We start from the raw sequence: 105,364 nt of genomic DNA, 5'->3' as shown, positions 1-105,364 counted from the left end.
CTTAATTTGAATATAAAAAGCTTAGATAACAAATGTTTTTCAATTTTTTGCAACTAACATTGTGTTAAGTGAAATCTGCAAATTTTAATTAAAAAACTGTGTGTTGTAACTGCTGACTGAATTCGAGTAATATACAATTATTGCATAGAATCTTACTTGTGTTTAATTATTAATGAAAGTGATTAAATATCTTGGGATTAAACTCCAATTTCCCACTTCATGTTATTCACATAAATGTATTTTAATCATATTTTATTAATTACACGTGTTAATTACAAGGCCTGAAGTATTAAAACAAAATATATTGATAGTTATATTATGCTAAATCATCTTATTAGTTCTACAACAAGTCCTAGTAACAACTAACAAAAATGATAGTTATAGCCGGTAGGAAGATAGGCTAAGACGGCTATAACTATATAACCGATAGCCTAACTACAAAGTCCTACAATCTTCATGGAAAAAATTACAATACTAATAAATATTATAAAATGATTATTAAAATGTTTGAATATACAATTTTACTTTAAATTAAACAATATTTTATTGAATAGTATTGACTATTGAGACTACAATTAAGAGGCGCGATAGTGATCACTCTGAGTTTATAGTCACATAATTAAAATGTAGGTGCTGGTACAGTTTCCTTTTATGTTACCTATAATCTATATATTATCTCTCTAATAATAAATGATAACGGAGGCTATCAGGCCATTAGATTTTCTTACGATTTTTTTTATACTAATTATTTCTTATATTATATCACTAAATGAAATAATTGTTAAAGTTCTGACTATTCGGGACTTTGATAAAAAGGAAAAAATAAATTCATTAAATATTGCATTAAATATTATGCTGTGACTTTTTTCTACATTATCGATAAACAGTATTGCTGTACGTTGTTCGTGGCATAAAATATGCAACAAATGTAATGTTAGCAGTAATTGCCTGAAATAAAAAATAATTTAAAAAAAATAGAATACCTAATAAAGGACAAGGTCAAGATTTTTAAGGAAAAATAAAGTATAACACGAGTTCACAAGATATACAAGAGTTGATAGTCGTTTATGATACGCTCAGTTTTTTTTTTACCAATGTGATGGAATGTGAAGGATAGACTCAAATTTAAGGGTTCAAATGCAAAATAAGAATCCGATGGAAATTTCTAGTCTCTACTAGTCTCTCTCATTCCAAATAACACGAACAAAAAAAACTTGAAAGTTGCTTTGCTTTAAAAGCAAATAGGTTTAGAGTGTATAATTTAGTGAATGTATTAAAAATTGAATTCAATGATAAATCGTTGCAAACTAAAAACGAAAAAAAATGAGTGGTATGTAAGACTATATTATATTCTAAGAATAATTAATTTTATTATGTTTATAAATATTAATATTAGTAATTTTATTAGTAATTTATTTTTGATTAGTAATAACCAATAGCTAAAAAGTAAGGAAGGTTGAATTAAATTTTCTAAATTAAAATCACATAAATTATATTATAATATATTAATATATAGGTTATAATGTTATTTCATATAATATATTTCTATAATATAATATTATTGACTAAGCATACATTTTCATTTTTAAAAAGAAATCGAAAATGTTAATTATTTCAAATGTTTATATTTTATAAACTGCTCAATATCATGTATAGAAAATGTTAATACAGACTTTTAATAAAAATATCAAGTGTTTACGGTAGCTAGTTTTTGAATTAGTATGAAATAAGAAAACTTTATCAAAAACTGGTTTTAAGTAAAAATTTCAGTTTTTCTTAATTATTTAGAAAATTAGGTACCTACTTACTGAACATTTTTCCTTTTGACTACCCTAAGTACCAACTAGATTCATTTAACAACAACAATAAAGATACTGAAGTTGAAGAATGAAAAAATTTTACTACTCCACAAGGTGACAAATAGATATAAAAAATGAAAAACACGCATAAATGTAAAATCAAAACATTTCAAAAATATAAAACAGATATTATTAGAGGGTGAATTTTCTTATCTTTTATTGACTATTCACTATTAAAAAGATTAAAAATTGATGTAGGTACACATTGTGGGTACGCATTCGATTTAGTTTGACCAGTACGCTCTTTAAAGTGCACGAGTGATATTAATATTACATTTCTATTTTAAAAATATCCTACATAAAAAAGTGCAAGTACATCGATGATTCCCGAATTTTTATGGTCAATAAATTACTTTTTCATTGAAATGTTTAGAAAAGCTGTTTGTCTTGTACGTCTTGAAACGGTTTCAGTTTTTAAAGAATTTAATATCAAACATCATTATGAATCAAAACATGAAGACAAATATAAATATTTTGTAATAATTCTACTTTTTTTGAATATTTTGTTTTATTCAAAAATATTGTAACGAGCCACATGAAATACCTTCACGGGCCACATGTGACCCGAGGGCAGTGTGCTGGGCATCACTGGTATATGCAATGCAGATATTATGCATTTTTAATTGATGTGTAGAAAAATTTGGAACTTCTTACTTTTTCATTATCATTAAACTGTTTTAATTATTCAATTTACTTTATCATCTATTTTAATATACAAAGTCCGAAATAGATTGTATAAATCACAAATATGTGTGTTTAAAATTATTAATATGTGATTAATAATAATAATAAAAATAATAAATTATTTTTAACAGTCAACGATAGATCAGAAATCTACTACCGTAATTTCCTTGCTTTATAAACCATAGTAAAAATAATATTTCCAAAATACTTTTATTTTCGTTCTATTTGACAAATCTATATTATGTTGTTCATAATAAATTGTAACCATTTTTAGATTTGATTCGTTGATTTGACTGTGTTGATTTTACAATAAAGTGTGTGTGATTTTCTTTTTAAGTAGTAGAAATAATGCTTAGATTTTCAATTTACTTTCTGGTGGGAAAGCGAATCTAGTTTGTACATTAAAGAGGTCAAAATAGAAAAATTCCAAAAGTTTTCAAAAACTTTGGAAAAAAAATTTACTAACGATTTTCTTATTTTGTTATAATTCAAACACGAATAATCTTTGAAATCTTCACTAAATTATTTTTTTGTTGTTTTTCTTATACGTGATGATATATTCAAAATATTTTGACTAGTTTTAAAATATTTAAGGGATGTTTGAATATAGAAATTTTTTTTATTCTTTTTTTTATGATGTCAAAGAAATTGTTTTCGTTGGGTCAAAAAGTTTGTAAATTTAATATGAGGTTTCAAGGTTTCTCATAAGTTATTATAATAACAGTTAAAAAATATTAAAGAAACATAGGCATGATTTTATAAAAAGCATTCGGCGCTTACATTTTGTCAAAATTCGTCAAAAATCAATATAATTTGCACATTTTATTGTACTTAAGAATTCACAGTCATTTATTTTAATACCTAATGGTTGAAAATGTAATACAATATAATTCGTGATTTTTTTTTTATGAATATATAATTAAAATCTAAAATATTTTGATATTTAGATTAATTTTAGACTATTTATTCCACAAATCTATTTACTACCTACCTTAAATACTCGTGGTATGTCGGTATTGATTTATAATTTAAAAATAGCTTAAAATATATCATATGCTTTTAAAGTTTTGAATTTTACTAAACTCATCAAAATCTCGAAAAATTGTGATTTATTTTGTAGACTTCTAAATTTATAATATATACAGTTTTTATATCAGGGGATTAAAAACTTATAATAAACAGCTCATAAGAAATTTATAATGTTACCAAAGAATCTAAAAGAATATTTGAACATAGTTTTTTTTTATTGCTATATGCGTTCAAATTTGGACGAAATTAGATATTTAAACAAATAAATAATGATCTTATTCTGTTTTACTAAAAAGATTCTGAGCAGAGCGATGAATGTATTGATTTTACAATGATGTGTGTTTTTTTATTTTTATTTTTATTTTTGTGTCTATCATCACGTTTTGGGACAGTAAAAGTGCTTTTATTTTCTTCAACAGCATCTTTTCTGGTAGAAAAGTGAATCTAGAAACTAAAATTGTATTGGTTGGGTCAAAGAGCTTGACAATTTAATACAATGCTTTTTGTTTTGACTCAACGTGTTGACGGACATTTTCAATTTTCGTTTTTTTCTATATATATCAATACAATTGTACTCGTTGGGTAAAAAGGTATGAACATTTAGTACAAGACTCTTGATATACTGTTTCAATATTAGTCGAAAAATATTAAAAATACATGGGAACGATTTTGTTTATAAACGTTTAAAGTTCAAATGTTGACAACATTTTTCAAATTGAAAATGTACAAATTATTCTGTACTTCAATATTCATAAAATGTTCAACTTGTATAGCCAAGGACCAAAGATTTAAGTAAAGTTCCACACAAAAAAGTTATTCTGTAACCAAAAAATCTAAAAATCTAAAAGCATAGTTCTTATGTTTTTAATTTTTTTTATGTTTAAATGTGGACAAAATTACATATTAAATAACCAAAAACAATGATTTATGTTACTTTGTTGTTAATTAAAAGTATTATTCGTGGGTACTTGAAAGTTTATTATTATACTTTATACCCACAATGACTTTTAAAATTAATTTTTTTTCAAAAATGAGTTTAACCTCCTGTGTAGTACAAATGCTTCCTAGTAAAATACATTACTTTAATCACAATAATATCCTCAAAATATATACCTACTAAATTACTATTATAGACTGACAGTCCGTCTTCGATCAGAATCGTTCTTCATATACAATGATTTTATATGATTGAATTCTAATTTCACACCATCCATCACAGTGATCCACTCATAACCTTTAGTACAGCAGAGCGTCATCCACTTATCTGTTTTTTTATTTTTAAATTCATCTTTTTAACTTCTTTGAATGATCAAGTGAAACTGTATTTAAGATCTCAACCTAAATATATCAGATGGGAGTACGATTCATTAACTGCAATACTAATTAACTCGTTTCTTCAATAATGCAGCCTATATTTAGATATCAGAGTTATAATTATCTATTGTTTAATTAGTTTAATTAGTATATTCCTCATCGGTTGTTACTTATTCTGAATATTTTATTGGATTGGTAGGTAGATACTATTATTGTTAATAATAATAACAAATCACTGAGTCATATTCTAGGTGTACCTACACCTTGACCTAGGGTACATTTTACAGTAATAGGCAAAAATTGATAGTGATTTCTTATTAATTATTATGCAAATTGTAAACTAATTTTCATTTAAAATATTTTGTAAATAGTTTTATTATAACCTATTTAATATTTTTTCTTCCTATTAAATATATCAGAACAATCTCCCAAGAATTCAAAATTTTAGATGACAGTGGACCTTAAAACCTAAATTAAAGTGGCTCTTTAAATGATGAATTGGGTGTGCAAGTGTCAGTGCATATCATGCACTTCTCATGGCTCTACGCTCTTCCAATAAGTAATATTCGTTGGTTCCTTTAAAAGTTAAAAAAAAAAAATATTAATAAAATTTAAATATAGTATTAACACTGCCTAAATTTAACAACAAAACTAAACAACGTAATTTGGCTTTTCGAAACTTTATTATTTTTCTTTATAACTATACAAATTGTATTATTTTATTTTTTACAATAACAATTTGAATATATTTTTCCTCGATGCTTCCACGTTGATGATCTCGAAAATGTTTAACTTTCAGTGATGATTAATCCAATTGATAATCGCCTGGTGGTTTGCATTACTTCAAAGTTTGTCATTCTCAATTTTTACAGATTTATCGTCGATTTTTTGTGATTGTTTACTTTCTTTGTACATCCATCTATTTTGGAATTTAAACAAATCATCAATAACTTTGTAAGTATGTATCTTCTTTTTGTTTGGAAGGGGGGATAGGGTGGTATGTGGGATATAATTGTGTTAGAAACTTAGAAGTTACAGCAATAATTAAACATTCAAAAAGTAGAAGAATATAGAGCCGCCAAATATTATTTTAATTAAGCATCTATCCACCAATTTATTAAGTGTGTGAAGTTGATACCACCACTTTGTGCTACAAATTTCAAACCTATAAGCAAATATATTGCAAATTATTTGCAAACATTTGTAACCAATTTTTAGAATTTAGAAAGAATTACATTTTTTTATTCACATGAGATTTTTTTATCGAATTTAGATTTTTCTATTCAATTTAGATATTTTATTTAATTAGATTTTTGTATTAAACTTAAATTTTTTTACTAAAATTAGATTTATTTATCTATAAACCAATTTACTATTAATTTTCAAAACATTGGCATATTTTTTGAATCGATCGGACTAATTCACCGCTGGCATAAAAATTGTAAAATTAAACAAAAACACATATTATGTGCCACAAAATATTAGTAGAATTTTAAAATTCGTAGCTCAAACGGGGAGGCTGTGTGAAGTTATCCTCCCCTATCTTATTATTTTTATACTGGGCAGGAAAATGATTTGCAAATTCTGGAAACCGATTTGCAAAATTAGTGCATAATTTTCGAATGAATGGTGGGAGGCCAACTTCACGTACGTGATTGAGCAAATGTGCTATAATTCAAAAAATTGCTTATCGAATTTTATCACAATATTTTTTCATAAAAGAAGTCTGTAGCACAATGTGGTGGTGTCAACTTCTCCCACGTCAATTTATTAGCTTAAATACGAAAATTTAGCATAACAAAAATTGGAATTAGAAAATCTATGTTTTAATGAAAATTTAACCATGTGATTTAGTTATATAAGCCGCTTAGATTTATGTCGATTACTCACAAATATATTACAGTCGCCGGTATGGCTAAGATTGATCCTATTAAACTGTACGCTCCCGGTAACGTGTCTACTGTACTTTTGTAGATCACCGTATATAGCGGACCGAACACGATCGGAACAAGCGATTCGACGATGCCGTAAATGGCTGTAACTTGTCCTATAAATTATAATTTATTTCATTATAATTTGTAATAGTATGTACATTTTAAAATAGATAGAAAAAAATGAACAATATACAACGATTCTTACCTAATTCATCGGGTCCAACTATTTTTGCCATAATTGATCTCGCTGTTATGAAAATCGTACCTCCCATAATGTCTACTAACGGTCCTGAAATCAATATCACTTATATATATATTTTTTATGCCACTTTGACACAATAGGGCTATACAAGTAAATGTTATTTGGTAATTTAAATGTCGTTTGGATCTCATCGGAACATTATAGTAGTTACTAATCAGTATCGTATTATTTTTAAACAAAAACACAGTGATGCCATCATCACTTTGAAAAACAATTATATAAGTAACGAAAATTTAATTAAGTTGCACATTGTATGTATAGTATACATATTATTAGTATCCACTATACTTAGAAATCAGAATATTTTCTATTTATCATTGAATTTAAATTATTGTAATGACTAGTGATTAATATAATATAATTATAATATATATATTACTGCCCAGGTCCGATGAGAATGAAATGCATCAGGATGAAAATATAATACTCGTTCACTGTACATGTTAATAGGTAGTTAAATAATAACTAACATGTTTTGATAAATATTAAGTACACACCCAAATAGTATACCCATTGTTCTGTCGCCAAAGCGTAACATACTCCAGCAGCAATTTTTCCTGCACATGCCATCACTCCAATTAAACTATCGTCGATTTTAAGCACGTGGCTAAATAAGCCAATGCAAATTGCTGTACCTAAAATATAAGATACATTAAAAAAAAATTTAAAAAGGTAGCCGTAATGAACATTGTTGAAAGGAAATCACGTATAACTCTAAATAACGCTGTATTTACTACAGTTTTTATTTTAATTTTATTATTTCACAGAATAATACCTTGAATACCTCATATTTGTTTGTCCATTGACAATAATTACAATCACGAAAGTGGTGGGTGTCACTTTTAGCAGCGGTATCACTCGGAAATGATGGGAGATATGAAAACAAAATTTAGTATTCTAGGTATTCTTCTAAGTATTTTCTAACTACCGTTTTGATCCAAAAAGTCTGAGTTTTTAAATTACCTACTACACTAGTGACCATGGAGAAAGTAGAAAACACACTGAAATCAACTTCGTTCCATCTGAATCGGGCACGCGTATTCAAATACGATACCGAAAGATCACCTGTAAAATTATTGTGCAACTTTAGTCTCATTACAATTATTACAAATATGAAGTTTATTTTGAGTGTGTATATTAGTACATAATATTATACTAGTATTTAGTAATTAAAACTACTTCATTATTTACTAGTTATCTATTAACGTAGTATTTAAGTCTCTAGTAAGAGTATAAATGTGTACAAAATTTGTCTACTAACCGTTTAAAGGTCCCATGATTAAAAATGCAATTAACATTAACATGATTATTCTGAGTTTTCGATTATGTGGACCGTCCTTGAACGTCACTTTAAAAGCTTCTCGAATGTGTTTTGCGTTGAAAAAACCATTAAACAAACCATCATTTCTTGTCTGTGTTGTTGTATTCTCCTGTTCGTTGGGTGACACTTCTTTTATAAATACTAGACCATACAGAAGACCTATTACACATAGGGCTGAAGACAAACCGTACACACCATAGAACCCTAGCTTCTGAAATGTAATACCAGACAACGCTGTACCGATAGCCATGCCTACTGTGGATAGTAAGTTGACAATACCGATTCGTAGAGTTTTCATTTCTTCCTGAAAAAGTATAATATATTTATATTATACATATCAGAACCGATATTATTATTGGCGGACATTCTAATAAAAACAAAACAAAAAACTGATTGCATTATTATTTGTTATACAGGCTGCACCTGCACTCGTGCGTGAAAGTGAAGGCCGTCGTGTTATCAGTTTCTAATGTATTTAAGTGGTCATATTATGCACTTTTTAAAGTGTAAACGTGTTAGGAACACCGTGAAATTCAAGTATGAATTCTAAATAAATGGGTGTAAAGGGCTCATATCATTATTTATTTTTTTTGTGATGTTATGATAAATGAGGATCATGAGATAGCAAAGAGCATAATTGTGTATGAACTGCAGGACTCAGAGGAGACACTTTGAGGTATCCTGTTTCGACCATCAGTATAATTTAAATTTAAAATGTAGGTACAAGTTATTGTTACATAATAGGTAGAGTATCGAATTTTATGTTATGGTATATTTTATCCTTTTTGTATTTTTGGATTTTTGTTAGTAATCTTTACGAAATATAATGGATTTGAAAAAAAATTGGATGTTTATTGCATATTGAAGTGAGATTTAACTATAGGTGAACTGTTTTAAATTGTACAACTAATTAAGTTTGAGTAATTTCACCAATAAAACTATATGTTTAATATTAATTAATACAGTTACTTCAGTACTTCATAAATAAATCAATAATTATCAAATAAACAGTTTTATTGTATAAATTAAAAAAAAACCTATAGTTCGTAATCAGATTTTTAAGCAATTTCACTAAAAATACCATGTGTTTGGCATTAAATAAATTATTAATAAATTAATAGTTATTACATTTTTATTTATTTTTTATTTTTAATAAGAAATATACAATCTGTCTCCTTGGGCACAATAAGAATATGTGATAAGTGGGAGATTTTGTACATGAAAAAGCTTGATGGAAGAAGAAATCCAGCGAAAGCACTACCTATTTGTTTGTCTATTTTTTTTTATTTATTTTTTTTTAAAATTAATTATTGAGTTAATCTCTAAACCAATTTCTTTTTAGTCGTCGTGTGGGATTGCCCTGAATTGTACGTGAAGCTAAATTTGATGTAAGGGGATTGGGATGAGTTGGAAGTCTATTATGACATCGTTTGTAAAATGTTACTGCTTTAGCGGAAACTGTTTTTATATTTAAGTCTGTGTGCCGAGTATATTTGGAGACGTTAGTGATTATGCGTAAGGTTTTATTTTGAACGGTTTGAATTTTGTTAACTTAAGATATTTTTGCATAGCCCCTTAGTTGTAGGCCATAAGTCCACATGGGCTTGATTAAAGATTTATAGATGAGAAGTTTGTTGTTTAGTTTGGTATGTTTGTTAGATATTAGTGTTTTGATTGAGCGTGGTTGTTCATTTAGAGCAAGTTTTTTAGTTCTAACATACAGTCCCAAGACAAGACGACGGTACCTCACCGATTGAGATGGGGGCAGGATTGGAATATTACCTAGGGAGACTTCTGAGCAGGGAGGGAGACGAAGTGTGAAAGTATTATGAATTGGATTTTGATTTGTTGACTTGGACACCCCATTTTTTATACCAGACAGACATCAGGCCAAGGTGATTTTGAAGACTCGATCAAACAGTGTGTGGGTTTTCGTGTACTAATATAATTGTCTTAATAATAATCAAAAAATGATTTAATTGGGTAGACTTAAAAAAAAAATTTTTTTGTGTAATAATTGTTTTAGTTGATTATTTATATTTTCCTTTTTCACGATTTTATTGCATAAAATATTATATGGGATATCATTATACTTTTTAGTGCATCAAAATCCATACCTTGTACAGGGGAGACGTAGAACACTTACCCCGGTGACGTCGGCCACATAGCTGAACATCGCGTTAAACAGAACCATTCTGCCGCCGGCCAGTGACGTAGGCACCGCCTCGACGATGCCGACCACCTCCATGCGGAGCTCTCTGAACCAGTAGACGCAGGCCACCAGGCCAACGACGCGGGCCAGTTCGCTGGCCACGGGCATCAGCATGCACGGCACACGCTTCCGCCGCCGGTCGCTCCAGGACCCGACGAACACGGCCAGCGCGCACGGCACAATGCTCTGGACGACCAACTGCCACAAGAGCATGTCGGCCACCAGCCGCTGAGTGGCCACCTCATACTGGTGCAGTGGGTCACTGGCGTTCGTCTTGGATTTGGCCAGCAGCGCGGCGCACGTGTCGTCGTCAAACTGGAGGTTCACCGAGCACGCCTTCTGCAGGCTCAGGTTCTGGTTGGCCAGCATAATGACCGTCCGGGACACGATGTAACAGCACACCAGTGGTTCCACGTGGATTGCGCTTAGCGCTCGCTTTGTTCGCGACCAGACGGTCTCCTGTCCATCCGGCGTCGTGTCGCCGTCCCGGTCACGTGACTCATCCTTAGACATGTCGGCGTACCAGCTCGTTACTGTTTGTTTTCCTTTTTGGTGGTGCGCTGTCACGGCTCCCACGTTTGGCCACCCTGAAAACCTGTACAAAATACGCTGTGAAATGGTATTGATATGATGGACGACGGTATTGCGGTAATACAATCGATACTAGTGTGGAACGGTATATATAGAGCTATTTCCTTCCTAATAGCTACAATCATTCAATATTATTCGAATGGTTATCAATTATCATATATGTTTTTTTTTTTCATATGCTGGTAAAGTGTATTAGTGGAAAAGGAAAATGTATGGTTTTTCTGGAATCGGGAATTCCCCAACTAAACAATAAATAAGAGTATTTTTATGTTAATAATATTATAGGTAAGACACTTAGTCTTGCCTACTTTGATTTAACGAATATTGAAATTAATTGTTTTTCAAAAAAATTTTCAATGAGGGTTTTTTTACTAAAAAAAAAAATGTAATTCTATATCAATATTTAATAAGTATTTTAAAAAGGCATTTGTTTTTCTTTTCGTTACAACGTTTAAATAATACATGACATAATATTAAAAAACACCTTATCCATATAACATTATTAAAGTATAGTACTTATATAGGTCTACAAGTATATTGACATATTGTATTTTAAGGTAGCTAAATGGTACAAGTTAAAATACCTACAATAAAAAATTGGGCAAGTAGGGAATGGCTCTGTTGTAGAGTAGTCGTCAAATATACCTTGCCATTGATTGGGCTGCCGTATAATGATTTATGGATCATTGATCATGGATGTGTTAAATTTTAATTCAATGATATGTTTATCATAGTGTACAAAAAACGATTCTGAGCGGAAACGGTCAAAATTTTTGGTGACCATGGTACAAATCAATTATTTTAATAATAATATTAATATAAAAAAAAGCATGTTCTCATTTATTTTTTGTGTTCCCCAATATTTTGAAGAAAAAATTAAGTACCAATCAACTAGATCTAATTTTCTACAAGAAAGCACCTTCAAAGTTAATGATTTAGGAGAATTTTTTCTACTGTTAAAAGTATTTACATACTTAAAAACGGTGCATCCAAATTGCATGTCAAAAAAATAAATATAAATTGGAATGTCTAAATTGAATGCCGTCTCTTGGAGGGGTATGTCCGAATAATATAACTAAATAACTTACTTTCCACTGAAGAAACGGGCTTTCGTTACATTTCCATAAAATATATAAATATTGTAGAATGTTGGAAAAGTATTGTTATATTTTAAAACTTAAATTAGGAAAGTCCAAAAAAAAGTTTAAGTTGTGCACATACATAACTGCATGTTATCATAAATGAACATGTGATTCAAAGCTTGCAATTCGGACCGACACCTCTAAGACATGGAATGCAATTCAGACAGACTCTTCCAAGAGATGGCTGAAATTCAGACAGACCCTTCCAAGAGGCGGAATGCAATTGATACATTTTTTTTTTTGTGATTTGGATGCAGATCTCAAAACATTGTTGTAAAACCAATAGAATGATAGCTCCATGAGACCTAAAATAAATTGCATATTTTTACTTATTTACTATTGATTTGTAAGCCTAAAAATATAAGAATTCGATATTAATAAATATATGAAAGTCATTTAAATCTAAAAATTTTATACTTAGCGCATACTGGTAAGAGAAAATTAACTTGCAGTAATAGATAGGTACTGCACCTGATACAAAACCTTAAAAAAATAAATACTTCTGCTAATGCATAATAATTCTCAACTATTAATATGGGTACTTATTATTGCTTAATAACTTAGAACTGAAATTTAATTTTAAATACATTTTCCAACTGATAACTATTCATTACGAGATAAATAGTAACTAAACTGTACTAATATAATATTTGCACTATAGAAGTTAATCGCAGTGAACATTATATCTATTGCGTATTATTAAATTAATTTTTTTATAATATTATAATATAATAATAATATATAAATTTATTTTTTATTAAAACAATTGTATTCACAATATTCGTGGTGCATAATGAGTAAATGGTATAATAGGTACAATTTTAGTTAGTATAATAAGATATTTTGTTAATTGATATATAACTATAGTTACGTAGCTACATTTAATATTTATACAGTTCACTTTAATTAATTATATTGTTTTACCTGATTTAATGAACATAATATATATGTGAGTATTGGAAAAGTTGAGTTGTAATCATAATTATGGTTTTTACGTTATTTTATTTTCATCTCAGTTTTAATCAAAAAAAATCTAAAACAATTATCAATTTAAAAGAGTATTTAAGACTATAGAAAAAAATAAAGTAATACTACACGTACCACGTACACAAACATACTAACTATATTTGTGAAATAATAAAGAGTAATAGTCGGCATGTTTCAAACATCATTATTATACATTTTATTTTGTTATCATGGGTTCAAAGAGGTCATTTAAATTTGACGAACAGAATAGATATACAAAAAATTCTAGTTATTTATAATATTTACCTAATCACAAACATTTTCATATAAATAATTAAATTAAAATAATATTATTTTCTAATAACTAAACAAATAAAATATAATCTGGTAAATTCAAGTCTATACATTTAAATTTTTTATTAACAACCATTTATCTTGATTTAAATTACTTCAGTGGTATATTACAATGTAGAAGGTACACTGAAAACATTTGTAATGACGTACTCAGGCGTAGCAGGTATTATTGTATTAATTGTAACTCTCAGACCTGTGCAATACCATCAGTAGTAAAGTATTTGAAGCCTAACTGGAATATTAAACTTGTTATTAATAACAAAACAACAAACGAGTAAACCTATATGTTATCATAAATAATTAATATATTTTATAACGAAATAACGAATGTATAAGTATAGGTAATTGTGAGTTGTGAGTTATAAGCCATCTCTATAGGTATTACCTATAGTGGTCACTGATCACTATTTTTTCTGGAAATTTGGCACTAGTATGGGTAATAATAGGATATGATGTAAAAATATGCCAATACTTATACTGCCGTCAAAAGCTACTATAAGCTGAAGTGCAGAACTCCACCCGAATAATCCACCAATAATTTCATATTGTTGATTGTCATTATTTAGTTTATGTATTGTCATATTGACAATATGGTTCTTAACCTAACCTGTGATATTTTTGAAAAAAAATTAACTTCTATTGAAATTGAGTTACTTTTTCAACTCATAAGTAATGTAACTTGGCCAAATAAAAAAAAAGTAACTTAAAAATAATTGAGTTTCAATTTTGATAAGAAATTGGTAATGTAATTTAATTTCCAAAAAAAAAATTTTCTCAACGCTGTCAATACAGCATAATTAATATTTACCATTTGAAATACCATACGCAATGCTTATCAAACAACTATGCTTCCACTGATAGCGGGATTTCGCTATCTAGTACTAGTACTATATAGAAATCAGTTCTCATTTCTTAATAATATTATCTATTGAGATACCAAAATAATAGCGCCACCAGTCAGTCCAGCTTAAAATTATCTAACAAAATTATAATATTAAATATTTAAAAACTGACTTATGCCATTTCTTACCAAAACCGCCATGCGTTATGTATTCATTTATGATGTGTGTGTGTGTTTTTTGTTTGTCTGTCATCACCTTTTGGGGCAGTATACAGATTTTAATTTCTATAAATATGTTTAAGTACAGTGCTTAGGTTAAATACACTTCGTATTACCAATTATTATATTATTATTTGTTATTAATACTGCACAATATTATAATGTAGTTAATTTAGCACGTATGTCACTAAAATAATGGATGGTTTTTTTGTGCGTGTGTGATAAAGAATTTAACTGATTTAGATGATTAAAAATCAAATTTAAATATTATTAAAATTAAAAAAATATATTTGTTTTTTTACCTCCATACGTTTTATGTACTTTAAAACTTTAATCTCATTTGATATATTTATACAAATATATACTTACCCCAAATTGTTTTTGCATAACATTTATATCTAAATATTGACAATTTACAATTTTATCTTATATATTGTACCATACTCTCTCAAAGACATAAAAAACTCGTCCAAAAAACATTACTTTTATTATGAGTGTAAATACATAATTTGCCCAAACGCATGGCGCTCATCAAATAATGTACAAGGATAATTGTATAGCCAAAGTTGTGCGCCCCGCATTTTTTTGAAATTTTGAATTTTAATGAAAGTCCCTAGAAATTGAATACTTATTGGATTACATAGGATTTCCTTTCGTTACCTACTGAAATAAAGTAGTATAAATGTTTAAAATTTGAGTTTAAAATTTTTAAATCATGGTAAATCTTTGAGAATTACATTTGTCAAGGGCAACGCCGTGCAGAATCATCAATACTTTTTCTTTTTAAATTAAAATTTTATTTGTACGTAATACGTACTACGTATTTATACTAAGTAAGTATATCGTATATGTACACAAACATACGTAAGATATCAATAAATGTAAATATTCAATTAATATGTTTTACCTCATGAATTTGTAAACAATGTTGCATACTACTCTTAGTAGTTAATTCTGTAATCAAAAAATCTAAAAAATGTATGAAACATATGACTTATAATTTTTTTGTATTCAATTTTGGATGAAATTACATATTGTTCAATAACCAAGAATAATGATTTAAGTTATTTTGTTGTGATTTAAAAATATATTATTCGGGGTACCCATATGACATTTTTAGAGTTTATTATTATATTTTATACACACTATGACTTTTAAAATGTAATTTTATTGACAAAAATGAATATGACCTGCTGTAGTATTAATGCTTAATATTAAAATAAATTACTTAAATCACAATAGCATCATCAAATATACTAAATTACTATGTTATATTACAGACTGACAGACCGTCCTCGCTCAGATATTATTTATTTTCATTATATAATAAATATAAAAGCCAAAAAAACACTGAACATTATTAAAGTTCTTTCAAGCACGAAATGGGGATCAGACTCTTTAGATTAGTTAAATAGTTAATTAGTTTTAACCCTAATTAACATTTACAATTAACTAATCAGATCAATTTTGGACTACAGATTCCCTTTATATATGACATCGAGAAACTGGCAATGCTTGACGTTATCTATAATGCTGGCCTAAGAATGGCATCCGGTGCATTTAGAAGTAGTCCCATAAACAGCATACTCAATATTATTGGAGAACAACTACTTAGTAGTCGGAGAAATCAACTGATGTTACAATACGCAGTGAGAACAGAAACCAAACTGAACGAACCAACGTATACATAGTATTCAATAACAGATTCGAAAATACTATCAACAATAACAAAATTAATAAAACCTATGTAAAAAAAATAAAAGTAAAATAGTGAGAACTAAAATTAGAAATAAATAATATAAAGACTTGAGAAGTATTTGTTAAACCTCCATAGACAACGACAAAATACTCGTTTGAAATGTGAGATTTACAACAAAAAAGAAACCACAAATCATACATACAATAATGCATTCTATGAAATAATTACCAGATCATATACATATATATATACAGACAAAGGGGTAGGTGTTGCTGCAGCTATCCAAAAAACCGAGCTTTCTGAGAGGTTGTCGGATAATTGTAGCAAATATACAGCTGAGGCACTAGCTATATATAAAGCCCTATCTTATATAATACGTGCCAACTTGTATAATAATAAGTACATAATCTTAACAGACTCCATGAGCACTTTATCTAGTCTAGGTAATATTAATATCGATAATGTTATAATTAATAAAATAATCAACTTGACTAATAAAATTAACAATAATTTAATATTCTCATGGATTCCCGGGAATTACGGAATAACTGCTAATGAAAAAGCAGACATACTTGCCAAGGAAAAAGCCAATAACCCACATCAACTAACCCTATGGAATATTATAATCTGACAAAGGTATAAAAAAAATTATCCACAACCAAATCAAAAATAAATGGCAAGACGAATGGCTAAAAATGATCACTAAATTATATGAAATAAAAAGAACAATAGAAAAATGGAATAACCCAATGTCTCTCAAATGAAAAGACGAAGTTGTATTAAATCGTCTCAGAATAAGTCATAAACCAAACACACGGCCACCTAATGAATAAATAACCTAACCAAAAACATGCCTTACATGCGGATATACAACTTCTATCAAACATATGCCTTACCGAATGTAGAGACACAAAAGAGGCCCGACAAAAATACAACATACCGGCGCATAGGCCCCGACGAAGAATCCATCAAAAATATAATTTTATTTATGAAAGACATTGAACTGTACAATTTAATTTAAATTATTTAAGAACATACAATCGTTAAAAAAAAACAATGGTCACGCTATCGAGGCTTTTTCTTTAACAATAAAAAAAAAATAAAATAAAAAAAAAATATATAAAATATTTTCTCGTTCCAGATATTAATAAAAGGTAAGTACATATACGATAACAGATGCAATTAATACAAACTAATGTGGAAATTATATCAAATAGAAAATACCAAGTTTGGTACACTTTTTAACTAAAACAAATTATTATAATAATATAAACAATATACAATTTTACTATGGATAATCAAAAATAAAACAAAATTTTTAAATAATTTTATTCAAACTTTTAGAACATTATAAATAGTCTTCAATTATTTTCGAAAGCAGGGTTGTCATTTGATTTGATTTCTTCAACAGTACATGTTTTCTTGTCTTCCTGGTTATTTATATGATACATCCACCTGTAAATATTAATTTGATATTGTTATATAAAGCTTATTCTTTGTGTGTTTACAAAGATAGGAATATTAGGTTACGAGACATTTGAAAGATTAATAATTAACTATAATTAACTATTTAAAGTTTACCACACCAAAATTTACATGTTTTCATAAATCTTACATAGTCATGGTACCTACATCATTCAAAAAACGTAGCACGCTACTTGATATTTTTCCTCTGTAAGGAAATTCTACGAATCATAAATATGGTTTTGGGGGGAGGGTTACCATGGCAATAGCAATAAATTTTAAAACTGTTACAAAAATAGGTAAGAAAAAAAAGTTGTTGCCAAACCAAAAACATATTAATGTTAAAAAAAATCAAACCTCGGATGTATAATATTTTATGATATGACTATATTTGACTTAATTATTATAATTTAAAACCATAATAATTATATAATGGAAAATTATATAAAAAATATCCCAGGAATTTTACTATTTATAATCCAAAGAAGTTTTTTTTTCATATAAATGTAAATACAGTTTTCACAGATTCATTATTTTATTTACTAATTTATTCAGTGAATAAGTCGGGAGAAAAGTATGTACTGGAAATGGGAGTTACATGAATGAGAAAGCATGGGGGCATTATATTTTATACTTAGCTTGGATTCAAAATGTTTTCTAGAGTGATAAAGAAAATATATATGCTAAATAAATATTATGTAAGTTTAAAGTGAATAGCTATATAAATCATTTATGAGTAGGTAGACTATGGTGGTTTTTTAGTCTAGAAAGAACTTAATAAATTTACTCGTTGTAAAAAGTGTAGCATCATGATTCATCCTCTATTGATTTAATGCCAAGGCAATTTTGAAGGACGCATGAGTAGAATGGGGAAAGGGGACTATTGCTCCCCAGAATTCTGTTAAGCCCCCTCGGAATTCACAAGAAGTTCAAGCAGGGTTGTCGATCCTATGAGGAAAAAAAAGGCTGTAGTCCCTTCATATAAATTCATCACCTTTGGTGAAGAGATGATTTAGGGACAACCGGTGGAGTGTTTGTAATTTTGCTTCTTTACTCCCTAGTGTGTTGTAAAGTATTGGCATATACATTTAACATTTTAGTTTTTAGGCTTGTTAATTTTTTTCTTATCTCTGTGAAATTAGTATATTGCGCTATGTCGCTATGTTAGGCTTTTTAGCCAAATTGAGAAGGATGTATTAAGCTGCTATACGATAGGTCAAGTTATTCGTAAGCTGATTTGTGAGATGGGATAAGATCGCACTGATATATTGCTGTAGCTCTACGTTTTCCTATAATTGAGATATGGAATTTTATCAGAAACCATAGGAAAATGATAATACGAGTTGAAGGTTTTTCTGGACATAACAGCCACTAATTTAAATGGAATAATATTATTTTTTTTATGGATTTGCTATTTAGTAATTACTTTGTTTGTCATTTAAAGCCTAGGATTATATATTCCTGATCACAAAAGCAGTCTATGCATTTAACACTAATTATTTTTTAATGAGTCGTAAAGAATTTTCATTATTTACATATACAGAGTATTTCTACGGTGAATATTATCAATAGGATAAATATACTCAGTGAAGTGACCGAAAAATATAGACCGTATACTACTAGATAAGAAGTGTGTATAACAATAGTATTATGACAACATCTCGCAGTGATGTAGGCTATCTCTACGAAAAAATACAATAATCTATACATATATACAATATCTTACCCTGTTACCCCGCACTACCGATCTTACGAGTAATAAAGTAATCACAAAGCACCCTCTGTGTTGTCACGCTCACCATACCCCATTGCTTGACGAAGAAGTGTAAGATTTATGCCGAATAAACCCAAGTTTCAATTTTTCTTTTCATCTCCAAGAAGTATATGGTTATTCTTTTATTATTTTGTATTAATACCTAAACGTATTTGTTTTTGGACCAATTCACTGATTATGTTTACTATAATTAACAATTATCCTATTTATGTAATACTTCGTATAATTATTTTGTATCTATGTAATAAATTAATAGATGATTTTTGATTATTTGTAGTTACCAATATACAAATATGGCTGGTGTGAGCATTATTGAACTAATGACGTAAAATGTTCCTGGAAACGTGGTCAGAGTCGCTCTGTATATTGCACTGTATAGAGGTTTATATACAACAGGCACTATTGTTTCAATGACTGCCATTATCGCTGACACTTGACCTGGAAATTAATGAGTTATTGAGATTGCTTTCAATATATTTTAAATACAAAATTAAAATTATTTATTTACCAAGTTCAGCATGAGGTACGATCTTTGACAGAATCGATCTCATTACGATATATGTAGTACCGCTCATTACGTCAACCACGGCACCTGTAAACAAAATATAACATCGCTTGAAAAAAAAAACCAAAGTAAAATAGGTACTCGATATCATTACAAAATGCGTAATGGCCCAAACATGTATTAGCTATACTACAGAAGTTCTTAAACTTTTATTTTTGTGTACCACTCATATTATGTATTACAAATCAGTAATATACCACTTATTAGGTAATAAGTACTAAATGTAGGACTATTTAACATATTTTCAATTTTCGATACATTTGTAACAATAATATAATGTATGCAAATAGTAATTTAGTACGTTTAACAGTATTCAGTATTTATTAACACAGAACATAGCATTTGAGAACCACTGAGGTGTAATACACTCATCGTTATATAAGTGTATAAATAAAAACTATACAATAGTTACCGAAGCACAATAGTATTTGGTAGGTATCTAAAGCGCGGTTGCATACAGTGTACCTTTTTGGGAACACGATTACGCCTCCAGTCATCGTTTGAGCATCATCTGCTTACCTGTGTCAAAATAGCATATACCGTTTGTGCATCAAAATTATATTGAACCATAGAAAGGTATAACAAATAGGGAAAAGTGCATACGCGTTGTAAATCATAAAATAATATATCAAAATAATTTTTAATACCTAGTTCTGATTGAATTTGAAAATGCAACAATTGCATAACTCAAGTAGTACAATATAGGTATATTAAAAAAAATGAAAATACATTTTAATGAATAATAGACAATAGCCATAAAATGATAATAAATATAGATATTTAGTACCTACATAGGTATTAGTGCTAGGGCTCGGGACTTCTAGGAGTTCGCATGTTTTTAAAAATCATTAAAAACATAACTAAGTAATATAGAAATTTGTTTCATAGCAATACAAGTTTATGTTTAAAATTTATAGTTGCATATTTTGCATATTCGACCATACTTCATTTATAAGTGCATATTTGACCATTTTTCATTTTATTGGTGCATATTTGACAATGTTATTCATACAAGGAGTAAGTTTTTTAATTTTATAAAAAAAAGTTAATTTTAAATAGATTTCCTGGACCGGATATAAATATTAAAAAATGACTGTTGCGTTTTCCTTGCTTATCACTATAATTGTATTGTTACTTATCGGTATACCACACTCGTGATTCTCGATGGGCAATAAGCCGACAATGGTACCAGAAAAACTTTTTATAAACTATGACTAGTTGTAGATAGCGGCCAGGCGGTCCCGTGAATAGTAAAAGTTGACAGTTGGTGTTGTGCGTTCTTCGTATTTCTAAGTGTTTTTTTTCTTTCGAGTGAGCCCATAAAAAAATAATTAAAAAATGCCTAGACCTAAACCAAAACGTTATGATCGGCTTAACGATTTTGTAAAAGAATTAAATATTTTTTAAATGTATATTTTAATAGCATATTTATTGATTCTTTAGGGCATAAATGCATACATATTTTAAGGTTTTTAAGGGCATGAACTCTCTAGCCTTAGGTATTACAATAAAAACCTATGGATTGGTCGTGGTTACGAGTCACACTTACACTTCAATTTTTATACGACGTTATACCTACGTAAATGCGTTATAAACCATAATATCCCTACAATATATTCGTTTATACTTTTAAACAGAAATACCCACTCGATATATTTTGTAAATTGAATATTTCAAGCTCAGATTTTAATATGAAAGGTAATTTAACAACTTGTGACTTTCAACACTCTTAATCACTTCCAATTATGTTGTTAAACATATGTTGATGACAAAATGATATATAATAATTTAGTAATGACGAGAAAACAATGCAGAACCTAATAATGAAACGATGCACAACTATCTTACAAGAATGGTCGAAATTAACAACAGTATTGATATAAGATACCACAAACCCCAGAAAACTCTTAAAACTAATATCCCAGATTTTCATTTAATTCCAAACTTTCTTTTTATAAACAAATTATAAAGAAAGATAAACTATACGTATACTGTTACAAATACTATTATAATCATTCTAACCCACTTATAAAGTAATATCTATCTTTCTTCCACCGATTTCCCCGACAAACCAACTAATCGGCTTAAGCATAAATGGCCAAAGAGATTTTGAATAATTAAAACAATATTTCCCTGACAAAAAAATAAATCCTAAAAAATATAAAATAGTGTCAATAGACACGCCTCAAATTTATTCACTCTGACTTAACCAAATTATACGTTTTGTAATTAATGTTTTGTAATTAATTAATTTACATGTTGTAAATATCATCTTTCTTTGTACAAAAAGTATATTATACATCAATAATATTAATATATTTATTATTTTAAAAATAAAATTCATGCTCACCAATATAAAAATATAATTCTGAAGGTGCAAATGCAAATACCAACCCAGCCAATACTTTGCTGATGCAAGCGATTACTCCAATGAGTGCGTCGTCTAGTTTTAATAAGTGGCTTAAAACTCCTATTGAGAATCCAACACCTAAAAAAATTAATACACACTATATAAATTTATTATTTCCTTTAAATACGAATAACTGTCCTTACCTACAATGTTTGTCATAAATAAGAACGTCGAGAATAAACTGTAGTCCAATTCATTCCAATTGAAACGGACTCGAGTGTAAAAGTAAGCAATTCCAGATTCTCCTGAAATAATTGTTTTTTGAGTTGTTTGACGTTAGTTAATGGTGAAGCAAAACGGTTTCTTATTAATAAGTCTCCTCCTACTCAAATTCCCTCATTCAACTTATCCAAAATCCCTCTCTACCAAAAACTCTAGGAAACCCTCCAAGACAATTTAAGCGAAACTGGTGTAGTGATCTTTTTAACTAATTCATCTAACAAAAATAAATAAAATTAAATGTTTGAAATTTATTAAACAAAATAGTTTTGTTGTGTTACTAGAGATGAGTGGCTAATTTTTCAATACTGATCATGTTTTTATGACTGTTATCATATGCGTATTGTGTTTTGAGGTACAGATTGTGTATATTTTGAAAAAATATTTTTTCAAAGAAATTTCTTGCTTAACTATAATAATATTAACGCTAAACAGTCGGACATCGTAACTCTGAGCAGTGAGCAGCTAGCATAATAATATAAAACATATTTTTAATACACACCATGTGAAGGCCCTTGGATTACAACTATTGTGAACATCAGCATAATGATTTTTGTCCATCTTCTTCGTGGGCCTTTTTTGAACGTTGCGTGAAATGCTTCTTTGATATGTTTCAGATTGAAAAAATCGACCACGAGATACATGAAAGATTTGGACCTCTGCGTGGGATTTTTTAGTTCCAACGATCCAGGATGTTCTTTGATGTTGACTGAGCCATAGATAAATGCTATCACGTACAACGCTGTAGAAATATAGTACACTCCAAAGAATCCTAGTTTTTGATACAAAACACCGGAAAGTGCCGCACCGACTGGCCAAGCCACACCGAAGAATAAATTCATCAAACCTACCCTGAGAGTTCGGTTTTTCATCTGAAAATATAAATAATCTTTATTGTGTACATTTATTACACTTATAATTAGCACTCGGATTTATATGTATTGAATAAAGGTATCTATTTCTGAATACAATATACAAACAACATTTTTATTAAATATTCTGTGGAAATTCTAATTTGATAAACAAAATGTATTTTGTTATCTTTTAAAAAATGGGCCCATGATATAATATCGGCTATAATATCGTAAAGGTAGTATTAAGTATTTTTTCACAATTATTGATTATTATGAAGACAAATAATGTGATTGATAATCTACCAATGTATATAGGCAGTCTGTTATAATATAGTATACAATTTAAGGATTTGACTTTGAGATGAGTTTGAATATTGAAAACTTCAGTGGTTAAAAATACAGACATACATTTTGAAGAACTTTTTTATTACCTTAACACATTTTTAAAGTTGAAATAACTGTACAGGAAGCCCTAACAAACATTTTAACGTTAAAAATGTTTGTGTTAACTATTAGGTGAAAACAAATTCTAAAAATGTAACCAAATCAAATTATCGTGTATAACAAAATAATCTTGGATTCAACAATCGTAGATGCAAAGGAATAGGTTCTTTGTGCTCTGTGCAGGTCAATGCTTTGTGTAAGTAAAAAGTGAAATTATTAGTTTTATTAAAAAACAAACAAGAGGGTTTTACTCACGGAGCTTATGTCTCCCATGTAAGAAAATGCGGCCAGATACAGAACGGTAAGTCCACCAGCCATGGACGTGGGTATCGATTCCACTAGACCTGCCACCTCCATCCTCAGCTCGTCGAAATAGAACACGCAAAGTAACAAGCCGAAGTTCCTGACGATCTCACCTATAACTGGGACGAGCATACACGGTTTGCGTTTCCTGTTTCGATCGCTCCACGACCCGATGAATATGACCAGTATACACGGTATGCTGCTTTGGATCATCGTTTGCCATATGAGCATGTCCGCGACCAGCTGCTGCACTTGGACTTCTTGATGGGCGTAGAACGACATGTTTTTGTTTTCTAATCCGTGACAGACGTCATCGTCCATCCGTAGGTTTACCCTACACGCCTTTTGCAGGTTGAGGTTCTGTGTGGTCAAACTCGATAACACGGATGACACCTGAAAAAACGCCAGCAGCGGTTCCACGGTGATGTTTCGGCAGACATATTTCACTTTGGAACCGAACCCCATTCCTCGCCAACTGTTACCGTCTTCGTCTTCCGGAGTGAAACTTTTTACTTGTTCGTTCGTTTCCATTGTACCGTAGGATTTTTCCACAGCTCTAGAAAATCTACGAAAAAAATAATTTTGATTTGTATTCTATACACTGTTATTTTCTTAAGTACCTATATGAATTACGAATATTGGAGATTGGAATATTCATGCTTATTTTGTTTCCTAACCAATCAATCAATTTTATAAACTATTTATTTATTTTGTACAAATAATTTATTTATAAACACAATTTTTATATTACAAAATAGTGTCAAAATAGCATATACATGTGGATAATATAAATGTTTAATAAATATTGTTTTTTATTTTAAATTTTTCTTAATATAAAACTATTATAGCTCAACAAAATATTATGATAAGAGAAAAATGAGCGGTTTGCAAGAATTCAAATATATGAACAAACTATGAATATTAATGAAATAGTATACAGGTAATATAATATAAATTTGAGAGTTATTAAATTCTAGGATATAGGATATAGATATAGGCTGGACCGGACTGGGTCAAAAATTTCTACCGGGAAAATAAAAAAATCGGCCCACTTAGTTATAAATATAAAAAACGTATATTTTCATATAAAATGATTGTATATTATTTTGAGAATTGAACACTTCATATTATTATAAAAAATTAAAAAAAAATAAAAATTGGTTTGTACAAAGAAATGTTATCATTTTTATTTAAAATACATATGTTTAGACTCCAGAATACACATTAATACATATTAAGCAATTTATTAAGGTTTGAGCTCTAATTTTAAGCGAAATCGTGTCGATTAAGATTTCGACGCCATTGGAATAGGTGGGAGTTCGTGTGATGATAGTAAATTGTAGCACATTTTAAGCGGTGTAGACGTGCGTTACGATTAGGTGGGGATTACTGATTAACGAAGACAATAATATGATACAAGCATCTATTTTTGACAATTTATACATTTTGTCATATCTATTTTAAAAAATTACCTTAATATTTTGCCCTACACCGGCAACACCCATGTCACACTGGACAGTTTTCTAATACAATCGCATTAGAAAATGCGTCTAAAACGTCTGTCGACAGGATGAGCTTTAACCCATAAACCTGAAAAAAAACGTCTCTACGGGTACAAGCGTTCCACCGGAAAACTCCCTGTATCCCGCCTGCCCAGTCCGACCCTGAGTATTGGTTTTATTCATAGGCATGGGGAATTCAATGAGAGTTTATTTATAAGGATCGTGAGAAGAGAAAGTAGAGGGTTTAATAAGGTTTTGATTTCGACAAGGAAGCTGGATATTATATCGGAATTATTGTTCGACGGTTGAGTTGCGGTTATGTCAGCATAATGCTGCAATATGCATGGCACCGAACTATACGAGTTGTATTTAACCACCCACCCACCCACACTAACTTCCTATACATCTAAATTTAGAAATGAAGTGATCGCTTCATATGGTATATGAGTTCGGTAGTACTAGCCAATATAATTTATTTGTTAGTTAATTTTAATTAAAAATTATATTATTATACTAGCTCATCCCGTGCACTTTGTTGCCTGTTAAAAATTCCAGCTCTATATGAGACTCGATGATGATAAAGCGAGCAGTTTGTAATGCCTACCTGCCGTGGATTAAGGACCTCACTCGAAGAGTACTTTATATAAATATGTTTTATTTTTATTTTGATTGTGGACACGCCGGTGGAGCCTCTTTAAGTACAACTCAGCCACCTTGGTAGACAATGTACGAGAATTCAATTGTATGCATGCTTATACACCTGATCTGCCCGATGAACTAATACAGGCAACCAATAAAGTATAAACCAAAAAAATACCAATTTATACTAAATATATTTATATTTCTCCTATAACCAAAAGCAACCGTATACAAACAAATATTTTCTTCGTAGGTAAATCTTAAAATCCCTGTTTGAGCAACTCCCCGGGTCGGACATATCGGGTCCAATTGTGAATCTAAACCATCCAGTGCGTCACTCAAACGCATACAAGAAAATCATTAAAATCGGTCCAGCCGTATAGGAGGAGTTCAGTGACATACACACTTACAGTAGAACTATATATATAAAGATAGTATTTTAATATTATACGTTTGTTTTTTCAGTTAAGTATTTTGTTAGAGTTTTTTTTTAGCAGGTATAATTGACAGGAGGTACAGTTTTCTAGAGATATTCTTTCCGAAGATATTTTGACCAATAACCGAATCCTTAGGTTTGATCGAATTGTACGCCACACAGTAAGTCTTGCATACTTTTACATATAAAGCCATGTAGGTGTATTCATTACTACTATTGTGTATATAACTGCCGGTTGGTTATTATTTTGACTTTAGCATCTTACTCATTATCAACTTGTTAAAAAATACACACATTGTTGATGTGTGATTTATTTATATAATACTCTGCATAAGAATCATTATTTACCGAGAAGTAAAAATGTTATACGATTGCATCTTAAGTTTTATCTACAATAGGTTATAACGCCGTTACTGATAATTTGTTCACGTCATGTAAAACGCACATGATGATCGATATTCGATGATTATTATTTTAGTATACTTATATAATGTGTTACCAATGGAATGTTTGATTATTGCGATATTTTTTCTGAGATGTATTTCAAGTGGCATACATTCACAATACTATTTCATCTATTCTTATGAAAAATATAGTTGTCGTAACAAACGCATTTCCACGTTTATAAATCTATACACGTGCAATTTAGTGTGCATCAAATAAATTATTTATTATAAGACATTTCACTTTTATAGTAAGTATGGTTAATGTTAATTTAACAGGCCAAGAATCACATGAAAAACTATTTTAATCAAATTCAATCAGTTAGATATAAATCAAATTAATTGTTGCAAATATTTTTTACCTAGATTAATTTAAGAATCGATTTATGTGCACAAATTAAACAACCAAATTAATTTATCACACATAGATATGTTATTAGAGCACATGAACCGAATTATTAGGCATTACATAATTTTATACAATGCACTGCCAATAAGTTATCATAAACATTCGTCGTACTTGTTAAAATAAATCATATGATTTGATTAAATTCGAAACCTAGTACCTGCGAAACAGTAAGGTACATAAAATTATTTATACTTGTTTTTTTAGTTATCTAATTACCTATATGATTATATGCTTATTAAGATTAACTATTTCAAATTAGGCTTCAGTATTATCTTATTTTATGATAAAAACACAACAAATTAATATGGTTCGTAACTACCTACCTACAAACTAAATCAGTAAGTTCTTAACACAATATTGACATTTGATGAAAGTCATTGATTTTTAATTTGTCTAACTTTTTATCCGTCCTTACAAGAAAATTTACTTCCAAATTCCTTGTTTAGGATACATTTCAAACAAAAATAATTTATTTACATTTACCGGGTAAATTCAAAAAATAAATATTGATGAATAACTAGTTACCAGTAATATGCACTTGAGTATTTAAATTGTAACTTATTACCTGTGAAATAGCCCGGTTGTGATTTTTAGTCACTGAAGTATTTTTCCGATTACGGATCATGAAGACGTGTAACGAGTGTACTCACTGCTGCAACTACTTTAACATACTGTATTGTACGATCGAATAAAATCATATTTTATATTAATATAAATTACTTGGACCTATTTGTTCGGTTGTTTTCCCACCACACTCGCCGAATAAAATTTCGAACAGATAAAACCATTCCATGTATATGAGATGTCAAAAAACATTTTGTTTAGTCATACAGTCGTATGCAATCAATGTTGAATAGTATTGTTATCACCTCCAACGATAATTAGGAATAATTATAATCAAATGATAAAATAACCTTGTATTAACATTTATTTAAAAATAATTGGACAACACAGTAAAAACAGTAATTAAAATATATTATACTATTTATAATTTATGATATTTGTATATGGACTAGTATAGTACCTACCTACATATAACATATTTTATGATTTTAACATTTAGCCAATTTAACATAATAAAAATTATGTTATTCTTAGTTTTTTACCCAATAAACTACAATAACTTACAAATTGAGTATTATTATTCTTACATTACCAAAATAATGATAGTTATGTTAAGGTGATAACAAAAATTATGAGCATGATTATTTTAATAGTTTACAAATGGCAAGGTAAAAAGTTTAAAATGGTTATTACCTACTGTTTTATTATTAATTTCATGAAACAAGATGCAAAACAATATTTTTTTCGGAACAATATGGTTATTAGTAAAGATAATAATTATTATAAAATAAATTAAAGATTTTGAAATTAGTTCAACCAATACTTGGCCAATAGTGACTTTTTATATAATATTATAGACGTATTTAATATGGGTAACTAAAAACTTGGACAAAATACATTCCTAGGTCCTAGTCACTTAGGGACAATACATCATCGTAGGGTTCTAGTCTTTTAAATATTAAAGCAATTTTATTAAATCATTGAATTTGGAAAACTATTATTAAGATTACTTAAGTAGGTATTACCTAAGATTAGGTTAGACCTGGGCTTATCAAGGGAGTTTGGTATAGGCAATTTCAATGTACCTAATGTTGAGAAAAAAAACAACATAAATTAAATACTAAGATTAAAAGTAACTCATAAATGGTTTAAAATGAAAAAATCGTGAAGTCAAACAGGTTTAACCGTGTTAACATTGATACAAAACCAAACTGTTTCCACAAAACTAGGAGAAATCGGAATATCTTATTTTGTTTTTATTTTCTTGATGTCACTTATACACAAAAAGAGTTATTTTTATTTTGATAATTTTAAAATTTGAACAACATGGCTATTAAACTTTTTGATAATATAGATTTAGGTCATAGGATATAGATCAGGTGGTAACATTTTTTTAAGCTTGTATGAAAAATATTATGATGCTTACATTTAAAATTAAAATATTATACATGTATTTAGGTATTAGATGGTATATGTTATTAAAAATTCGTTTATAAATAAAACAAAATATTTTGTGGTTTAATTAATATTTTATTTAAATGATTGAAATTATTATTGTATAGTCATTTTATTGTACATAATATATAATAAAAAATATTTTTATCTCGACTCTCCACAATAGCTGTATAAATTAACAGTTTAATAATTATCATATAAAACACTAATCAATGAATAATTATAACTATCAATTTAACTTAAGATAAAATGTAAAATAATATAACAGTCGTACAATTAATTAAAAATTAAAAAAAATACATACAAATTAATTTAGTTCTTACTTTAATAAAATAACTCTAATTGCATGATTCACTGTTTGTACATTAGTCGGATATATATCCTGAGTTTTCATAATTATTTTTTTCTGACGTCTCGTATAGTTTAGGAATTTTGATTGTATCGTTTGTCAGTTCAGAATTGTTCTGTATTTTTTCAGATTTTTTATTTTCTATTTCACGCGCCTCTCGTTCTTTATTTCCTTTATATATCCACCTAAAACGAAAAAAATTATAAGTTATGAAGTATTAATTTACCATTTGTATTTTGATATGACATAACACAATGGTAAGTAATTCATTATATATGCATTTCATAATATGTGGGTACCTATTTTTCATTGTTTTAAACTATAATTTGTCAGTTAGAATTTAAAAATTAGAATATTGTTTGAATGAAGCCGTTTAAAAAAAATGGCTGTACAGTAGATGTGGAGTGTGTGACTTTAATGGTTGTGTTCAATTTGAATTCAATGATAAATCATTGCATATGAAAAAGATTCTGAGCAAAGACTCAAAGGTCGGTTGGCTTAATAATATGTTACCTACTAAGTATATTCTATGATATTATTGCTATTAAAGTAATTTATCTTACAATATTAGTAATACAGTAGGTTAAATACATTTTTGCCAAAAACATTGCTTTTTAAAATGTCATTGCGTGTATACAATTTAATAATATACTTTATAAGTTTCAAGTACCCAAGAATGATATTTGTAAATTACAACTAAATAAATAATATCATTATTCTTTGTCCAAAATTGGACTCATTTTCTATGAAAAAAATTTTATATATACATTTTTTTGGATTTATTGGTTCCATCAACTACTGTAACTAGGTACTTACAAGTTACCAAACCTAAGAATTAAATTTTCAAGTATTTTGATGGCTCCAATATTTTTTTTGGCTACCAATAAAAAAGCTTAAAAATAATTTTGGAATTTCTAATTCAACTATTTTATAATATTTAATCAATTATAAATTTCTTTAACATCCCAAAATATAAGTACATTTTATAGTTGTTGCTTTGTCGGCTTTAATACTTACAAAAATATAAAAACCGCTGGTATAGTTAATCCTCCACCGAGGAGGAAGTAAGCTCCTGGGAACGTTTTCATTGTTGCTTTGTAAAATGCACTGTACATTGGTACATATATCATTGGAACAAAAGCCTCAAAAACTCCTACTACAGCACTTACTTGACCTAAACTAATAAATTATTATCATAATTAGTTTAAAATTATATTAAACCTAATAGTTTAAAAATTACCAAGTTCGTCTGGAGTGACAAGTTTAGTGAATATAGATCTAGTTGCAATAGAACCAGCACCATGAATAATTTCCACAACTGGGCCTAAAGAAATTAAATTATTTTGCATATTCAAATTTCAAAAAATTTATGATTATAAATAATGTACTTACCCAAATAAAATATGTATGTATTGGGTGCAAACGCGAAAACAAAACTACCAATAACTTTACTGATACATGCCATTGTAGCGATCAATGCGTCATCCATTTTCAATTTGTGACTGAAAACCCATAACGAAATTGATGTCCCTGAAATAAATGTTGGATAATGTATTTTATATTAAATTTATATTTGAAATTTACTTTTAGCAATAGTTAGTTACTTACCAATAAAGCCAGTTACCATCGTAAATGTGGAAAACATACTGTAATCGACTTCGTCCCAGTTAAATCGTATTCTTGTCGACAAGTACATAACTGACATTTCACCTAAAATGTGTGATTATTATAGTATTTTTAGATATAATAAAATGTATGATATGTCTCATATAATGTAACATATTACATAAACGTTCAAATATAGTTTACTAACCTGTCATGGGACCCATAATTATCATAAGAACTACCATCATCATCAAAATCCGGAGCCTTCTGTTGTCATTACCTTTTTTGAAAGTCACACCAAATGCATTTTTGATGTGTATCAAATCAAAAAATTCTTTGACATTTGTCGAGAATGACGGATTTTTAACTAATTTATTGTTTTCACAAACGGCATGTGTTTCATTGCTTTTTATGTCTTTAAGATAAAAAAATCCATAAAGTATACCCAAGAAGTATAAAGTAGAACATATTGAATATATTCCGTAAAAACCTAGCTTTTGGTACAGAATACCAGACAAAGCTATACCGAAAGATATCCCTATGGTTAAAGATAGGTTTAGCACTCCTATCCTAAGAGTTCTCATTTTCACCTGAAACAATAATTTCAATATATTACGTGTAGGTATTTATTTGGAATCAGACGAGTATTGAAAAATATCAAAAACTGTGTACCAACCGTGGTTACGTCCGAAATGTACGTGAACACACCCATGAACATGATCATCCAACCACCCGTTAGTGACCCGGGCACGGATTCGACCAGCCCGGCGATTTCCATTGGTAGTTCGTAAAAATAGAATACACAAACCAACAGACCTAGGACCCGCACGAGTTCCCCAAAAATGGGCAACAACAGGACCGGTTTCCTCTTGCGGGTCCTGTCACTCCAGGATCCGATGAAAATTACGAATATACACGGTATGGTGTGCTGTATAACCGACTGCCACATTGTCATGTCGGTGACCAGCTCCTGGACTTTTGCCTCCTGGTCAAGTGTATAGTTGGACTTATTGCGTTGTTCCAACGCAGTGCAAATTGCGTCGCTCATGTTTAAATTGACCCTGCATGATTTCTGTAAGTTCAGATTTTGCGTGGTGAGGTTGCCGAGTACACTTGACACGATGAAAAATGCGAGCAAAGGCTCCACCGTAATGTTGTTAATCATGTATTTGAATTTCGAGCTGAAATTCAATTTTTGCCATTTTTCGTGCTCCGCGTCCACTTCTTCGGCCATGTTGGTATCGTCGTTTGTAGATTTCTTAGAGAGCTTCATTATTGTTTTGTTTTTATTTTACCTCATTTCAGAACGAACATTATTTAATACCTATAAAATAAAATTCACCATAGTATCAAACATAATAATTTTTATCATACTACAAAATTATCTTAAAAAAAGCGGGTAATGGATGTCGCTCTGCTGTACATTAGGTGTCTAGGAGGTCACTGTAATGGATGGTATTAAATTTGAATTCAATGATATCATATCATTGCATACCGAAAAAAATTCTGAGCGGAGACGGTATATCAGTCTAGGATATTTTATATTGTTATTACTTATTATTAATATAATAATATGGTAACCGGTAAGTTCAATTAATATTATTCTTAAATTATCAGTGATGCTGGAAAAATGCTTACACAAATATTCAGTGAAAATGTCATGTATCTAGGGTCATTTTTGTTAGAGTTACACTCAAAACCAAAATTTGTCTATTCTGTGTTTGACTTAGACTAGAAGTCGGTAATAAATCAATGTTGAAAGTTAATCATAAATTGTTTAAAATGTTGAATGATAATGATGTTTCAACTGAAATTTATGTAAAACTAGTAAGTCTTATTTCTTATCAAACCATCAAACATATTGCATAGAATCACAACTTAGAATTTGTATTTATCATCAGTTCTTGAGCAATTCAAATTTGAAACTATTTTAATAAACCCACAAGCCTCATACTAAGATCTAGGAATAAACTACAATGCTCAGGCATGTTTATACAATTTGTTGACTTATTGTTATTTTAAGATTTAAAACAATGCACCACTATTATCTCAGATTTTAACATAGAGTCTGTATCTTGCCCAAATTTCCATTTAAAAGTTAGACTTATAACAATTGAATATGTATATATCAAGTGTATAAAAGTGAATATCAGCTTTATAAGTTCAAGGATTTTATGTATTCTCGCAGTTCTAAAAATAAGCTATTACGTAAAAGCCGTAGCCATACCTATTGAACAATAAGTAATAATGCTGTCTATAATATATTTTAACTATCTGATAAAAATGTAGGAGGTAGTAGGCACTACTTAATACTAATAATGTTTAAAATGATAATAAAGTAGGTATCGTACTTACTAATAGTTAAACAGTAATTGCGCAATTGAAAAAAATAATAGTACAAATTATAATAATGATATCAGAATACAATTGTATAAGCTTTATTTTACAAGTAAAAATAATGATTATGTATAATATTATATAATTAAGCATGCAGTACACGTTTATTGTAACTTAAAATTTTGAGTGAAGCTGTAAATTTACTAGTCTAATAATATTTTTAAAACATGGTATGACTTATGCGTATATTTTAATTACATAGGTATTATACGTTTCTTGAAACAATTATATTAGTAAAAAAAATATAAATGATGGTCGGTGTGTGTGCATGTGTGTTTTTTTAAAGTGTTGTCACGTACCTAATATAACATTCTTTCATATGATTGTGTACTATACACTAAGATGAAGGTAAAAAATACATTTCCACTAAATGTGAAAAATCGAATGCACTACAAATAAGTTATCAATACTATAAATCCTCACCGTTTATAATACATAAAAAAAAACTAGAAAACTCTATTTGATAAACCATGATGTTTATGTTAATAATACTGTATTGATTAATTAACACATAATAATAATTGTAATTACATAACAGATTATACTATTGTACATTTTTACTTACTGAAAATTACCACATTAAATTGATGTATGAATTAAAGAAAATTAACTATTATGGAATAGGTATTAAAATCTAACAGGTAAACAATTGTTTGTTTATTAATAAAACTATTTTAACATTGTTATTATCTACGTCACACGTAAAAATGAATGTTGTTATTGTATTACATAATTCAAATAACTATGATCAATGCTTATAATATATTAATATTCATGAGCATCGTAAGATAAACTATACATTTCAATTATTTTAACAGTTAACACTCGTTTCATACAATTGCCAACAAAGGCGCAATATTCCCGCAAAACGTTTACGGGTTCAGAATATCAAATTATTCTGATCGCAGTAGGTTGCAAATGGGTCACTGTAATGGATGTTATTAGATTTGAATTCTATGATATAAAATCATTGTATAGGTACGAAGAACGATTCTGAGCGAAGATGAATTTAGTTAAGGTATTTGATGATGTTATTGGGATTAAAGTAATTTATTTTACTTTTAAGCATTAGTAGGTACTCGAGTAGGTTTACTGTCAATAAAATTGCATTCGAAAAGTTATTGTGTATATAAAATATAGTAATATACTCTAAAAATTTCTAGTAGGTACCCCGAATAATATATTTTTAAATCACAAAAAAAGAGCTTGCATAAAATGCAAGAGCTCGATAAAATATTTTGAACCAATTTTTGGTAGTTTTTCTAACTCTTTGATAAATTATTGAAAAAATTGAAAAATTACAACTTCATTAAAAGTCTTATAGGTTCACTTGATTTAGCTATTCCAAATCATATAGATACATAGCTCAATAAACCCCTCTCTTCATAATTAACTAAAACTACTTGTTTTTACAATCCCAAAAACCCCGTAAAATGAAAGTATAGTAAAACATCGATACTTTATTTTTTTCCCGATCCGAATCTACAACTATACGTGACTTACCATAATATGATTAAATAATGTAATAAATACTGTGAAAGGTTTGAGTGAGATTAAAAGTTATAATTTTTTTATTTTCTATTAGGTACTCACATAAGGAAATATAGACTTAGTAGTTATTTAAATCTCTTAACCTTATCATTACCTATATAATAAAATATATATCACACGTCACACAATATATTGCCTTATATAATAAGAAGTCATGAAGTAATTTCATATCGCAGATAAATTTACTTGTACTGTTAACATAGGTATGTTTTTTGGGCTAGGTACACTTATTTTTCTAACCGTTACACTTTGTTGACATAGCAGCGAAAATCAACAATAAAAAAAAATTTAATTCCTAATAAAATTCAGCATGCTATTAGATATTTTTTCGCTGCACTAAATACCAAAAAACATACCTATAATTCTTCTATTTTCCTGGAAAAAGAAAAATCTATAGTTGCATGCTACTTATAATATTTATGAACCATTTTTTTTTTAACATATCACTGGGGGTGCTGTTTTTTAATGTGGAATTTTATTTATAATCAGTATCTAGAGGTAATACCGTCGCTTAAAATATTGTTGAAACTAGGTGGGTACTTAAGAGATGTCTCCAGGATAACAACAATTGTCAAATTGCAGTTTTTGTAATTGAATAAAATATTTATGTCACAAGTTATAAATAACAAATGGGGTTCATTTATTTCGTTTGTATTGAACCGGAAATAGATAGTTTGAGGAGTAGTAAAGATATATAAATCATATTTGAATATAATTTTTAACGGTAAATCATAAGTATTGGCAGTTTAATATTATTACTATAAATAAGTAAAATTATAACAATAATATTTAATGTACTTTTTGCTGATATTAATAAAAAATAGATTTCAAACAAATAATGCCAAATAGTAACAAATGGTTGATTGTACTAATTTATTTGATCCAAACAAATAATTACACAAACAGAACATTATATAGTTTGATGGCTGATTATTAAATAAATAATTATACCATTATAAGAGAAAACACGCATTATCTATACAGTAGATATACTATATAGCAATGAACAGTCAACGATATGTTTTTATTTAATATTTATAAATTATGTGATTCGCAAGCCTCAACTGAATCGAATCCAGTGACAATTCTCAAGCTCAAAAATGCTTCAAAATATTTTGGTATTAAAATACGATTCATTAGGAAATATTACAATAGTACTTGGTGCAGAGACAGGTGATACAGAACGTAGTTTTTTAAACGGTATTAAGCACCTATTCACCAATAGGTTAAGAATATACAGTACGTATAAAGTATGATAATATATGATGACATAAAATTAAAATAAACATTTTTAAGACTGTTTATTTGATCTCATTTAAAGATGAATTAAATAAAGGTTGATTAGATATCAAAATTATTAATGATAAGCAAAAACAATTTTTTTTTAACGTTTCCAAAATAATTTGTAGGCAAAAAAAAGGTGTCTTAAAAATTGTATTTAGCATGTTTAATTCAAAAATAATTTCAAATTTATAAAATTATTAATTTTAATTTTTAAATGGTCCATGAAATGTCGTTTCAAAAAATGTTTCTAAATTAAAATTATTTTAAAAAAATCCATCCAAAAACGTTAATACTTTTAAAAGAATTAAAAATTTATAAAGTTCATGAAAAAAGAAAGAACTCGTGAACATATATTTTATAGTATTTAAAATTAATTTAAATATTTAATATTAAAATTTCATATACTATAAGTTGCCCCCCGTTGGTATAAAATACTAAGTATTCTCGTATTATGATTTCTACGAAAATTACACAAACATGTATGCATTTATGCATTTATATGTATGTAGACTTCTAAATATAAAACAGGCAATAGTGAAATTGAGTATTTAGAATGGTTATCTAGAATGGTTTAATATGGTTATATCATTATATGCTTCGAATCAAATTGTTATCAATTATTTTGAATTAACCTATAATGAAATGCGAATTTATTACACTTGCAGCTCTGAACGTACCTAACCGTTATTTTTTTTTTAACGCCTCCTTTTCTTTAGGAATTTTAATGTTACACACAACGTATTATATGATTTAACATACCTAGTAATTATTAATATAATCACGAATTACTTTTCTTGTTTTTACGTTTCTAAATAAGGCAACGTTTCAATTACAATTTTTTACACCTTAAAAATTGTATAGTGCCTAATTATTTCAAAGATGAAAAACATAATATAACATAATATTTCTCGATAAGATACCAAAATATTGCATTTTGATACAACAAACCTTAACCGAAATTCGTTGTATTTTTTGTGAAGTATAAATTCTTTGGAACGTGTATATCTATGTATTTATTGTTGTATTAAAAAGTGTATTTATTTTCTGTATGGTGGCACACACTTTAACTAAACTACAATATTTCCTTAAGATAATGCATACCTTGATTTCATCTATTAAATTTAATTTATGCAGAATTAAAAATAATATATAATCAATATTTACTTGCTAATAATATCAATATGCAAAATAATAAAAAACAATATTAATGGTAAAATGTATTTATTGTGTAAATTATGATTAGATTCAGCCACTGAAAAAATATTTTTACAAAATTCAAAATCAATTTACCTGTTTTTCTTTGAAAATATTATGTTGCATTTAAAATTTTAAACTACATTCACTGTAATAGGTTGTATTTATTTTATTTTTATATGAACATTTTTTTTTAACATGATTTTTAGTAGATTTTTATTAAATTATTTAATTTCAAATTAGAAATAGAATGATAGGAGTACACTCTAAAAATTAGTAAAGGAATATTTCAATTAAATTATCTAATACTAACTGCGACTGATATCAACACTATACTAAATTGCACAGTTTAAAAATTATTATAATATTATACTATATCAGCTTATGAGACCTAATTAGTCTACAATCCAACTAATAATTTTACAGATTACATTATATAAATATATATATGTGCCGGTTCTATGAAATCATTTTAATCTTTATTTACTATACCTAATCGAATAATTTCATGTTTTAAATATTTGAATTTGTTTATGGATTTGGTTATATAATATTATATTGTTTACGTCCAGTCATTAAGATTAACGATACTGCAGTGTTATGATATAACAATGTTTGTTTATATTACAATGTTTATGTCAAGTTAAGCATTTTTCAAAATGTTCAATACCTACGATTCTATCATAATGCACAAGTATTAATTAAGTATCTAGTTGTTTCAAAAATATTTGCCTCGTAAGTTTATATTACTTATATGCTATAGTTACCATACTCAAATCAAAATAATGACTGAATAATATTATTATTTTACATTTTTTTCGGCTTTAAAATAATATGATATGACTATCAACAAATATATGTTGTATTGGTGATACTTTCATAATATCAAACAATTTAGCGAACAACATATTTCATTTTGTTTTTAATTATTTTGTATTTATCAAAAAGTAATAGTATTGTACACTGTTAATGTAAATAAACATAAGAAATATAAAATTTAATTTTCTATAACAGCTTTAAAATCAATAAAAAATTAGTATTGACGTTTACATATATTTTTTTCATGGGTATATATTTTCGAAGTATATCTTAGATTTGAAGTGAACAAATAAAATACTCTCCGTTCTTCGCATAAAACATTCACTAAGCGCAATCGATAATATAAATAACAAATAATTTGAATATATTATGTTAGGTTGTATATATTTTAATAGTTAACAATTAACAGTAGCCCCAGATCTCAGTAGTTACAGTTATTAAATTAAGAAAGAACTAAAGTGATAGTACAAATGTTATTTATTAAATCCATCGAAATACCAATAGCCAACGCTCAGTACGCATTGATAAATAACGAAGCTATTTAAATTTAAAAAATGTACTTATAATGTGATTACAATATAAATAACATGAATAAATTATAATCATCAATGTAAGAAGACTTAATTTGTTTTTATTATATCTTGTTATGCTCAATGTACCTACCTATGTAGTAATGATGTAATTTATTAATAATAAATATTAAATTCAAATTCAGAAAATTATTGGACTAAGAATAACAATCGTTTTTTTTTGTTGTTGTAATATAACTATAGAAGCCATCCCAACATAATTTGTTTTATTATAAACAGTGAGTCATAGTTAATTTTTAAAGGTCACATACCTACGTAAAATAAGTTCAATTATTTTCTTTATATCATAAGAAACATACCGCTATATTGTTTTCTCGTTTATCATTTATTTTAAACAGATTTTGTTGCGTTGTAAAATAAATATTATCTATAATAATTAGGTATTAAATAAATTCTATCTAATTGCATACGTATACATATTATAGCAGGTGAGTAATTACATAGATTGGTTATGGATAGAAAAGAAGAGAAGATGTTGGGAATATTACGCCATAAAACGAAGATTTATACAGTAATAACAATTTATTATCCACTGATTATAAATTATGATGCTTATTGGTCAACTATAATGTAATATATGCACGTTTACGTTATAAACAGGATATGTTGACAAAAAATGTAGACGATACCTTAGAGAGTACGAAAATTCTTACTAAACGTTGGGAAAACATATTGTCCGAGTATAATGACGCGTACTTGCATAGTCAAATTTTGGCAAGTCATAAACCTACCACGAATTATTACTCATAAAAGTGGTTTGCAACTAAATAATAAATTAAGTAAAAAAAGACTAATCTGTGAATGTATTTTTGGCACTCAAAAAACATTGAAAACAACTTTACATATTATTATTTAGTATATTTTTTATTTTATACCTATTGGTATTGAAACAAAATGTTGAACATTTTAATATTAATTTCAGTTTTACATTTTTTAGTCCTGCCAAAGATCTTTAACTATGCAAATGGAATTTAAAGATAAAATAATAGAGAAATTACAAAACGAGTTGGACGAATGCATAGAATATCGTTGTAGAACTGGTCAAAGAAATTTGGAATTGGTCAGTACTACATTAGGTAATTAAATTTATATCAGCTATACAATAAAGTAAAACATAAGTGTCTGTCTATGTGTCTGGACTAATTTTCATCGAAACAGCTGAATCGATTTTAACGAAATTTTTACAGGTAAGTAGAGGACTTAAAAATATTGAACTAGGCTTTTTTCTACCTCATTTTAAAACTTAAAGTGGTCCACACGTGCGTTTTGATCTTAAAAGACGAAAATTATTTTTATAATAATAAAAATGTAGTACAGCTTGCTGCCTAGATATAGACATATAATTCTAGAAAATATCAGCTGAACAATACAATTATAATAATTGTTTTTAAATCAAAACATAAGACCATTTTTTTTTCACTGATGAATCGTAAAGATAAATATTATGGTTAGAAAGAATAGGGAGAATGGATGTTAAAGTGAATGGTTAATGTTAGTGTTTACCTGATTGAAAGCGGGATACTAAAATATGTGTTCAAATTCAAAACCATAGATATAATCTTCGGAGTGCCGTAAAAAATTGAAAGTTAAAAAAAAAAATGGTATAAGGTTCCTTATAAGCTGTCATCATACAACTACTTAAAATATCGAGTACGCTATTACAATTTTTTATAGTTATTTGAACTTTTTATTTTTTCATAAAATTAGATATTCAAACGTAAAATAAGAGTTTGTATCAAATGATTTTAGTTCTTTTGCTGTGTTTAAAAAAAAATACTAAACACAGACGCTTTAAACGTTCCACATTTACTTATATTCATTTTTTATGCATAGTGAAATTTCTCTGTATTGACTTATGTTATAGTATGCGATATTTCTGTCAAAAATTAGTGTAATCTTCTGAATGGAGAAAATACTAATAAATAATAATAATGTAACATAAACTATTGTTAGAAATAAATGTTGATCTTCTAAGAGCAGGAACTGTTTTTAGTAAATGTGCCCATTATTGAATGAAGAACAAAATTAATAATTAATGTTTTGTAAATAAGCCCAAACAAATAAGACGATTTCCTTAGGGTCTTATGAGTGCTTAATAGTTAATAGCCATTTATTGACTAATATCACACATTTAATTTGTTGTTGTGGTTTTACTTATCATGGTGATAAACTTTATGTAGTGCGGAGTCGCCCCATCAACATATAATTACATACCATATAAATAGATAGACGTTACACAATAATGATCTATTAATTGTTACATGAAAGATGCATTTAAAAATGAAATTGAAGATATACATCACCAGTATCAGGCTGAATTAGAATTAGCACTACCTGTTGACTTGGCAGAACTAGAGGTCAGGACAAACGAGAACGATACTTATTGGAAGATGCTAAAATATGATAGTAAAGTGGTGCAAATGGAGATAGATAAATGGAAATCTAACATTCAAAATAAACACATTGAAAATATGGACATTGAACGTGGAAGGGTAGGTACAAAAAAATGTATTTAACTTCAATTTGTACATTTTACACTGAAAATATGATACCTATAACAAACAAGTCAAAGTAAATATTTACACAATTTGTATTCAAATTAATTTTAAAAGCTTAAACATTTAATTTGTTACATTTTAGTGACAATGACTCTGTAATTATTAAAAATATACATTTGATAATTCTTCAAGTAGTATAAAAACATTATGAATCTGTACAATTGATCAACACGATACCGTTAGTTGGGGTGACTTTGATAATACAATTTTTAAAATTTTTAAAATTGATCGATATGATAAATGTTAGTTAGCTGTTGTACGTTTCGTTACTGATAGTTAAACAAATTAAACAAAACTGATCACCATACATTTCCAGTAACGGTAACCAATAATGAATATTATATTGTTGTACAAATAACTGGGTTGATTATTAACTATACAAGTAGATAACTACTTGTATTATGCGTAACATTATATTCATCAGCGATGTCACTATACCTATATATGGCGATATGGATGAGGTGTTATAAAATATTTTATATTGTATAGAGTACAGTATCATATTCGATGAAAATATAAAATAAATAAATAGCATAAAAATGAAATACATAATAAATAGACGCTTTTTACCGACATTTACAGCCGACACTTACTGCCAGGTTACATAAAAAATCACTGAAAATTCAAAGAATCAGTAGTGAGCCCCTTAAACATGATTTAGTGTCTATGATAATTGTTTCATTAAATGAGTAAATTTTTCATTCAAACTGACACTTGTTATATAAATATATAATAGAATCGTCAGATGTACAACTCGGATTAGACATCCGATGAGTTTGATGAAATCGTATTGAAAATTGGTGTTATTATAAGATTTAAGATTTTCATCGATTGTTATAGTATTTCATTGTTTAATTTTTTTGTTTTTCATTTTGTAAGTACTAATAAGTATTTACTAAGTATCGCGTCTATTATTTCTAAATTTTGTCTCAGTCATTACGCCCTTTGCTCGAAATTAATAACTAATCTTTTAATGTAGTTCGAAACAATTATGAATAAATTTTGTTGGAGGGACTACATAATGCATTACACGAATATGAAGGATGTATACACTTCTACTTTGGATGATTATAAGAAACAAACTCAATATACGGCAAAAGAATACTCTAAGTTTAAATCAGTGAACGAACAATTATTAAGTACAACAAAAAAATTAAAAATTCGAATTAAAGATTTATTAGTGAGTTTAGACTTCGGGTTTACAGTAACGTACATGTTTTTACTGTGATATTAATAATACAATTATTTATTAGAATAAAATAAGTGCCTTGGAAAAAGAAATGGTCAAACCTAAATTATTGAAGGAATTAAATATATTAATACAAAAAAGGGATGAAGTTCAAAAGGGTTTGAAAAATTTTAGAATTAAGGTCGCAAATAATTCTAAGCTTGGCCACAGACAAAAGTCACTACTTTGCCAATCGACCAAACAAATAAATAGCGTATAAAGTAATTCATATTTTATAATGTAAATATTATTAATTCATTTACATTAAAATACAGAATTTAAAAATTAAATTGAAGAGGGGGGAAGACATAATGAAATGTATTCACAAATGTCAAGAATTGGAAACATCCGAAGACAAAGCTCATATTATTCCAATGTTATATGCATATGAAGATATTGACGAGGTAGTTAAATTTATCTAATTAAACAGGAATTTATACAAAAAAGCTGTTTCGTGACGAGTGTGAATCAAATACAATGTACAAAAAACATATTTATAGCATTAGGCAATAGAATAGGCTTACAAAACAAGATCTATGGAATATATTATGTAAATCATGCACTATTAATAACTATACTACTGTAGTAGAGTTCATGATTTAAATCCAAACCATTGGTGGTATTATAGGTATAAATCGGCTTATGTATAAAAAAACTAATGGTGTTTACAGTGCTGCGTGAAAACTATTTCTTTTTCAAACACCGAACTGAGCAAAGAACGGGCTTAAAATAATGTATATTTTTCAGAAATCTCTACAATTGCAGTATAAAATATAAATTAATATAAGTTAATTTATATTTAATTATATTTCAAAAATCAAAAATGGTTACAACATTTCTAACTAAATTATTTGTTACGACTTACGAGTGTTAAGTTAGACAAGTAGATATTTACTGAACTAGGAAATAGGTATATGAGGCAAGTCTGATTTATCATTTTTTTTGTAATTAGATCGTCAGAAGTTTCTCCATTTTAATATTATAGTATATACACTTTTGACTAAAATAATTTTTAAGAACTTAATTTTCGTTTCAATAGCTTATCTTGTGTTCTCGCGCGTCTTGGCCCTATCTAATCGTGCAAAAAGTCAATTTTCTGATCCATCATTTAATAATTAATAATTGTACACGAAAACAAGGTATTTCACAGTATTGAATAGTAGTTATCAAAATAAAATTAATTGTTGTAAAATATTCTGACACACTTATAGCCGGAAATTTTATACGCAGAGGTATTTGTAAGTATACTAATTTATTAAGATTAAATGTAAAAAATGGACATTTATCAGTTGTGACTAAAACACAATTTGTATTTTAGGGTCAGTATACCAATTTATTGCGATGATTATATTTTAGGTCAGTACACCAATTTCGCAGCTTATATTTTGGGCGTATATTAAATATGTATATAATATATATATATATTAGAAATACTAGATAGGTTATAAATGTGCTAACTATTATTGACATTCACTATGTGAAATTGAAAAAATTTTCGAACAAATTTTATATTTATATATTATGGCATGGTAGGAGCTAAAATTGTCCATGCGTTAAACTAAAAATAGTTACAGATGAACCAAACTAATTAGAAATGTATCATTTTATGTAGCCTGATAATCAATCAATAATGCAAGAGATATTGTTCAATATTCAGAACCGTGTGTCAGCTGTAAAGATCGAATGTAAAATTATTGACGAAAAGAACGAAAAATTACAACGTGAAAATAACGATTTACTTGAAAAAATACGTAACTTTGTAAATCAATCAGGAAATGGAAACCATAATAGATAATTCCTTTAAGATTATAACGATATCTCTCTTTAAAACATGTTTTCATACATTTAATTTATTTATCAATATGTATTGACTATAAAATATGTACGAATGAGTGCAACAAAATATGAAAAATATGGCATTATCGAGTGAAAAAAAAATAATATATACTATCCCATTGATGACGGAACAGGTGAAAATGCATAGTTGTGGTTTAAGCCGAAGTCTATCAGCCACGTTGCCTGTTATTAACTTTAATTATATTGGTTAGATTACTAACCTAACCTAACGTAACCTAGAATCGGCGCTGAACGTGAGCGAAATCTTTGAGATCGAAAAAAAGAAAAAGCACTCGAAAACCGATGGAATATTATTACCATTATCACCTTCATCTTTAACTACGGAAAGACGTTTCACTTCCCACACGAGTACTCTACCACACACTTTTTTTTTATTGATATCAAAAGTTTACTTATTATCTACACATAGAACTGCACAAGTAATAAGTAAATTTGATGTACAATACTATAATATTAAATCTGTTAAAATTATAAAGATTTATTCCAGGCAAAAAAAAGAAAAAGTCACCCATTATTAGAATACCAGTGGTAAATAAGTTACAGGTATATTAAATACTTCCGGTAACTGTACTTCGAAATATAATTTAGATATTTTATAATAAAGCTATAGTACTACATGTAACTGACCAAATCGTTGATATATTGTTAACGACGTTTTATTTTTTTATTGAAGACTATGGAAGAATTAACAAATAATACTTATTAATTTTTTTCTTTAATTTTCATATAGGAAAAAAATTAATTAATTTAAAATAATAACTCTTAAATTCACCTTATTGAATATTGTTTCTTATTGCAAAACTATCTATTATAGTGGTTTTAGGCAAAACCATCAACTCATCTTTAACTATACCTAGTTAATATCCACTTTTGTACTAATATGTTAACATTTAAAACTAAAATCGGCCTTTAGATTCCACACCATAATAATATTTTATTTAATATATTCGAATATAAAATAATATTATATTAATACGGGCAAGTGCTAAGTATATTCCATCACAATATGTTATTTGCAATATTGTACTTAGGGAATTAAAAGGCTTCGCAACACATTTAGTTTTACATTAGTAAAATGTAGTCTTTGACTTGTGTTATGGCTATTTGATATGTCAAAGTTTAACATATTGAAGTAGGTATCTATTTATCTACTATACATCCACCGCAACCATTGTACACAACCAATAACCATTGTAATTTAGTCTAAATTCCTTTGCCAATATGCACATGCATTTATAGTGTAATTATTGACAAAAGCTAATTAACGGGTCCATGTACTAACGGCTCTTTGAAATTATATACTTATTATTATTCACGTTGTCATAATATTTTTGATATTCATCAACTTGCTGGATGAAATGATTTATACTATTTATAGCCTGAATTCAGATGCATAGAAACTTACTATTATTGTATTTTCATTTAATGCACCGGTACATAATAACGGGTTCTCCTCATCGATTAATTACACCGATAGTCAGCTACTATAATATAATATATAGGAACATACTACTACTCTATTGTCAATGTAGAATTTAAAATTCGAACCCTTTGTTCTACACACAATGTGTAACGATGTATATTATTATTATTATTATTATTACTACTATAGCACTGCAATAGTTGCTAGAAATATTGGTGTTGGACGCTGTGCATATAGAACTATGTTTTTTTGCAATGTCCAACAGATTCGATTAATAGACACGAAACATTTTTTTTTTCATGGCTGCGAGCCAGAATAAAGGTCAATATCGTAATTTATGTTGATAATGGACGATTCATTTTTGCAAGAACATTATAATGTAATATGCATTTTATTTAGGAATATATAACTTTAGATTCAGATTCGGGAGATGGATTTGTACCTGTTTAGAATGATTAGTTTTTTTGTGCCAAAAGACATATTTTATATTTTAATATCTTCAAGGTTGCAATAGTGAATAACAACAATACTATATGATATAATATTATTTTTTTGGTAATGTATTCGATTTTGTTGGCAAAAGTTGATCCAAAGCACCATACAATTACTAGAATAGAAACTAAATTATATTTATAAAAATATTAATACATATCATTAGAAATAGCTGCTGTTTCCGCTTAGGTACGTTTATCGTAAATGCAATGATTTATCGTTAAATTCAAATTGAACACATCCATTATAGTGACCTAGGTAGTTACTCAATGACGAGGTACACTTAAGTATAGAGCGTCTTCCCCGGTTTTTAACTACAAATTAATATTTTAAAATATTGTACGACACACATGTTTTATTTAAATTGTGTAAACAACTCACATAATTAATTTACATACAATATTGTACATTTAATTGATAAATTATGGTTTTCTACGCTTCACAGACCTATACGCAATTGAGGGTACAATAATTTTATGATATATTTAAAAATATAAAATTATAAGGTGCGAATTTATTACAAGGTTGGAAAATAACTACACGATAAAATTAATCAGAGGTTGACGGATACAAAGAATTATTTCTAATAAAACATCTACAGCTATTGCGTTATACGAATACCTATACAATTTAAATTCACCTAATAATAATCAGTAATTAACCATATAATGTATGTGCTGCATTTAATTCATTCATTTATTCTTCAAAGTAGGTATTTAAGTGTTTTATTTTTTTATTTCAGCAGTTTTGACAATTAGAAATTTAAGTACAATTTTTTAGATTTTAGTGTTCAAGTGATTTTATGTTTCAGTCAGTTTATTGATTTTTGATTGTCAAAAATTTCAAAAATTTGTGAAAAATCGCTTCAGATTGTAAATTGTGCTTATATATTATATTGTTATTTTGACATGTCATTATTCAAACATTTCCCAATAATTTACGAGAAAAATCACGTAAAACGATAAATCACCTGATAAGTAAAATTAACAATGGACACTGAATGTAGATGGAGTAGATAAATACGGGTGGCACTAATAAAATCAAAATAATAATTTCAAACGAGTTGAAGAGTGATCAGCCTGTGATTAGCCTGCGGCGTCTATTCGACAGTTGAACACTTAATAACTAAATGCCATAAATTTGAAGAAGACTTCAAAAAATCCAACATCTCAATCAACTTTGATGTAGCTTTGGGTCACAACACAGGAGACATCATCAACATGATCAACTTTTTAAGAAAACTCGACCTGTTCAACCGTGTTTAGATGATATTTAACTATTTAAACTCAACTCCCTACTGTAGAACCTGCAAATATTGTATTATCTTAAAATAATTGTTTATATCTATCAAAATGTTAATTGAAAAAAATGGAATTGTTATTGTAAAAAATTGTAATTAATGGACTTTTGCAGCCTATGTAATTCAAGATTAATAATAAAAAAAATTGAATGAAAAACTACAATAATAATTTGACATAACATCACAATATTATCGAATCTTTCTTTATCTACGAGATTTTAAATGTCTCTGCTTCTTTGAGAATTTAGTATATTGCAATGTGCATGTTTATATACCCTGAAAACCCGATATACTTTTACTATAGATGTTTAAGAGATGAAGACATAGTAAATTTATTTGGTTAATTTATATATGGTTTAAAGTCCAGAGCGTATGGTGCAAATTGTGAAAAATAAAATAAAATCTTACCTTAAATATTCGTATGGAAATCAATTATGTTTTGAAATCTTGATAAAGCAACAGGTAGGTACACAGATTTGTTAATAACATGCAATTCTTTTATACTGCTGAATACTTAGCACCACTTTATTATGGTTCCGTACGTTACGGTTCACGAGTAAAATGTGCCACATTGGACTCGGTCAGGTCATCATCAAAACGATGATAATAAGTACTCCTTCGAGCAAAGCTTCATACACTATTAAAGCACCATCCGGGCTGAATTATTTATTTTACATTTACTTTTTATCATTATAAATTTATTGATACCCTCTCTGCTCGCCATGCTGCTGCTCTCACTTCTACGTATTATTATGCTATTAATTTTATACGAAACCCGTTATTATATTATATATAACCGAATAAAACCGTTTTAAAAACTATAAGTGTAAATAGACGTGTATTATAATAGTGTTATGACTTTACCTAATTGTTAAATATTTGATTATTCAAGGTGAAAATAAATCATTCCGGTCAATGTCGAAACGGAATCCAAGAAATACGACAAAATCAACGGTTCGACGTCGCGTCTTCCTGCACCGACTGCCGCTACGTGAACATAACTTTCGCGGTACGTCTCATATCGTACACGATTATTGCAGAACTGCGTGTTCAGTTTAACGACCTTCATGCATTCAACCTGTTTTCATTACCTAGCCTACTCCCCACTTTGACGGTCGTATGTTCGAAAACACAAGGCAGGGTCCAAATCGCACAATAATAATAAATACTACAAGTTTTTCTTTCATTTATTAATTATATTGCCTTGTTTTGTTTTGTTTTTGTTTTCATGAAGTTTTTCTCATAACAACCCAAAAAACAAACGTTAAAATAACCTTTTCTATTCTAAAAGTTATAAGTTGGATAAACTTGTATGTACGATGGATTTTTTTTATTAAAATTAAGCGTGAACTATTATACTATTAAACTATAATTAATAAGTGATTATTAATTTATTTAAATATCCATTTATCCATTTAAATAATATCGTAGGTATTTAGTTGTATATAAAATGAAACCAGAAATTAACTAGCCTAACTAACCTAACCTATGAATGACGATTGAATGTAATAATATATACTGTTATAGTTTCTGATGTTTATATACATCAGTGTAGTATACTAGTGTTCAAACTGGGGATATTCGAAAATATGAAATTCCTATCTAATAAACAATCGAAGAATCTGATCTTGTATAGACACGATACCGTTTTGTTTCAGTCATATTTAGCCATTTAGTGAGGTTTGTTAGTTGATAAGAACCACGCTGTTATAGAATGCGAGGAATTCAATTATTTTCTTATTACCATAAATAGTTTATTTACAATTCGAGAATGGCATGCAATTCAATGTAATATGTAATCGAGACATGAGCTGGTGGTATATAATCCAATAAGTTACTAACCTAACCTAAGAATTTGAAAATATATGACTAACTTATGCGTATGTAGTATATTCAATGGATACAATATAATAATTAAAACGAGCAACATGAAAAATATAAGAATTTTTATTTTGTGTAAAATATAATAATGAATGCAAATAATATTTTCCTCTAGTAAAAATGATGTAGGTACCTATACCATATAACACAGCGTTCGTCTGGGTAATATTTTATAATCATTTTTTTTTTACTCGATCAACACATCCTCATTGTGAAACGCATCATCATTGTTAAGACCACTTATCTCAGGCTCATTGTGAGTTTATTTTGGCATGTCCATCTTCGGCATGATATTTTTATATAATGTCACTATAATTTACATGTGTTACACGACGTATTATAATATTATAAATGCTAATTCCGTGCGCCTATCCGAGTCACGCGTAGGTATAATACATTTACATATTAGATTTTTTAATCTTTCTATTTCGAAAAAAATGTTTAACAGAACATCGTGGTCTTTAAACAAAATAATATCTGATGTAACATTATAGTTAATACACGTAATTTATTGTACATCCATACGAGAGCAACTGTTTATGAATTGTATTCATGTATATAGCTTGATAACAGGATGCTAAAATTAAAAATATTATATATATATATATATATGTAAATTGTAGGTATATGACGTATAATGTGAATTTATTATCTATATTATTACATAATAAGGAAATTAAATCATTCGTCCAGTCATAGTCATTTTATTATTTTTATAAGCTACCAAGTGCCAATTAGCTATTGTTTAAGGGTCCTCGTCGGACGATGGTTCCTCAAAGAAACAATCATTACAATATTCTGATAAAATAAATTGATTACATAAGGTTTCAGCCAGCTGTAGTATAGTGTTACGTTTTCCAATAGGTAACTACTAATTGCACAGTCGTAATATTTTGTAGCTTTAACTACTTAAATATTTCAGATGGTAATGAAAACTGAGTAATATTTTAGAACTTCTAAGATAATATCAATACATCGTTTAATATAGTTATTTATATAAAATAATCCACATTTTTATGGTTTTTAATATCATTAATTAAATGTATGTTTTATTTAAATTATACCTATTTTTTAAAACAAATTATAGAACTTTGTAAATCGTATGTTATCTTTAAACATAAGCCATTAATGTACATCTTATATTATTATACGACCAATGGAACTACAATAAAATATTTAATGTGAATTTAGTTTTGATTAACTGTTGATTAGGAATATTATAATCTAATATAAAAAAAATGTTACGTAGTTCTAAGCAATGAGACATATAATTTTATAATTAGGAACTTTACTAATGTTACTTAACTTATTATACAGAACCAAGTTTATTAAATTATGCAATTGGCCTCAATATCACTCCATTGTTTCATATGTTTCAATGTCCAAAAGACGAATATTTTTTTAAAATATAATAATATCATAGTATAATAAGTACGCAACACAGAACAATTCATTCAAACAACAGTCAACGTTCATTACGCACCTAAGTTAATAAAAAAATATTTTACAAAGAGTACATAAGAGTATTGTTTGAAACAAACACTTGTGAGGTCGTAACACTAAATTACGTGCACTTCCACAGAATTGTTAAAATATGGATAAATAGAAAGGTGTTATAAAATGTTGTTACAGGCTTTTATTAAAAAATTTTCCGACTGCTATGGAGAAACTACCCTTTATTGTTATCACTGCTAATCTATACTTAAAAGACTATATAGTTTATTATAACAAATTATAATTAAATAATTGATCGTTATAAGTTAACTGCATCAGTATCTAAGGCCATTACCGATTTCACAAGATATTATAAATAACTACAATGTTAATCGTAGTATTTATGAATTTAAATGTAATATAATACCAAAATATAAACAATTATTTAGTAAATTATATCGTTTGTAAAAAATAATGTTTTATCAAAAGAAATCCGTAAACTGTAGGGAATGAGACTTTTAGAACTCTAAATGTGTAGTAGACCACATGCAGGTGGCCAATGTGAGAGTATAATATTATTTTTCATTGCCACACCTAATATTATTTCATATCAATTTTTTCTCCTGTAAACAATTTTTTTTCCTCTAATTGTCAACAAAATTTCATTAGTTGGGTCCAAAAGCTTGAAAATTGAATACAAGCTCCTCCTATATTGTTACAGTATCAGTTGAAAAATATTGAAAGTACATAGATACCTACGATTCTATAAGCATTTAAACTTTAAAGTTAAAATGTTGACAAAATTATTTTTTACCTAGTAAAATATTTATAAAATGTTCAACTTTTATAGCTTAGGATCAAAAATGTAAAACGAAGTACACACAAGTAGTGAACCAAATTCTGTAACCAAAAAATCTAAAAAATGTATAAAACATGTTTTTTTATAGTTAGTTTATATTCAATTTTGGAAGAAATTATATATTATTAAATAGCCGAGAATAATGATTGAAGTTATTATTGATGTTATAATTTAAAAATATATTATTTGGAGTACCCACATGACATATTTAGAGTATATTATTTTATTTTATACACACAATGACCTCTTCGAATATATTTTTTGGGTGAAAATTAATTTAACTACTATAGTACTAATGCTTAATAGTTAAATAAATTACTTAAGTCACAATAACATCATCAAATAAACTAAATTTCTAAGTAATAATACAGGCTGACTGACCGACTCGCTCTGAATCGATTTTCGTGTACAATAATTTTATATTATTGTATTCAAATGTAACCCCGTCCAGTGACCCACTTGTAACCTACTGAACAGCAGAGTGACATCCACTTACCAGTTTTTTAGTTTTTAATCAACGTATTACATTATAAAATTACAAGTCACAACATCGGTTAAAAACATCTAAAAAAAAAAAAATGTTTTCAGTAATAGTTGTATCAACTATTGTATATTATGAAATTATAATTTGTTTTATTTATCCCGAATAACCCTGAGTTTGCGTAGTATATTTTTGTTCTGAATTTTCCCGTTTTATAATCTATGACCATCAACTGCATATAGCTGGCAATACTACACAAAATAATTATTTTAGTCATTATAATATTTAACATGCAGTTACATGCATTCATTGAATTCACCCAGCGTGACTGACATATACGTTGGCACATTGTCATTATAGTTGTCCATAAGTCCTAAACAGTTATTACGTATTTTTCAAATGAAAAACTGCTTTTCAATGTTCCTTAAGTGTACACGTATAGGTATATGGTTATAAACACAAAATATTGGAAATTCACTGTAAACAAAGGAAAAATGTATTCAAGAAAATAAACTAAAAAATACAATAAGTTCTAGATAGCCTAATTGTAGTAGTATACTCTAGGTGTTATCCTCAATTTACTACCAAAAGAGTTGAGTAAATGAGCTACTAAATTCTAAACGATGAATTCTTCTCATACCAAAATATATTTTTCCGATTAATATAGCGATTCGAATTACTAGTTATCACCCACGTGATCTACCTATATACAACGCACATCTATTTTTTCTTTTTGAACCGACGACGCCTCGGGAACTGTTTTTGCATTGCTTCCGCGAATATACAACGCACTTCTATACACCGTTGCTTTTATTAAACAGTTAATATCGGAAATTCAATGAATATTTTTTGTTAACAAAAATATACAATCTTAATACATTTGTTGTGTTATATCTATTTGACCATCCTCAAGAAAGTTAACACAAACTACAGCTATTTATTGATAATACAGTTATATAGGTAAATAATCTGGTATAGATTACTTACAGTTACATTTTAATGTAAAATGTTTAACATCACGGTAATTATTATCTTTACATTTTTTTATAAATAATATTTAAAACAAAAATTGTAAAACCTTCATCTATATTTTAACAAAAATAATGTTTTCTAGTGGATTTGTAAAGACACTAGGAAATCCAACAAGATCGTTGTAAAATGTCCTTAACCTTAAATTTGTTTTGAATAATAATTATTTATTAGTGTAGTAAAATTGTATTAAAAAGCTGTTATTGTTTTAAAATAGGTTTTACCATAATCCCTAATAATATGTAATTGCATTTCCTACAATTAAACCTTTGGTTTTAGATGAAGGTTAACTTCTGTAATTAAAAATAAAATTGTTGACGCTCGGGTGCACACTGCATATGTACAGCATGTTTTAGTGTTCACTAGAATACCAGGGCTTGACATATTAGTAGATTATAAATTATAAGCTATGACAAGAATATTATAATTGATTAAATAATCTAAAACGATTAAAATATTTATCAGTTAATTATACGAAGACCTGAATGCCAATACATAATTTTTTGTTGTTGCTAATTATCAAGCGTGGTAGAAAGTATTTTTAAAAAAATGGTTGGTTTGCAATTCTGTTATTTTTCTTCAGAAAATTTGTTTAATAAAAACATCGTTTTCACTATTAACTGTTTTTTCCTCGGAGAAGATCAATTGATTTGTAATATATTTATTACCTTAATAGTTAAATATACTATAAAAACGTTAAAATCATCGATTTATGTAATATGAATTATTATGTCTTGAAATTACGGAGTAAGTACCTAGGTACGTAAATACCTACTATCATCGGTTCTATCTAGGAATACATAATAATAAGTACAATAATAACCATGAAATGTAATTTAATATTTGCCGATCACTTTTGGAAAATAATTCTATCCTATATACACAGGTTACGGGTAAATTTGATTAGAAGGGCACGATGTACTACGTCTTACAAACATGCCAGTATGCATTATAACAAATTTACGTTTAGAAAAACTAATTATGTGTTTAGATTTATTGTTCGAGTGAATATTAACTAAAAATCAAACGTCGGTCTTCTCAGAGTTTTTAATTTTTGAATTAGATGGATAAAAATGTTCAAAAAATTAATTCACTAAATAATTTACAGTGTAGAAGGGCGATTTTCATTTAAGGAACCCAACTTAGGACTTTAGGACACTTCTTAACTCTTCACTCAGTCTTAAGTACCAAATACAAAAAAATAATCAAGAACTTCAAAATAAGGTCTTTGAGTAGTAGTAAAATTTTAAAAGTTCATTATTAAAGGAAAAAAATTGATGTTAGCTTGCTTCATGAATCGCCTATTTACCAAATTAAAAATACTCATAAGTCATAACTAACTTAAAAATTGAAAAATTGAAAAATCATAAAACCACATACAAACTCAAATATATTTTTTTCCTTCAAGTTTGATAATAGGTCAATTCACTCTAATGTTAAATGTAACAACACAATATCTATCCAATTGGTTTCGCTGAACACTTATTGAAACCGTCCAGCCGTGGGTGAATGCACTTCCCGGTGTTAATTAAAAATATGGGATGTCTTAATTTGTCCTTATATATTATGCTTAACGTTTTCATTCGTCCGAGAGAGTACTTTGCCGATTGCAGAGATCAACCTAATTGTTTAATTCTAAAATAATACGAGTATTATAATACTCAGCTATAATTATTTACCCAGTTGTGTCTCCGCATCGTGTAATTGTATTTAACAGCCATTAGTATTGTTTCGGTCGCTACCTATTTATCATCGTGGCGTATAACTCGGTGAGTTAAAAACAAATATAATATTCTGAGCAAAGCTGTTACTTTACTGGACAGCGTAAACGTTTATCAAAAATTTTCTTTATCCAAATGTCGGTGGAATGGTTTGAAACGTATTTGTTGTGCAGAAGTAAGAACTACGAATTTTATTCATCTGCAAAACCGAGTATCCAGTGGCCTAAAGAGGGGGTTGTCATTTAGGTGTAGCAACACCCCCCTAGACCGTGTTTATTTACAACATGTATATAATAAAATAGTGATTTGAGAAGATTGATTATTGAATATTGATAAAACGAACTATGATGGTCTATGATTTATAGTTATTTGTTAATCGGTAACCAAATTTACCATGTAAATATAACGTAATGTCGTAATATAACGTAATAATAAAATAAAATTTACTACTTCCTTTTTTTGTATACATTGTTTTTTATTTCAAATATAAATTATTACCTGAATCTGCAGTTTTCAAAATATAAATTTTAGTATAGACAAGTACGGTATTATTTTTTTACAATAATATTCATGGTTTATTTTTTCAATTAAGGTAGTTATTTTTCATAACAGCCCCCTCCCCTTGGAAATTCCTGGCTACACCACTATTATATAAGTCTAATGAGGTTCGCATTGATTTAACATACAAGTGTTTCACGATGTTCGATCCGGAAACGTTTTGTGTTCATTACACATGTACACACAATGCGTGTGAATAAAATGACGAAGGCACTTATTCTGGTTCGTAATCTTCCGGTAGGTAAGAAATCTATTGCACTTGCCACAAGTTTTAACGAGTACCACGTACGCTATTAAGATAGGTGCGTACTTCCTATAATATTATATAATATATGATTGATAACAATAAGTTTTGTCGCGTGAAGATAAAAAACCCATACCTATATATTATCATATTTATAATACGTTTCTATATTGTTTGTAGGTATTACGTCGTATTCACGCACCTACGTTTGACCGGAAAGTTCTATTATTTAAATCAAACCTCCTTGTTTCCCACCAAACTGATTCGAAGTTAAAAAAATAACAGCTAACGACATCAAAATCGTACTTGGATTTGATAACTGTTGAAACGTCAGACATAAAATTAACATTATTATGGAATGTTGTTGATATTAATTATAATTAATATAAAACAATGATTAATACTAATAAATAGTTACGAGAAATGTATACAAAACAGTTTCATGTATTCACTATTCATAATTTATACTACAACTTAGAAGTGTACAGTTATATAACTATAGAGACGAAGTACAGACAATATTTTTGAAATATTATTTAAAATGTATGTAAAAAAAACAATGATTAAGCATCAACCAATTAATTTTTTTTTAAGGGGATTTGAATAGGCAATTCTAAGGACTTATTAAAAATATTAAAAATACCTTTATTTAAATGAATTTATAAAGTAATTTACAAGTAATCTTGTGTTAATGTAGCGCTATCAATTGTTTTATTGAATATTAATAATTTTATATAATGAGGAAAGGAGAACCTTCAGTATAGAATTTATATTTTTTACGTAATTTTATACACAACTTTATAATAAAATTGAACAAGAACCTCACAAACTAACAAATTTTTACGGATAAATTATCAAAAATGAATTATTCTGTCACAGAAATAAAAACGCTACAATACATAACACATTTATTATTATAAATATATATATATGGTAGAAAATATGATCAATTTAAAGTGACTTTTTTTCTTATTGATATTGCAGGTCTGCAGTACCATAGTACGAGTGGAAGGTTTATGAGTGAAGTAACGGCCTATGGTGACCAATGGATATTACACCTCTTAACGTTTACAAAATCAAAAAATAATTTTTAAATGATCTACAATTTCATTTTGATATCAACAAGTTTATTTATGATCACTAAGGTATAGGTATATGTCTTCTTAAATAAAAATACATTTTAATATTTATGGTTATACAATAATATTAGTATGTACATCTATACAATTTTCAAATTACTATTCTATAACTGTAATTCTTTCCTACATTTTTATGCTTAATATAATATACTGATAAGTTGTCTTACAGAATTAATAATAATGTAATATTCGTACTTTGGAGTCCATATTCAGTTATTGGTATTTTTCTTTTTGAAAAATGGTATTCGGCAAATTGAGAATACACAAAATTATTTCTATGATTATTACATACTTAAAAATATTTTGATATAGATCATTTTTTTTTTTTGCTGAGTAGTAAGTACCTAACATATTTAAATTTAATCTGTATTGATCGATTGAAAAATAATGGTATTTAAAATATTCAAACTATTGTCGCTTAATTTCCTTACACGTAACACATGATAAACATATATTAAATTTATAATAATTAACATTAACAAAAAAAAAAAAATAATAAAAACTATGTTAATGGTCTTAAATCTATGCTGTTTAACCGAACCAATATAGTTCAATTATTTTTAATACCTCGGGATGAAAATATATTATAATACATAAGACATAACTAATATATAATATTATGTATACGGGTGAATATTTATATATTTATGTATATTTACATGTACAAAGATGGGCAACTTAAAATTTAGATATTTAAGTCTGTCAGGAAAAATTAGGAAAACTGTATTTTATGTCTTTAAGACAATATTATACTATAAATAGTAAACATTATAACACTCGCCTAACTAAATAATTATTAACAGTATATATATATATATATATTATATAGCATTATATATTGTATACAACATTTTTGTTTGGATAGTGGTCAGTGAGTAATCATTTAGCCGAACGCAGGTGACTATTAGCTATGATTACAAGTATGTACTCATAATAATATGCTACTTCAAACCTAGAAAAACAATAGTCATATTTCAAAGGAAAATAGTTCCACAAGCTAACGCTGAATTTCCCATATACGGAAAAACGATAAACGTATACGAAGATATTTGATTTCAACCATGACGATACTAATTTACAAACATAAATTAAATATCATAATATGGACATTAAGTTATTGATTTTGAGACAGAGTTATTGTACAGTTAATTTTCAAGGACGTCTTAACTTATGTACACATGTTACTCACGATACGAATGAACGAAATTGTGACTTAATGACAATAGAAATAAAAAATATTCAATCATTGAATCCTATATTGAAAATCGTTAGGATTATTTGCCTTTGGTGGTTCCTTCTTCCATCTGGAACGCTATGTTGTCCAATCCTAGACTTGAAAATTGTCCCGAACCTCTGTGAGTCTGTGTCCGCCTATCTAATATAGTTTTCAAGTCGAAGTCGTGAGAGGATATCCTGAAGTCCAAACTATTTTTTTTCTTCAGTGCCTCAGATTTCTTTTCTTCATCTCTGATCTCTGCTTCTTTTTCTCTCTTTTCCTTTTTATGTTCGTTGTACATCCATCTATTATACATACACATACATATATACATCAATAATTTTGTTTAATAAGTTACTAGTCGAATTACATAACAGTTAGATTGTTATTTTCTAATCAAATTGTATTGTTAGCTATAAATGAATCAAAGCCCGCATTGAAACCTCTAAATCATACACATATTTTTTAAAACCAAGAAGGTTGCTCTTTTGTCGAGTGTATACTTCATCATCGAGTAGGTCACTGGGTCCTAATCTATGCCCATTGTGGGCCCCCTTTCAATCGATAAAAGGTACAATCCTGTTCTTATCCTTGTTTGAACATTATAATATTGTTGTCGTTGGTGTTAATAATTAATGGGGCCGGGGCCATACCCACCTGACTCCCTTTAATTCGGGCCTGAATGCACCAAAGAGTTACAAACATAACATTATGTAAACAAAACTGTATAAACTAACTTATTGTTGAATCTTATAATACAATAATAATTATTTTTTTAAATATATTTATAAAATTAAAGATAAACACGATGTAGGACATCAATTATACTAACAGAAATATGAGAGCTGCGGGAGCAGTTAATGCGCCACCGAGTAAGAAAAACGCTCCAGGAACCGTCTTCAGCGTGGCCTTGTACACAGCGCTATACATTGGTCCGTAAATTAGGGGCACCAGAGCTTCACATACGCCAAAGAGCGAGTTTACCTTGCCTGAAATAATTTAAACATTATTAGATTGAAAATTAAATTCGATTTAAAAACAACTGTTGCATACCTAGTTCATCTGGCGGTACGAGTTTGGAAATAATCGATCTCATAGCGATAAATGACGTGCCGTTTACAATGTCAACAAGTGGTGCTGTAAATATAATATCCATGTTATCGTCAAATGTATTCGTCTCATACAATGTAACAAGTAAATAATAAACGTTTTGTTTTGATATTTGCTTAAATATAAAATATTATAGTAAATAACTAACAATATAGTTATTATTTTATTATTATCAATAAAAGCTTTTATATCTCGGAAGCATATAATATAATACGAATCAATTACAATAAACTTAACTATTCTGAAGATGATTGATTGTCTTTATCTAGCGAGTTGCAAATGCATGATGTGGCAAATTTACTCTCAACTACTCATGTTTAGCATCGTTAGTTTTAATATTAGAGTGAATTGACCGGTAATAAAACTTTAAAAAGTAACAACAGTCTTTGTGTCTGTGCGTTTTTAGGATATATCAATTTTAATTTTTAGGCAAGTTATGAGTATGCTAAATATTGCAATCAAAAAATTAAAATATCGTAGACCGACTTAAAAATACAGATAATATTCTTACTTTTAAGTTTAACAATAGGTTATTTAGACTACATTTGAAACTAACTAAGCTAAATGGAGACTGCTGAGCATAAATTTGCCATGCTACGCACTTGTCAGTTGGAGACATCAGCATTTTGGTTTAGGAGTATGGTGTACTTTTAATGGATTCTTTTGAACGAGTTATGACAATAACTTTTTATAAAAACCAAAAATTAAGTTAAAAATACCTACATTCTTTGTTTTGATGAATACTACTCACTAAATGTGTAATGTGAGTAGGTATACTATACATTATAATACATATTTTCGATTTTCAGAATTTATAGTTTCTTGGCGTTTAATACACTTCTTCTTAAGTGAGTGGTAATTGAATAAGTACTTACATTTTTTGTTTTTGAAATGCTACTATAAAAACCAAAAAAATTAATGTAATTTACTCAAACTCTTTATTTTGATAAATAGGTACTAGGCACTAAATTTGTATCGATTTTAAGTACCATACTATCTAATTTTAGAGCTATGAGATTGTATGACTGGAAAATTATTATGAAAGTCATAAGACAATTATTATTACTAGAGCAAGGAAATAATCAGAGCTAAAAAAAAGAAAAAAAATATGCAAGAAAAAATTTTATGATATGAATGGAAAAATGTCAATTAAATATTACATTAAATATGCATAATAGGCGTATGAAAATCAAGAAATATGCACTTTTTTTCTGAAATGGACGAAATATGCAAAATATAAATTTTTGATTTTTAACTTCGGTATAGCTTGTCAAACTTCCAAGCCCTAATTGTTACTATAGGAACCTATTTATTTGGTATTAACCTTACAATGTGTGTATGGGTTGTAAATAAGTGTAATACATATTATTTTTTATACACATATACATATTATATTTGATTTTCAGAACATTATAATGTTATAGTTTCGCCGTGCTGCTAAAGCGCTTCTTCCTTAGCAAGTGGTAAATTAGTAGGTACCTACTTCCATTTTTATTTAATTTTTTGTTGAAATATCACTAACCCAAATAAAATACAAAATCCGTTGTGGCAAACGCGTAAACAAATCCGGCCAATATTTTGCTCATACATGATATAACTCCGATTAAGGCGTCGTCGATTTGCAACATGTGACTGAATACCCCGACCGAAAACATTGTACCTGTTCAGATGAAAAATCAAAACAAATCACGAATATATTTTTACTAATGAAACAATACTAAAAAGTTGAAACTTGAATGTATAAATGTTGACGAACCTACAAGATTAGTAATCATCGAATACGTGGAAAACATACTGTAGTTCACTTCGTCCCAATTGAATCTTACACGTGTAAACAGATACATCACGGACATTTCACCTGCAAAATATTATGTTATATTTTTTACTATGTTGAACCGTTGAATCACAGACCAAGTATTTATATTTAGTATTTACTCTTGGTAGTTAGTACGATATAATATAAAATTATTTAATTGCAAATAATATTTTACAATGTTAAATTTTTGCGGGGCTCAGTATTTTTATTATTAGTACATTACTAGTAATAGTAGCAGTAAATATTAAAAGTAATAATAATACGATGAATTAATATTTGAATACATTTTAAAGAAATATTTGTTCATTGACATAATATTATGTTCGAATTTATATTTATAGTCTATGGTCAACGTTTGCCGTATTATCCAACTGTCCAAGATTATATTTGGCTCTTATTTGAACGACAGAATTCATACGTATTAATGCCACTGACAAACTGAGTTATAAATTGTATAGTTATATACCTAGCTTAAGTGTAAGTACAAACTATTGTATACTCAATTGAATTCGAATTATATTTACTTACTTGAGAAGAGAAAAAATTGTTTTTCGGTGGCATTGATATTGTAAAACAAAATTTATCATAAGCAATAACTATTTAAACCCATTTATATATGAACAGACAGCAATGAGTATTTCAATTGTAAATTATAAGTTTTCAACAAAATTAAAAAGCTTTGTTACGGAGTCGAAGGTCATCGTGATTAAAACAATTACGTTGTTAACATTTTAATTTTTCATTGCCATTGTCTTTCTCACTTTCTCCTATAGCGAGAATTTTTCTATTTTAAAAACATCCGTAATGATGGCATAATATAATAAAGAAGCTATAATTTCATATTATTGAGTAACTTTGACTTAAAAATAACCTCCAGGTAATTGCACATATTTCCATTAAATTAATATTTATCATTTTTAGTATACACTAGAAAAGTAGAATAAGGTTTATTGAAAAAAAGCAAAAATTTGTGTAAAATTAGTTATACCCACTGTACTACTAAATTAATGTATTAGGTACTCGTGAGTAAAACTACAGAATGCTAGGTTCACTTAAGAAATATATGGGAATGTATTTATTTTTAATTTGAATGATACTCGATGGAAAAATGAATCAATAGTGCAATTTAACGGGTTAATAACCTATCTAGTGGTTATTCGAGAGGGTAACATAAAAAATGTTTATCAAAAAAAAAAAAATATTTAAGTGTTATGTATATGAATCATAGACAGAAGTGTATGATTAGATATGCATTTCATTTGCATTTCATATAAGAGAGGTTGATATTACTTATAGTCTAGGGTTTACACAATTTATATCCGGCATTTTTATGCCTATCAACTTAATAAAACAATCTATTATCAAGCCGTCACCTTTACAAATTTCAAGGTCGATTAAACGAGTAAAATAAGAAAAAAAATGTTCACTCAATACAAAAAAATAATAATAATAATACGTTCAAGCATGTAAATTTTTTATTTGGATTTACTAACCGTGCAAAGGGCCCATTACGACAATGACGACAACCATTAAAGCAATAATTCTTAGTCTTCGGTTGTATTGTCCTTCTTTAAATGTTACTCGAACGGCCTCTTTAATATGACTCAGGCTGAAAAAATCTCTGAGGAAATCCACACAGGACGTGTCCCTTGGTGGCTCTTTGCTCTCAATACTGATCTCTGGTTTCGTTTCTTTGATGAAAACCATGCCATATACAAAAGCAAATATGTACAATACTGTGGCTATGATGTATACGCCATAAAATCCAAGTTCTCGGAACAGTACACCAGATAATGCGGTACCAATGGGCACACCTACAGAACAGAAAACGTTCACTATACCGATTCTTAACGTGCGCATTTTCACCTAAAAAATAAAAATGAACAAATTAAAAAAAGTGTTCTCATTTAAAAAAATGGATCTCTGCAGTGGAAACACTACTTTGTATGCATTTTCGATTAGAAATCAGTGAATAGCCGTGAATTATAAAATATAACTCCACGAGTAAATGAAAACTCTAAGATTTACGCTTTGCAATATCATGATATTCAAAAACAGGACTAATCGGGAAACTCGCATTATTGACAAGACTGTGATAGGTTAGAACCTAAGGTATAGCTTAGGAGTATATATAGGCACTTGTATTTTTATACTAACCGTAGTCACGTCTCCGACATAGCTGAACACGGCCATGAACATGGTCATCCATCCGCCAGTCATAGCCGGCGGTACGGACTCCACGAGCCCGGCCACCTCCATCGGGAGATCGTAAAAGTAGTAAGTACAGACCAACAGGCCGATGCTGGTGAGGAATTCACCGATAATTGGTATCAGCATGCACGGCTTCCGCTTGTGGTTCCGGTCGCTCCACGACCCGATGAATATTATCAGCACCGACGGTATGCTGCTTTGCACAATCGTCTTCCATATTATCATATCAGCCACAAGCTCTTGAACCACCACCTCGTCTTCCTTCGTGTAGTTGTCCATCGTCCGACTCTCCAGCGCAGAGCACGTGGCGTTGTCCAGACGGAGGTTCACCCTGCACGCCTTCTGCAAGTTCAGATTCTGAGTGGCGAGTGACGCCAGCACGCTGGACACTATATAGCAACCCAACATAGGCTCCACCGTACAGTGTTTCAGCATAAACTTGGCTTTTGACATGATGCTCATGGCCTGCCATGATTCGTGGTTGTCTTCCGGCGGCGACTGCTTCTCGCGTTTTACCCCGCTAGTGTCGTAGGTCATTGTGTTTTCGGGAATATCAGGGACAGTGCTCAAACGTTGCTATGGGTTGAATTGAATATGTCCGACAGCAAAGTACACTTGGAGTCTGGACTCAAACATATCGTCCGAATATCTAAAACCAAACATAGCTTAAGTCGAAGCAGTTGCAAAATACGATGTCATCGTTAAGACATAATTGTTGTAGATTCAATATTACCATCAATAATTTTAAAAATCAAATAAAAGCACGTCTAAAAATAAAACATATTATATACCTTCTACTTAGTTGAATAAAAAAATTGTATGATTATTGTGCAGGAGTTATTTATGAACAAAGTCATATTTACATATTGTTGGTGTAATGCATGTATAGAAAGTAGAACTTTATGAAAACAACACGGAATTGTATAGGCAAGTTTACAAATACTAACTTTGGATCAGCCGACTTTTTTCTTCGTGTAGTTAATTTTTAAGTGTTTTTGTGTCAAGACCATGAAGCCTAAGAGAAAATTCTTATCCAAGTAATTATAAAGTACTATAAGGAAAAACCATTGTAATGGCATTGAAATTAAAAAAACCACAAAAATATCTTTGGCAACATAATTATTTGAATTTAAAGACAATAATAAAAACGATAGGGAAAATACAACGACAAATTGTTATGGGCCGACGTGATAGGTTTGCAGTAATACTTAATTATAATCGGGCGGGTCAATGGTCCACAGCAGTAACTTATAAACAATGACCTTATGACACACTTTGTGTAACACCATTAAAGTGACAAACTATCTTGTGTATAATAATAATAATCATATTCTTCCTTCTCTCTTCATCTTTTCCGCTCTTCATTGCGCTCTCTCCGTCTCTTCGTATGTCTCCGATCACGTAAATGATTTGTTTTATTATTTTTTTTATTAAATAACGCATTCTCATAGGCACGTCAACAAATAACCGGATAAATCATGGTGACCATTAATGATCGTGATACAAAAACTTTGTTGTCCATTACACAATAACGGAATTTTCCATATTAATACGAAACAGTGAGCCGACGATTTCTGAATACAGAGGTGGACTAATTTTTATTTTTTGAGATAACACCCAAATGCAAACTTTATTTAGAAAAGGTATACAATTTATTAGATGCCATTTTTAAATAATCAAAAACAATTTATATCATCAGAATATTTTTGATTTAAAATTAATAATAGTATAGAAACAAGACTTTATAGCTTAATACTAATATTATACTTTAGTTAATATGGACGCAACTGCCTGGTTGTAAAGAAAGTAATATTTACATTTTATAAGCACGTATATAGATAATTTACGTTCAGTTTCGTTGGTTTTAATATAAGATTCAATCAATCAACTATCAAAATATGTAAAGCTAACAATATCCTTTCTATTCTCTTAAAGTATAGTCAAACTTAAAGGGATGTCATACACTTGTTAAACGGAGACAACAAATGCTAGTTAGAAATATTTTCGAAATATTATTTTAAACTTGTTATCAGTTATTGACATTACATTGTGCTGTATAATAAGTGAGAAATTGATAATTTTAATTGAAAAAAAAGTGGAGCCGCTGTGTGGGTTAGTGAGTTATTTAATAAAATATTATGTAATAAATGAAATATTGTAATTTAAAAACCCGGAATATGAAATAAATTTAATTGATTAATAGTTGGATATTTTAAAGAGCCTATAATTATATATTTTATAAATTAGAGTAGGTAGATTCCTACTACCTCTGTATATTGGCTATTAGTTTGACAATTAAACGAACATAATTTTAGGTTTACATTTGGAAAATTAATTCAAAATAATACAATTAAACAATTACTGTAATGCTAAACAATAATTTACTGAATTGAAAATAGAAAATAGAAAATTAAATTAAGAATTAACCTTGATTTTTGAACCATGTCATACGCCCATACCCTGTACCTACCACAACATCAGGTATTCAATATTTGAATGTTGTACTTATTTTTAAATCGAATTGCTTATAGAAACATAAAGTAATAAAATATATATTATACACAAATGTTTGAATGACACTATTTTTAATTTTTTTTAACAAACAACCTTTTTATGATGGTTTGAATAACGGTATATTTGATTTGTACCAGTTCAGTCTATTGTGTAATAAGGAATTTTATTAATGTACGGTGGTTTTCTATTGACTTTTTATTTTAATAGTTGGTACAACATAATTAGCAAAACAAATTATAAGTAGGAGGTACATTATCTAAATACATTTTTTTTTTAAATTAAATGTAAGAATTTATTTCGTAGAATGTCTAGACACAAGTCAAAGAAAATATAGTTGTAGCTTTATATAGTTCAGTATTATAAGTTTATTTAAGATAAAAATATAAGATTGATATAAATTATGTTAAATATATTATTTTTTTATATTTACTGTAATCAAAATATAAATGCAAGTGCCTAGGTTATACCTACTATTCTTCAATTCTACCAATTTTCTTATACTAAATAGTAGTGTTAATAATAAAAAGATATAAACATATCGATGTAACAATAGGTAAAATGGTAAATAATAATATGAACAATTAATATAAACATTAACCGTAGGCAGGGACATAGGGTCGTAGGTAGTAATTCGATAGTCGGTACTAACTAGTATTATTGTTCGATTAAAATTTCAAATCTGTTAAATTAAAACTTTAATGTTATGAACACGCCTTTAGCCTTTATCAGATTATTATACCGAATGATTATTATTAGATGTATATACATATTGTATTATATACAGTAGATATAATATAAACTATGTGGCTGCACTATTGCAGTAAAGCTGCATTAAAGGCTAAAGTTTATACTTAAGGAAAATAAATCAAATTTTCCGAGAACCTTGTAATCAATACGTTAGCAGATTTTAACAGATTAAATAGTTTCAAAACATTTTGGATAAACACTCTTATTGTCAGTGTTGTTACTTACCTACCAAACACAAACACCATTAGGCACAAACACAACACGATCGGTCTAAAAATACCCATTGCGCATATTTATATAGCATGCCGATTGTATTTGTTCATTGTTACCGCAGTAAAATATAATTATAATTAGGTACTACACGAGCAATTAATAAATATCGAGTTTTATTATCGTGCACGATAAGTAAAAGTAATTAAGCGCATACGGTGTTTGCAGTTAGTAGTCGTGAGGAGTTTGCAACCACCACATTGACCTACAATTAATATAAGTAACAGTGAACATTGAACATATTTTATAATGTTAAAATATTATGTTGCTCGCAGTATCATCAGTAGGTACCTTTGTCACAATTATGTTGTTGTTATAGAAATCGCTTCATTATACAATTATATACAACTACAGGTACTTTTAGAGGTTTACACGTTAAGTTTGACATAGTATATTATTCCTATACAGAAATTACACTTTCATAATAAAATATGTTATGTGGCGAGCTGAGACATTTTTCAAATCATTTTTCTATTGAAATTTGTATAAATTCTAGTAAAATATATGGAGAGGAGGAGCATTGATTGTATAATATTTATAATTATATTTGTAATACATTATGTAAATACCTTCTTGTTACCAATTTATCATCAAGTGGAATAAAATATGTTAGACCTTAAACGTCTAAATATTTTAATTTTATTATAAAAAATACCTTTTTAATGAATATCATTATCCAAAGAACTTGTTACTCGTTTATCAATAATGTTAATATTTCTCATATAATTGAACTGACTTTTTCCCAAGTACCAATATTGTTTTAAATAACTGTTTATAATCTATGTACATTCTACGAACCGGTACTTAACAACATGAGTAGATTTATTTTTATTACAACTGTGTAAATAATAATATAACACAGTTCAACTAGTTCAAGGCTTGATGATCCAACAATATTAGTGTACTACCTATGTTGTATGTGATATGCGAATCATAGTATTATGTAAACCTAAACAATTCAATGTAGTATGTCTTAAAACAAGAAAATATATAGGTACACATCCCGTTATTTAAAAATATCATATGGTTACACTAAATTGTATTCGCATCTCTCGATCGAAAGAGTACTACACATGTTACAAGAAACTTGAATGCGAATAATTCACCAAAATTAATAAAAAATAAAATAATAATTAAGTTAAGCTTATTTCGTGATTACAAATGTACTCGTTTGTACGTAAAATTGTAGCCGGTGTAGTTGACTTAGAAACACAATACTTCCGCTTCTAAATGTTTATGTCTTCACATACGGCCAGAACAAATTTCCTTTTTGCAATTTCTATCAATATTACAAGCTGAGTTCTCCGCGCAATAGGTGAACGTGACTTGCCTATGAAGATGTAACCTTTTCATCTTTAATTGATTGGTTGATAATGATTTTATTTATGTTTTATTTTTAACATTTTTTCAGGTTTTTAATTTTTGTTTATGTGTAAAAATAATTGGGCCACATCTCCATTGTAATAATTATTAAATAAAATTTCGTTGTTACGACATTAGTTGGGTATGAGGATACTTTCGTATGATCTTTTCGATTATACCATTTCAATATCTAAGTCAGGGTGGTCCAACCTTTTGTAGTTGGTGTACCAATTTACACTTTTTAAAAGTACCGGCGCCACCAAAATAAAAATATGATATTACTATTCATATTTTTTTTTTATCTAGAAAAATAGATAATGCTCGAGATTGTGAATAGTATTCACACCGTTTAAGAAAACTCACAATCATTGTTATTAAGCGGCGATAAGACTGACTTTCACGATCTTATCTCGACATTTTTAATGAAAGTCTTCTGGGAGGGGGGAATCAAAAAAAAGCTCCGAGGTCCATGGATGGACCACCCTAATCTAACTATCAAAAAAACGATCAAAACCTATTTCATAAAATTTGGATGTAAGTATTTTTGGAGTGTGGTCGTTTGTGGAAGCTTGTGAAAATAATAAAAATTTCAAAAGGGTTAATTTTAACATTTATTTTCCTGAAAGTCTCGATTCCGCTAAGACGACAGAGTTATAAGTACTCCCATTATTATTTAATGACATATCCAGTAAAAAAACATATTATGTAATTTTAATACTAGACAAAATTAATATAGGTACCTAATTCAATATAAAAACAATGATTTGAATCTATTCTATTGCCAGGTACTACCTGTTATTTCCATCATGTTTCTATTGTAGTATTGTGACTTTTTATTATTATTATTTTGTTTTGCATATATTATGTTATAATATGCTCGTAAAATATAAATTAATTACACAAATCATAATTTCATGAAAATCTCGGTTTGACCTTGTATAAAACAAAATTCGTAACACGCGAATATACTTTTAAGCTCCTTCATATCATACTTAGATTATATTAGTAGTCATTCAGCGATATATATTTTTTATATTTAGTATATTTGGACATCGGTGTGCTAAACTTGGTAGTTCCTGCAACCTCGACTCTGCACTCTGCAGTATCTATAAATAATTTCCGTCGATGAAAATATAGAAACGATTGGGACCAAGGGGTTGGATTAAACTCTCGCCCACAATAAAAAAAAATGTTGTTCGAACTCGAACACAAAAATCAACTGTCAATATCAATATATTTACGGCCAGCGCATATTATCAAAAATTTTAATTACCCCTGAGTAGTAAGTGAAAACACCAATAATATTACAGACACACGTTTTAACTTTTTTTGCGTTCTAAGTCTAATGGACCTTTAATACAACGAATACCGTTTATGCGTCCTACCACTGTATACAATTTAAAATAGTTAAGAGGTCATCATATTGTAGTTTGTATACTGTAGTAATTTGACGACAGCCAAAGAGGGGATGATTTTAAAGATAATGTGTGTTCTAATGTTCACACACCGTTCGTTTACACTTTATTTGGAATATAGATGACAATGAAAAACAACTGGTCCATCTACACATTGCAGAGTAAGTACAACATGTATAACACATAATTTTGTTTTATATTTTACAATTTTTATCGTAGCAGAAGATAATAAATATAGATATATAAATATTATGTGTGTGTAATTTTGATCAAACTCGTCGATTAGAAACATTGAGTATTTTCATCATCAATGACAACAATATTCTGTCCTTGGCCCCGATCAAATCGTATTCACCATTTTTTTTGTGGTCACAAATCACAATATTATTACAATATTATTCCACAGTTAATAATACTCATAATTCACTTGAGAGATTTAATTCACAATAACTGTGGATTAGAACAAGTTTTTAGGACTAAGTTTTGTTACCTACTTACCCAAAGGTTTATGTATAGGTATACCATTATGGCCTTAAATAGGTATAGGTACCTGTTTATAATTTTCTACAAAACGTGTCAACAAGATTCTATAATTTATACAGTAATACGAAGTGATATGTTTTATATATAAATTGAAAACAATTAAATTTATCGATACATTATAGAAAACAAATTGTAACATTTTATAATAATATATTAGATTATTATTATTATATGGTGGGCTGTATTAGAAAATTTGGAACTTTATGGTGATTCTTATTTGGTACTAAAATATTATTATAGATTGAGTGATAATCAAAATTCAAAATTTAAAGTCGTATTAAATCCCCAAACATTTCCGTTGACTGTTGAGTTCACAGATAAACCGAGAGTGTTGGCGTGTCTCCTCAATTTCAATTCCAAGAGGACAAAACAATTCTTCCACAAGAACACTCTTATATATTATTTTATATGAAACAATTCAAAGTCAATTTGCGGAGATTTAGTAGTGTAAAGGATGTCATTACAGACAGTCCTAATTTGTAATTCTTTTTTTTTATTTGCTCTAAACGACCTTGATAAATAACCACGCTCAGTCCCTTTATTAAATTAACTTTGACAACAACCGCTCAACGCCGGTAACTAGTAACGTGGTCCATAACCGCAATGTTTCGGTCGTTAAAATTGATTTTTGAATTTTTGTTACAAATACACCATGGTATTTCCTGTTTGTGAGAACTGATTAACTATCCATTGAAATTAAAGTAAGAAAACAACAAATTCAAAACTAGACATATTTTAAAAATATTGGAGTATTTACAGTTCACACTCCCATCTACAGGACAACCTATTATTCCTGTTAAAAAAAAATGTGTGTACCAAAATTTAAGAAGCATTAAATACGTATATCATATAAATAATGTACAAACCATACTGATAAATAATCGAACATTTTTGATTTATTAGCTAGAATGATACACAATTTTTTTAGTGAGTAATAATGAATTAAAATAAACTTTTTTACTTAGAGAACCTACACAAAGTAAACAAAATATCAAAAACAATTTCAACAGAATGCATTACTGATATAAATGAGACGTATAAGGTAAGACCTACTTCTTATTACTATTTACTATACAATGTACACTGTATACCTAATTACTAAACATTTATACAAATATCGGGCATTGTGAACGGAATTTTAACTAAAAAGAGACTCACTAAAACTCGTGATTAGAAAATTCTAAGATTATTTTATACCATCATAATTCATAGTTGTGTACTTGTGTCATCGTTGTAGTCCTGTAAACTTAAACTAAATTATATAATCAACAGGTGTTACATTTCTATTATTGGTAAAAATCGATTTCTTCTCCATCACCGTAGTCTACTGTTCATACAAATCGGAAGCGATAAATGCAGTAAGATGTTCGTTTTTGTGTTCTAGGAATATAGAGCAACTTGTGACTTAGTTTAAACAAACTATTTTGCTAACGAAGAAGAAAATGTTACGATTGATATGAAATGAATTAAAAGTATTACAATTATACAACCCAACCTAAGAGTTACCTACATATTATTGTGTACATTTAATAAACACATTTCCGTTTTTTTTTTACCTATTTTTGAGTTCAAACATCTCAAACAAACACGAAAATATATATACATTTATATCCATAAATTATTTAAATTGTATTTAAGACAAAAAAAACCCGGTAGTCACTTTGCTATATTGTAGTTTGTGTTCAATAATAATTCAGTGATACATCATTGTATAACATAAACGATTCTGAGTGGAGATAAATATTAAATAGCGTCATCCAATATTACTTTAAGAAAGGATATTTATATTAAATATGTATAGTTGATATTGCTAAAGTAATTATTTTTCTAACAACATATCACGTAAGTACAATATACAATAGTTATTATAATATAATTTATTATTTAAAATAACCAGCTGTTAACAACACCGTATAATATTCGATACAGCCACGTAGTACAGTTTGAAAATATTTATCGTGTAAACAGCTTAAAATGAATCTAAATAAATTGAAACGTCATCGTATAAAGTAAATATTAATACACGTGACAATTAAAAGTTTAAAGTCTCTACGTTTAATAATTACTGAGTACAACAAAATAATTTAACTTAAACTTGAAGTTTAATCAATCATATACAAAAATTATGTGGCCTTGTGCTAAACTTTTAATTTCTAGTAAAAGAAAATGACGAAGAATCGTGTTTACATTTTCAAGCTAAAACATCACAATAACAAACATTTTTGAAACATTTTAAATAGGTATCTATAAATAGTACAAAAAGAGCTTTCAAAAAAATATTACCTTGGTAGGTACCAACTAAATCCAGTTTACTACCAGAAACCATTCTCAAAGTTTAAGATTGAGGCATTCTTTCTACTATTGAAAGTGTCATTTAACACACAAAAAAAAAGGAAAAACGAATTTCATCATAAGACCAATACATTCATCGCTCCACTCAGAAACTAAAACTGTGTCAATTTATTATTGAAACATCTGACCCACTTGCTTTTCTTCGTCTTAATCATTATATCCGCTCACATTACACAACAGGATAACAAAAACCGTGAGCGGGACTGTATATTAACTGTCCAAAACTTGTGTTCAGACACGAAAATATAGGCTCCTAATATGACAGTAAATTAAGAAAAAAATTTTATATTATGTAACAACTTAATGAAGTTGAAAAATATTTTATTTTAATATTATTTTACTACTCCTCTTAAAACTATTACGTAACCAATATAATACCTTAAATATTGAATTTTGAATCTTAAAATACTGTTTAGACAAATTGCGAGATTATTTTTAATGTACCTATACTAGAAAAATAAAGATAATATAATAACTAATATTCATAACATGAAAAGTCTAATTAGTTGTACTTAAAAAATACATATTCTTAAGGCGTCATCATATAATAATAAATCAAAAAGTTTTTGAATCAATGGCTAAATTGTTTGCATTATTATAAACATCGCACTTTTTTAAGTAATAATACAATTATCCAGCTATTGTTCAACAATGAAAATAAATTATAATAATATGCATTAATAAGGTGCACCGTGTTCATATATTCAAACGTTTCAGAACTTAACGTATCTATAATAAATGTAAAAATGTGATAATATAACTTATAATAAGATATAAAAAAGTTTGATTTAATAAGATTATTCAATGAATTATCTAATACAAAAAATGTATTAATTAAGTTCAACTTTATATAAAATAAGAAACTACACTGAATAAACCAATTCAAATATAATGTTACACAATTTCAGGTGGGAAATATTTTCAATTAAAAAAAAAAAATCGCAGATAAAGTTGGATAACGAATTAAATAGAAATTAATTTTAATCCGTGTTGCTCGAAATAAATAAAATATTACGCGTTATACTTGTAGGGAAATAACGTGGCTAATAGATTTGAGAAGTACTTTATCAAATATCAATGTGTACGGTTCAAATAAATTTGTATATGAAATTATTTTTTTTCAAAATGTACCAACTTAAATCTTTCTTAATAATATTACTACATATATACACTTACATAAGATCAGTACAATAAAATATATTTATTTATTGAAAACGTTCAACGCAGTCAGCCTCGCCGAATCTCATGAACTGAATTATCAGATAATAAATAAGAACATATGTATCGTATATTATACTATGTAGGTATAATGTTGGATTGACAACAATAGAAAATTGCAAACACAGAACTTAAAAATTTTATTTACCGAAAACTTTGGGGCAAATTTCCCCTATTTGCCGTATAAAATAATAATAATTATAATATACTAATATCATTTTGTAACCTAACCTAACCCATATATTATACTGCATCCAAGTTAATATTTCTCGTTCTACGACGTATTTAATTTTTAAATCGTTCTATATTGAAACCGTATACCACATTTCATTCCTAACTAGGTATATATATATTGTATATAGATACCTATGTATTAAAATAAGCTACCAAAAATAATACGGTATCTGATATCACCTGCACATTCTTGTACAAATTTTTTCTTGTTCCCAAATTGAATGGCTAATATTTATATAGATTATACGTAGGATCTATTATTAAGCTCGATCGTTTTGAATTATGGCAATGAAAATCATTATATACTATCTGGATCGAGTGAATGATATGCACAAGTCAAGACTAAAAAAATATAACAAGATATGATTTTTATTTACTGAAAAAACAAGCTAGCCCCAAGCTGACGGTTCTGATCACAATATCTTCAGATAAAAAATAATATAACGTAGATATACGTATTGTATGCAGATAGTTGGGTTGACAATAACAGTAAACCGAAACGACACTGAACAGTGAGCACAGACATTTTAAACTGGCTTCGATGAAAACTCAAATCCAAAATTTCTAGTCTTTGTCGTGTAAAAATAAAAAAATAATAATAATAGTAACAATATTATTTAACCAAACCTAACCTAACCTATATATTATACTGCATCAACGTTGAGATTTCTGGTTCTGCGACGTATTTAATTTTAAATCATTGTGTATTGAAACTGTATAGCACATTTAATATCTAACTAACTATATGTATACATATATATGTATTCAAATGAGCTGTCGAAAATAATACGTCTGCACCTATCAGCACATTCTTGGTCAAATCGTTTCTTGTTCCCAAATTGAATAGATACCTACTTAATACCAATGTATAAATGTATAATACGCGCGAGATCCATTATTTAACTCGATCGCTACGAACTATGGTGATATAAGTCATCACACTATCTAGATCGAGAGAATGATACGAACACAAGACTAATCAAATACAACACGATATAATTTTACAAAGCATTAAAAAAAAAAATCATAACATTTAAAAAGTACAATAATACAACAATTGCACCCAACTCACTATAAGTATATCATGTTGTTTTTAATTTCTAAATTTCAATTAAACAAGGCTGGGAAAAATTGTCATTAAATAGGAAAATATAAGTACTAATTGGGATTAATGCTTTATAAATGGTTTTGATTCTATTTTGTAATATCAATAGTGTATTAAATACCTAAAAAGTTTTGAATAACAGTGTTTTATTTTATTTAGAGTCAACTGTGAGAATTGTTTTATCTATTAAAGTTAAGCTTTTTTAGTTGTTTAACGAAAAAAAAAACTATAAAGAATAGTAAAACGGTAAACATAAAATTTTTAATTAGGAATCTAAAACAATCTTCATTAGGTGCTTAGGTATAATAGTAAATCGTGGTTCAAACAGGAAGGAAAATATTATTGTGTTCGTAAAACTATCGATCATAAACTTATTGCATTAGTTAGTTTGAACGTACGAACAATTTTGATAAACATCATCTGCATACTCACAAATGATAACATTCACATTCAGTGTATATAAACAATAGATGAGGAAATTTTTTATTATTTTTTTTGTAAGAGGTCCACATAATTAACTTTTATTGTTCCATTATACTGAATCTGTGAATGTACCAGAAACAATGTCGTGTTATGACATTCGACTGAAATAATATTATTTCGGTTAAAATAACAGTGATAAGAATATTAAAAATAAAAAATTATGCAATAGTCGGTTCAAAAATGTGTCGTCGCTATAAATAGGAATTTGTATTTTGAAATAACAATTGTAATTAAAAGCAAATTGTTTTAAAAGAAAATGTATTATTCAATATTCGGTAAATGTATAGATTTGTGAAAAAAAAGTAGAATAGATCAAATTATTTTGTATGCGCTTAAAAATATGACTGAAACCCCGACCATCCTTATAAATCCTATGTTAAATTATGTATATGAACAGTTGTTAAAAGCACATTTTAACGACTGTATAATAAAATAATGACTATTAAAGAGTGTATACTTTAATAGATATGTTACATATTGTTACATACACCAGTGAATTCATAAAAAGGCCTCGTATAGATCCTTGTACCTCGACGAACACTAAATTGATTGAGGTCTTTATAATAAAAAGAAGTTTAGTTCCGATCTTTAAACCCTACTGAATACATCTACCTAATACAAGGTTAAAATAATTTATTAGTTTTAATTTAAAAATAATGTAAGCTTAACTACATAATGGATTAGATAACACCTACGAATTAGCTGAATTTAAAAGCATTTATATTGTACTTACTTATACAATCTACGAATTTAAATCTTTTTTAGAAAAATTAAATAAACTCACATCAGTAAGCACATAACTACATACAATGTAAATTATGTAAACTAAAAACCAATTTTCACTATAACTAGACCAACAACTTTCTTTAGTCATAATTCCGAGTGACCTAAAATTCTGTATATACAAAATATAAAAACCAAGTAGTAAAAAAAAAAAAAATTATAAAATCATAGTAAATAGGTACTCTAATCATAGGAGTGTAAGTACTGCAACAAGTTCATGTATTAAAAGTTCGTGAAAGCCAAACAAAATATAATTTATCGTGTATTTTATGTGAGCTGTAATAATATAATATTGTGGTATGTTTATAGTGCTTAAATGGACATTTAATTCAAAATCAAATTTATGATTTTCACATCTTTATAGTCGGTGGCCGAACATCATAGTAAAAATTAAAAATAAAATAAAAAACCTTCCGAGTAAAAAATGTTTATTATAATATTATTACGTCTAATTGAAAAAAAAAATACAAAATATATCATATGCCACCCCTAATACAATAAATCATAGTATTAAAACTTAAAGATATTACCTCTCGTCCGAAATCACGACGATTTGCCCGGTACACGATGGTGCAGTAATAGATTCCGAAATCTGGAAAAGTCAATCGCGGCTTATGACATGGTTTGAAACAATTGTATTCATCAATCGAACGCTGCAGCGGGAGTACAACGATACCGTATTCTTAAATGACGAATTGAATGAGCCGAGTTGTCACGAATATGTCACTCTCGTATGATACTTGTGCTCACAAAATAGTGATATAACCACGGACTATTTGTGGCCGGTGCACAGCGTGGCATTAAATATTACCGTATTGCTCGTTGGACGACGACGTCTCGAAATGTATACGATATCGTGCAATCGAGCCGGTATAAATAGGTACGTTTTTCGTATCCCCGAGAGGTGCTCTTGTACAACTGACTAACACTCGCGTCGCGCGTGGAATATAATATACGAGATTAAAATATATACATATATGTGTCATCGATCGTTGGTCATCGCGGTATAACAATAGTGTCGTATCGTAAACGCGTTATGTGCATGTGTACCACGGTCGCCGATCGACGTTCGACTTGCGGCTGCAGTTACGCGCCATACTACTATGGAAACAATATTGTATATCCACGCGAGTCACCGCGGAAGGCTGCTAATTTGTCGTCGCTATAATACACATAATATAATACACCTATTCGCTGCCCTCTGCTTCCTCCCCACTTCCGACGCGGCGGCGCTTTTCCACTTCGACGGTACCCACTGCAGCGCGGCGAGTGTATAATATAATAATATTAATATCGCTCGAGAGCGCGCACACAGGCACACACACACTTGTTGTTACTGGTTCATGATGATATTATTATTATTATTTTACGCGCTCTTGCCGCGATAATATTATAATATTATTGTAATGTATTCGATATTGGTCGTGATTTTATGAATGCTCTGCCAACTGATTTTCGATTACCTGCAGCCACGGTGTCGTAAACGATACCCGCGACAGTAATTATTATTATTCGTATGCGTCAAATACGTCTCGACTGATACAACGGCGCAGGCCGTTCAAAGTTTGGTGGTGATTTCTGCGCGTTTGCGAATCCCGATCGCAGGACTACGACGCAATTGCCAGCGTTGCGTGTAGGAGGTATACGGTGAAACTTTACGAATATAATTTATTATTTCACGCGCAGTTTAGTGATTCAATTGCATATTATGATTATAAAATACAAAGGTGAAAAATCGTAAAAAAAAAATTTTAAAAAAAAACGATTTACAACGATTGCTGTGTAGGTACCAATAACATGTGCAGCAGGAGGAATCCATATAACAGCACAACAATGCCATTTTTAAAGAAATACTCATAAATACGTTATATAGTATACATAATATATATTGTTAATATTATAAAACCGTAGTTTTTTTATTTATAGCAAAAACGAAATGAGAGTATTTTATATTCGGATAAAGTCAGCGTGATACTTCAAATTAAGCGTACTTTTATATAATATGTGTTGGAAAATGCCAAACAGAAAAAGTTTTAACATAACCCTGAAATGTGAGTGTTTATATTTTTGTTGAATTAAAATTAAAATATTTTTTTTTTCAAAGATAAATCCACATATTTGCAACACAATCACGTCATAGGTTAAGCTCTATAAACATAATTGCACAGTTTTTATTATAATTTATAAATTATTAACAAAATACTTCGAACCCATTAAATTAAATAAACAGTTTTCATCGTTTAATAATGTATTTTAGTAGGTCATCCATCGGTTAAGAATAATATATTACCTATATTATATTTTCAATACTCTTGTATTTAATCCAGTAGTGTGTTGTTATTTGCATATTTAAATTGGGTGTAATACCTAATACATAAACACATAAATAATTTTAACTATAGGACAAACATATTTTGATATGTTCAAAACATATAAGATAAACAGTAAACACTAATTTTTTTGAAAAGAAATCACGTTTTGAAAATATCGTTTTATATAATTAGAATTTATTACAAAACAATATTATTGACAGTAAATATAGGTTTTATATTTTTTATCTTTATATTTTTTCAAACGTTTAATTTTTTGAATGATAACATAATATTTCAAATTTTATATTCAAATACTAAATGATAAAAACACATAAGTTTCATATTTATTCAACATTTTTGTACATCGATTAACTTTTTATCATATCTGATTTTTAAGCTGGCCGAAATAAATATTCTATAATTTGGACTACACCTAATATATTACATAGAGCTCAACAGGATGTCGAAAACATGTTAAGTCACGTAGCTATTACTACTATTTAGGTGCACTACAAACTATTTTGGGGTTAGGATTTTTCTTCTTAGAGATTATTATTGCTTAAAATTTGATTGTACCTACTATGATATACTGCACGTGTCTTAGGAATAAATTTGAAAGAACATCAACTTTGATAAATCTATGACATGATAGAAATGTAACTTTACCAATCGGTCAGCAATAATCAAAATAATTTGAAAGTTTATTAAAAAATCTAGTGAACTTTTTATGATAAAATAGTCATTGACTGATGTTAAGCACTAAATCATATAGGCATAATATAGTTTGAATGTAGAATACAACAAAATACCACTACTCATAAACCGGGAAAGAGTCTCTGTTGTAAATTAGCCATTAAGTGGTCATTAGGTGTCGAATATCGAAGGTATCTTGTCATTTCGTATGCCAGTGCTGTAATTGATATGTTAATTTTCAATCCAATGATATATCATAGTAACAGTGAAAAGTGATTCTGAATGGAAACGATGTTTGTCTACAAAATATAACTCACAATTTTGGTGATTCTGCAAATGTTGTTAACGTTTTAAATTTTAGGGCTCATAAGAAAAGACATGTTTATAATAATTCAATGTCTTTCCCAACTAAAGATAGTTTTTTTTGAAAAAGAACTTCATTTTGCCGAAAAATATTTTTTAAATTTAAACCATTGAATAAATTTAGTAACATTCAACTTTTTAATTAGCTTATATTTTGGTTGACAAGGTCTCTCTCCACATTATAATAAAATCTGCAAGTAATCACAGTTATTTTATAATAAATAAGCGTGTATAATAATTAATAAGAAATTAGTATAATTAAGTTCTCTAAAACCAGTAATTAACTAGAAAAAAAAATAAACAAAGGCATAAAATAAAAGTAAAGCATTATTTAAATAATTATTGTCATTGTTATAATCATTATACAATTCTATGTTCAGTAAATAAAAAACAATTTAAACATTTGACGAATGTATTTGATTATTTCTATAAATGTTTACTTGTACCTATGCATAAAATAATTAAATAGAAAATTTAAGTTAATATTATTTTATAAGAATATTTTATGTAACGATAACTTATAAATTCAACAATTAAATTATTTTATTTAAACTAAACATATCTGAAATTGCATTCGGACCAATTTGACCTACGCGCGCCTTGTTTTATTATTAACAAATTTGTTCAGAAGAAATTCTGTTAGTTTTGGTCTAGAAGCCTCACTATGCTTAATAAATAAGTTCGAAAGTATAACTTAAGTTTACAAAATTACATCAAACAATATTTTACACATTTTGTGTATAGTAGACTGAATACATTTTTAAAAGAAATTGAGTGATTAAAATAATAATAATAATAATCCAACACTATTCAAAAACTATATTTTAAAAACTTAGGTACAGACAAATTTTGATTTAAAAATAAATTAGACACAAAATATTATATTTTGGTATTAAAAGTATAACAGATGTCACATGATAGTGTTGGTTCATTTTAAGCTTTAAACTAAAGATTTATAATCATAATCATAATCGAATTTTATTTTAGACTTGTTGCAAATATTTCGTATTACATTTATAAATCGTACAAACTAATAGTTCAATTTGTATGAAATAAAACAAAACAAAACAAAATAGTCTGTAATTCTTGAAAACCGCAATATATCACTTATCCACTATTAACATACTTAAGTAAATAAGAAAAGAATTTCAAGCTAATTGGATTATAAAAATATTTTGATTTATAAGTTTAATAGAAAAATTATATCTTGAACCTGAATATCTGCCAAATGCCCACATTAGTGGGTGATGATTTTTTCGAAATTTTCTGTAAGACTACTTGAAAATAACAGTGTCTGTTCAATACGTATATAAATTCAAGTTGTAAACTGTGGAATAAATCGACACTAAAATTATTATTATAGTATGAATAATATAATATATAGATACGTCGATTTACAAATAGGTACATACAATAAATCAAAATCTGTAGTTTAATTGATATCAAAAATGATTTTATATATTTTATTTTTTACAACTTATCATGACCTATGGGGTAATATGATTTCAATATTTCTTATTGGCATTATTCCGTTACTAATATTGTTGATAATATCATGAAGACATTATAATTCCTAGAACTAAGGAAACCCGAAGTACGTATATGTTTAAGTATAATATCCAATTCTAATAAATAAGTTACTTAGATGCAAGCATTGAAATCATAGTTCAAACTTCAAAGTACTATAAATATGTATTCAAAAGAACTGCAAGTATTGTCTTACACTCTTACGCAATAAGTTATATAATTGTAGTATATTTTTTGATAACTATGCGAATTTGATCAATCTGAAAAACAAATAAGATATTAATGCGTAACGTAGATACCTAGTTCAACTTACAACTCAAACAAAGTAATTTAAATTCTGTTCAGAATAAAATATGTCATACTTCGTCTACATTTTAGGTACTTAAATTTTTAATATATTTTTAATCCATATGAATGTATAGGATACATTATATGCTATGTACATATACATAAGGGGCGATTAACCAAGCATGATTAACTTTTCTTTTATTGTTTAGTAATGCATTTATTCAAACTCTCATTTTTAGAATTTTTATTATTGATTTATTATTAATTATTGATGACCTCATTTTCAAATCCTTAGATTTTTTATTCAATTCAAGGAGAAGCATGTGGTAATGCAAACAACTTCGTTTTCTCTCAAAATATGAGAACCACCTTTTTTTACTGTAAATTAGATTATTTTTTTTTTTATTTTTTTTTATTTTTTTTAAGCTTCGGCAACTGAGGCCATTAGCTGTAGTAGGATTTGTATTGTAGGTTTTTTTTTGTATTGTATATTTTTGGGACGGTAGGGGGGAACACGTGTGTGTTTGTTTTGGCAGAATTTCGAATGGGGCACCCGTAGGTTTCTGCCATGCCCCGGGGGTGGGGGATGGCAGCACTTGTTCTCCGGTCACCGCGACTTGTCCGGAGAAAAGTGCCGCCCGGTAGCCGAGGATCGAACCACGACCGGCTGCGTCGCAGCGGACGCGTCAGACCACTCGGTCACCTCATCCCCAAATTAGATTATTATTGGTGCATCTTATAGAAAAATACAAACGAATAGTTTACGAGTTCCTAAATTGTATGAACCTACTAAGGATAATAGTCCTTAATAATGATTTTAAAATAAAAAGTTCTTTCCTTTATTATAATATTATTATGTAATATTTAGTCTAATGCTCTTTAGTTATTGTACATTTATACCATAACAAAATGTACAAATTATCAAACTATCATAATTTTAAAATCTTCCTTGTACCATATCTAAACCAGTTATTATTTACTATAACTATCATTAATTGTACGTTGTACCTACATTGAGTACTCAGAAACTAGTTATTTGAATTTCGATTCAGATGCGTCAACATTTTCAATAAAATAATCCAATTAACAGTCAAAAATATAAAAGGGTGGTCCTTATTAAAAAAAAAGAAGATAATTCTATTGGCACAGGACACTCTTGAGAACTTAAATAGTATAAAATAAATGCAAGTATTGTCAAATGTGATCCTTAAGAATACACGGACTGTTTCAAAAATCACAATTTAAATAAATACATTATTAATATTATAAAGTATTATATTAATGAAATAATATTTGGTGTATTACTCTGAATAATATGATTCATAAATGCTATTATTATTATTAATCGATTTTGGAACAATCAAAGAGTATCAAAAAAATATTTCATCATCTATAGCTACAGCTTGGATAATCAAATAGATAATATATTTATAAAGTATAGTCCGATCTGTCTATGACTAACAGTTTTATTGTTCAATACCTGTGTCAAGTGTAAAGAGTGTAATCTCAAGTAAAATTATTTAAAGCTAAATGTTAGGTTGTATAAACATTTACTAATCATTTAATAAAGGAATAATAACCTATAAACGGTCCCTTAAATATGATTTGGCGTTCCAAGATCTGTTCATTACATTTTTGTGAATTTTTAAAACAATCAACAATTGTGCGAGCTACTTGGTGGCATAAGTTTAAATTATAAGAGAACAGATTTTCTAAAACTATAATAATGCACTATGATTATTATAAATATATACTGCCTTTGACTACAGCTTATTATTATGATGTAATATTATAATATATATATTATAATATTTTTATAATTACAATGAAATATTATAAATCGGTTTTATTTTCCGAGAAATGCGTAAATAAAATAATATATTTTATGATGAACTCGAAATCAAAATATTGGCGCGCAGGAGCTAACAAAATTACAAGAATGTATGGTAAATATACGTAGGTCACGTATAGCAGTCCACGTGCTGCGTTTGACCGGGTATTGGTATTAGTCCTTGGACTACAACCTGGTCGCAACGGCGGAGGGTTTGGTCTTCGGTATCCAACGTCTGCCGTTACCACCGCCACGCCACCATAAAATAAACAGATTCACACACGTGTTTCACCCAAAAAGCGCATTAAGGAAAGAAGCTGAAGTCGATGCATAAAAAAAAAAAATTATAATATAGATGGATTTAAGATGTTTGGCTGTGAACAAGTTTTTGAGAAATATTTTAAGCGTTTGAGATGAAAATATATACGATCGAGATTTACTAGGATATATTTCAAGGTGAAAATGACGTGTGTTTGGATGAGGCGAAAGGAGTGGTTGTAGTAGATGTATCAATTTGGATAAATGTTTGATGAAAGTGAAAAACAGGTTTTCAAAACGTATTTTAAACAAGTTGGATGCACAGTCGTTATTTAGGGGAAACGATGTTTGAAAATCGCTTACCTGCCTAACTTCAAAAATCATAAATTCGTGGGTGATTTTAATTAAATGTTATCATTAAAACGCTCACGTAATTTATTACAACTCTTAAATATTCTACATTGGATGGACTCTTGTAAATATCATGAATCATGACGAAAATGTTTTCTAGTCACTAACAGAAGTGTAAAGTTAAAACCAACTGACTGGTTAAATACAGTTAAAGTATAATGCATACCTATGCAACATATTGTTATGACTTATAATATAATTTAGCATAGGTGAAATAAAATGCTTTTTTTAAATTTAGCTTTCACAATTACCAAAAGTAATCAAATTATCATAACATAGTTAATGTGTTACAAATAACGAGTCAAAATAATAAACCTATACCTAGTTTGTGATATTGAGCTACAAAATATAATGCCTTTTAAAACTACGTAATTTAGAGAAGATGTAAGCCAATTTAAATTAAATAAAAAATGACGATTAAAATAGCTATGCAAGAGATAGATGAATGGGATAATATAAAAAAAAATATTTATCTTAAAATTGAAGACTATTGTATTCAATTTATCCTTAATTTAAAGTCAGAAAAATTGTAATTATAATACCTTGTGCAATTAATATGACATGTCACGTGCACACGTTACACATGTTACATGAAAGAATAGAATAATTTAATCTGCAACATAATTGTTTTTTTGTAGGCAGTAATAAATTGAAGCAAATAATGAACGTTAAAGATAGGTTTAGAAAAATTTTGTTTCTAAAAACTAATTTAGTGTCATTGGTACTGCACAATAATTTTTGAGGTATATTACGTATAACAGCGTGTTATATAAAATTAATATTTTTCCTAAAATAAAGATTGCATAAGGATTGATAACGTAAATAAGAAAACACGATGGACAATCAATATTGTTATGTAAAAATTTATTCTTGGTAACATAACTCCTGATTATGGTTAAATATTGTTGTTAATAAGTGAATATGGCAGTTAATTTTCAAATTGTATGACGTGTATTGTTATGAACTCTGGAAATAACTACAAAACTATACTAATGATAAATGATAATTACATAATATGAGATGGAAGAGATAAAGCGAAATTGACAAATAGTTAAATGTAATGTTAAGTAAAAAAACATAGATATTGAAAGAAAAACAAGTAGATACATAACACCAACAGAATCAACCACATGTGACCACTTAAGTCACACTAAATTTTGAAAAAAATAATAAAAACATTAATTCATTAATTAATTGAATAATTTTTGTGGTCAAGATAATGACATTTTAAACACATTTATGCATCTTGACCGTATCGTACCTTTATTTATTGTGCCTCTTAGGTATAGATTGCATATTTTTTGTAAAAAAAAGTAATTAATAAAAAAATCATAAAACAATAAGTTAGGTAAATGGTATATGTGTAGGTACCATGTAAGTGCTTGTAGATAGATATATTACAACATCTTATTAAACAAACTCAGAATATTTTCTACTAATGGACTATTCGAAGGATTTCAAATTTTCACTGTATGAAATTAGGTAATCAATTATGTTATAGAAATGCCCTATATTTTGCATGTAAATTAAATTAAATTAATTTAAAACCAATAAATTATAATACTCGTCACAAAAGTAACTATAAATATAAATCCTACTACCTATACGAACGTTAAAATCAAGCATATGTTTTTACAAGTAGGTTTAAGCTTTTTTTATAAAGTTCCAATTCAAATGATTAATTATAAATCTTTTGTTAAATATAAACAATCTGTTAAAATATAGTAAATTAATAATTCTAAAAACTTATAGATTCTATAATATAGTATATTATAATGAGAGATTGGTCGTATAATTATTTGTATTCTAATATCTATGTGACTATGTATATTATTTTATTAATAAGATATCAATAATATGTTTAGTTTTAAGACTTATTGGTTTTTTTCAGTACCTCGTAATAACATAATAGCAAATATTTTTTGCATATTTTTTGCATACTTTTGATAATAGGTTTAGTATGGGAATGAGAATAAAACAAAATCATTTTTGAAGGATAATAAGAATCGCCTCCTCGTTATGCTCTCTGGTAATGCTAAATGGATTTCGAAAATATTTAAAGGTAACTATTAATTGGATATGAGATGATCTGAGCATATTATTTTTATTCCAACCGAGCTAACATGTCAACCATTTTTACCTGAAAATAAAAACAGAACGGAGCTTAATATAGATTTTTATAATTTTTTTTTCTCGGGCTGAGCTTACAATCACCCGATTTACGATAGGTAGCTTATATGAGCATCTACGCCATAGTTGATTTGAAAGTTTCAGGTTAAATAATTGTTTAATTAATTTTTGAGTTAGATTTCGGATATCAGAATTAAGTTTAATTTGTATACTTGGTTTATTGATAAAATAAAGTACTAAGTTCTTAGCATGTAAGTATACGACGAAAGGCATATTTTGAAAAATAGCTAAAATAAATAAAAGCTTAGGTACCTAATTATTAAATTATTTATCGAGTAGAGCATTGATTTTAAGGATATTTTAGATAAAACCTCACTTCCTTGGAATAAATAATATTGTAAGTAAATTTTAACTAATTTGAACTCAATTATGACACACAATAGATAACGTATTAAAAAATTAGGTACCAGAGTGCATTGCTCTGAACCAATATCATAAAATTATATGTCTAGTCACGCGCAAATTTTTTTAATGATGTTTAAATTTAATAAGCCTTGAATTTTATATTTATGTTCCTGAAATGTAACAATGAAGTTTGGCCATCTATGATAGGTACTTGCAAATATTATATTTACGACGATGCTAAAAAGCCCAATGTAGACAGTATTTGAAAAAAAACATTCTGACTTCTTGAACAAAATATAATATTTTGATCTTTAATGTCAATACTTAGTCAGAAAAAATGCAAGTGATGCTGAAATCAACTTAAAGCAATAACATTAGGTATTAATTAAGCTGTTAACCTCTCGTTTTTTGCAAATGTATTAATTTAATGTAAGTAAAATAAATAAGTAGGAACTTTTTAATATGGCTGAGGGAGAAATTAATGTAAACAAAAATGGATTTTAGTAAATAATTTAATAGCAAGAAAACAGTCGTGAAAAATCAAAAACAATATACCATAATACTATGATAGTCATGTATACTAAGCGTAAAACATTCAACATATAAGTCATAGTTAAAAAAATTTAAAAAAACACCATGGACGCTTTAAATAGATAAAAATAACTGCTGTGGTAATACTAAACACCGCGCATTGCTGCAAAGTTCTAGAAATGTTCCAAAAATAATCCACTGACCAAAATTCCAAAGGATAATATAAGAGATTATTGTGCATCGGACATAATATTATAATGTGGTAATATTTCACGTTTATAAAACGTTGGAAAAGTTAAACAGATAAAATCAACTTATTTAGCACCTATATATTATGCATTGTACAGTATGGCAAATAATATAAATTAAATTTAAAAAATGAATAGTTTTGCAATCGTACAATCACCCGCAGGCTTGAAGCAAATAGATAATTTGTAAAGCCGTCTGGTCACCGTACGTGACAAGAAATAATAATATAAATATTAAAACTAATGGTTTATTGATAGATATAGGCATTATTATACTACGATACAACTCCCCAAGACAAAAATCCAAGACAATTATGACTAATATAAATGACATGAAACTTAAACGCATATTATATCCGGCTGTTTAGATGTCAAAGGAACGTACAAAAATGCATACATGTATCGTAATAAAAAATTATATCAAGCACATATGCACTAGCTGATGATGCCGGGTGAAATGAGAAGACGTCGTCGGCAAAGTATACCGACAACATTAATAAAATACAACTAAGCCCGGGTCGACATGACCTAGCCCAAAATTCCATTCGAAATAAATGGCTGTGCCACTACGTATTACGAAATATTACAATAATACGAAAATATAACTCAAATTAATTTAAAAATATGATTTTGTGTGATAAAATCAATACGTGATGAACGTAGGTATTATATATAGGTACGCAATTGAGAGATAAAATTTTTTTATAAAACTCCAAATACCACACCTGCCAAGTATCTATAAACTATATATTAGACGAATGTCAACGACCCCGACTGATGTAGAGACGTAATTAATAACAAAAATTATATTATTTACTGTAATTAATATAGATTCATTTTATGAATTTCAAATTTATATACAGTATAACTATATAAGATTTAACTCATATTTTATATATTTTTTTTTAAAAAAACGACATATACCTGTACTCAAAACGTATAACTTTTCGAATACACTCGTTTAAATCGTTTAAAACAGGTTCCTTGCTGTAACAGTAACCGTAACATTCATAGTTCTTTTCTTTATCGTTTATACACACACACATATTATTATGAAAGACTTTATATAATATGTATGTTATATATGTAAGCTATTAGATTGGCATTCCATAAAAATTTCAAGTTTAATTACTTACACCGTCGAAAATTGTTTCCTGTCCTCGAAAGTGTTTATATTATAAACTTCCGAAAAACGATCGAACTCGGTATATTATTATCTTAACCAATTGTTGGATAATAGTGTAGGTTTAGTTATTCTATGGTGTTGAGGTATATACCAACCATTGACATACTTAGGAAAATATAATTTTTTTACTGTACATCGAATTGTCGAACTATTCAATCGTATCGTTCGTCGTAGAACATTTTACATACATTTTTTTTACTAAACTTATAACTGAATATTTTCTCCAGTCGAGACATATTACTCGCGTGTGAGTGTATATGAATGTCTAAAAAATGTGTTGTCGTCGGCAGAGTGCCTGAGTCAGGTTAAGTTGTTAATGAGAAATCATAAAATCATAATAATATAATAGTTTTATAAGATAATCATGCAAGTTTCAGGTTCAAGGGTTTAGCAACACGAATCTGTATGATAACGTACAAAAAAGTAAGTTACAGTTGTTATTGTGGAGAAGATTTGAAATATTAAAACTATTTCAATTTCTTCAATATCTATGAGCATATTTAATTACAACAAATAAAAATATCTTTCTTCCCTTATATTTTAAATTTGCCCAATGAAAAATCTCACCATCTTTTACCTGAATAATAGTAATTGTTCTACGGACATTAAATTCGTTTCTTTCATTCCTCAATTAAAATTGTAGTGACCGTGACTGACTACAAATTATAAATTTTAATTTTATCTACTGTGACCTTTTAATTGTACACTTCGAGAAGTAAATACAAAATACAATAATCCACATTCATAATACACAACCGCCATTATTCAATATCATTATTCATTAAGTAGGTATTTAAGTTTGTTTTCATTGTAATTCCGTAAGCATCATAACATCAAGGCAATTAAAATACATGCAGACCATACATTCTACCTACTCATTAATATTACACGATTAATATATACCTGCGTTGTAAAAATAATTTATAGGTATCTACCTGGCTGGGTTCAGCATAGAAATCCGTCTTAGAACAGGGTCATCCAAATGTCTCGCTGTAAAATATTGATGCGAATCGTATCTAAAATCCTAATTTAGTCGCAACCAGTTTTGAAAAATTTGACCAAACTCGTTCTTATAAAGTATAATATTACTATATTATGACGAAAATGATAAAGAAAAATAAATAAACCTTTGCTCCAAATATAGCGTATAGTTTTGCGAATTGTATCAACCAAAGTTAATTTTTAAACATAGCTTTTTAATCATCGAAAATATAAGCGATCTATGTGTATAAACTATAAATGTATTAATATGTTATTAATATCCCAGCCAGTCGTACATTTTGTTGCCTAATTTCCAGGAGTAAGTACTTACGTTTTTATTTTTGTCCAAACAGACCAACTTTGGTGGTTGATAACAATTGACAGCCGCGGTCCACGGGGTTGTAGTTAAAGACAAAATTGAGTCATATTATAAAAAAAGTCCACCGAATGGTATGTTATGTGTTCTCGTTACCAACGGCATGCAGGCATTTTCTTATTAATGACACACCACTGCAAATTAATAAAATATATTGTATTTTATAATAATAGACTCAAATATTTTGACCAAACTATAGGGGGCGAGGGGAATTTAGACGAAAATTCATCATTTTGCAGATGACTGTCCAAGCTTATACTTATGTTTTCTTTTTGTTATAATTTAAAAAGTGTATAATATTTACTGATCATAATATTACTATATATACTATACAATGTAGTTGGGCGCGCCCCGTATTTAATAATAAATGGATAATAAATAATTAAATTACTAACATGAATAGAATTCTTAGCTTTTAATATTTACATTTTAAAAATAATAAGCCAAGCATCAGAGGCAGTGGAAGAGTGGACCCCGATTGGGGGAAGCAATTTACCCTTTTAAATCAGCAGCTGCGTGTTAAACGATCAACTTTATAATATAAATTACGAAAAATTGTATTACCTATACGTTTTCCAATTCATCTACTTCTACGAACGGTTGACTGTATAATAATAGGTAGTCAATATATTATCATATACATTGATAACAGTACAGTATCGACGTATCATGTAATATTAGTAGGCATTCGTATTTATCAATGCCAAATGTCAATGAACTTGTATTGACGCTGGTCAGTGAACTTATTTTATAAATTTGTATTTCTTAATAATATACTAGATGACCGAATCATATAGAAATACTAACGCAAAATTTGAATGGTAAATTGTTGCATGGTTGGATAGCGTGGGGATGGAACTAATTTTCACTATTTCTATATATATTTTTTTATATCACATCCTTACTAATTATTTATATTTAAATGTTAGTGGTGCATAAATTTTATTTTTGAAAACATGTACTACGTTTATTATTTATATGATATTATATGTACCTATTTCAAGCATTATCAATTTGGATAAGTCTAATAAATTTTAAATTGCATTAATAACAATAATTTAAAATCCAATCTCACCTTCAAAATTAATATCATTATTGCGTTGATCACCTGTGCGATCAAAAAACTCAAAACCCCGACGTTAACCGGTGTTAACTCAATTATAAAAATTAGAAATAATTGTTTGTATGCACAGTTTGCATTCTAATAGATTGTATTTTTTTATTTAGTGTTACAAATTTACAATATTTAGACTACATTATTAATTTTAGTTGAAAAGTGATATTAACTATTAAGAGTATGTATGGGAACGCCATAGGCAGTTTTGGATGAAACCACCCGTAAGTCAGATTGAGTCTAAACATTGCAAGACTTTTATTTTTATGTCTAAAAGTCTAACTTTTTTTTTCTAATTCGAGCACTGCAACCACACTGTATTATGAGAACTACAAAGTATAGCAATTATAGAACTATGTACTAGTTTAAGGTACTAGTGTTACAGTGCTGAAATTCAGGAGGAACCCGGAAAGACGGAGTTCTCCTTTTTAAAAAATATTTATGCATACCACTTATGATTAGGATAAACATTCGAGTACGTACATTTATTTTACTCTATTGAATCCCCCTTCTAATTTGTTTCCAATTCAACCACTGATAGTTTGTAATATACTTACTAATAAAGTAAATATAGTAATGTCTATGTCTTAGTATTATAAAACTTATGGAATTTGCTCGTTAAAAATGTAGGTACTTATAAACTAAATAGTAGAAATGAAAATAGTTAGACATATATAGATACGTTTTCTGTATAGATCTACACTTAGTTATTTGGTAGGTATTCTCATCTTATCGATGATTGCTTTAAAGTTTAATTAATAGTCGATTTTATACTTTACATTTTATTTTATTCTTACATATCATAAAATATTTATAATTTAATTGTGTTTTTATTATTTTTTAATCTATGAGCGTATTAAAAAAAAAAAAACTTTATCTTGTCTACATACCTATTTTAATTTGTAATCACCACGATGACCACTCAGACCCCAAATCTCCTACGTCTTGTGTTGCAGTTCTTGTAACACAGTATTGGTAGTTCGGCAAAGCTCACATACCTAACGCTATACAACACAAATGATTGAAAATCAATAATCAAAAACATAAACATAATAATTAGATAAAATGATAATACATATAAATATTATGAGGTTAATATAAAATTAATAAATGTAAAAATGCAGGCGCAAATTATTGCGGTGGTGAGAAGCTGGCTGTTGACTTCTACATACGTGTTTTCCAAAGCTAGATAAAAAATGATACAATAAAAACCATTACACTGGCGTGAGTTGTACAGTGAATAAATCACGATGGTGAACTCACATATGTGTAATATACTTTATACATAGACAATAAAAATATACCTATTGTATACGAGAGACATATTATGTTTATACCTAGTTATTAGCTATTTATCACAAACATATATACGTGACACATCTGTCGTCAGTCCGTGAAGACCTTATAAAATGTTTGTAGTTGTAGTAACTATCAGATACTATACTTACCACCGATATTCAACCCATATGCGTTGTCTAGACTGTTTCTTGCTCTTTTTTTCAGACCGTCCACACGCTTAATAGTATATAATTGTTAAATTAGGTAGGGAAAAATGTTGCAAAATGAACTATCATTATATCTTGTTGTGAGTACAGAAAACAATAACTAATTAAAGAGATAAAAATGAAAAAAAATTATTTATATTTAAATGGGACCTCGATATTATTTATGTCACATTTATATACATTTTTTTTCAAATTTCACAGGTCGTACATGTACGTAATGAAAGACACGACCTGTAAATATGCCTATGATTCAACTTTCGACCGAATGTAAACGTGTACATGACACGGAGTGTATTAATTTCAATCGTTCCAATAATCATTTTTTTGAAATCAAAATGAGAAAGTGTAAAATAAATATTTGCATCTTTTGCGATTTATTTTTTGTAAATATTATGTTTACAATAAGAATAATTTATGTAGTTATAAATTATAATGTGTTATGATTTGGTGTACATGAAAAAAAACATGTACCCAGTGGTCAAACTATAAGTTGATAATTCTAGAGTTTTCACAACAAAATACAACCTTTTATTTTTATTTTTTGGTCAAAGTTGGATACCTGCCATATGTACATAATATACCATTCCAGCGGCGGGTACAAAGGGAAGATAGGCTAAAGGGTGTTCACCACTCTTGGCCTGTGTTTCTTTACGTTATTTTTATATTCTTATATTAAACTGAAAAAATTATGCCCCCCCCCCACTTTGTGTGACTTCTGGATTCGCTACTGTGCCATTCAAAAAGACATTACGAGGGCTAGTTGAAAAAAAAGTTGTTCATTAGGTAGTTAAAAACACAAACTATAATTGTACAAGTCAAATACAGCGAAAGTGATCAGGACTTAAAGGACAAGGCTATTAAATAGTACCTATAACTCACTACCTCTGAAAATGCTGTCCCTTATAAATTATAATATTATAAAATATGGTGTTTATTTTCCTGTTTTCTTAGACCAGATGTGCTAAAATTTGGCCAACGCCCTTGTTGATGTTTTCAAAAGTAAATGCCGTTTTCATAAATTCGAATATCTAGATCATAATTTAAGCTATTTAAATTAGCTACTATAATAAGTAATAATTATTATATTATACTCGAGAGGCACACTATTTGGTACTTTGGATAGGTCGAAACCATCTGCAATTAATACTTGTTAATAAATCTTTCTATTTCATATATTAACACATAGTATATGATCCTGATTCCATTATGATAATATTATCACGTTAAACAACATGTTATTATTTTTCCAATAACCCTGGGGTGTCATTAAAGTCATTCATAGTTTCTAAGAATCCGTGAGTCTGCCATCTGGTTACAGTGGATGCATACCTAATACTTAAAAAACACAATACTCAAACAATCATGAACAATGATACAAGAGTTATTAAACTCGAGTACACCCGTGTTGCATACTAAAAATATTATAGGAACGTCAAAAGTATAACAAATTACGCAAACGCAACTAAGCAAGGTGGACAAAAAAAAATTACAATAATAAGTAATAATTATTATAATAATAATAATAAACAAATGACCATGAAATAAAATTGCGCATTTATCATAAATATTTTGGTGATTTGTTACATACATTAATGTTATAATAGACTTTGGGTCCTGTGTAATTTGATAAATACTGTCTATAATAGACTCCACCGCTTTATTGTTATATTATTCTGTTTTAGCAAGTATTCTACAAAAGACTACCGTGACGCACGAGTGACAACCGTTTTGTGTTTATTTTTCTGTATGTCATTAGATTAAATTGCATATTTATTATATTATGCGTTATGTAGAAATAAACAAATTTTTCCTCACCCGGCGGCTTTTGTCGCGAGGCACCTGCGTCATCGGTGCACATGAAATAATTCTGAAATAGGTGAGATATCAAAAGAAAAAATGTACTTGAATGCACGCCTCGAAGTATTCTCAAATACGTTCAGTAAGTTTATAAACGTATGTATACCCGTAGTCACACGCCGATGGTAGGCAAGTTTCATCATTCGCACAAACTGCCTGTGCCAGGGAAAATAAAATACCAGCACGTTATGCTAGGTATAATAATAATTGTCTCCACACGTATAAAACGTTACGTATAAACTATATAAATTATTTCTTTTGTATTAATATGAGATCGTACACATCTGAAGCTGACGAGGACTGCACCTAACTATGTACTTGGGAATATATTTATTATCGTGTACTGTAATGTGTTTGAAAATTCGGTGCCGCTAATCACTCCAAAAATACAAAGGCAATATTTTACTAATTTATAGCTTAGGTTATGTTGTGCTGAGTGTTTGTACGCTTCAACTGCTTTATACTGCAAAGGCCAATTATCTGTTTTTCGACCAAAATAGTATGAAATAAAATGATTTTTTTTAATATAATTGGTTTTTAATTTTACACGGTTTTGAAGTCTTAGACACATTATGTAACTCCAGTATAAGTGAACAATCTCACACACTTTATATTACATTATAATATAATATTATTCAGAATGATGCATCAAACAGTGCTCACCCAAATTGTTTCACTAATTGATGAATTAAATTCTAATTTAAAGTATTATACATAAGTACCCACTGTATTTTTAAATACTTAAGATTTTTTATACAATTTAAAGAATCTCCTTTGGCGAAATAAAGTTTTTTCTAATTAGAGCTCACTTTTTTTGTAAATTGATAAGGAGATGAACTAACTTTTTTAAAATGTTGAACTTGAAATATCTAAATCAAAATTCATTCAGAAGGGTAGTTTCTGAGTTATTAAATTGTAAGTGCTAATAATAATACTGATATAATAATAATGATATTATAATCTATGATAAAAGGTTTAAATGATATGAGAGAAATAATAATTTGGAAGTAATTAATATTAATTTATTAAAATTGTTGAGGTATAACTTGTAAAAATATTCTAAGCTTATAATAAGATCTAGAATTTAGAATAAATATAATTTTATAATTTGTATAAAATCATTATGAAATAGTATGAGTGTATACAATGTAATAACAAAAAATAACACGTTTAAATTTCAATTTAGACGTATCAACATTTAAAAACAAAAGTCATCCGATTAACAACTTACTGTAAAGAGAGAGTTGTTATAGCACAAAGTTATGTAAATATTCAATTATTTTAAAATAATATGGTCTTTAAGTGTTATTAAAATGTATAATAGTTGGATGAGCGTGCTTGGTGAATAACTTTGTATACGACAACGAAGAGCAGTATAATATTACTATAGTAACCTTCGATAATCGAATAGTTGATTAAAATAATCGAATGACAATTAATTACATAATATAATTTACTATATTATATTATTTAGTATTAAGTATTTTTATATACGTATAGTATTACGTTCAAGTTCCGAAATTGTAATTTCGAGACTTGTACCTACTATGAGAAACCTCGTCATACTTTCTGAGCCAAGGAAGTGTGAAAGGGGAAATAAAGATGTGAGAAATAATTTAAACTAGTTTAAATCAATTAAATTTGAAGTCTTAGGTATTTGGCTAGTTTCAAAAAAAATTGAGTATTGGATATTAAAAAAATCACCATTTTATGTGTTATTCAGCCAAAAAGCACAACTTGAACTCCAACTCCTGCTTCTATTGATTTCCTCAAGAATATACTCAAAAAGTATTAAAACATTTAAAACCGGAAAGTTATTTATAACGAGCAATTCTTTGATTAGAGTCATGCATATATCATATATGATATGTACGCATGAATTAGAGAGGCGTGAGTGTGAAGTTCACAAAGAAAATGTAGTAAGTGGATAAGATATGTGAATGAAAAATAGTGTAAATATGCATCCCCCCACTTTTATTACTGAATTCATTGTAATTATTTTGTTTAAATTTTATATTTTAGACTTGTGCGTGTTTGACGCTTGTGAAATTCGTATGACGCCAATAAACGACTTTTTTCTATCTATTTGTGTTGTAGACTATATAACGAAAATACAATGTTGTATTGTTGTTTATCGTTTAAAATACCATCATTTAATCTCAATATGTTTTGTGCTTTGACAATACAAGTGATATTTTCCAAGTGGCAAAGAGCTGAATATCTTTAGGGGTGGCAATGAAAAACAACTAATACCAACATTTCTACATTATAAAACCTAAGCCCTAAGTTGGTTAATGGTTATTTCTTCAACTTAAAAAAATCTATGACATCATTTTTACAAATAATATTATTTACTAAAGTATAATTGTTTATATTTTGATATTACATTTCATTAGATTACCTACATATACACTAGTACACCACTATTAAGTAGGTATTAACATAAGGTGACTATTTATTTTATTATGTTGAAAACTGATGCAGTTAACTAAACGAGTAGTCAATTTGTTTTAATAAACTATAATATTTTAAGTAAGATGAGCAGTTATAAGTAGTGGATCAACATTTTTCGGAATACCCATACGGCCTATGCAACTCTAATCAGATTCTTAACTTCTGCTGGAGTACAATGTCTCTGTGAAACAGGAGATTTTCTAAAATCTTCATGATTTAGAAAGATTTCTGGTAGAATTTTCAATCTAGTTTGAACTTGTTTTAAATATTTGGAAAATTACACTAGGGCTTAGCCTTTTAAGTACCTACCTATAACTTAGTACTTTTATTAATTACGATGATTTGTATAAAAATTAAATAATACCTACACATAAATTATAAAAACAATATTAATATAATTTTATGCTAAACATGATTGTGATTAGAAACGGTCGGTCGCGTTATATTTAAAAAATTTTTTTGAACTTCAACAAAATAACCAAGTTCCTTATTCATCGTTTTCGTCCAAATTTAAATTGAAAATAGCATCAAGGAAACAGCTGTGTTCTTTTGTCTTTTAGATTTTTGGGTGACAGTATGAACTACTTAATCTTCAATCATTAACTATAAAAATTGAAATTTTCGTAAATGTGTAACTACAAAATAATTAGCAAATTTTCGAGATTTTGAAACTTTAAATGATTATAAAAAAAACAATGCCCATGTATCTTTTATATTTTTTAATTTTTTTATGACAACTTATGAGGAACCTTGACTTAAATTTTTAACCTTTTCACCAGACAAATTTGTTGAAATTTATAGAAAAAAAACGATGAAAATTGAAAATTAAAATATCTATAAATAGCTCAAAATTAGTCAAAATATTATTAACATTTTTGGATGTTTAAAAAATTATAAAATAAACCATATAGTAAAAATTTCTAGTATCTACAGTTATTGGTGTTTGAATTACAACAAATTAAGAATAATTCGTGAATTTACTTCATAAAATTCTGCGATGTCAAAACATTTTAAACTTTAAACGCTCATAAAAAATTTATTTGACTCCAGTCAAACTTTTTTTTGTGAAAGGTAGGTAAATTTATGAGGAATCTCGTATTACATTTTAAAATATTAGATATCAATAAAAATAATACAATATATAATATGTATAAATAAAAATAAAAATAAATATATTATATAAATTTTAGTTATTGCTGATAAATAGTATTATTCATTTAGGAATTCTAATTCACTGATACTTATAGGTAATAATAAACTAAATAGCATCAGCTCTAGTACAGATATTTTTAATTTATGGGTTTGAAGTCCCAATTGTCATTACTTATTACTGGCAGTCTACCATAACATAATTTGTTGTTCGTGATGTAAAAGACATCTTACCTACTGAATTTTATCACACTGAGCCGTCACCAGAAAAAAACTATTGTTGTATAATATACATGAATATTTTATACATTATTTTTATTATATTATTATATCCAGCGCGAAATTCCTTAGTTCAATTTTATTGATAAGACTATATTGGAAGTAAAAACAATATTATGTTGATAATAATATGATAATTATTATGAACTGTACTTTAAAATTCAAAAATTAATCTAACTTTTTTAAATTTTATGATAGTTTAAAATCTGTACAAAAATATATTAGAGTACCTAAAAAAATCAGAAAGTTAACCAAATCATTTCAGAAGTTGTTTTAAAAACATTTAAATATTAAAAAATATAACGTTCAACCATTTTCTAAATTGTAATATTTTTCGTAACTATGCATAATTAAGTTTGTTTACAATTAATTTATGCTCTTAATATATTCCATTATATAATCATTCTATTATAAACTATAGTCAAATATAGATCACAATTTTTTTATTTATAATTAAAGTGAAATAATTCAGATTTTCAAGTATTTAAATTATACGTTATGAATATGATTTTGAATTCAATGTTTTTCAAACAGCGAGCTGTGTTCAACACCGTTAGAAGAGCATCAGCGATGAGCATATTTGACAAAAACATTTTGCCCTACGAAAAGTTGGAGTCAAACTTAAAAATTGTGAAAGATAAGTAAGTATCCATACATTATTTATTAATTGCAAATAAAACTATTTTCATCTCTTTTTAATATCATAATTGCATCTACTTTGACCACATACTAGATTCAGACTTAGATAAAGTAATTTGGGAGCGTCCAAGCACTTTCAAAGAAATATGTAGTGACTATATGCGATAGTACTACAATTTGAGATACATTCCATCTTAGTGACCAGTGGCGTCCTTTCAGTTTTTAATATTTAGGTTCAAAATCATGGACAAACCCACATAATTGATTCTATCTACATTTTTTATCTCGAAACAATTCCTATTCTAAATAACTTCATATGTGTAAAACAAGACGCGAGGTAGCTAAATAATTGTGATACCTACTTCAGTAACGTAATTATATATTTTTCTAGACTCTATAAAAACCTCGAGGGATCGACAAATTAAATCACTCGACTGCTTAAACATTATAAATATCTTCAATTTTCGAAATCATTGATAAATTGAAGACTGATAGTCTTGTTTTTGAATTTCTATTATATCAGAAGACCTATAGGTATATAAAAGTAATATATTCGAACTAAAAACATTGTAATTATAATTATTGTGAAGATGATAATGTTCTAGTTTTTGTACCTAAGCGCGAACAATACCTTATTTCCTTAAAATTAGAAAAATTATACCTAGTTATGTTTTTTCAAAAATAACCAGACCAAACATTTGGTTGGTTTTACAAACACCTATCGTCTATTAAATAGCGAAACTGTCAGTGGTCTACATAATTGTTACAGTTAGGTATTCTACTGATCAAATTTTTTTTTTAAATTTTGTTCTGTATACGAAATTTATATTTTTGCATTCTGAAAAAAATGATAGTAAAATCGAAATGAGGAAACACTTAGATTTAAGTGTTATAATCATATGAGTATGTGGCTTCGTTTACCTACCCCAGAGGGTTTTAAATAACAAAAAGAGGGATAATATTGATTTAAATTATGATCAAATAATTGGTATGATCGAATAATCACGGGGTCAATATGTGAGAACTGTTAAAAATTTTGTTCTAAACCTGAGGTATAAGGACCTATGGATAAACAGGAATAACGCCTCACCTCAATCATCACAAAATATTACAAGTATAGTAGTAAATTTTTGCAAAAAGCTCTTATCAATTTTAATAGTTTACATTTAATTAGTAATGATATAGTGATATCGGTGAATTAACCATTTTTACTATTAACTAGGTACCTGAAGATTATTTATTAGTATTATTACTTACTATATTAATAGGTATTCTATTCCATACGGTTCTCTACCTTAGAAATTACGAAATTGTAGGATATAAATAAGATATACATTTATAAAGACATAAATAATATACAAGAAATTAATTTAATAATAGTTTATCATTTTCGGTATTTTAAATAACAAATTAAAATAATGCATGCAATTATTATGTACCTGCATGGTGTCGTAAATAAAATATCACATTTTTATCATTCATTTAGCACTTTTTAATAATTTTTTTTATAACAGAATCGGAAAACCGTTGTCTTTGACCGAAAAAATTCTCTATTCACACTTGGATGACCCGGCCAAACAACACATTGAACGTGGTGTATCCTATTTAAAACTAAGACCTGACCGTGTGGCAATGCAAGACGCGACTGCTCAAATGGCTATGCTGCAGTTTATGTCATCTGGCTTGAAGAGAGTGGCTGTACCAACGACCATTCATTGTGACCATTTAATTGAAGCTCAAGTAAATTAGATTTATTTAGCAGTTAAAATAATATATTATTTNGAAGAGAGTGGCTGTACCAACGACCATTCATTGTGACCATTTAATTGAAGCTCAAGTAAATTAGATTTATTTAGCAGTTAAAATAATATATTATTTTCATAAAACATTTCTTAATAACAGATTGGCGGAGTAGAAGACTTAAAGAGAGCTAATAAAGACAACGAAGAAGTATTCAATTATTTGAAAACAGCTAGCGCCAAGTACGGAGTTGGTTTTTGGCGTCCTGGTTCAGGGATCATTCATCAAGTATAATACAAATTTTAAAAAAAATATTAGCTATAATATTTGTATCAAATTACATAAGAAAAAAATTTAATTATAATATTTTGCGTAGATTATTCTAGAAAACTATGCTTTTCCTGGATTGTTAATGATCGGGACTGACTCGCATACACCTAATGGTGGCGGACTTGGAGGTTTGTGTATTGGAGTTGGTGGTGCGGACGCCGTAGACGTGATGGCTAATTTTCCGTGGGAATTGAAGTGTCCAAAAGTAATCAATAATTATTATTATTTAATAATTTTAATTGATGTTTTTAATTTTTAAATATAGATTATTGGAGTCCATCTGACTGGAAAAATGAAAGGTTGGACTACACCAAAGGATGTCATTCTTAAAGTGGCAGATATTTTAACAGTCAAAGGAGGTACAGGTGCTGTAATTGAATATCATGGACCAGGAGTGGATAATATATCATGCACAGGTAACATGTCTATATAAACAATAAAAATTAATATTTCATTCCTTGTCCTCTATAGATTCCAAAACTTCTGGATCATTTTCAATAAAAAAAAAAATAATAGATTCCATGAGGCTCGAGAATCGGGGGAAATTAATACTTTGGTTTTCAACAAATATACCTATGTGGCTGTAGGGTGGCTCGCACATAATTTTAATTTCTGCTTACGAAACAAACATATACAGTTGTTTGTATTATAAGATTATCATTATTAATTGCAGATAATAAAATATTAATTATGAGTGGATACAATTTTGTATATTATAGGATATTATATATAGTTTATATAGCAAAGTAAATGACTCAACCTTATTAAATCTAAAAATACTCGATTGATTTTGACGGTTCAATGACGATTTAATTAATATATTTAACTAATTATTTATCTGTGGCTCACAAGCTATTAATTACATTAAAATCATACCTACTCACATATTCCTTTATTTCTGATTACAATCAGTTACACACAATGTACTTATTACTATCAGCTGGAAGTGGATTGTCCAGTTAGGTTTTATTTAAGGCTGGGTGTTCGACTTAAGGTAGTTGGTATCTATAATTGTAATAACCATTAAATCATATTTACAAAGGCATGGGCACCATCTGTAATATGGGTGCAGAAATTGGAGCCACCACTAGTTTGTTCCCATTCAATCACCGAATGGCAGATTATTTAAAAGCTACCTCACGTGGTTATATTTCCGAAGAAGCTGCGAAGCACAGTAAATCATTGTTAACTCCTGACAAAGGCAGTAATTATGACCAGGTAATCCTTTTTCTTTGTGCTATTACAATGTTATGTTAATATTTTATTATATTGTGATCAATATAGTTAATTGAACTTGATTTAACATCGTTGGAACCTCATGTCAATGGACCCTTCACGCCTGATCTCGCTCATCCCATTTCAAAACTTGGAGAAAATGCCAAAAAAAACGATTGGCCGGTTGAAATTAAAGTTGGTGAGTCACTTATGAGGAATCTTGTATTACATTTTCCAACCTTTGATATTTAAATTAATTTTTTTTTGCAAATGACCTATTCTTCGAGTAGGAAATGAACGAACACCTCATATAATATAAATTCTTACATTTATATGATGATGGCATTAAAACAGTTTTAAACTCATGGATGAACACTCCAGCTTTCTTAGCTAGTTATATTTTATTACCCATAAAAATATAATGGATATTACCGTGGATCTAAAACCATTTTATCATCATATAAAAATACTAAAATAATATAGTTTTTTTATTATATTAAGTTATTGTATTAAATTTCAGGTCTGATTGGAAGTTGTACAAACTCAAGTTATGAAGATATGGCGAGGTGTGCTACAATTGCAAAAGAAGCAATAGCTCATGGACGTAAATCAAAAATTCCATTTAACGTCACTCCTGGATCTGAACAAATCAGAGCAACAATTGAAAGAGATGGAATAGTATAAAATAATAAAATATTAAATTAGACTTATTGGTAGATATTTTAATTATAATATTGTTCAGGCGCAAACACTGAGAGATTTTGGTGGTACTGTATTAGCTAATGCATGTGGTCCATGTATTGGTCAATGGGACCGTAAAGATGTAAAAAAGGGTGAAAAGAATACCATTGTGAGCTCTTACAATAGAAACTTTACTGGGCGAAACGATGCTAATCCAGCGACTCATGCTTTTGTCACGTCTCCAGAGATGGTAACTGCCTTAGCCATTGAAGCTCGTTTAGACTTTGATCCAACAACCGAAACAATCAAGGGTGCTGATGGTTAGTTAAATTGTACATATTGGCTATTGTCACGATAGCAGCTATACTGTTTCTATAATTTATAATTGTATCGTTGCAATTGTCCAAGGTGTTTCGTTCGTGAAAAGAGTTTCCATTAACTCGTGTTATATTCATATATTTATAGACATAATATCAACTATTTTTAAAGGTAAAGAATTTAAATTGAGCAATCCATTTGGCGACGAACTTCCTCAAAAGGGATTTGATGCTGGTCAAGATACATACCAAGCTCCGCCTGCTGATGGATCATCTGTAAGTGTGGATATAAATCCAAAATCCAATCGTCTTCAACTATTGGAACCTTTCGAAGCTTGGGACGGCAATGATTTTGAAGGCCTTGTTATACTTATTAAAGTATGTTTCACTTAAATAACATGCATGTTATGATTTTATTATTTTTAATTAAGTTTACTTATTTTTTATAACTTTTCAATAGGTAAAAGGAAAATGTACAACTGATCACATTTCTGCTGCTGGTCCATGGTTGAAATATCGTGGGCATTTGGATAATATTTCAAATAACATGTTTTTAACGTAAGTTGTTATAGTTGTTATCATTAAAAAATAAAATAAAATTGTTATTTTCATTATTCCAGTGCAACTAATTCAGAAAATAATGAAATGAATAAGGTAAAAAACCAGGAAACAGGAGAATGGGATGCAGTACCGAACACGGCTAGAGCGTACAAGGCCAATTGTTTACCGTGGGTTGTGTTTGGTGATGAAAACTATGGCGAGGGAAGTAGCAGAGATCATGCCGCTTTAGAACCACGACATTTGGGAGGACGTGCAATTATTGTCAAATCTTTTGCCAGGATACATGAAACAAATTTGAAAAAGCAAGGATTATTAGCCTTGACCTTTGCTGACGCTAAGGATTATGATAAAGTTCAACCAAGTGATAGAGTTTCTATAGTCGAACTTGACCAGTTCGCTCCTGGCAAGGTAAAATAATAATTGCCAGTTTATAATTTTTGCCTACTTCAACTTACTTTATAAATTTTATAAACATTATAAGTTGGAATATCCAATTAATACGATTTATTATTTCAGCCTTTAAAATGCATATTATGTCACACTGATGGAAGTAGTGACGAAATATTACTAAATCATACATTCAACGAACAACAAATTGAATGGTTTAAGGCCGGTAGTTCATTGAACAGAATGAAGCAATTGGCTAATTAATCTGATTGATTACAAATCAATTAGTAAAATCACGCAGTTGACGTAAGTAATT

The 105,364-nt window shown here is 28.2% G+C and overlaps 6 protein-coding genes across 12 annotated transcripts; 2 read left to right on the top strand and 4 right to left on the bottom strand.

Annotated features, from left to right (window-relative positions):
- Positions 1 to 5,573: 5,573 nt before the first annotated feature.
- On the bottom strand, positions 5,574 to 13,486 carry LOC111029452. Of its 4 annotated transcripts, XM_022308456.1 has the most exons (9): positions 13,273 to 13,486; positions 12,550 to 12,653; positions 10,550 to 11,210; positions 8,344 to 8,707; positions 8,046 to 8,147; positions 7,580 to 7,717; positions 7,026 to 7,109; positions 6,777 to 6,933; positions 5,574 to 5,805 (listed from the first exon to the last, which is right to left on the bottom strand). In XM_022308456.1, exons 3-9 carry the CDS (start codon positions 11,126 to 11,128, stop codon positions 5,730 to 5,732), a joined length of 1,500 nt encoding a protein of 499 aa, XP_022164148.1. In that variant the 5' UTR covers positions 11,129 to 11,210; positions 12,550 to 12,653; positions 13,273 to 13,486; the 3' UTR covers positions 5,574 to 5,729. The 4 variants fall into 4 exon arrangements, with proteins under 4 accessions (XP_022164148.1, XP_022164147.1, XP_022164146.1 ...); XM_022308455.1 differs by lacking the exon at positions 12,550 to 12,653; XM_022308454.1 differs by lacking the exons at positions 12,550 to 12,653; positions 13,273 to 13,486 and adding an exon at positions 12,428 to 12,543.
- A 4,022-nt stretch (positions 13,487 to 17,508) lies between these two features.
- Positions 17,509 to 28,700, bottom strand: LOC111029461. The gene is made up of 8 exons (XM_022308470.1): positions 28,455 to 28,700; positions 24,413 to 25,025; positions 23,362 to 23,731; positions 22,784 to 22,885; positions 22,581 to 22,718; positions 20,174 to 20,257; positions 19,947 to 20,103; positions 17,509 to 17,882 (listed from the first exon to the last, which is right to left on the bottom strand). The coding sequence occupies exons 2-8, from the start codon at positions 24,989 to 24,991 to the stop codon at positions 17,789 to 17,791; spliced, it is 1,524 nt and encodes a 507-aa protein (XP_022164162.1). The 5' UTR covers positions 24,992 to 25,025; positions 28,455 to 28,700; the 3' UTR covers positions 17,509 to 17,788.
- Positions 28,701 to 30,178: 1,478 nt separating this feature from the next.
- LOC111029460 lies at positions 30,179 to 49,606 on the bottom strand. Of its 4 annotated transcripts, none has more exons than XM_022308466.1 (8): positions 49,420 to 49,606; positions 32,539 to 33,186; positions 32,071 to 32,452; positions 31,866 to 31,967; positions 31,650 to 31,787; positions 31,498 to 31,581; positions 31,275 to 31,431; positions 30,274 to 30,442 (listed from the first exon to the last, which is right to left on the bottom strand). In XM_022308466.1, exons 2-8 carry the CDS (start codon positions 33,133 to 33,135, stop codon positions 30,274 to 30,276), a joined length of 1,629 nt encoding a protein of 542 aa, XP_022164158.1. In that variant the 5' UTR covers positions 33,136 to 33,186; positions 49,420 to 49,606. The 4 variants fall into 4 exon arrangements, with proteins under 4 accessions (XP_022164161.1, XP_022164158.1, XP_022164159.1 ...); XM_022308467.1 differs by lacking the exon at positions 49,420 to 49,606 and adding an exon at positions 48,964 to 49,316; XM_022308468.1 differs by lacking the exon at positions 49,420 to 49,606 and adding an exon at positions 38,385 to 38,437.
- On the top strand, positions 39,762 to 48,957 carry LOC111029462. The gene is made up of 8 exons (XM_022308471.1): positions 39,762 to 40,208; positions 40,298 to 40,411; positions 40,635 to 40,773; positions 41,966 to 42,189; positions 43,235 to 43,435; positions 43,509 to 43,697; positions 43,759 to 43,887; positions 45,096 to 48,957. Exons 1-8 carry the CDS (start codon positions 40,149 to 40,151, stop codon positions 45,276 to 45,278), a joined length of 1,239 nt encoding a protein of 412 aa, XP_022164163.1. The 5' UTR covers positions 39,762 to 40,148; the 3' UTR covers positions 45,279 to 48,957.
- Positions 49,607 to 57,867: 8,261 nt separating the features above from the next.
- LOC111029447 (solute carrier family 46 member 3-like) lies at positions 57,868 to 78,424 on the bottom strand. The gene is made up of 8 exons (XM_022308447.1): positions 77,811 to 78,424; positions 64,201 to 64,903; positions 63,537 to 63,909; positions 61,984 to 62,085; positions 61,750 to 61,887; positions 60,171 to 60,254; positions 59,950 to 60,106; positions 57,868 to 59,422 (listed from the first exon to the last, which is right to left on the bottom strand). The coding sequence occupies exons 2-8, from the start codon at positions 64,789 to 64,791 to the stop codon at positions 59,176 to 59,178; spliced, it is 1,692 nt and encodes a 563-aa protein (XP_022164139.1). The 5' UTR covers positions 64,792 to 64,903; positions 77,811 to 78,424; the 3' UTR covers positions 57,868 to 59,175.
- Positions 78,425 to 99,745: 21,321 nt separating this feature from the next.
- Positions 99,746 to 105,312, top strand: LOC111029449 (probable aconitate hydratase, mitochondrial). The gene is made up of 13 exons (XM_022308451.1): positions 99,746 to 99,819; positions 101,332 to 101,557; positions 101,720 to 101,845; positions 101,934 to 102,092; positions 102,153 to 102,303; positions 102,930 to 103,105; positions 103,172 to 103,301; positions 103,623 to 103,780; positions 103,845 to 104,103; positions 104,273 to 104,478; positions 104,561 to 104,658; positions 104,721 to 105,069; positions 105,178 to 105,312. The coding sequence occupies exons 1-13, from the start codon at positions 99,749 to 99,751 to the stop codon at positions 105,310 to 105,312; spliced, it is 2,244 nt and encodes a 747-aa protein (XP_022164143.1). The 5' UTR covers positions 99,746 to 99,748.
- The last annotated feature ends 52 nt before the right edge of the window (positions 105,313 to 105,364 follow it).

The sequence above is a fragment of the Myzus persicae genome, unplaced genomic scaffold, assembly GCF_001856785.1.
Source record: "Myzus persicae strain clone G006 unplaced genomic scaffold, MPER_G0061.0, whole genome shotgun sequence".
NCBI classification, from domain to species: domain Eukaryota; kingdom Metazoa; phylum Arthropoda; class Insecta; order Hemiptera; family Aphididae; genus Myzus; species Myzus persicae.
The sequence above is the reverse complement of the archived record's forward strand: the minus strand, read 5'-3'. Positions and strand labels throughout refer to the sequence as shown.

Coding starts and splice junctions, on each gene's coding strand:
- LOC111029447 (XM_022308447.1), bottom strand. CDS start 64,791: ATGACCTACGACACTAGCGGGGTAAAACGCGAGAAGCAGTCGCCGCCG. Junction 61,888..61,983: donor GATGATTACTAATCTTGTAG/GTTCGTCAACAT, acceptor TCATCTGAACAG/GTACAATGTTTTCGGTCGGG. Junction 60,255..61,749: donor GGATTTTGTATTTTATTTGG/GTTAGTGATATT, acceptor TTATATTTACAG/CACCACTTGTTGACATTGTA.
- LOC111029462 (XM_022308471.1), top strand. CDS start 40,149: ATGGATAGAAAAGAAGAGAAGATGTTGGGAATATTACGCCATAAAACG. Junction 42,190..43,234: donor TGGACATTGAACGTGGAAGG/GTAGGTACAAAA, acceptor CTTTTAATGTAG/TTCGAAACAATTATGAATAA. Junction 43,698..43,758: donor CGACCAAACAAATAAATAGC/GTATAAAGTAAT, acceptor ATTAAAATACAG/AATTTAAAAATTAAATTGAA.
- LOC111029460 (XM_022308466.1), bottom strand. CDS start 33,135: ATGAAGCTCTCTAAGAAATCTACAAACGACGATACCAACATGGCCGAA. Junction 31,582..31,649: donor TACATACATATTTTATTTGG/GTAAGTACATTA, acceptor TAATTTCTTTAG/GCCCAGTTGTGGAAATTATT. Junction 31,432..31,497: donor TGTCACTCCAGACGAACTTG/GTAATTTTTAAA, acceptor TTATTAGTTTAG/GTCAAGTAAGTGCTGTAGTA.
- LOC111029449 (XM_022308451.1), top strand. CDS start 99,749: ATGAGCATATTTGACAAAAACATTTTGCCCTACGAAAAGTTGGAGTCA. Junction 99,820..101,331: donor TTAAAAATTGTGAAAGATAA/GTAAGTATCCAT, acceptor TTTTTATAACAG/AATCGGAAAACCGTTGTCTT. Junction 101,846..101,933: donor GTTCAGGGATCATTCATCAA/GTATAATACAAA, acceptor TATTTTGCGTAG/ATTATTCTAGAAAACTATGC.
- LOC111029461 (XM_022308470.1), bottom strand. CDS start 24,991: ATGGAAACGAACGAACAAGTAAAAAGTTTCACTCCGGAAGACGAAGAC. Junction 22,719..22,783: donor ATTTATGACAAACATTGTAG/GTAAGGACAGTT, acceptor TAATTTTTTTAG/GTGTTGGATTCTCAATAGGA. Junction 20,104..20,173: donor CGTACCTCATGCTGAACTTG/GTAAATAAATAA, acceptor ATTAATTTCCAG/GTCAAGTGTCAGCGATAATG.
- LOC111029452 (XM_022308453.1), bottom strand. CDS start 12,206: ATGCAATTTGGATGCACCGTTTTTAA. Junction 8,148..8,343: donor AATCATGGGACCTTTAAACG/GTTAGTAGACAA, acceptor ATAATTTTACAG/GTGATCTTTCGGTATCGTAT. Junction 7,718..8,045: donor CATGGTCACTAGTGTAGTAG/GTAATTTAAAAA, acceptor CTTATATTTTAG/GTACAGCAATTTGCATTGGC.